Source organism: Labrus bergylta, chromosome 24 (assembly GCF_963930695.1).
Source record: "Labrus bergylta chromosome 24, fLabBer1.1, whole genome shotgun sequence".
NCBI lineage: Eukaryota > Metazoa > Chordata > Actinopteri > Labriformes > Labridae > Labrus > Labrus bergylta.
This window is the reverse complement of record NC_089218.1, coordinates 9169674-9301447: the sequence shown is the minus strand read 5'-3', so window position 1 is coordinate 9301447 and position 131774 is coordinate 9169674. Positions and strand designations below refer to the sequence as shown.

At 43.0% G+C, this 131774-nt stretch overlaps 5 protein-coding genes, 2 long non-coding RNA genes and 1 pseudogene across 19 annotated transcripts; 2 read left to right on the top strand and 6 right to left on the bottom strand.

Moving 5' to 3' along the window:
- The first annotated feature begins 1540 nt into the window (after positions 1 to 1540).
- On the top strand, positions 1541 to 8324 carry LOC109984196 (signal transducer and activator of transcription 1-alpha/beta-like; annotated as a pseudogene).
- Positions 8325 to 10192: 1868 nt separating this feature from the next.
- On the bottom strand, positions 10193 to 15360 carry LOC114920313 (uncharacterized). Of its 3 annotated transcripts, none has more exons than XR_010665500.1 (4): positions 15341 to 15360; positions 12520 to 12595; positions 10954 to 11057; positions 10193 to 10810 (listed from the first exon to the last, which is right to left on the bottom strand). It is a non-coding gene; the product is annotated as an uncharacterized lncRNA (long non-coding RNA). The 3 variants fall into 3 exon arrangements; XR_003808635.2 differs by lacking the exon at positions 15341 to 15360 and adding an exon at positions 13597 to 13714; XR_010665501.1 differs by lacking the exon at positions 15341 to 15360 and adding an exon at positions 12714 to 12886.
- On the top strand, positions 13693 to 15664 carry LOC136178141 (uncharacterized). The gene is made up of 2 exons (XR_010665502.1): positions 13693 to 13826; positions 15142 to 15664. It is a non-coding gene; the product is annotated as an uncharacterized lncRNA (long non-coding RNA).
- A 4371-nt stretch (positions 15665 to 20035) lies between these two features.
- Positions 20036 to 59303, bottom strand: LOC109984199 (unc-80 homolog, NALCN channel complex subunit). Of its 4 annotated transcripts, none has more exons than XM_065951785.1 (66): positions 59044 to 59303; positions 58563 to 58611; positions 58048 to 58204; positions 56788 to 57131; positions 56188 to 56311; positions 56006 to 56070; positions 55582 to 55730; positions 52249 to 52522; positions 51999 to 52133; positions 51529 to 51745; positions 51018 to 51158; positions 50151 to 50419; positions 49729 to 50067; positions 49507 to 49638; positions 48794 to 48941; positions 47113 to 47163; positions 46508 to 46656; positions 45253 to 45416; positions 44505 to 44603; positions 44128 to 44336; positions 42917 to 43023; positions 42651 to 42804; positions 40653 to 40825; positions 40344 to 40556; positions 40126 to 40261; positions 39845 to 39978; positions 39494 to 39671; positions 39173 to 39412; positions 38949 to 39046; positions 38653 to 38856; positions 38469 to 38576; positions 38245 to 38383; positions 37941 to 38122; positions 37727 to 37858; positions 35341 to 35527; positions 34908 to 35039; positions 34670 to 34813; positions 34458 to 34558; positions 34286 to 34372; positions 34016 to 34199; positions 33807 to 33901; positions 33546 to 33635; positions 33334 to 33435; positions 33025 to 33205; positions 32686 to 32951; positions 32472 to 32606; positions 32221 to 32359; positions 31970 to 32066; positions 31724 to 31894; positions 31545 to 31637; positions 31230 to 31448; positions 30299 to 30529; positions 28471 to 28594; positions 28260 to 28385; positions 28045 to 28168; positions 27550 to 27756; positions 27291 to 27475; positions 27039 to 27204; positions 26767 to 26946; positions 26520 to 26667; positions 25467 to 25523; positions 24440 to 24521; positions 23632 to 23737; positions 23285 to 23305; positions 22826 to 23040; positions 20036 to 22454 (listed from the first exon to the last, which is right to left on the bottom strand). In XM_065951785.1, the coding sequence occupies exons 1-66, from the start codon at positions 59133 to 59135 to the stop codon at positions 21963 to 21965; spliced, it is 10392 nt and encodes a 3463-aa protein (XP_065807857.1). In that variant the 5' UTR covers positions 59136 to 59303; the 3' UTR covers positions 20036 to 21962. The 4 variants fall into 4 exon arrangements, with proteins under 4 accessions (XP_065807857.1, XP_065807858.1, XP_065807859.1 ...); XM_065951786.1 differs by having other exon boundaries at positions 34908 to 35036; XM_065951787.1 differs by having other exon boundaries at positions 39173 to 39382.
- Positions 59304 to 60224: 921 nt separating this feature from the next.
- LOC109984142 (microtubule-associated protein tau) lies at positions 60225 to 109511 on the bottom strand. Of its 8 annotated transcripts, none has more exons than XM_065951854.1 (17): positions 109172 to 109509; positions 89865 to 89937; positions 84011 to 84069; positions 77591 to 77766; positions 76068 to 76142; positions 70796 to 73474; positions 70385 to 70591; positions 70091 to 70228; positions 69278 to 69333; positions 67873 to 67990; positions 67625 to 67666; positions 66532 to 66842; positions 63503 to 63595; positions 62737 to 62829; positions 62288 to 62369; positions 62015 to 62127; positions 60225 to 61929 (listed from the first exon to the last, which is right to left on the bottom strand). In XM_065951854.1, the coding sequence occupies exons 4-17, from the start codon at positions 77727 to 77729 to the stop codon at positions 61723 to 61725; spliced, it is 4353 nt and encodes a 1450-aa protein (XP_065807926.1). In that variant the 5' UTR covers positions 77730 to 77766; positions 84011 to 84069; positions 89865 to 89937; positions 109172 to 109509; the 3' UTR covers positions 60225 to 61722. The 8 variants fall into 8 exon arrangements, with proteins under 8 accessions (XP_065807926.1, XP_065807928.1, XP_065807927.1 ...); XM_065951856.1 differs by having other exon boundaries at positions 70091 to 70225; positions 70394 to 70591; XM_065951855.1 differs by having other exon boundaries at positions 70394 to 70591; positions 109172 to 109508.
- Positions 109512 to 110555: 1044 nt separating this feature from the next.
- Positions 110556 to 115118, bottom strand: acadl (acyl-CoA dehydrogenase long chain). The gene is made up of 11 exons (XM_020634183.3): positions 114716 to 115118; positions 113787 to 113966; positions 113544 to 113681; positions 113300 to 113464; positions 113152 to 113218; positions 112890 to 113054; positions 112390 to 112491; positions 111934 to 112047; positions 111634 to 111761; positions 111459 to 111545; positions 110556 to 111368 (listed from the first exon to the last, which is right to left on the bottom strand). The coding sequence occupies exons 1-11, from the start codon at positions 114787 to 114789 to the stop codon at positions 111275 to 111277; spliced, it is 1314 nt and encodes a 437-aa protein (XP_020489839.2). The 5' UTR covers positions 114790 to 115118; the 3' UTR covers positions 110556 to 111274.
- Positions 115119 to 117843: 2725 nt separating this feature from the next.
- Positions 117844 to 122249, bottom strand: mylz3 (myosin, light polypeptide 3, skeletal muscle). Its single transcript, XM_020634185.2, has 6 exons — positions 122119 to 122249; positions 121608 to 121635; positions 119542 to 119685; positions 118671 to 118841; positions 118470 to 118547; positions 117844 to 118384 (listed from the first exon to the last, which is right to left on the bottom strand). Exons 1-6 carry the CDS (start codon positions 122119 to 122121, stop codon positions 118356 to 118358), a joined length of 453 nt encoding a protein of 150 aa, XP_020489841.1. The 5' UTR covers positions 122122 to 122249; the 3' UTR covers positions 117844 to 118355.
- A 2426-nt stretch (positions 122250 to 124675) lies between these two features.
- Positions 124676 to 130686, bottom strand: lancl1 (LanC antibiotic synthetase component C-like 1 (bacterial)). Its single transcript, XM_020634247.2, has 10 exons — positions 130567 to 130686; positions 130113 to 130234; positions 129899 to 130016; positions 127889 to 128099; positions 127658 to 127805; positions 127289 to 127435; positions 126979 to 127161; positions 126505 to 126681; positions 125926 to 125998; positions 124676 to 125361 (listed from the first exon to the last, which is right to left on the bottom strand). The coding sequence occupies exons 2-10, from the start codon at positions 130197 to 130199 to the stop codon at positions 125285 to 125287; spliced, it is 1221 nt and encodes a 406-aa protein (XP_020489903.1). The 5' UTR covers positions 130200 to 130234; positions 130567 to 130686; the 3' UTR covers positions 124676 to 125284.
- Between the last annotated feature and the right edge of the window lie 1088 nt (positions 130687 to 131774).

Below are 131774 nucleotides of genomic sequence, written 5' to 3'. Positions count from 1 at the left end.
CATAAATTAGATTGCTCAGGTAAGTTCAGGTGAGATTTGTGCTGCAGTGACTGTTGCTAGGGGCAGTGAGGAAAAGGAAACTTACCAGGACCCCTTCTGTATTCAACTTTGCAATCTTATAAATAAGGAATAATAATCATAAATAAAGTAAGTTTTGTGAGTTCATATGTTTCCTAAATTGTCTTGTTTTGCAGAAGAAGCATGTTTTGATTTAATTCAGTTTAATTTGTATGGCACATATACAATTGTAAACTCAATGTGTTTCACAGAAGATACAACAAAAACACAATGCATTATAAAAAAAAGAACAAATAGATTCAGAATCATAAATAAAATCCAAAACACATTTATAAAAGGACCCTGAACCATACATCACACACACACACACACACACACACACACCTCTATACCTGTTCCTATCAGAGCACACACACATGACCATGCACCAGCCATACTTAGGTACACACAAAGACAAATGAACAACCAGTTTTAAGCACTAGTTGAAGTTAAGCCATATTATTCTCTGCAGGTTCTCAAATACAAGGGTCAGTTAACATCTGTCTTTTGCATTATGTTTTTTTAAGTCATAATTCTTTCCATTTTTGCAGAGAACAACATTAATTTCACATTTTTAAAATCTAAAATACAAGAATCTTCTGGTGAGAAGGAAAGATATGTGATTTTACCGCATCCTCCCGGATAAAACCTCCACTTTAGTTTTCTCTGAGCAGCACAGAGTCAAGAAGGAGGAGGGACTGTTCCAGCTGGGTTGTTGAACTGAGAGAAAAATGAATCCAGCCTTTCACTGAGTTGAGTTGCTCGTTCTAATAAGATGTCTTTAACCCCAAGAGTTCATTCAACCTGACTCCTTTCCTTTCATTTTCAACCTGAAGGACGGGAAACAGATATGATTATCAAATTGTTGCATTATTTCTTTATTTTAAGATCCCAAAGTGATAAGCTAAAACTTAATGTATTGCTTTGGGAAGGCTGCAAGGTTGCAGAGACAAATACGGACTGGATTTCCAAAGCAAAATAGAGAAGGAAAACTTAATGCAACATCAGTTCTCTAATATTAATCATGTTGAGAAATATCTTGAATAGCAACAATAACATTACTACATAATCATAATTTCAGACATTGCGTAAACCTTAAATAGTTTCTTTATTTTAGAGTTCACACAGATTATTATTTTTCCTCTGAGTTCTACTTTTTATTCAACCTTTTAAAAAAAAGTAATGTACCTAAACGAACCTTTAATTCCGAGCTCTTAACACTGAATGAATCTGCTTTTGTTCACCAGAAGATGGCGCAGTGGAACCAGCTTCAGATGCTGGACTGCAAGTACCTGGAGCAGGTGGAGCAGCTTTACAATGACTCGTTCCCCATGGACATCAGGCAATACCTGAGCAAGTAGATCGAGAGCATCGACTGGTGAGAGGGTTTTTGTAAAGTAGAACAAAAGTTTTTACTTTTCAAGAATAGAGATCAGAGCCTCATTTGTCTTGTGCTCCGTGCCTCTTCAGGGACACAGTGGCGATGCAGGATTCCTTAGCCACAGTTCAGTTCCACGACCTCCTGGCTCAGCTCGACGACCAACATAGCCGCTTCGCCCTAGAAAACAACTTCCTGCTACAACACAACATCCGCGAGATTAAGAGGAACCTACAGGTCAGAACATTTATAATGCCCCCTGTCATGTAAAGATCACGTTTTGACAGAACTTATCCATCTCTCGACTGGGCGTTACCAGACACGTTCCTCAAGACGTTTACTGTTCAATGTTCCTCGAGTCAGATCGGAACTGGGAAAATCTGCTTTTTCTTATTCTGCACCGGACTCATGGAACAACATACAGCATCTTCTTGAGGGAAATGAACTCTTACCTTTTGGGCATTTTAGAAACCTGATTTTAAGCCTCCCAACCTCTGTTTGTAACTGTTTTACATAAGTGTGTTTTTTTATTGCAGTTTTGTACTCGCTTAATTATCTTAGTACAGTTTAGCCTTTTGTAGACTGATTTTAGCAGTCTTGTATTATCTGTCCCCTGTTTTTATTTTTGATTTAATGTCTGTTTTAAATGATTTCTGTAATTACTCGATGTCATTGTAAATGAGGGTTGCCCCTCAATGATCTTTCGAGTATAAATAAAGGTTGAATGAATATCAGTGAGTAAAATATTCAAAGCACATAAGTAAATGTTAACTGGATGCCGACCCTCCTGTCGGATTACCTGAGCTATGAGCTCTGGAGTCGCCACATTAACGATGTCAAACGGACCGAACCTGGAGCGCCAGATGGGCCCGAACAATCTCTTCTGTACATCCTAGAAAAACCAAGTCAGTGTGTAGAATGAAAAGTGTAAACTTAAGTAGAAGTAATAAAATCTCTACAATGTGTAAATGAATGAATTTACCAGAAACATGTGCCGGGAAGAGAAATACTTTTACACTTGTAAAAACACAGTTATTCTACCTGCCAAGTCTCCTGATACAAAACATATCAGGAAAAATCATTTCGAATTTTTTTAATCAATATTGCACTACATTAAAATCTATACTATTTCTAGTATAGCAGAGTGTGTCTGCTTCATCTATCAATGTGACACACTTTAGATTAGACGACAGACTTTCATACATAAATCCCCTGCAGAAAATAAAAAATATTTTGATTATAATTTAAAGTGTTTAAAGCTTTTATTTAGAAAACAAAGTGTAAATCTGCCTGATTCTCCATCTTTACACTGCTTGTTGTGTTTATACTGCCCCCAATGGACAAAATGTGGAACTACATTTGTGTTTTAAAAAACATTTTATTTTTTCCCACTCTTGAGAGCGTAGTTAGCTCATATATGTCTTGAAAAATGAAGCATTAGCTATTCTGTCGACAATCGAATGATTTATTTAATTTAAACTAAAATGGTCTTATTTTTAGACTACAAATCGTTGGTACACTGTCCCCATCGACCCCGAACGGAAGTGGGGAAATATTGGATGTTAAATGAAACCGCATAGTTTGGCTGCCATCTAGTGGACATGATTAGTAACTACAGTCAAACTATAGAGTTTATGAGTTTGTTTATGATTATTTCCTGATGTTTGTTGCTGTTTTTGTTGTTATAGGCCATGTCCCTGCCTGTTGTTGTCATCTCTAACGTCTGTCAGCTGCCCAGCGGCTGGGCCTCCATCCTCTAGTACAACATGCTGACCTCCGAGCCCAGGGTACACAACCAGGACTCTCATTGATGATTACAGATGTTTACTTATCACAAATATCAAACATACAGTTAGGTGATATCTTAATGATTTAAACAAGTTTCACAGCTGCCACCTTAAATTCATAAACAGACCATTAATACAGTCTAAATGTTGACGCGTGTATAGCTGTTTTACGGCTGGTCTTTTGAGTATATTTTGATGCCTGTGCTTTTTATATTAAGTAAGGTTTTGAATAAAGGTCTTCTATTCGTAACAGAGTGTCTTTAACTGAAGTTTTGCTAAAAGATCAGAGTTCTATAAACCAAATGGTTTGACTTTTTGTGTTTCCATCTCTTCTTCTTTCCTCTCCTCTCCCTCAGAATCTGAAGTTCTTCCTCAGCCCTCCGCAGGCCAAGTGGTCTCAGCTGTCCGAGCTCCTCAGCTGGCAGTTCTCCTCCGTCACCAAGCGAGGCCTGAACCAGGAGCAGCTCAACATGCTGGCTGACAAACTCCATCATGGGCTTCATCAGTAAGGAGAGGGAGAAGGCTCTGCTCAGTGATAAGTGTCCCGGGACCTTCCTGCTCAGGTTCAGTGAGAGCAGCAGAGAGGGAGCCATCACCTTTACCTGGATGGAATACGACCTCTGCAGTGAGTGAAGGACTGATGCTGTTCATGTGTTATGTAAAGGAAGAATGTGAGACTCTTTGATCCAGTAGATATCGCCCTTTAGCACCAGCATTAAACCAAAAACATACAATATGCTCAGATAGGTCGTGCTGTGCTACCCCAAAACCTTTCACTCAGTATCTGACATTTTCTGATATTTAAATTGAAGAACAGTTGTCTACTCCCTCTCTCTCTCTTTCACTCTGTGGAGCCGTACGAGAAGAAGGAGCTGTCAGCCGTCTCTCTGCTCGACATCATCTGTACCTACAAAGTGACGGCTGCAGAGAACATCCCAGAGAACCCTCTCTGCTCACACAGAGAGTAAGTCTCACATGTCCAGCTCCAGTGTTCTGGTTCCACAGTAACACCATATGATCTGTTTATAAAATATGATGCTGTCTTAAATTTCAAGTTTTAATGCTTCTTTTAAGAGTGTTTATTAAACTAACAATCTGCAGGTGCTGTAAAAACATTAGACCTTTTATACAAACGAGCTGATGAGAGGTTTTTTATTACCCGTAATTTCAGCAAAGTATCTTATTGCAAACTGCTCGTTTATTTAATGCTTATCGGGGACTAAATGCTGTTAAAGTTGAATCTGTGTTTATTTGACTTTTAGCTCAGGAGCCCATGGATGTGGAGAACAATCCAGAGAGGAGCGGCTACATGAAGACAGAGCTCATTTCTGTCTCTGAAGTGTGAGCAGAGAATGTCACTTTTTAAACACATGTCAAATATTTTATTGGTAATGCATTGAGCAGATTTAATTTGGATTTGCTTTCTGTTCAGACATCCGTCCAGACTGCAGGACAACATGTTGCCCATGTCTCCTGATGACTACAGAGACATTGATGCTGTAGTGAGTATTTTGATAAGCTGCTGAACCAGCTTCTGTGTGCACCTCTTTAAATACTGCTGTTGACAGTCTGCACAGGGTTTTTTTTTTTTTACAGGTGAAGATTTCTGTTAATTCATCACCTGTAAAGAAACAACACCTCAGATGAATGTAGACGAGTAAACTGCACGATATGTCCATCTGAGATGAACCAGTAGATGTGTAGAAATTTAAACCCAGCTTTACTCTGTCTGTGTTTATCTGTTATTTTGTCCTTATTGATCTTAAATGTAGTTGCTTTAAGTATTGTTGTGTCACAAACCAGTAACCAAAGCTTAAATTTGGAGATGTTTTTATGGGGTTTGGCCAGTAATGGGAGCTAAGTTTTGCTGTGTGTTTTTTCTTCCTCTTGCTCTGCTCAGACCAACAATCTGCTTGGATTTGAAGAGTTTGATGTTCAGGTAGAGGCAGCCTCAGTTTGTTGCTCTACACTGAATAGTGCATCAGCTTAAGAGTCATTTTCTTTATGTGTTGTTGCATGCATGACATCTAACATACAGAGAAAGAAATATGAATCAGAAAGTATAAAAATCTAAACATGTCCAGTTGCATGAATTTAACTGTTCTACATGCAAAGGCGTGGATTTAAGTCGTTTTCACATCTGCACTCCTGAAAATATCTAGATCATTACAGGAGGACTGCTCCAGAGATTCCGAGGTGAATATTCCAGATAATATTCTGCTGCGTTCTCACATCAGCTCACTCTGACTAACTGCTGAAAAGAATACTACAGTAGGGTTCTGGCAGGAGAAACTCTGGGTGAAGTCCAAACGAAAAGTTTGGACTTCACACATACAGCTCCTCCTGCAAATATCAGGAGTTTTCTGCAAGTGTGAAACCCCTTTAGTCTGTCTTCTAAAGGGGTCTGTCTAAGACAGACTAAGACAGAATAACCTGTCCTCTGATTGTAAGCAACACTCTGTTTTCTTTTTTTTCTTCTGAAGAAAGCAAATCAATTCTTTTCTTCTTTCTGAGTGCAGACTTGGAGTGAGACCAAAACTGTCAACTGAGAAGTTTCTTCATTTCATCCAAGTCTTCTTTCTGTACTCTCTTTCAGTGTCTTTGTTTCGTCAGTGGTTGAACTCTGATGATCATTTTATCTGCTCTTAGAGGTGTGGTAAAAACCCTCACTACGTTTAAGTTAGATACAGGTCAGTGCAGTAACCAGTCACCTTGTAGACACATTTGAGTGATTACATTCACTCTACTTGGAAGTCAAAGAATTTATATTTTTGCCCGATAATTACGAGGCAGAAAAGGCTTAAAAAGACGTGGATTCAAAACAAAACCTTATCTGCCAGCTGTGTTTTATTTAGTTATAGTAGTTTACAGCTTTTATTGTGTGTTTTCTTTGATTTTGAGGAAACTTGTTTATTGTAGTCTTTAATTATCTACCACTAATAAGAAAATAAGAAAAATATATTGCCTAATATGTCATGGGAACACGATCTGCTTTCTTCCTCAGTATTGAAACGCTCCAACGTACACAAGAATATGCAATCAATGAAGTTACACTTCAGATTCTTTGAGAGACTAACATGCATGTGTGATTAACAGACAATGGATTTTAATTAACATAAGCAGTAAACAGTTGCTTTTTTATAATTAAAAAAATATTTGATCTGTGATTAAGTCAAGTCACATTTATTTATAAAGAAATAAAACAAAGAAAGCAGTTTGAATTTGTATCTAGAACAAGAAAGGTGAAAAAAACAAAACTTCCAAATGCAGTAATTCACAGAGTGACCACAGGAGGGCGCAGTTTCACCTTTAAACTCCATCTTTACACATTAGTATCTCAAACTAACTTCGGAGCTTCAGTACAAAGTTTTCACTCATCCCGTGTCTTCATTTATCTGCTTCTTAGACACTTTGGAGAACGACAGGGAGAGGAAGAGAGAAACTGGAGGTAAACATCATTCAGCAGTGAATTTATCTGTGAGTAACAATTCAGTCAGTGTCCTAAAGACCGGAAAACAGGTTAGCTTCGTCCCCTGCTAACGAATGCAGTTAGTTACCATGGTGACCCGAGTTTGACTTTCTCATGTTGCTTGGTTACCAAGAGTTCAAAGTTTTTAAAAAAAAACATAAAAACAAGTAAATTACATTAATAAATATTTTTTATCAATAAAACATTTGATTTTTGACTTAGTCTTGTTTATGTGTCCTCTTATTTATAACTTTTTCATTTCTTCCATAGAAACTTTCTGCGACACTTCCTGTTGGAGCTTCCGGTAATCACGCCCAGGTGTGTTCAGGTGTTCTCAGGTGTGTAATCATTGTTTCGAGCAGGTAAGCGATGCGGACCGCGGGCAGCCTGGCTGTGGATGAAAGCGGTGGAAGAAGAAGGAGCCGGGGAAGGAGAGATGAAGTCTAGATACTCAGTGAGTCTTTAAAAGTTCAGTTTTGTGTGAAAAGCCACAAAAGAGAAACACGTGGGGCTGTATGCTAATGCTAACACGTGGGCTAATGCTCATGCTAAATGTTTGTCAAGAGGAAACATCGTCAAAGTAAGATGATGATAACATTTGTCAACATTATGAAGGTAACTTTTGAACTTGTTTTCTCCTGTTAAACTAATTGTTTAAACACCGGGTAAAAGTAAACTTTAAAAACAAAACTTAGAATTTAAACTAATATCAGATTGAAGAGTTTAAATAAAACAATAACCTCAATTTAAATTTATTGACTAATATGTAAACTAGTTAATCCGAGGTAAAATGATTTTCTAAACATTACTGTTCAGAGATTAAATGTTAATCTTGATAAAGTAATATGAATAAACTTCTTTATTTAATTTAAAAGTAAAAGCTCTTAATCCAGTTTTCTGTGTTTAATTCAAACTCAAAGAAACAAAAGTCTGATTAATTTATTTTAAACCTTTAATTTTAATTAGAGTCTTTGTTCTTGTGACAGTTAATGTATGGTAAAGATGTTTCTTAAGACCTTATACTTAATGTTTCTATATTATATTCTACATTTAAACTTTAAATTTAAGTTTGCTTCGGTCTCATCCAAAACCCTTAAAGTGAAGTTAAACACATAATTTACAGTGAATGATGAAACTCAGGTTTATTCCAGTCATCACAATGTTTTATTAACTTGATGAACTAAAATGTGTTTTTCTTCTCCAACAGGAACTCTGTCGACATCTTCCAGGAGGATCCCCCGTCGGTGACCGTCTTCCTGCTCAGGTAGGAGACTCAAAGCTTTCTTAATGTTGTTTTATTATGTTCCAGGTTTTAGGTCTTATAGATGTTTAGACTCAGTTATTTTAATCATTTCATCCTTTTTGGAGTGGAGGATCATCAGGTGTTTAATGAAATACTACATTTTTATAATCCTTATTTCGTTAAACACCTGATGTTCCTCCACTCCAAAAAGGATCAAATAACTGAGTCTAAACATTTATACGACCTAAACATAATAAAACAACATGAAGAAAGCTTTGAGCTCCTACCTAATGGGGACGCCTGTGACGCCTTATTGTATTGTGCTTATGTACAAAAGAGGTTGTCTGTTCCATATTTTATTTTAATAAAACTACTGCTGTGTCCATTCTGCATCTGTGAGGCTCTGGTTATCTGCCAGGTGTGTTTTATTTATTGTAGTGTTTAAACAAGTTTTACAGCATTGTGACTGAAGGAAACAACTCCTACAAAACATCTATTAGGAATTAAAGATGCTGACAACACGAACATGAAACAAATTAAGACTTTAAAATGTTATTGAAGCTTTCAAATGAAAGTTAAAGAAAACAGACTTTTAACTAAATCTATAGCTGAAAGATGAAAACAACAAACTATGACTGAAAGAAAACTAAAACAGCTAACAAGTTAACTTTAATCTAAAGAAAATCCTTCCAGATGCAGCACAGAGCGAGGAAACACCTGGAAAACAAGAAACAAAGACATCAGGGTTGAAAGTTCATTTCAGGTTGCATCTATGGGTAATTTACAGCTAGGATTGTAAAATGTGCCATTCTGATACATTACTAATTTTTAATCATTTAAGTCAAAAGAATCTCTACATCTACATCAGAGAGAGTGTTAAGATTCAAATTTAAAAGTTTATAGCATCATGTACATTCTGCCCTACGAATAAAATCAAGTATATGACTATATGTGACTCAAACGGTTAAAATAAACTCAAGAGCCAAGAAAAATACTCACCAAATGTTGAAGGAAGCAGGTGAGGCAGCGTGGTGTAGCATACATGTTAACAGCTCTTTGTCTTGTTTTGGTCAGGCTGCCCCTAAAAGTTACAACAAAAAAAAAAACACATCACAATTAGTTTAAACTAAACAAATGTTTCTTATTGTAAAGTGTTTGGAGACAAGTGAATAAAAATGGACTGATTCATGAAAGTTAACATTACGTTTTTTTGGAAAGTAACTACTGCGGTGTCCATTCTGCATCACATTGACTTCTGTGTCTGTGGAGGAGAGAGAGAGAGAGAGAGAGAGAGAGAGAGGTGTTACATCTGTGATCAGGTTCAGCTGTAGTGCATTAGTCCTTAATGTCGTTGGTTATCTGCCAGCTGTGTTTTATTTAGTTATAGTAGTTTACATGTTTATTGTTAGCCGATAAATCTGTCACCCAAAAGGAGAAGTCAATCAAATCCTTTTGAGGACCAAGACCTTGAACCTCGTCATACAGAGCACTGATAATAACTTTAATTATCTGTGGTTTTTAACATCCTCTCTCTCTAGAGCTGCTGGTTGAGTTTGTGAAGAACAACGACTTTGCACCTCATTTCTACATACTCACATGTGTCTTTGAATTGAATCATCAGCTGCAGGGAGCCGCACCTGGAGGGAGCCGACCTGACGTCACTCGACTCGTCCGGCTGCAGGTTACGTCATCACGCTGCCAGTGCAGGAAGCAAAGAGATGGTCCTCTACATCCTCCACAGGTGTGTGTACAGTCCTCCACGTGTTTGGTGCTCGTAGGTTGACAGTCAGACAAACTCCTCTTTTCATTTCTTCACCAGATTGAATAAGGAGTGAAAACTACAAGACACAAGAACATTTAGTTTAGTCATAACCAAAGTTCTACAATGAACAATAAACTAATACACAACAAAAGAAAGCTCAGTTGTTAACTTCAGTCCAGTGAAGAAACTTACATCTCTGTTGCTGCCTGCTGTGTGCAGCCTTGAAGATGAAAGAAGGAACCCTTAACTTCCTGCTTCCTTTATAGGCAGGGCTTGATGAGTCACTTCCTGTAGCAATCTCTGACAGGCCAACAGGGGGTGCCATTGCACCATGTGTAGCTCATTTAAAGAATCCTTAGTAGTTGTTGTTGTTTTTACCATTAATGAATGTATGTGGGTTCTTTTCAAAATAGGAATATGTCGTTTTTTTTTTCTTTCTGTACTTTAGTGTTTCAATAAATGGGAAACTTTCAATGACAGGCTTGTAAAACAAATAGTCAGTTCAATCAATCTTTATTTTGTAGAGCGCCAACTCAATCCAAATGTTATCTCAAGACACAAAAAGCAGAGAGAGAGTCTTGTCTGGGTTAAAGGCTGGGTTGGTCATTTTCTAAAAGTAGCATTCCCTCAGTGCTCCGTCTGCACCCACCCCAGAAGCAGACCTCAGCTCATTGCCTGCATTGTCAGGATCAAAAGACAATTTCAACCACAATCTTAAAAAGTGGATCTGGAGAAAATCACCAACCCGGCCTTTTAAGTAGTTTTTAGTCGCTACAGAAAAACTGCAGTAAGTACAGATTACATTTGTGCTTGAAAACATCTAACATTGAACTGAAACCATGAGGTTTTTAAAATGCTAAACACTTTATTTAAATGTTAAGAGTGTAGATGATGATGCTTTCAAACTGCCTGTGTCTGTATCTGTGCTCTGATCTCTGTTCAGTCTATATGTGATGATACATGTGCCATCATAAACACAAGACACCAAAAGAAGCAGCAGGGGGGCCACTGTTGATGTCTGTTCCTCGGGTGATGTTGTCAGATGCTGTAATCTGACTCTCTCTCTCTCTTCTGTTGACCAGGGGGGGAGACGGTCCTTCACCGAGCTGCGTCCCTGTCTCAAAGAACTATCTGTCATTATCTGGTCCAAGCAGGAGCCTCGCTCATCAAGACAGACCTACAGGTACAGTTCAGCTCGCACCCAAAACAGACGCTAACCTGCAGGTTTTAAAATGGATATCTGCGTCCAATTCTCACCATCAGTGCAGTCTGTGTGTGTTCGCCTCAAACCGGCATCTTCTCTCATTTTGTTCACATTTCCATGGAGGTTTGGAGCCTCACTGGCTGGACTCAGCAATGACCTCGATACAGAGAGAGGAGAGGCAGACAGTGACATTTCTACATAAATAGTTTCTTTCTTGGTGTTCACATATCATGTAAACAGTTCTCTAGTGACTTCACTGATGCTCCATATTTTACTTGAGCTCCTTTTAACTTTGAACCATATTATCCTCATATATGATTGACCATATGTATATATAATAAATACAATCTTATGTCATGGTGGGAACAATGAACCATTAATGAATTTAGGTTAGTATGTCGTTTAAGAAAAAAAGTTAGGAAGTAAATTATATTAAGTAGATTAAGTAAGTTTCATCCAACACACAAATCAAAGAAAACGGACAATACAACTTTAAACTAAATCTATAACTAAACAAAACTACAGCTGAAAGATAAAAACAACAAACATTAAAGACTAGACAACAGCTAAAAGGTCAATAAAACAACAGCTAAAAGGTAAATAAAACAACAGCTAACAAGTAACCAAGACAACAGCTAATAGGTCAATAAAACAACAGCTAAAAGGTCAATAAAACAACAGCTAAAAGGTAAATAAAACAACAGCTAAAAGGTAAATAAAACAACAGCTAAAAGGTAAATAAAACAACAACTAACAGGTAAATAAAACAACAGCTAAAAGGTAAATAAAACAACAGCTAACAAGTAACCAAGACAACAGCTAATAGGTCAATAAAACAACAGTTAAAAGGTAAATAAAACAACAACTAAAAGGTAAATAAAACAACAGCTAACAAGTCAACCAAAAAAGCTAACAGGTAAACCAAGACAACAATCTCTTCATCCAGCCTTCTGTATTTGATTTACTCAAAGAAACAGCAGTCTGATTCATTTCTTATTTAAGTGCAGTAACCAACAACTAACCACCAGAGGGCGCCCTCTCTATATAAAGTGATTTATAAACGATATAATGCATTTATTTTAAACCTTTAACTTTAATTAGAGTCTTACATCATTGTTTGCTAAATTATTTATATTAAAGCTGCATTTTTACCTCAGACCTTTTCCTAGTAGCTTTCATTTTACTTTTCAAACTTTTAATCAATTTAATTAGTTTATTGTCGTTTGGTTTTCTTAATGAAAATACCACAAACCATTTTATTGATTTAATTGAAATGATCAATTTGATTGAACTGCTTTTTTTGATTAGGATTAAAATATTTGATACGAGTCTTACAGCTCATTGAGATAGTTCAGATTAAACACATAAAAAGAAACATTTACAAGTTAAAAAAGTTGCTTTCATATGCTCATAAGTCTTCTTCACCTACCTTATGTGCTCCATTAACTTTCAAACATAATATTAAGTTCATTGATAATATCACAGACTTTTAGTTTAGGAGCATCTATGGCTCATTTACAGCTAGGATTGAACAATACATGAAAAGTAAATGGGCCATTCTGATACATTACTCATTTTAAATTAACTAACTGTTTTTTTCATCTGAAAATACTTCTTACCTTTGTGAAAGAAAAGTCAAATAATATTGTTGCCACGAGCGGATCAAATACGAGGAGGAGCAACCTGTACAAACAGCTGGATGACAAGAATAGACTAAAGTCAAAGACAAGACACAACATTAGAAGCACAGTTTGAAGACAACCTGCTTAAAGATTCTAAATACAAATACTTTCATTTTCTCAATTCTTATTACTTGATGTCCTTTTCTTGTAATAATTCACAGGATGATGAGATCAACCAACAGAGTCTGGTTGAGAAACTCAAGGAGCAGAAGATGGACACAAATCCGTTTGTACATCTCCACAAAACTCTGGAGGCACCACAAGCAGCTCAGCCGCCTCAGACACCAGATCCAAGACCAGCAGAGGATGATGGACGAGCTCATTCATTTACAATCATAAACTACTTCAATTAGAAGTGCCAGATTTTATCAAGCAGACATCAACATTAACTCTGGCCACATTATACATTTTATTTTCCTCCTTTTTGTTTGAACCAGGGCCTGTTACTGGAGCAGACTCATGACAGACAGCTGGAGAAAGATGCAACACTACAGAAGCTCATGTATGTACCAGCTAACACATCACATCTCCATTATTCATTAGTCTGTGTGTCCTCAATTCATCCACATTTTGTGTCCAGACTGCTGAATGATCAGAGGATCTGAAGAGCCTCCAGGACACGGTGTGAGTATTTCATCCCCCCATTTAAAGTGTCATGTCATTTAAAAACCCAACAGCTTTTGGTCCTCCTTGTCTGAACTCAGCTGAGGGTAGTGTTGTAGTCAAGAGCACACTAAGACCACACAGAGTCACAAATATGTGTGTGTGCAGGGGACGTTTTACTCACTTGGAGCGTAACACCAGGAAGGTTGTGGTCGTAACCGGGGAGTGAAGTTATTTGATGTTTTTACCTTCTAGTCCCAGACCGAGACCTTCAAAATGTGGACTCTGATTGGCCTGTTTTTGTTAACGATGCTGAGGTTACCAAAGCAACAGATCACAAAAGTTCAAATGGACTCAGGAGAAGATCGAGAAACATCCAACGCAAGCAGACGAAATCATTTGAATGATCACCTGTCTGTCCAGGTAGCTTTGTTTCTTTTCATCTGAACTCCTCGGTCTTCTTATATCTGTGAATCTGTAGCTCTGGATTTATCAACAGGAAGTGCTCTGGATTTATCAACAGGAAGTGCTCTGGATTTATCAACAGGAAGTGCTCTGGATTTATCAACAGGAAGTTATAAAGGAAACAGGAAGTTGAGGATTCTTTCTTTAATCTGCACACAGCAGGCAGCAACAGAAATGTGAGTTTCTGTCTTGAAGTTAAAGTTTAACATTAGCATGTAGCTTAACATTAGCATATAGCTTAACATTAGCCTTGTTATAATTTGTGACGTATTGCATCTGATGTAGCATACCACGTGGCTTAGCATTAGCATGTAGCTTAGCATTAGCATGTAGCTTAACATTAGCCTCGTTATAATTTGTGACGTATTGCATCTGATGTAGCATACCACGTGGCTTAGCATTAGCATGTAGCTTAGCATTAGCATGTAGCCGCCATATCTGTCTTCTCTGCAGCCTTCAGTATTATGAGTTTGGTAAGTCAGAGCGACACACACACACGATGAGTCATGACATGTCAAAGAAGACGATTGAAACAACTTGAACAACTTTGAAAAAACAGTTTTTATTTAAAGTCAAACATTTTTAACCTTCTCTACAGATAGATGAACCAGACCTTTTCATTTCTACTCACGAGTCATGCTGTGCTCCTCCATGAGGAACCTCTTTGTCTCTGTTAGTCTAAACTAAATGTCAACTTTGTCTTTGTTAGTCTAAACTAAATGTAAACTTTGTTAGTCTAAACTAAATGTAAACTTTGTCTTTGTTAGTCTAAACTAAATGTAAACTTTGTCTTTGTTAGTCTAAACTAAATGTAAACTTTGTTAGTTCAAACTAAATGTAAACTTTGTCTTTGTTAGTCTAAACTAAATGTAAACTTTGTCTTTGTTAGTCTAAACTAAATGTAAACTTTGTTAGTTCAAACTAAATGTAAACTTTGTCTGTGTTAGTTCAAACTAAATGTAAACTTGGTCAGTCTAAACTAAATGTAAACTTTGTTAGTTCAAACTAAATGTAAACTTTGTCTTTGTTAGTTCAAACTAAATGTAAACTTTGTCTTTGTTAGTTCAAACTAAATGTAAACTTTGTCTTTGTTAGTCTAAACTAAATGTAAACTTTGTTGGTCTAAACTAAATGTAAACTTTGTCTGTGTTGGTCTAAACTAAATGTAAACTTTGTCTGTGTTAGTCTAAACTAAATGTAAACTTTGTTGGTCTAAACTAAATGTAGACTTTGTTGGTCTAAACTAAATGTAAACTTTGTCTTTGTTAGTCTAAACTAAATGTAAACTTTGTCTTTGTTGGTCTAAACTAAATGTAAACTTTGTCTTTGTTGGTCTAAACTAAATGTAAACTTTGTCTTTGTTGGTCTAAACTAAATGTAAACTTTGTCTTTGTTGGTCTAAACTAAATGTAAACTTTGTCTTTGTTGGTCTAAACTAAATGTAAACTTTGTTGGTCTAAACTAAATGTAAACTTTGTCTTTGAATTGCAGGAGCTGCACCTGAAGGGAGCAAAGAGATGATCTCGTCTTTTCATTTCTTCACCAGATTGAAGGAGTGAAAACTACAAGACACAAGAAGTTTAGTCATTACCAAAGTTCTGTATAAATTCAAACAATAAACTAATACAAGTTGTTGCTAATGCTAAGCTACATGCTAATGCTAAACCTTAACTTCAGTACAGGAACTTACATTTCTGTTGCTGCTTGCTGTGTGCAGATTAGAGAAAGAACCCTGAACTTCCTGTTTCCTTTATAACTTCCTGTTCCCTGAATGATCCATGTAAACATTGTCTCTAGTGACTTCACTGATGCTCCATATTTTACTTGAGCTCCTTTTAACTTTGAACCATATTATCCTGATATATGATTGACCATATGTATATATAATAAATAAAATCTTATGTCATGGTGGGAACAATGAACCATTAATGAATTTAGGTTAGTACACTATATTTAGTTCATTAAGTCATCCAACACTTTTAAATAAAGGCTCTGACATGTTCACAAAACTTCAGACACAGTTGATTTTCTTTCTCATAAACCTGTACTTGTGTTACTCATGAAACATCAGGGGGAACTAGTGGTGCCAGGTACCAGTGCTGTGGAAGCTGGACTTGAACCAGCGTGCATGTATTCCTGATGCAAGGATGATTCCACTTGGCCACTGGTCCCTTCCTGTTTTGAGATGTGTTCCGGGCGTATTTATCATCGTCATTTCAGATTTTCACTTAAAAATTTGCCTGATAAGATCCAAATCCTCCATCACCAGACACAGTGGGATTTGAACCTAGGCTCGCCACATACAGAGCTTGGAAACCGCAATCTTATCCACTACACTACCGATACCTTCACACTATGAGATGTGTTCCGGGCGTATTTATCTTCATCATTTCAGATGTTAGACTTTAAAATTCACTGAGTCTTGGTAAGATTTGAACCCACAACCTCTGGACTCGAAGTCCTCCTTCTATCTCTTGAGCCACAGAGACAGATGCTTGATTATGTTTCTCAGATCTCTTGAGTCTTTCCATTGGACCAACACCTTTAAGATAATGGTGTGTTTCCTGTGGATCCATACTGGCAGGTGCTTCACAGTGTTTCTCCTCTGGAGTCTTTCATTTTGGACCAACACCTTTAAAATTCACTGAGTCCTGATAAGATTTGAACCCACAAGCTGCAGACTCCAAGTCCTCCATCTATCTCCTGAGCCACAGAAACAGATGAAGACCATGTTTCTCCTGCTGGATCTGTGTGTTGTTTTGTTCAAGTCTAAGCTTTGTTTCTTAATCTATGTTAAATAAATGATTTATATTTCTATATATTTTGTCTAGACAAGAATAAACAGCAGCTTTCAGCAGCAGCTCACGACTTGCTTATGCAGCGGTCTTGGACGTAACATCTCGTGTTACAACGATAAACATAGTAGTGTCTGTCATGGCGCTGTGGCGCCCTCTGTCTGCATTTGTTTGGCTTCCTGGCTTGGCAGACAGCAGGCGGAGTCAGGAAGGCCATTAGTCCACCTGGGTACACCTGAGTCCACCAGGACTCTGCTTATAAGTGGCTTCCAGTCTAACTTGTCTCCCCTCTCTTTCTCCCAGGCCTCCATCAACTGGTTTGATTTTGTTCCCACTTTACAACACTACACTCATCCATACATTGCATTCATGACTGATTTACATAATTATGATGATTTGATAATAAATTTACTTCCTTTTAAACCTTGTTTCATGTGTGATACCCTTCCTTTGTCACGTCCTGCAACAACTCTAAAATGAAGGATGACCTCATGTTTACTTAACCATCTTTTGCACTATTATCCTATTTAGCCTTGTACATATTAGTCTTTGCTTCTAAGTTTATTGTTGATATTTAATATTATACCTTTGTACAAAGAGAGCATAGTTTACTAAAGTAAAATTCCTTGAGTGTTGTGATGCACCTGGCCAGTAAAGCTGATTCTGAAGGATTTCTGTGGCTTTGATAATTGTTGGAAATAAACTCCTCAAAAAGTTTGGAAACATTATTTTGTCAATTATTTGGCCTCTTTAATAATACTAATTGGTGTTGTATTTTATATCGTTGGAAAGCCTGATCAGTCACCTTTACAACGAGGTATAACTTGTAAGCATCGTGCATTCATGGAACGTGCAACACAGCTAAACGTGTGAGTAGCACTCTAAAGAAATGTGCCAAAATGGACACAGCAGTAGTTTTATTACAATAAAATATTGAACAGACATGATGACCTCTGTGTTTTGTACATGTTACATCAGCACAATACAATAAGGTGTGACAGGTGAGGGGGTTACATCCAGCCAGTCCCCTTCCCCCCCACTATCCTCCAGCCCCCATTGGGTAGGAGCTCAAAGCTTTCTTAATGTTGTTTTATTATGTTCCAGGTTTTAGGTGGAGTTATGAGTTTTGTATGTTGAGCAGATTTAAGGAGTTATGACCTCCTTTAGACATGGACACACAGCGCTGGTATTACTTCCTGATCTAGGTAGCATCAGTGTCCTGTTAAAAGTTAAACTCTCTTTAACCCGTCAAAGGAGAAGTGATTCAAATCATTTTCAGGGAAAATAGTTAACTGTAACATTCAGGACACTGATGCTACCTTCAGGATTACGTTAGATCAGGAAGTAATACCAGCACTGGATGTCCATGTCTAAAGGAGGTCATAACTCCTTAAATCAGCTTTAACATAACATAACATAACATAACATAATGCTATGTAGCTGTCGACTAACGATACCTAATAGATTAAAAAATAATAATGTAGTTTTACATTAAACACCTGAAAATACCTGAGTCTAAACATCTATAAGACCTAAAACCTGGAACATAATAAAACAACATGAAGAAAGCTTTGAGTCTCCTACCTGAGCAGGAAGACGGCCACCAACGGGGGATCCTCCTGGAAGATGTCGACAGAGTTCCTGTTGGAGAAGAAAAACACATTTTAGTCCATCAAGTTAATAAAACTCAAAATGTTTGATTATAAAACATTGTGATGATTGGAATAAACCTGAGTTTCATCATTCACTGTAAATTATCTGTGTTTAACTTCACTTTAAGGGTTTTGGATGAGACCGAAGCAAACTTAAATGTAAAGTTTAAATGTAGAATATAATATAGAAACATTAAGTATAAGGTCTTAAGAAACATCTTAACAGATTTATCTTATAAGTTCTACAAGTTTGTTTAACTTTAACCTGATCGAGCTTTGGGGGGAAAGAAAATGCTCTATACATTTATATATATATAATATATATTCAGAGTTGTAATTGATCTGTGATATTATCAATAAACTTAATATAATGGAGCACATAAGGTAGGTGAAGAAGAGTTATGAGCATATGAAAGTTAATAAAATCAAGACAAGGAAGAAGAATTTTTAAACAACCTTTTTAACTTGTAAATGTTTCATTTTAATTTATGTGTTTAATCTGAACTCTCATTGAGCTGTAAGATGTACTCTTATATCAAAATATTTGAATCCTAATGAAATAAGCAGATTTAATCAAATTGATCATTTCAATTAAATCAATAAAAAGGTTTTGTGGTATTTTCATTATGAAAAACTAATTTAATTAACTAAAAGGTAAAAATTCAGCTTTAATATAAATAATTTAGCATACAATGATGTAATCTTAAATATCAAATTACTTTACTGACTTACAAAATTAACTGTCACAAGAACAAAAACTCTAATTAAAGTTAAAGGTTTAAAATAAATGCATTATATCGTTTATAAATCACTTTATATAGAGAGGGCGCCCTCTGGTGGTTAGTTGTTGGTTACTGCACTTAAATAATAAATGAATCAGACTGCTGTTTCTTTGAGTAAATTAAACACAGAAGGCTGGATGAAGAGCTTTTACTTTTTAAATGAAATAAATGAAGTTTATTCATATTACTTTATCAAGATGAACATTTAATCTCTGAGCTCTGTGAACAGTAATGTTTAGAAAATCATTTTACCTCGGAGCTACAGCACAGAGCGAGGAAACACCTGCACACACCTGTACAAAGAAACAAGAAGAAAACCCTGAATGTTGAGTTCAAACAACAACTTTCTCTTCACTTTTGTTTGAATCTCTCAGACACACGATGTTGTTATGGTTCAGTTAGCATTAGCATTAGCATACAAACGCGTTTTCTTCTTCTTCTTCGTCTTCAATTCTTCTTTTCGCAGCATTTTCATCCAAACTCGGCGTGTCACTCCCAGGTAAAGGTCGTATCGACGTAGAGAAGTCATTGTGAATTAGGAGACACAATAACAATAACAAAATTAAGTAAAACACCGAGAAGCCAGCCATACCCGACTCCGCCTACCGGCACTCATATTGATGGGGAAACAGCGCCATCTGGTGGAAAGGTTTGTTTTTACACGTCTTGGTCAATAGAGGACTCGTTAGTCTTGGAAAAAGATGCAGGTGACTATATTATGAAAAGGATGTGTGGACCTGAATGCATCACGTATTTCAATTACGTTCATAAATGTGACATAAAAGTGTGTTTTCACGCGTTTCTCTTTTATAATGTCGCTTTTAGTTACACTGATGTGAAGCCTGCAGCAGCTCAGTGCACATTCATGACAACTTCCTGCAACAATATATTTTATATTCATATTATAGTTTTCATTTTGCGTCACAATTTAAAGAAATTATAAGGTTGATTTTCTTTGTTTTCCGCCACACACGTGTGGAAAAATGGATGTCCTGCTCCTCAACTCCCCCATGTGGTCAAAACACAACACAACATGCACACACAAGTCTATTTCAAAGTACTTTTGATGCATTTAAATAAAATGCAACTGCCTTCTTCTTTCATTGTATTTCCTGTGAGTATTTTTTAGCACGCTTAAATCCACAAAACCCGGGCAAACGTTGTAAACAATATCCATTTATTTAGATATTTATTTAGAAATGCTCTGATAGACTGCAGTTTGATTCTGATTCACACAGAAGACATTAATTGACAGACAAGATACATTTAAAGGGAACTCAGATTCAACAGTTTAACGGCCCTCTGACTAAATAACATGTGTAAAGGCGGATGATGACATTTAAGCATGGCGTGTGTCTTAACGAATCTCAGATTAAAAAAAAAAAAATGTTAAAAACAGCGCTGACATAAAGCAGAGAGGAGAATCACTCACAGTGCAGTGGCGTGGAATATGGCACATATCTGATGTCGAGAAACGTCGTTATTGTTAATGGCAATATTTGCATTGTTTACATACAAAAATAAATAATGTTAAATATAACTGGATATCCACATCTACTTCCCAACACCTATATGATCTCTTTAAGAGTGGACGTTATGGAGGTATGAGGTTTTCAGCAGACATGTTAAATATATTTATATACAGACGTGTTGATGTTTCTCTGTTAAGGCATGAAATGAGCAACGAGGTCACAGCTATCTACTGCATCAAGAGAAGTTTAACACACACATCACACACACACACACACATCACAGGACATCTTCTGTTCAATATTGTTTGTGAAGAAGAAGAAGAAGAAGAAGAAGAAGAAGAAGTGAGACACAAATTAAAATACAGCCTTGACAGTCTTTGGTCACTAATCAAATATTCTGTTGAGTTGTACCACAAGTGTGATAAACTGCACACTCAACAAGTTAAAAGGTTGTTTCAGTCGTCGTTGAGACACATTCCAGCCGTTGAATGACATGACTTTGTGGAGTAAAAACACACTTTTAATGATCACCCACTGCATTAAACATGATTGAAGATGAACTTCTGTAAATGGAGATATTGATTAATGATTTTATACGTAAACACATTTAAAATCATCCGTTTAAAGGAGCGAGCGTTGAGCTGTATTCTACATCTCTCTCAAGTGAATCTGTGTATAAATCTACTTCTTCTTTCTTCGTCATTTGCCGCTTTGAAAGCTTCATTTGAATGTTTACGACGGAAAGCCCCTCTTAATATAAAAGCCAGACGTATAAAGAATTCAAACCCAGTTTCCTGTCCTATCAGGAGAAGAGTTAAACTTCTTCTTCCACAAACATTTACTTTGTCGACATTCAGAAATACTCACGATCACCTTCTTCGATATAAAAGTGATTTCTGTCTCTTGTTTAATATTTCACATAAAGTGTACATATTTATTTATAATACCAGACCATATCATCTCTACTTTAGGATGGCTCTTCATATAAGTGTTTCATAAGTAAATCTCTTTGAATATCTTCCCCTGAACACGTTTATCACGGTTATAAATCATTTCTTTTAGCATGATATATATATTTCAAAAATAAATCTCAGACTTGAACAGAACAACACAAATCCAGCATGATTGAACTTTTCTATCAGAGAGGAGAGGAGTATTCAGGTAGATGCTGCTGAAATATACATTCGACCCTCAGGATAGGTTACCATGACGACAGACTCAAAACACTAAAAGGATCTGACGAGCGACCTACAGAGAGAGGAAAGAGGGGTACTGTTGTGTGGATGGATTTGAGTGTTTGAACTAGACAGAGAAGCAAAGGTTTAGTCTGAGGGGAAAACAGAATTTGAATATAATTATAAAGAAACTAACTATGTGGGTTTAGACGCTTTATCAGAGGAAGTTCCCACTATTCTTCTGTCTGTTCATTCCCTTTCTTTTAATGTACTTTAGATTGTAAGTCCATCAAATCTAAATGTACATTTTCTGTTTTTGCTCTTAAATATTTAGAGATTTGTGCGGCACAGCCTCCCTGTTTTTCTGAAAATTTCAGTTTCTTTGAATGGGGTTTGGATTGGGCGACAGATAGAAAACATACACCTGTCGCCCTCCTCACACGTGGGATTCATCAAGGTCCAAGTCGACCGGGGAGAGGGGGAGCGGCAAGCGGCGGGGTGACCGTCGGGGTGAGGGAGGGGACAGCAGCGGCGTGAGGAGCGGGTTCTCCGTGCCTTCGTCGTCGCTGAGCTGCAGCAGGGCGTCGCTGCGAGGAAGCAGAGCCGTGGTGTCCTCGTCTCCGGGGCTTTCTCGGATCCTGGACGGGCCCGGTGGCGGTGGGGGCAGGAGAGGGGCGGGCGGGAGAGGAGGCGGAGGCGGAGGACCCGGGGCAGGCGCTGTGCCCAGCACAGGCAGCGGCGGCGGGAGGGGAGAGGAGGTGCGGGACAAGGGGAGACAAGGGGAGCAGGTTTTAGAGAGGGGGAGAGGGGAGCAGGTTCTGGAGGGGGGCGTTGGGGTGGAGGGGCGGGAGAAGGAGGGAGGAGGGGAGAGGCTGCTGCGGAGCCCCCACTGCTCCCTCTTCTCTTTGCTGCTGATGGCTGCAGGCACCTGGGAGACAAACACTTCAGGAGTTCAGCCTGTTGAACGCGATGGACATGATTGAAAATGTGGCCCCTATCATTGTGTACTTCAAGCTGTGAGGATACATAGAAACTTATTAAACATCTTTCCTCCCTCCTCAGATCAAAATCATGCATTAAAGAAAACGCTGGCATGCTGTTCAGTCAGTAAAGCTTGAGGAGGGCTGCTTTGATTTAAAGTGAATGAGTGACCAGGGAAGAAGGGCAGCACGACTAATGGACATTTTCCTGTCTTCATCCGTATCATTAGCTTTATGCGTCTAATCTTAAGTTTGAATCTTAAACTGCTTCAAACAACAGGTATCAACACAGTGGAATAAGGATTACACATGCTCCTACCTGTGTGTGAGCCGGGCTGTGCAGGTCTGCAGTGACGGTGGCAGACGACACAGAGGGCACCTCCAGCGTCGGCGACTTGGAGAGGGTCGGACTGGCCTTCCTGCCGTCAGCCGGCGGCTCCATGGTGTTGGGAGTCGGGGGCTTGCTGACCCCCGTGGGCGCCTGCTGGCCTTGGTTCTCGGTAAACGTCACCGACCTCTTTTGGTCTGCGTGCGCTGCGGGAAAACACACGGGCGTGCACGTGGTGAAATAAACAGAATTAGCCACAGATTAGCCACTTAGAACACCGAAGAGAGTGGAGGCAGGGGAGGGGAGGGGGGACAGGAGGGGGGGGGAGGCAGGGGACGGGAGGGAATGCAAGACAGACATGCAGAGCGCCCTATTGGGGTGTGGTTGCAGAGAGAAAGGGAGCGGGCCGTTGCGGGGTGGAGAGGAAGGGGTTGCGAGTACGTGTCTCACCTTCACAGTCCAATAAAGTTTCTTTATTTTGAAACAAAAAGGCATGAGACAGAACAGAGTGAGAAGAGTCAGTCTGGTGAACGGTGGATCAACAAACAACATTGGAACAAAGACAGAGGGGAGAGGGGAGGACGGCTCAGTTCAAGTCAGCACACTCACTTTCAACATTTCAACGTGAGGATTTGAACGCACACGTTGTGGGTTTGTTGTGTGTGTGTGCGTGATCTGAAGTGCAGCAGGGGGTAAGTCTGTCTGTTTTTCAATGAGTTCTTCATCCTTATTTGAAACATTTGACAACAATGAAACAGTCTGAGTAGTGACACAGGTGACGACTTGCGTGCTGTTACCCAGAGGTTTGTTCTTGGGCTGGATGCTCCTGCGGGTCGTGGAGAGCCTCGCTCCACTTCGACCGCGCGGTTCATTCTTTGGGATGGACAGCAGGGGGCGCCGCAGCTGCAGGACAGACGAAATTGAGCGACAGCGTACAAAGTCCTCATCAGTATTCATTTCTTTATCTTCACGTGTTGAACAAAAAATGATTTCTTGTCTTGTACCCAATGCACGTTGCACAAAAGAATAATTCATTTCCTGGTTCATTTATTCACACAGACTTTTTTTTTATGTTCCACATTCTGATATAGAAAGTCAAGTAAACACCTCGTATGTTGCTTCACAATGGCAGCCAGGTGGGATTTTGTGTTCCACTATTTGGTGTAAATTTGCGCTGAATTCAAAGTTAATGTGACATTTTTTCCCTTTACAGTTTAACTGTACATGGAGATGTTCTGAGATTCAACATGAACAGAGGAGAGGCAGCGATGATTTTTATCAGGGTTCGGGTTTAAATTGTCATGTTGAACCACAAAGGGGTTAAATAACACACTTAGTGCTTAACTTGTGATATAAAAAGAACTACAAAGTGCTTTTAAAACGACATATTTCTTAAATCATGAGAATTTTTTTTTTTTTAATTAACTACAAAGTGCTCAAAATGTGGTTAAACAATAATTCCAATTATTACATTATTGGATGTAAATCCCTTGTTTTCTGTCGTATTTTCTTGCACACTAGGCAACAATTCAATTCTTATTTTGACATGCACATGGATTCATCTGATTCTAAGATAAAGATTAAAGACAACGCTGAGGTCCAAACCTGTCTGAGTCCTCTCTTTCTTCCGAGCGGAGGCTGGATCAAGAGGTTCTGCTGGCCCGGTTCACTCTGCACACTCGCAACCCTGAAGGAACCAATCGACACAAACACACACACAAACACACACGCACACACACAGACAAAAGACACAACAACATTCAACATGAACGGATGTTCAGTATCTCCCACTGTGCTTCTCTGCTCACCACACCTTTTGAACAACAAGTCGCTGCTATTCTACCAAAAATCACTCACTACACGACACACACAGTTTGTTACAAGACAGCCAATCACAGAGCAGAAATAAACAGCGCCGCCATGATTTGTACACCGAGAACACAACAGGGGACAGTAGGGGCTGGAGCAGCAACACTGACAATAAGACAGCTCTTTATTTTCAATCCAAACGTGGAATCATTTCAATGAAAAAAAAGGAAAATTGAACAAAGTATTGAACTAGAGTGTCCTTGTTTTATGGTTGCCACCCCAGTTCCCCCTTGCCCCTACAGATTGGTATCCAGAGTAGGACGCCCAATTTGATCAGCAAGAAGCCTGATAGACACGTAAACAGTATGAAACACCATGGCAACCAATGGGAGAGAGAGGCTGACTTTGGTGGATGGCACATCAACCCTGAAGACCCACAGAGGAGGAACAGAGGCAGAGCTCCCTGGCCCTGGGATTGAGGGAGGAAGGGGCACTCTTTTTTTTTTTGTTTGAATGTGGGGAGAGGCCTGGTTAGGATAGCGCAGCAGATGAGCTGAGAAGATGAGGGTCAGTGTGGAGGAAAGGGGGATAGAAACAGGCAGACCGGACCCACACACATAAAGAGGAAGAGACAGAGGAGTGGGGCGGGGGAGAGGAGGAGTGAGGGGGGGGGGGGGGGGGGAGGTGTGGTGATTTGATCGGATGTGGATGAGTGATCAACGGCGAGGCGGCCAGTAGAGCAGACCGTCCCGAGGCGATGCCCCTCCCGGACAGATGCAAGAAACGCACCAATGGGACACAGAGAGAGAGAGGCCCACTGTACCTAGAGAGGTTACCCTCCTGCAGAAGGCCCTGGGACTCATCTAGCACATTGGGTTCACTGTAAAAAGGGGGGGGCGGAGGGGGGAGAAGGGGGGAGTTTAAAGATGTGTAGTCGAGGTCCATCATCGCCCCATGTCCCTGAGCCCCGAGAGCGGGGCGAGGGAGGTTTAACAGCTTCATTCTTACCAAGTTCTAGAGTCATAATGCCGCTCTGTACGGAAGCCCTTCGAGGACATTTTATTTGACTCCATTTTTCTTGTGACAAGGAGTACATTTCTGCTGTTTTCACAAAATCTAGACCTGTGTTTCTCGTTGCCTCGGGGTAATCACACTGGTTTACAGTCAAACCAGTATCGTTACCTCGAGATGACAAAGACAGTAGATCAGTAAAAACAACCTGAAATGACTCGTTCTCACAGGGGGGGAAATGAAGCTAAATAAACTGTATGGCAGCATGTCCCTTCAGGGCTTCTGTAGCTCTGAGACTGCAGAGTAAAAAACATCATAAATCAACAGAGATATACAGAAAAAAATGGCTGTGGTTGTGAGATATGATCGGTCGATCTTTTTTTTCAAAATGTTAATCTGAAATATTTCATAAAGAAGCCAAGATTTGAAACCACAGATTGTGTATGAGAAGTGGAAGAAGTCTCCGTGACAGGGGAGAAAAAAAAAAGCCTTCAAGATGCGTTTCATTTAATTAGTCAGCAGGGGGCGACTCCAACTGTGTAAAAGAGAGAGGTTGTGTTGCAGATTCTGAGTTGTTTTGATACCTCAGTGTATATCTGACTCAGCCGCAGTAATGGTCAACTAAAGCAACACACAAACAAACTAAGGAATGTGGTCACGGTGGCTCTGTCCACTTCTCATGTACAGTCTGTGTTGGAATCATACATGAACAATTTCCTCAAGTCCTGCTCTGGAAAAAAAAAAATCATCTTGTTGGGTCGTTGAGTTCAACCGTAGTAGCGTTTCGAAAATGTCAAACGTATCCAATGGTTCTTGTGTGTTTTCTGTGTGCATGCATGTGTGCAGTGCAGGTTGGGGCCGTCACCTGTGGCTGGGCAGCATGGTGGGTCGGGGAGCGTCGGGCTGCGAGGCGGCTGAGCCGGTGGCGTGGCTGGAGAAGCGGCGCTGCGCGATCACTCTGGGCAGGAAGGCCTCGTGCTCGCTCACCACGCTGGGGATGCTCATGGAGTCATCTGGAGGGGGCGACAAACGAGTTTAGTCGGAGTTTCTACAAATGCATGAAGGACATTTTTATTTTTATTTTTTAAAGCGAAACGGAGCGTGTTTCTGACTCTCTTCATCGTCCTCGTCGTAGCGGCTGAGTGTGTCCTGTGACGGCTGGCGCGACGGTTGGCTCTCCTGCTCCCAAACGGTGCCGGTGCCTGTGTTGGAGCGCGACATCGTGGCTAAACTGAGGCGATACGCTGATGTAGAAGTCCCCACAGTGCTGATCGATGTCTTGCCTTGGTAGGCTGTAATATAGAATCAAACAGAAAGTCATTCAGAGTAAACAAAAAAGCCAACAAAGCAAATCAAGGGATAGACGTTTCTGTTTCAGTCTGACCTGAGCCGCTGTGCACAGCCTCCTTCAGGATCTTCAGCTCGTTGTTGAACTCCGCAAACAGCGAGCTCTTGCAGAGGGGTCGCGGGATGAAGCGCCTCTCCAGCTGGTCGGCGATGTGGTGACGAGCTGTGATCTCCTCCTGAGAGTCAGCGGGCTGAGTCAACAACTGGAAAACAAACACACATGGATTAGGAAGAAAAAAAAACACCAGAAAAAAAGAAGTCAACTGAAGAGAGGGAACAGTTGAGTTACCTTGCACTGAATGAAGGGTCTCAGCAGGACGAAAATGGGGATCCTGGTTCGGACGATGAAGTCAATGAAGTCCCAGAAGGCGAGGCCGCCCACCTTCCTCAGAGCCATCTCCTTCACCTGCAGGCTCAGCCGGTACCACTGGTTCCCCAACGAGCGCTCGAAGCAGACCAACACCACCTTCAGAGCTGCAGACGGACGACAATGAAGAACAGCAGGAAACCACAGCAGGTAAATGATGCTGTCGTTTTCTCGTTCATACCCAGATACGCGGCCTGGCTGGTGGACTCGGCTAACCCCTCCCTGCGCAGATCCTTCCCGGTGTCGCCCGGGGTGGAGCAGTGAGCCGGGGAGGTGTCCAGCATGAAGTTCTTGGTGCGGGAGGTGGAGATGATGCGAGGAGGCAGGAGGATGTTGATGACCGTTTGGAGGAGCAGGAAGATCTCCGGCTGCTCCAGGTGGGGGCTGTCTGTAAGGGGAAGGGGAGACATCATTAAAAACTAACTGTTTGAACATTTGGGATGATGCGGCTTCACCTCGGCGGATGTAAAAGCTGGCGCAAGTTTGTTTTTCGTTTTTTGAGGGAACTCCAAATTGAGATACCAACCCTCACATATATTTCTGCTTCTGTTCCATGTGTAGTTTTTTTTTTTGGAAAACTTGAGCACAACCAATATGAGATGTGACTTTTTTTTTTTTTTTTTAACTCTCTTTATGCCTTTATTGAGCTCGGACAGAAGTTAAGAGTTTTCTTTACCTTTGCTTCCTGAGCCCACGGTGAGCACAAAGGGAATGAGCAGGTTGAGCAGCATCCCTTCTCGCCTCTCCTGATTGGTGAACGGTGAGATCACGTGACTGAGAGGGAAGTCCTCCTTTAGGGCCTAGAACAAGGGGGGGGCGAGAATGACAGCGGATGAAGACGATGATAAACATGTGCAGGTGATGGACTTTAGTGAAGCTGAAGGCCTGTACCTGTATCTGCAGAGCCACCAGTCTGACCACGGCTGTGCTGAAGGGCAGCGGAGGAGACAAGTACGGGCTGAGGTGGAGAAGCGGGAGCCCGTCTGCCACGCTGGAGGGGCCGACTACACCCATCACCTGAGAAAAAAAAAAAAAAAAGAAAGAAACACTCAAAGATCAGACGTCCCATGGGAGAGATGTTACAGTTTGTGTGGCTTCATACCAGGTTGACGCAGACGTTGATCAGCGAGCGAAGGTGAGGGAGGAAAGAGATGATTGGCTGTCGCTGCAGAGTTAAACAGATCCCCTCGATCAGGCTGCTGGCCGCCTCCCACTCCACCTGTCTCCTGGAGAACACCCACCCATACAACACCACCCCACGCCCCAAATAAAACACAATGTCATGAGTAAATTAAATGCTTTTGAAGCAAGCGTCACACACTCATGTCGAGACAGAGAAGTGAGGATGTTCACTTCTTGAATGTGGCATTAAATGAATATTAAATGTCTCCGAACACTCACGGCTCTATGAACACTTTCCACCATAACATCATCCGCTACACAACTGTGATTAATACCCACAGCATGTACTGAATATGAAGGAGATATAAAGCGAAGCTCACAAACACAGCCAGCTCAACACTGCAGTGACACATCCTGGTATTCAAAAACAACACACACCTGTGAGTTCCCTCTGAGCCACGCAGTCCTGAGTCACAGAAAAGGTCACATTTTCACTGGTTTTGAACATTTTACTCTTCATTATTTATCATATTTTGTTTCTATAACAGCTCTGAGGAACTAAGATGTCTCTCTAGTCAGACACACACACACACACACACACACACATACACACACACACACTATGAAGACTAATGGGATTGTTTATGTAACAAACTTCATCATTTATTTTACCAAAGGGTTCAAATCTAAACATTAACACCACAATAAATATTCAGAAGACCAGAGCTGGTACTTTTGGTCTACTTTGGTTTGAGACACATCTAAAGACCTAATAAAAACATTACGTTTTAAAATGATTCTCACTAAATGTGTCTCCTCTGTTTTCCTTCTTCAGCTGCAGCTGATGAATGAAATGTGATTTAAAGCATAATCAGAAATACTTTAATATAAATACAAATGTTCAAACAAACGTATTCATGTAGAGAAATCGGAATAAGGTAAAGGTATTAAAGACGACTGGATCTGTAGTGGTGAAGAGACTTTTTCACTATCGTTGATTTCAATCATAACAAATGCTTTTTGTGACACTTTGAATGCTGATTTGAATATTCTATGTTTCTCATATGTAATAAGGTTTTCTAAATGCTCGATACTTTAATACTTTTCCGTATCACGTGCTTTAAAATGACTTTTTCTATCTGAAATTATTTTATTCAGAACAAAAGTGGAAAAATGGTTTGCAGCACATCATAGCTACAAAGTTGTTTTTTTTTTTTTTTATGCAGAAAAGAAATACAAACGTTGTCAATTTAACGATCAACAGCATTACAAATTATTGAAGCTTTAAGAAACTTCAGATCTTTAGTCTTATTTTTAACTGAGCGAAAGACAGAGAGTAATAATGACAGTGTGCAGGAGTTTGTCTGGGAAATAATAACAAGAAATGTCTTCTATTCTTTCACCATGGTGTTGAAAAAGGTCCATGTGGTTTGATTTTTACTTAAATGGTTTCAAAGTTTAAAATTAGAGTTTAATGAAACAGATAGAAAACATGCTTTGTTTCCATGACATAAGACTGGACTTTAAGGGAACACTGACGCTGATCTATTGTTAGTTCACTCATCCGCCTCAGCATTTGAACTCTGTTCACACACACACACACACACACACACACAGGCTCTCACACACACACGCTCGCACAACAACACACCACAGCAGCAGCACTTACGGTTACAGCACCACGAAGGCAGCGCTACAGAGGGCAGTGCCAAGAAGCCGTCTATCTACAGTTCACAGCACGGCACCGGCACAGCACGATACACTCACGGGAAACGGAGAAAAAAAAAAAAGGATCGTATTCAACAGACCTGGTGCAAAGTGCCTGTGGGCGAGCGCACCTGAGCGTTGGCATCTTGTGAATCTTGTTGAACATGCGGTCCAGCCTCTTGAGGATGAGGATGAGGGCGGGGCGGACGGCTTCGGACGACCAGTCGGTGATGGGAAGCATCTCCATGATGTAGCGCTTCAGCCCGCGGCTCTCCATGGTCAGGGTGTCGTAGGGCGCCAGTTTCAGCAAGGCGTGGGCGATCTCAGCCAGCCTGGGAAACAGAGACACACACACACACACCTTCAGCACAAATGAAGAGCACGTTGTAGCGCAATAGCACATTTTTCACTTCCTCACACTAAAAGACCAGCTGTGGGTCAAAACAACAAAACATGAAACGCTACAAAATGTGGAGATTTGATGAATCTTCAATAGGTGGACAAAGTGTCAATATAAAGAATGAATATAAAGATAAAAAAGTTGAAGCCAAAATTCCCCAAATAACTGCTTCAATATCATGAAATGTTCAAATCAAAGTCATGTCTCTGAAGATTTACTCGATAAACCGTCTCAAGATCCACAAACGAATTCACTTACTGTTTCTGAACGAGCGGTCGTCACAAATATAAACTCACTTTTCTCCAACATAAAAACTCGACGAATGAGCTGCTAACCGCCGGGTCAGAAGATCATCCGTTCTGCTCATTTGTATGAAGAAACGTGTGCTGCGTTCTTTGTAGCTCTGTTCTTTAATGTTTAAACGTTTGATTTGAAATGAAGAATCTCATGAATGGACCTGACTGAATGGAATCTTTAAGGTTGAGGTAGAAAAAGTCGTATCCACTGTAAATATTAAGCCATGATGGATGATGGATTTTAAGCACCTCACAAACACTTTCAATTTATAAATCAAGGTAAACAGATAATGCAGTCCGTTTAAAACACAATCAGTCATGAGTAAACGTCCTCGCCTCATGTGTGACTTGATGTCGAGCAGCTCCAGAGCCGTGACCCGCGGCTCCCCGGCCACATTCTGCAGGATCTTGAGCCTCGGCCCGCAGTGTTTGTAAAATTCGGTGCAGATGTTTAGCAGGGACTCCCTCGGCCGGCGGAACTCCTCCCTTGCTATGCGCTCGTCCAGCTCCTCTCGGGGCATGCCCTGACCCTCCTCCAGCAGGTGGAGGTTGTCCCTGGAGTTGTTGGGAGAATAAACAGCAACCCTCAGTGTCGGTTTCAAATCTAAGGTGAGTTTGTGTCTCTCCTGATGCTAATGTTGTCGTTCTGACCTGGTGTTGACGCCTCCTGACATGGCGTGGTTAGCTGCAGTTCCTCCCTTATGGCCCTGATCGCAGCGGGACAACTGTGGCGCCGTCATGGGTCTGTGGAGGAGGAGAGATGGAGACAATTACAAGTGTTTGAAGCAGCTCCACAACGTCTAACTCTGTTGCATGTGCCGAGGTCGGACCTTGTGAGGGCCTCCGAGCTGTACAGGAGCGCCTGCAGCGACGTGGCGAGGGCGGCGATGGCGGCGATCTCGTCTCGGGCAGCCGAGGCCGACTCCATCGTCATGGTGTTGCTCTTCAGCTTCTGGAGGTGACAGGGGACCAAGGCCTCCAGCACCATCAGCATCTGGAGACTGCGGAAGGCACCCACGTTTAGAAACAGCTTTGTAAGCAGCTGAGGAATCAAAGAGAGGAAGTGACGCCCGTACCTCCTAAACGATTCAGGTGCGTAGGCGACCACGGTGACGCACAGCTTGATGGCCTCGCTGATCGAAAAGGCCAAATCCTCGTTGCCATAACAAAAATCTGCAACAACAGAGTAAATGTGAGATTTAAGATGAGAGAGGTACGACCTTATTCACTGGGGTCATCAGCACTCGTACAAAACCCTAAAGTTTCTCCCAGAAGCTTTAGAATTCAAATGTTTCACACTTCTGTTTAAATAACTTTTAGGACTCACCAAGAGAGCGTAGAGGTTTCTCAGCCTTGACCAGCTCCAGAGCGTCCAAGGAGTCCTGAGTCTCCCCCTCCAGAGAGACCAGCAGGTCGAACAGACACTGAGCTGACACGCCTTTAGACAGGCCGGTACTGGTGCTGGTCTGGTAGATAAAGACAGACACATTCAATATAAAAAAAAAAAAGAGACACAAGGAAGCAAGAATGACCGCAAAAACTTTGAATATCCATGTTGTGTGCATGTAGAAGTTTTACAGTGAATTCCAGCAGCGGAGCGACGCTTGCAAACAGCTGCAGGGTAAACGGTTTGCGATGGAGGATGTAGAACTGGCGGCAGCAGAACTCGATGCCCTGCCGCAGTAAAGGGTTGCTTTCATAGTCTGCATAGACCTGTCGGAGGAAACGCAGAGAGGATTAAGTCTCAACACAAATGATAAACTGAAGAAAACCGATCCTGAACTCGTCATACCTGCAGCATGGTGGGCAGGATCCACTGGTATCCACTCAGGGAGAAGAGGTGGTTAAAGTGAACAGCCGTGTTGATGGCAGTGGCAGTGTACTGCCTGAGGAGGGCGCTGTCCTCCGGGTGCAGGAGCAGAGCCCCGTTAAAGACGTTGAGGAACAGCATCATCTCGTCGCCCCATGGGTACTCGCTGGGCATGCCCAGAAACATCTCCTCCAGCAGCTTGATCCACAGCACCTTGTGGAGGGTGTCCAAACCAAACAGCTCCTTACCTGAGGAAAAGATGGGCGGTCAAATATATCAACGAGAAGGGTTTTAATCGGTTCAGTTGGGAGTCTGTCTCACCTTGCGGCTCGTTGAAGAGGGAGAACTCCGCGTCGATGGCGGTGCGCGGGAAAGACGGCAGGCGGAGGAGGTCTTCCTGCAGCAGGGAGACGTGGGATTGCTTGTGCACGGCCGGCATGTGCTGCGTGAGGGAGATGAGGAAGAGGACGCGACCGACTTCCTCCAGTTTACGAGAAAACACCTGAAGCAGAAGAAAGGTTGAAGAAGCAGAAGAACAAACTTGAGAAGAAGTCGACCACCCGACCATATTTTCACTGTGCTTTTCATTTCTTCTAGATGTTGATCAGATGTATAGAGCATCTCTTATACCTGCTTCTGGATGAGCTCTTGTCCTTTATCGGGCAGCATGTGGACCAGGTTGAGCTGAGGAGAGACTGATCTTCTGAAGGGGTAGATGTCTCTTACATAAGTCTGGGGAAACATAGAGAGCAGCATTGTACGGGGGGGAAGAAAACTTGAACTTGATTAAACTGCTATAAGAAAGAAAACTCTAAAGGGACATTTGTTGGTCATGTCTCCACCTTGCTGTAATGAATGAGGTTCCATCGTTTGTCCATGAGGAAGTAATGTGCAGACCTGGCCTCAGGAATGTTGAAAAACTCCAGGCACTCCTAGTTTGAAGTTGAACAAAAGCACAGATATCTTTGAATTCCAGCTTGCATGAATTTGACTTGAATCCTTTGAAAGTCTAAACATGACTTAATCCCTTCAGGATGCTTTTTTTTTTTTTTTTTTTCCCTTCTTATCTTGTTTGAGTGCTTCCTCATAAATGGTGCTTTTACCTTGAGCAGGGCTTCAAACTGAGTGTCTTCATGGACTGGGAGCTGCGTCGGGATGTCACATTCGTTCTGGCCGTGCACAACCAGAGTTTTTGTTCCTGCGCCAACAATGCACACGCAAAAAAAAACAAAAAAAAAACATCGATTTTTAATAAAGAGAGACTCATAGGATCCTCAGTGAACCAATCAGCAAACAGTGTCTGTAAGTTAACCTGGCATGGACGCAGTGACGAGCAGCTTGACCTCACACTGCTCCTTCTTCATGGTCTGTTTGAGGTCTTTGAAGAAGAGCCCCTCCACGTAGCCCACCACCTCCCACAGGAAGGTGAGTGTGGCCGAGATGGCATCCATTCCCCACTCGCACGGGGTCCGCACGAAATACATGATCAGCCCCACCTAGGAGGAACAGCAGCATCCAGAAAAATGATGTTAAAATGACTGAAGTGATCAAAGTATGAGAGGTTTTTCTTTTAGCGTTTTACCAGGTAGTTGAAGAGGATGTGAGAGGTTTGCGCCGGCAGATCTCCGATGTTGAGCAGCAGCTTCCTCAGCATGTACATCAGCTCATCCTGACATCACAAAGATTAGAAACACATCTCTGAATTTGACCCTTCCCTTTTTCCCCAAGTTTTGGTCCTTTCCATATTCACCTACCTGCCGATTGCTCACTGTCAGCTTTTCCAAGAAGTGGCGGAGAACGAGGGCGGGGTCTTCAATCAGGCAGTTCCAGAGGATTTGCTGGGCAACGGCGCTCACTGAGGGAACGACGGAGGGAATATTTAGCACATGAAAACAGACCATGGTGTCAATGTTATGTCTTATATTCGCAAAACTCATTGATGACATAAAAGGAACGAGGCACCGACCTGCCACGCCGTCCTCTCGAACCTCTCCATCCTCCATGAGATGGACTATCGGCAGCACCGCCGCACAGATGCATGCTGGGAAGACAGCTTGGGGCGGCTGCAGCATGTGATGAGTAGGAGTGTGTTCTGTTGTGTTCTCCTCGTCTGCCCAACAAAAGGAAACCCATCTCAGAGGTCATTTAAGGAAGCGAACACACCGCTTTTTATTTCCCGGGGACAAACGCGGTTGTTTTCATACCTTCTGCGCTGGCCATGGAGCGCACGGACCACACCGAGCCCCGGCGGAAAGAGTAGTTTCTGTGGGAGTTGCTGGAGGCGCAGGACGGGCTGACGGACAGGCGGCGGGATGTCAGGTTCACCACTTCTTCTGCTGGCGGGATTAATGTCCAACATGCAGAAACAACAGCATGATATCCACAATTCCCCTGACAATTCTAAACAGGTTTGAAAATGGATGCTCCACGTCAAGAAGACAAGAAGGCTGGGTGTCCTCTACATGACCTAAGATTGACCCCTACATATAACAGCATCTAAATGAGAAAATAGTGCACTTTATAGTCGTGATAGTGATGAAGATTTTGTAACCAACTGTTAGATTGACTCATTGATTTGGTAAATATTAACACCCCTATTCTGTTTTATCTGTGCCTGTGTGTGTCTGCAAGCCCCACCTTCTTCCTCCTGCTCAGGTGGGGGGCTACACGTAGGCTCGTAGCACGCCTCCTGAGCCACCGGGATGGCGGTGATGATGCTGGCCTCGCGGCCCAGACGCCGCTTCTCTTCCTCCTGCTGCAGGTTCTTCAGGATGTGCTCGGCCCGCTGGTGGGAGCGCGACACGGCCCGCGCTGAGAAGGATTTCTGAAATAAAGGCGACATGGGGGAAGTGGGTAGGCACAGAGGCAGGACACTGCAGACAGCTTGTGTAAACAAACAGAAACTGAGAATGAGGGAGTGCAAGATTTAGTCCAAAAGTAGCATTTTATCATCTGTTAGGAATGTGTTTGCACAGCTATTCTATCTGAGGAGCAATTTTTTTTTTGTATGTAAAATGACTGGACAACACGTTAATACAGTAACTCTCCTCCAGCATATTCATCTCATGCCTAATGTGATCCCGAGCATCATAAACATGTACCGCTACGTAATAGGAAAATATTTCAATTATGACAAATTGTGACACAAGTAAATGTATTTAGACTGGAATATGGAGAATTTACTGTATCATGTGTACAGTAAATGCCTCACAGCATTCGCACGAGAGCTCATACACATACATTTCCAAGTAGGCGTGATATGAAAAAACATACACAGCAAAGTCATTCTCATCCAATGACCATGCATCAACAGCACGACACACACAAAATGTCTGAATGTCCGATGCATGCTGTTATTTTTGTGTGCTTTTTTTTTTTTTTTTGAGTGTGGTGTGTATCACTCGTCAAGATGCAACTATCCGAAATGACCCATGAAACCCCGCCCACCCCCCCACCCCACCTCCAAGCTTCTGATCCAGGATGAAAACCTACAGCTTCCAACACTCAAGAGGAGAAATCAATCCTCTCCTGACTCTAATGATCTGAGGTAACAAGATGCATCAGCACAAACATCCGGACAGAAATACTGACTTACTATGGCATGGACTGACTGAATTAATGTGGCGTACTAAAAACAAAGACAGTCGATAGATAAATTATAGATCAGGTGCTCGCAGGTCGTCATCAAAATCTTTTCAACACATTTTGGTTATCATGCTTATTGACAAAAAAAACAAAAAAACAACCAAGAAAGTAAAAGGAAACACCAAGAAATCTGTTTCACTGCTTCAAAATCAACATTTACTCTGAAAATATTGACATGTTTTGATTTCATTAGCAGATTTCTTGGTGCAGTTGTCCATCTTGCATGTGCTCAGTGGTAACAAATGTATGTTAATGCAGTCTAGAGTGCATCTGTTTTGGGGCGTTTTCGACTTTCCACTTGTTGGTGTTTTTTTAAAGGGTCGGTTCACCTAATTTGAAAGAAAAGCAAATTCCCTTAATGACGTTGGATTGTGTCTAACCCGAAAGGGCAGCCTCCAGTGTAGTCTGTGGGGGGGTACGTTGACTGACAGGCTGCTGTGTCGAAGCTGTGTGTCATTATGAGATGTTTCATACAGTCTTTGGTCTAACTCTGAAGAATTGTTTTGATGACCTATGACCACTTCATGAGATCAGTGAGAGGCGTCTCCATGAAAAAGTAGTTGTCAGTTTCATATTTGTGAAATAATATAGTGTGAATAAACTAAATCAACTTTTATGACCCCGGTCAGTCCAATTTTTTAGCAGTCGTTGAAAAGGTTGTTTGATCCACAACTTGTTCATCACGTCTTACTTACATCATACTTTTGTCATTTTTGTTTTGTTGTTTTGGAATCAAAAGTGGCAGAACTGACTGCGTGGTTAAAATAGTACATTTCAGCGTCATGGTGGATGTCAGACATTCAGCCGCTTGCATGGCTAAAAATAAGTCTGTTAAGTCTTTCAACAAACCCTGTCCCCAATAATTTGGATAATCTGTCCATTTCTAAATCTGGACTTGTGTTTTTTTGGTTTAAAGATTTATTTTGGGCGTTTTTTCCCCCTTTATTAGAGAGACAGGCCAGTGGAGAGATAGACATGCGGCAAAGGAGCCACAAGTCGGATTCTAATCCAGACTGCCTGCTTGGAGGTCTGTAACCTCTGCACATTAGGTAAACGAGGTAACCACTAGGCCACCGGTGCCCTAAAATCTGGACTGGTTTGATATCACTGTACGTTAGTGATGAATTAAGATTTTTTTTTTTTCCAGGTGAACCAACCCTTTAATTTTTGAATCTCAAGCATACTGACATCTCAGGTCAGTTTGTCAGTGACGTCACATCCGGGAGCATTAGGTCAGTATGATTTAGATCAAAGGTCTCCAATACAACAAAACCAAAAAGTCCAACGTTTGTCAAGAGAACGTTCCTACATTTCATACTAAAATAACAAAAGACGTATAAGTAAAATATGCATATAAGGCAGTCTGACTGCGACTTACAGACTGGTCTTCATTGATTGGATCTTGGACGCTGCCTGTGTTCTGGGGCACCCATGGGGGGTCGAAAATGGGCACACAGGGCATGCCCAGGATAGGAGACGGCAGGGTGAAGTTGATGCTGGGTGGAGGGATCTGGAACAAAACGCAAATATAGTATAAAAGAGAGCATATTTATGACTTTGGGGATAAGAACAAATATAAAATCAGAGAGTACCTTAAAGATTTGCTGGGCTCCTTCCTCCATGCGAGGCCACACTTGGTAGCGGAAACGCCACAGCGTGTAAAACTTCAGGACGGAGTTGATGCGCTGGCACGGCTCCTGGTGATGGAACTCGGCCATCATCATTTCGGTCACCGCGTCGGGGACCTTTACAGCGCACAGAAGGAACATGGCAGCTGGAAGGGATGGAGGAGGGAGGGCAGAGACGGAAAGGGCAGCAAAGAGGACATTTATTATATTAGAAAAAAAAAAAAACAGGACGTAAACTGCGAAGGGCAGAGCCTGATGTTGAGCTCACCGGCAGCTGCTGCCATATGCTCGTCCACGCTGAGTAAGAGCTCCCAGGCTGCAGGCTGGATGTCTCCGTACATGTCGTCTGTCAGGATGGGAGCTGCTTTGATCAGCAGCGAAAGAGGAGCTGGAGACAAACTCATCACCTGCAAAAAGACCAAAAAAGTCAAGCAGGAACTGATGATTAAACTCTGAAAGCAAAAGAAAAAACCATCAACATGTCTTCTTTACCTGGTTGCGGATGTACTTGAGCATGCCTGTATCCTTCTTCCCCTCTGTGTTGGAGTCATTGGGTCTTCTCTTCATGGACGGGGTCCTCAAACAGGACTTATCTGAACACTGGAACCACAGACATTTCCATCAATGCGCCACATATAAAGGTTTACAGGACATAGATCGAGTGTGAAACACACACCTCTTTCGTCTTCTTGGCTCGTGGTCCGATGTTACCAGAGGTGGCGCTGTCCTCCCTCAGACTGTCCACCGTCTCCCCGTACACCAGCTTGATGGCGCGGACCAGGCGGGCGCAGGAGCGGCTGTGGTGCTGGTAGCAGCGCGGGTGGCAGAAGTCGATGTGGGTGCAGATGAAGCTCTGCTGGTTGCAGAGGAGGATCATGATCTGTGACAGAGGAGAAGGAGGAGGAGGGTCATTATAAAGTGAACGCTTCGATGACTGTACTCGTATGCTATCGAACACATTAAAGGACGCACGTGGAGCCAGGACATGTTGCGATGATAGTTGTCTTCTGTACCTCCTGAGCTCTGGCCCTCTGGTTCTATGCTGGGTTCACTGGTGCTGAACGGGCTGCCTGAAACAGACAAAAACATCATTTCACACATATGAAGTTTCTTACATTACAAACAAACAAACATCCCATAAGTTAAGATGTCATATGTGTGGAATATGTGATAGAGAGAACAGGTCCCTCTCTCACCTATATCAGTAACAGTGTCCCTGCTTTGTGTCTGTGACAGCAGCCCCTCTTCGTTCTCAGACTCAGAGTCCTGGCGGGTCAGCTTGGTGCTCTTCAAGCTTCCCGCCCGGCGTATAGACGACAGAGAGCCGCCCTTCTTGACCCGAAAACTGCGAGCGCCTTTGATCTGCAGCAGCCGCGAGCCTCCGATACGGATCTTACGGACGGGCGCTGGAGAAGAGGGAAGAGGGGAGAGATCATCTAATTTTATTTGAAATAATGAGCGGACAGTGCTGAAAGGAACCAACGACGTCGGGCCGACGTGAGAGAGCTAGATCTCACCTTGAGCCTCCTGGGCCTTCTTCTCGTCAGCGGTGGTGTCCGATTTCAGCGTGTGGCTGCTGCTGTTGAGCGAATCGTGTCCGTCTTCGTCGTCGAGGATCCCCGCGAAGCTGATCTTCCTCTCGTAGCGATGGCGGCCGAGCTCTGGATCCAGGCGCAGGCGGGCGCTGTCTAGATCCTGAGACCAGGATGTGAGAAAGTATTTCACTTATTCTACGACATAACTTTGATACAAGCTTTTCTCTTTAACTTCTATTAGAATCTACGATTAAAAACGAATATCAGAGAGTATCAAGACCAATTAAGAAATCTGACAAAGTGGTTTTTTTTTTTTAAGATCGGACCACTGACCACGAGTGGTTCGGTGCGTGGGCGAGGTAGGCACGGAAACGTCTCTCTCAGGAAGGTGGTGATCTCCAACAGCAGCTGGCAGGCGGCCATCTTCAGAGCAAAAGGGCAGCCACACTTTGTAGGGTTGACTGTGTCTTTAGGGAGAGAAATTATTTAAAAAAAACGCAGAAACAAATGCTGTCATGAGGAATGTGACACCGTCCTCACGACCGTGCGTCAGCGTCTTTTAGTAGCTTTGAGATCATAAAGATATTAAGGCGCGAAACAATCGTCTGACTCACTGTCGTCTAAGTAATCTTCTTCCTCGTCTTCTTTCCTCATCCTGCGTTTGGTCTCTTCGTCAAAAATGTAACCCAGGATGTTTGCGGGACTCTCGCTGTCCGAGTGACAGAGCTCGCTGAGCCTTGTACCGATCGCCTGGCGAGGAGACAACACACAAATGAACATGATATATTTCCTGATTGTTAAAAGTTTAAACCTTTGAGAAACATTCACTCACATCTCCCCACTGGCAGAAATGTTTGGCGGCGTTCCACTGGAGTTTCTGGTTCCTCTTGTTCCCCACGATGGGAGATCGACCCCTGGACAGGCCCCTCTTGGTGATATTAACGTGGTGGCCCTTCATCCACTCGGGCCAGTTTCCACGGTTGCAGCGGTGGACGAAGCGGGCACATTCGAGGAAGAGGGACGCCCGGGCTACAACTGGAGCTTCCTGAAAACAACAAAAGAAGATCAGGATTCAAATATAAGGCGGTTTCCTTAGGGTACAAGTGGAAAAAAAAAAAAAAAGCAGGATGTTGAAATGTACCAGGTCCAGAGCTGCAGCCAGGATGGAGGCGTCGGGTATTGTCCCCGGTTCACAGCAGTTCAAAAGGAACTGGAAGCGTTTCATTCCCTGTCGGATGGCGCCCAGATTCACCACGTTCTTGTTCTTCATGGCCTCCTGGCTGGCTGCAAGTCGCTCCTGGAAACCGTGAGGTCCTGAAGGAGAGTTTGAAGAAAGAAAAGAGGAGAAGAAAAGAAGAGTATAACAGGACAAGAGAAGTTATTTAAAAAAAGGTTGCAATGACAAAAGACTGCACTGCAGTTTGAATATCGACATTGCAGGAAGCAACATCACCATCCAGGACACTTCACAAAAAGCCACCAACAATGAAGCTGAGTGTGAGATGGACACACAGCCATCAGCAGTGGTTACACTTGGATTTTAAATGAGCGGTTTAGAGATAGGTTTAAGATAAGAATTGTTTTTTCTGCCAAGTGTAACCGTAGCTGCACAGGAAAAAAAAAAAAAAAAAGCTGTACGTTGTGTTTTTATCACTTCACCGAAACTCAGGCATCGGAAAAATACCACCAGACGTCACCACAGAAGAGACGGAGAGAGAGCACCGACAGCGTCATGCTTCACACGCAGCACAGAAAGTCGCTCTGCAGTAGAAAGATGGTTTCATAGATATGAGAGATTCCCACACACCTCCTGTCCTCTCTTTCCACCAGCCAGTGGAGGAAAGAAGGAAGGGGTTATTGTTGTTGAGGAGAACAGGGCGTGCACAGGTGGACAGAGGGGGGGGAGGGGGGGTGGGGGGTGACGAGTCACAACATAGTTACACACACACACACAGATCAGTGTAACGCTAATATCTGCTTCTCTTTGAAAAGGATTGATTCATTGCAAACAACTTGAGGTTGTTTTAGCGGTAACAAAAGAACACAATCTGAGTGGATTGTTGACTTGATTCAACACCTACTGAAGACATTTTCAACACATCGGAGAGTTTGATCTTGTGATCTGCTTTACCTTGCTTGCAAATGATACCTTACCCCCCCCCCCCTTGTTCTCGGGATAACAAAGCTGTTTTTCTTATTGTAACTGATTAGTTTGTTTTCTCGTGATAACAGGATCATTTCCATGTTTTTGTTTGTTTTTGCAACTCTGGCAATACAATATATTAGCCAAGATCTCGAGAAGTCACCCAGAAATGACTCATTATCACACGAGAAACAAAGTCGATACTGTAATGAATTAATGTAATTAAAATAATTCGCAAAATAAAACTATTACAGAATGATCATCGCTCACTTTGGCCACACGTTCATTTGGCTTGAATACAACTTTGTGATTCTGTTCGTTCAGACCAAGTTGTTAAACTGTGAGATAATTACATTAAAGCTCCTTTGAGGAACTCTGAGTTTGTGTTGATTTTGGCGCCCCCCCGTGGCCAAAGAAGTACACGTGCTCAAAAAAACATGTAGAAAAAAAGAGTTACTATAAAACTTCTTCCAGGAGCTTTAAAAAAAAAAAAGGGTCCCTTTTACTTGACTTCAAGTTTTCTGTGTCACTCCTGCTGTGTGCTTACAGGAAGCAGCTGCCAATCTTAGCAAGCAACGGCTTTGAAGAAGAAGTTAGCCAACAGGAAACAAGAAAATGATACTAATTTAAATCTTTACATTTTCATTATCTAATAACTACTTTGACTTATGCTGTCTGTTAAATATTACCACGTCTTTGAAACTACATGAACTTTATGGACGTCATCTTGTGGCTGGAACACACCAGTCATGATAAAGAGTAAATTTCTTCACCGATGTGTTGAAAATGAAAGATTCAGGCGAACAGAGTTTAGCAGGCAGCTAAGTGACAGAGCCCACACTGATCATGGCGGACGGAGGAACTGGCACGATTTGTGAGGTGAGACAAGACACGACACGGACAAACAGAGGCGAGGAAAGAGAGAGAGAGAGAGAGACACAAAGGACGATGGGGCCTGGGTGGGCAAGGGGGCACCCCGGGGTGGGGGAGGTCTACCATCTTTCTCTTCTGTGTGGTGAAGCTTGGATGGATTCCTCCTGCCAGACCTCCATTTACCGAGCCGCTTGAAGAAATTCTCCTCCTCGTCCCTGCCGAACTCCGGCCCCACAGCGCCCCCTTCAGACAGCTTCACCGCACTGGTGAACTTCACCTGAGGCACAAAAAGGGACTTTGATTTCTCCTGTTGTTTCATCTGTGTTTATTACTTAAATACTATTCTGTTCTCATCTTAAAATGAATGTAAGAACGTCTTTTCGCTGGACCTTTGAGCTCTGACGTATGAAGGAAAGTCGATCCACAGAGCTGATATCCAGAAGATCCTCCACACCGTCCGTCAGTCCAGAGAGAGAGGATCGCTTCAGCCAGTTTCCTGAAGACACACCATCAAGAACGAGATTAACACTGGACACTTTATCCTGAATACAAGAACACATGCACACACTGAAGGGTTGGGGAAAGCTTTTTCTCGAGCACACAGGGCATCCAAACTCACAGATCAACAGACGAAGATGCATTCAAAAAAAGTACAAACAGCTGACTTGACGGTAGAGTGGCGTTTGCAAACACGCGTCAGATGGATGAGGCGGCAACCTTTACTGTCTTCTTATGAGAAGCAGATTTATTTTCCAAGCAAAAAAAAAACCACACGACAAATACGACACTGTGTTTGAATTATCTATCGAGAATGCTTTCGCTGTGCCGCAAAAGCCTTTCAGCGTTGCGATTCTCCTGATGTCAAAGAGGATCAGATACCGAGGATTAGGCCTGGGAATCTTTGGGTGTCTCACGATTCAATTTTGAAATCTTGGGGTCGTGATTTGATTGAGAATCTATTTTTCGATTAAAAAAAAAAAAAACGATTCTGCATCCATGATTCAAAGTCAATTTTTTTTTAATTAGCTTAGCTTCATCCACCTGGCATCATTTACAAACACGCTTTCGACCAGGTCCGGAAAACACCGAGACGAACACAAACGAGTGCGACACAAACACGGTGTGAAGATGATTCCACGACCACATACGTAAGACAGAGAGAGTGAGCGGATGGCGAGATGTCCTACGGCATGCTGGGACACAAAGGCGGAACACAGAACAGACCAAAGAGATGAAGGGACTCGGACTTGGCGGGGCAGTGTTCCAATGATAGACATAAAACACAGCATGTTTAAATTCACAGTGAATTTAAAAAGGGGACAATGCAATGAGGTATGATCATGGAAATAGATACAAGATATAATACTGAGCTAACGAACGGCTATAAAGCTGTTCTGCTCTGTCTAGTGGTGCTTTTGTTTGTGCAATAGCGTTCATTTGCATAGACAGAATGAATGCATACAGCATGCATTCATAAAATGGAAATATCTCAGCATCTTAAACACATTTGAACGGTTTCTGCTTCCAATAAATCTTCATTAATATTTCAAAGAGACTGTGAGAGATAAACTTTTGAGCGATGAATAATAACCTCTCTCACCGATTGGCAGCTTCAGTTTCTTGCGGAGGGATATGCGACGGGATCTGGATCGGGAGCGGCGGTCGGTGGTGGTGCCGGAGTGGGCGGTGGTGCACTCCGAGGTGTCCTGCTCTGACTGGCTGCTGGTGTCGCTGGCGGCGCTCTGCGACTTGAACATCTTCCTCCAAAAGTCCTTCCTGCCCAGGAGAGCACCGGGGATCTGCTCGTCACTGGAGGGAGAGGAAGTGGAAGGACTTGAACACATGTAAATATCTTTCAGCACCTTTTTCTTTTTTTACCAATGTCGTTTTGACAGATTTAATTCCTTTTTCTTTTTTCGGACAAAGAAATGGACGCTGAACAGGACAAACATGGTGCTATATGGGGTGGGCACTCACTGTTCGGGGGTCTGGGGGGGTCTGCTGGAGATGTAGCTGCGACACTCATCTGCAGCACTGGACACCTGACCCTTCTCCCCGGACACACCCGCCTCTGACCTGCACTCACACACACACACACACACACACACACACACACACACACACACACACACACCCCCGACACACAAATAAAGCGCTCAGGCGGCCTGATACAATCATGTGACTCTCGAGTTATTCCTACAGTCCTAAAGAATGAAACAAAGCTTAAGGCACTAGAAGAGAGTCGTTCAAGTTTTAAGATTTTTCTAGAAATGAAGATCAAGAATTGATTCGTCTGAGTTGATTTATGACGTTTTTGTCACGCAGCGGACAACAGATTGAATTTTAAGGCAAATTTCATGAATCCAAATTTAGGAATGGAAATGTGAACCTTCAGCGTCTGTAACTGGGCTCTTTCCCAGGGTGCCATACATTTTCAGTGATATCGCAGAGAATCAGAGCTTTCAGCTATTTTCTGCAGTAACAGAAAGCAGTGTTTCATCATTTTCAAATAACATCAATCAGTCACTCAAGCAAGAAAAACAGATGCAGACGGGACATAAAATAACTTAAAAAAACTCAAAAACAGCTAGCAGTGATGATAAGCAGAGCTACGACGCCTTTTCCATGTATTTCTTTTTTTTTTTTTTTTTTTTTTACTTCTTTGTGATTGGACGGAAAAAATGGGGTCATTTTAGACCATTTCTGGCCACTGATTGGCCAGTACCTCCTAGGTCCGTGCTGTTTGGCCTCCTCCTTCTCTTCGGGTTTCTTGGTGGTGGCGACCTTCTCGGCGCTGTCAAGGAGCGCGCTCAGTGCCACCCTGCGGAACACGTTTCCATGGGCCTCTTTAATGAACTGCACCAGCTGACGGATGTCGCAGTACAGACCCTGTGAAGGAGGAGGGCGGCGCACAAAGCGAGAGTGAGGGAGGTGAGAACGTGGAAGAAATAAAAAGACGAGAGCTCGGACGTAGACTCAGGCTTATATAAGTTCAGAGTTAAACAGAGTGTATGTTTGTGTATGCATATATGCAGAAACGGCTGGTGTTTGTGAGGAAGTGTTTGTGAAGGACTCAGCTCCAGCTTGTGAGTGGGTGGCCTCTGAATCGCTGCCATAATAAAAGCCTGCCTTGAAAAGTGTGTCATCTTCCGCCAACGTACACAAGTCATGCCAGCCTGGAGGCTTTCAAAAACAACTCAGTGGTCAGTGCACCATGACGCTATGAATTGTATAGGCATTTACTGTTTTTAAGTCCAAAGCGACTTAAAGATTTCCAGAGTGTTTTGAAAATAACTGTTCCATAGTTTGGAGTAGTAGTGTGAGTATTAGTTCTTTTTCATAGTTTCTGCTTTGGACTCATGGTAAGTGAGTAGACGGCGGCTAAGATGTTTAAATCTGACCTCGGTGCGAATGCGTTTTTTCAGTTGCACTCTTTTTTTAAATACTGTGAATACATCCAATTACACGATTCAGATTTCAGGGGGAAGCTGTCCTTAAATTGTCTTCAAATTTCAAGTACTGCACGAGTACAAAAGGGCACAACAGAGAAAATGCCAATAACCTAAAACACATTCAAATTAAGTAGCTGTCATCAGTTGGAGGACAAATTACCTTTATCCACAGATCAGTTGTTAATAGTCTGAATTAATATGTAAAAAACTGACAATTTGAAAAATGATCTGTTCTAGAAGAGACCTGAGAATAGTCCAGGTTAATGTCTTAATTCACAGATTTAATTAGCTCTACTTCATCATTTTAAACCAGGCATGAACAAAGGCTGTGTTAATGATTGTTCTTGAGGCTCAGGAGAAAATGATTGTTCAATTATTCAACAACATCCTGCAAAAATAAATCAGAGAAATCTGAATCTATTGGGAGTGCAGCCAATATTTGGAGTCAAAGCCACAGAGGCTTACAGGGGGAAAAAAAACAAAACAAACACGGAGGCAGATGGACGGATGACTCCAAACACCACTCACCAGGTTCTCGGGGCTGTGCAGCTCGTGCGTGGTGGAGGCGCAGCGGGTGATGAGCGACTTGAACATGCAGCCCACCACCACCGCCTCCATGTTCTGCGCCACCGACTTGTTGTCCCCTGTGGTGAAGTTGTTGCCGAAGCCCGCCTTGTCTGGAAGCAACAGGGAGGCGGGAGAGACCACGGATCACACGGGGGGAGGTTCAGTCAGAACATTATTGACAGGCCTTTTATATCAAAAACAGTGAGCCCATACAACAGGGAGGCAAGGGGGAGGGGCAAAGGAAAAAAGGGTCCATAAAGCATACGGGGGAGAAGCAAACTGAAAAGGATTCTGGGTAGGGGATAAGGAATACATGCAAGTGACTAAGGCTTGTACAAAAACAAACAACAACAAGGGGCTTATTCTCTTGGTCCAGTATGATTAATCGTACTATATGCAAAAATAGAAGCCTAAATTTGAAGTTGCAGGCGAGTTTTGTCACTTTCGGAGAGAGTAAAGGGTGCAGCAATGGAAGCGGTGCTTTGGGAAGGGTCTGATTGGGTGCCATCTTGATGCTAATAATATCATTAACTGTGTTTGATTGATTATTGATCATGTGTATCTACCGATGTTTCTTTTTTTCGCCCTCCTGGACCTCTCACCTGCACTGCCGTACTCTGCAAGAGAAAAGAGGCGGGGCACAAGTTGATTGACAATCAGACCAGCACAGACATGTACGCCGTGTCAGAAAGGACGAGGCACCCCCACCTCCGAGCGGAGGCGGACCGGATACACACACAGATTGTGAATATAACACACACTCCATAAAACATTACAAGGTGCCCTGATCACTTTCAGATTGAAAACACTCATCATTTCAGTAACTTGCCAATTGTACAGTTTTTTTTTTGTTTTTTTTTAATATGCTTCTGATGATTATAAAAACAGTTGAATGAATTTTAGTGCAAAACTGAATTGGCATGTACAATGTGTCTCAATGCTCAGCAATAAAGCCGCCGATTGAGCAGAGATGTAATGGGCAAAGCTTTGGATTGGCAAGTGTACAGAATGGATGAGTGAGTAAGGAAGGTAGGATTCAGCTCAAGGTGGATGGAGAAAAAGAGGAGGGATGGAAGCAGGAGGAGGAGTAGGACGACAAAAAAGGGACAAAGACAAGCAGAGACAAGTGGAAGGAGGAAGGGAAAAAACAGATATATAAACAGAGATAGCGCTGGAATGCAAAGTCAAAGTGCGGGGTGAGACAGCAGCAGTACAATTCAGCTTTGTCAACCACGCTTATGTATGAAATTTGCCGCCAGACTTTTCTGTTGAAATCATTGAAATTGAAAATCCTTCAGATTCTTTCTTCAAGATTGTAAAGATTGTAAAGTTTTTTAAAAAAAGGTTGATTTTGTGGTAAAAGGTTTTCATTGGTACTAAAAACTGTGGTACTAACAAATCCCATAACTTTTCATTAGGTGCCACCAGGAGGTTTGATTTTTGTCAAAGGTTTGAGTTTGTCCACAAGGAAATATCTAAAAACAAGTGAAAGAAGTGAAAATAAAAATCCATATGACTCGTCCTCTAGCGCCACCATGAGTTTAAGTTTTGTTTGTTAAAAGTTTTGATTTGGTTTGTCCAGTCAGGTCCAAACCTAAATACCTAAAAGACATCCGTTAGCACCACCAGCAGGTTGATTTTGTGTTAACGAGACTTTAAAACTAACCTAAATCCACCACGCGAACACGCACACATCAACTGACTTTAAGCAGCTTTTTTCCTCATATGTTCATTATTTTAAGCTCATTGTTTTTAGCCTGTTAGCATGCTAACATTTGCTGATTTGCAATACACGCAAAGTGTAGCTGAGCATGATGGGAATGTTATCTGGTTATGACAAAAGCAATGCAAAATTAGCAAACGTTTGCATTGTTACAGACTATTAATAATGCCAACATTACATGTAAGCACTGCCATTGGGAGCATGTGTGCATGCTTACTTTTGCCAGAGCTGCTAGAATGATTTCTTATCTTTTTTTCTGATATTTTGCTGACCAAACAATAAATCGTTAAATTGAGATCATTTTATATTCAATAATAATTAGAATAATTTGTTATTTGCATCCCTATGACACAACATACTAACTCTTTTGTAGCATCAATTTTAACTCGATTCTTTTCAGCATTCAATGCAAATGGGCGTCAAACCCTGCTGCACTCTTATTGTGCTTTTGCTATCGGGGGGGCGGATGTACTGTGTGTTGTGACCTGCAGCCGGTCCCAGACGCAGCTGCACCACATACTTACTGTCAGTGATGGGCTCCATACAGAAGCCCAGCAGCGCATGCAGGAAGTCCACAATGTTATTGAGAGAGTCTTTGTTGACGTACTCGCGCATTGTCTGACGAAACTGCACTTTGTCCAGCTTGTACAGGCTGGTCAGGCAGTTCTGGGCCTTGGAGAGAAGAATTGGAAGAGTGAATGTTAGGAATAAAGTAACTTTGAGTTATAAAAAAACATACCTGAAGTAGTCTTTTGGCTGCTTTCTTCGACATTGTATATCAGTATCATGACGGGATAGTATATGTTGATGAGTGAAAGATAGCGGCTGTGGTGGTTTTGTTTACTCTACTTTTGGCTTCTCTTGTTTGACATGAGCAGCTAAATTAGTAACTATGCACCTCAAATTGAAAATGTTATTAGTGGAAAAGATATTCAGCATTTTTGTTGCCAGATTTATTCAGAAAATGTCTTCAATCTCAGGTTTTATAAAGATTATAAAAAAGTAGAAGAACATGATAAAATCAGATCATGTCCAAAAGTGAATTTGGTGTATTGTTACATCCCTGGTTAGAATCTCAGCTCAGATCCAGAGTTGGATTTGTTTCGCTTTCATGCAACTTTAATAACACCTCAGAAGCAATACGGTTAATATTTAATAGTAAATGAATATAGTATGTTCAGCATTAGAAGTGTGCTGACGAGTGGAAACAGCACACACAAAAACAGAAGAGGCTGACCTGCATCCTGAGGCGGTCTCCAGACAGACCGCGGTGCCCCTCGCCGCAGCCGTAGGCACAACCCAGCGACTTGACTATCTTTATCAGCATGGTCAGAGCCAGGCGGTGGGTGCTGAAGCCGGAACCCTCGTCCTGTTTCATGAAAAAGGACGAGGAGTGGATCAAAAAGGTGTTTCATTTGAAATGTTTCAATATCAGTCAGATTGGATCGTAAAAACTCACCTTTTTATCATTATCCTTGTTATTCTTCACATCATCCCTGCTCCCCTGTCCACTCCCTCCACCGCTTCCTCCTCCTCCTCCACCTCCACCGCCATCCCCTCCTCCGCCTGCTCCCGCGCCGGGGACAGCCCCTCCTCCCTGAGCGCCTCCAAGGCACTGGCTGGAGGAGTCTTTGGCACGTGCCTCCTGGTTTTCCTTGTCCCCTTGCTTGGACAGTTTCTTCCCCATGCCGGGGACCACGCCAAGCTGCAGCAGGCAGTCGATGATGTTGAGGGCGGCGTCGCAGATCCTGGAGCTGATGTCGTGGCTGAGGACGGCGTAGAGAGCCCGCAAGACAGCCTAGAAAAAAAACGACAGAGAGAAATGATGCGTTTAAATGTTCTTCATTTTCTGTAGCGTCAACTGAATGAGCAAGAACTCACCGTGAGGTCCAACATGCCGTTCTTCAGCACAAAGTTATTGGTCCCCTCGATGTTCTCCCCCTCCTCCAGACACGAGTAGTTGATGCACGAGTCGGTGAAGCTGCGCGGCAGGTTGGCGCACGCCAGAGGCTCCACCGGGAGCTCGGGGACGGCGACGGGGTTGCAGAGTTTCTTCATGTGCTCGGTGAAGAAGTCGGCATAGCCAACGTTGAAGGAGGCGACCGTGGTGTTGAACGCTGCCATGGTGATGGTGGAGATCTGGGATCGAACTGTTTGGAAATATTTCTTAGATGTATTAAAAATATCAGGTGTGCAAACCTTAAAATATGTTACCCTCACCTTTACTGGATACAAAAGGCTTCATGATATTTTTTGTATACAAGGTTAGAATCTGCACATGCAGCAATTCTTGTCCTCTCTTTTTCTTGGCATGCTATGAATAATAATCACTACTGGACACAATATTCATGAAAGCCAGCATGTTTATCAGTAAAATGCAGGCAGTGTGGAGCAGCGTCCAAAGCCCGCCCCCTTTTTGATGTTAATTAGCACTATTGCAGAACTCTATCTGTTATATAATCCTGTTTTATTTCTGCCTGCCAGGCCTCAGTAGAGCAAGAAGTGTAATGTAGCAGATAGAAAGTTGCATGACTATACTTTTCTTTTTTTGTATTTTATATTTGAAAAATGTTGCAAATGGAACACTGTCACCTTGGTTTTGATTTTTACAGCCGATGCTTTCACGGTGATCCTTCTTTCTAGTCAAAAATAAATAAGCTTACATTTGGAAATGTTCCGACTTATTCAGGCCTTTTTTTTTTTTTCTTTTTTTTTTTGTAGGAATGTGTGCGACTTCTTTCTCCTTACCCTCTTTGACGGTGTTGTCGCTGTGGCTGTTGGAGTGGTCGGGCATGTCTCGGAGCAGAGAATGATGGGAGTGAGAGTGTTTTGCGCTCAGGCTGTCGGCGTCTGCCGCCGTGTCTGTGCTGCCTCTCCGGGTGAATTTGCCTGGAAAGGACAAAAAAAAAGGAGATCAAATTTATATTTGCTTCTTTTTGCATTTCCTGAAACTCTCGACATTTAACATGAGCTAAATCAAAGCAGCAGCAGATAGGCACTGTGGCTTGATAAACTCTGGTAATAAATAGAAAGGAGGCTCTTAGGGTTACAAACTCTAAATCCCAAAACAAAATGTCTCTCCGCCTTGAGCATTTGAATCACACTTCTAGGTCTGAGATAATAACCTAAATGAAGTGACCTAAATCACTCCAGACAGATCTCTCTGACTCACGAACTGGGAGCTGAAAGAACAGAAATCAAGACTGAAAACTTGTGACATGCTGTTTTTTTTTTTCCTTATTAACATCATTCTGCTTACCCATGATGGTGGCCTGCCACCCGCCGCGGTCCAGAGCCCGCCGATCATCCCCCAGGCCGGAGAAACTTCCAAAGGAGAAGGTGCTGCGGGTGGGCGAGACGTCCAGGTGGTCCTCGTGGAGCAAGAAGGGGACCCCCATGCGGCGCTGACGCTTCTTCCCCGTGTGATGGAAGGGGATGGAGCCCTTTCTCTCACGGTCCTCACGCCGATTCTTAAACTTGATCGTAAAAAAGGATTCCCAGTGAGAACTACAATTCTCTTAGATGTACGTCTTTTAGCAAAAAAAAAAGTATTCTGAGCCTCTTTTTGGAATTTACAGTAGAAAAAAAATACAAATTCTAAACACTTTAATAAACATTGGCAGGAAATTACAAAACACAAAACAAGAAAAAAGAATCCAGCAAAAATGTTGCTTGTACTAGTCGTATTTGAATCCGCTCAAGTTTAAATTTGCATGTTAGAATCTCAACCTTCTTAAAGATGTTTATGCCCAGGTCGGAGGCGAGGTCAGGGACTGCCTGTCGCCGCAGGTTGGTCAGAGAAACCCTTGCAAACGTCTCAGAGCTCAGAGATTTTCCCTCCTCGTTGCATTTCAGGCTCATATCCTGCAAGACAAAGCAGAGGGTAAAAAAGAAATCAGCGTCAGTGCAGCCTGGACTAATGCATTTTTTTTGTAATTTAAACCATATAAAAACACACAAAAAGAAAACATTCCCCCACCTGAGTCTTGTGTGTGTTGACCAGAGAAGGTGTGGCAGCCACCATGGAGCTACTGCGCGGCCGAGGCAGAGGCGTGACTAAAGGCTCAGGTACCCTCTCAGGCCTCTCCTCCAGGATCTGCCTCAGACGCTGCAGGTAGAACATCAGGGCCCAGTGCACGCCCTCCTCCGTCCAGTGCGGCTGCAGCAGACAGCGCAACACGGCTACGTCGAAATAAGTGGCATAGCGCGCTCGCTGGGCGAGGGAGATGGGCAGGCCGGCAGGGGCTGATGTCCTTGAAGAGAGAAGAGACAAACATAGTCCAGGGTGATTGTCTTTTATTACTGAACGGTTTTGATTATTATATTAAGGTTGAAAGTAATGCACACACAGAGACAAGACTGATCTGACTGATCAGATTACACCAGAAAATGATTATGATTATGTTGTTTTATAGCCAACGAGATCACTGCAAATTCAAACAAGTCAAACGTGTTGCAAAAAGTCACAAGTAAGCAGGACGTGTGAATGGGTAATAAGGAGGCACTGGAAGTCAGTGAAATGTGACATCAGATAATCAATAGACAATTAAGAATTCATGAAAAAAAAGCCCACAAAGCAACACAAACTGGAGTCTTTTCACGCTGTACATACACTGCAGTTACATTATGCTATGGCCTTTCCTATTGTATTAGTCTGTCATCAACTCCCGCCACACTGCTTCATTAATAATGCATCAAAGGAGGATGGTAAACAAGGGCAGAGCCCCCCTTCAGCATCGTCGGGAGAGAGAGGGAGCCTAAGCCTACGTGAGTCCACTATAAATAAGCCTGAATGAAGGTCAGCGGCTGGAGAGCAGTAGAGCGCCCCTAACTGTGGAGAAACATATTGATACCATGAGAGAGAGGGACAGAGAGAGAAAGACGGGGGGGGGGGGGGGGAGAGGGGGAGGAGGAAACAGAGGGGACGGCATTTAATCTTAGCCGTCGTAATAAATGGAGCAGGAAGAGATGGTCGATATCTACATGAATCACTTCGAGAGCGGACAGCAGAGGCAGGCTGGATCATGTTTCACCGTCTAGCCGACACACACACACACACACACACACACACACACACAGACACACAGACACACACACACAGACACACACACGCTCTGCCTTCTGCTGTTGTGTCAGGTTGCCACAGAGACCGAGTGACGACAGCCACCCTGGGCCTCTCAGAGGAGAGGAGAGGAGAGGAGAGGAGAGGAGAGGTGAGGAGAGGCCCAGCCCCCCGACTCCATGCGGTAGGAGAGCTGCAGCAGCCATGGGTTGCCATGGAAACTGCCTCAGCATCAGCATCACCAGCGTTAGCGATGCAGGATGAGTAAGCTGCATTAATCACAGGAGCTGGATGATTTCATCTGGGGTGTCACAGTGCAGAGGTGCGAGAAGAAGAGGATGAGAGTGTAATGTAACGTGAAAGATCAGAAGCCCCGCCCCTTTTCTTGAGCCTAAAAAGCATCAAATTAATACTTTCTTACAGTCAAATCCCCAGAAAAGTCAAAATCTTCTCTTACTGAATGTCTCATTTGCATTCAGCTCACTTTCCTTCCACACATCAGCTCAAATTCCCATTTCAAGAAAGCAATTAATCCATCATTGTTGAATGTGCGCTGCAAAACAAGAGGGATAAATCCCCTCTGCCTCTCCTGCATAATCATGCGGCTGCTCAAAACCCCCTTTTGGTGCTTGAGTGTATCAGAATAACACTAGCTCGGGGGAGGGGGGAGTCAGGCTTATTTTGACTTGCAGCTGGTTGCTGGCTGTCAGGGGGATCATCAGAAGCACTGGAGTTTGGTTGTCAGAACAAGTGGAGCAATGACGAGCCATGAGCAAACGAATGGCTCACAGACCTCCGCCATGCTTTGCACCCACATTTTCTGGGGTGATTCAGGGGTGATGACAGATCGGGCATGATGAACTTTAGGACAAAACACATCCCCCGAAGAATGTGCATGATGAACATGTTCAGTTGAAGACTCTGCAGAGCACTGTGGATCATATTCTTGCAGTTCTCTCATTTTTAAACCAGAAATGATGCTCCAAAAACATATATATAGATATAAACACGGCCGTGCAACAATAAGAATCCTATCACATCAGTAATTAGTGTACAGATGGGCATCCGATATTGAAAAGGAACAGAAAGGCATTAAAACATCTTCTGTTTTCCCTCCAGCCAAGCCGGTCAAACCTGCCTGCTCCGTGCCAAATCAAGCACAGATTGAGCCTTTAGTCTGGCACTAAAGTCCAGAAAATGCCAGACTTGCCGTGGGCAGAGCAGATCAAGCCTTGCCATGTCACGCCAGGCCAGGGACACTGCCAGCATCAGACATGTAGCACATTACTTCAGCATAATTACCCTGTTTTGCGGGCAAAAGTCAGATGCTTGTGTGATGCTCTGTTTGTGCATGCGTGTGTGTTGTGACTGTAGAGGCAGCACTGCTCGGAGCTACATATTTACACAGGGGGAAGGAGGAGCTGTTCACACACGCCTGCTCTCTGACAGGCGAGGAGTGGAGCGAGCTGTGTGTGCAGTGTGCAGTGCGTTACGACAGACGCGGCCGCAGGGAGAAATGTTTAGCCATCAACAAGACGATGGCACCGACTCGGTGTCAGCGCAGGTCACTGATAAATCGCTCGTCACACAACTGGCTTATTTGGTGCATCACGGAGGAATTATTCATTTGGAAAAGCTTTCAGGAAAGTAGTTAAGTTGTGTTTTCATCCTGATGAAACTACTCTGATGTTTAATAGATGGTTTCACAGCATGATTTCACTCAGTCAAGATGCTGGGAAGGACACAAAGCGAGATTCTGCTGTGTGAATAAAGTGAATGTGTTTTAAAAGCACATTTTGGTGCAGTTCAGCATGAATTAGCTCCATTGGATAACTAGGGTTGTCATGCTGCTAGATTTTTAAACTTGGATATGACCTCTGCAAGAACTTGTGCATGGGAGTTGTGTCACAAAACCAGCCAAAGCATATAAAGCTTCAATTTCAAAGTACAGAGTGTTCTGACGAAAGTAAAAAAAAAAAAAAAAAAGGGTCACGGCATGTGTGGGGAAGTAAAAAAAAAAAAAAAAAACCTTTAATGAAAAGTGTTTTGGGTTTATCATGCTCACACTTCCCATCCGCAGTGTCCTTGTTGCATGTTCACTCTTTATGACACCTCTTCCTCCTGCTGTCGAACCACAGGCTTGATTTAGCGCGAAGCTTCAACATGACGTCCAAATGTAAAATCAATGGCACACACACATGACTGCCGTCTCACTGACTCTCGGGGGTTAAATTGATTAAAGCTGCTCACTTCTTTTTGGAAGGGCCTTTCACCGGCGGGGGCTGCTGCTGCTGGGAAGGGCCACCTTTCTCTACAGAGTTACCACGGCGACAGCTCTGCTCACCGGCCGAGGGGGAGGAGGAATCCGACTGGGCGGCTTCACAGACCACCTGGAAGCCCTGCGGGTAATAGAAAGATGGACAGATAGCGTAAATAAATCCTGATAATTACAGGCGTTGAGGTTGGAGTGAGGGTTCTGTCCTGACCCCGGCTAACCACCCTAATGCTCCCGGATGGCTCGTGCTAATGAATATTAGCAGCTACCCTCAAGGGGATGCTGTGAGGGGGGGGAGGGGGGAAAAAGCCTCACACTTTTTCCTGAACACATTCAATCAATACGTGGCGCAAAACCACACAGTATCTGAGCTATGAAAAAAAAAAAATGCACACTCACCATGGGACCAGGGTTGCCAGATCCACAGGGGCTGCACTGGTTGTTGACTGGGGAGTTCCTCTTGGCTGTTGAGACAAGCATAGCGGATTACACGTCTTAATTAGGAACAAACACAAATAGATTCACTCTTGAAGGGAATCTATACAGCTGTTAGTAAGGATTCCTCCCCCCTCCCTCCCCACCTGTGACAATGTTTCTGACAGGTTTAATGAGAGCAGTGAAGGCAGGGATGTCCGGCTGTCGGTGCTCCCACATTGGCTGCCATATCACTAAACCGCTGGCCAATCGGAAGGTCAGATCAGACTCCTATAAACAAAGAGTGAATTCTGTTAAAGCAGTTTTGCACACACAAAAATTCAGTCATTAGAAAATGTATTTGTTGTTAATTACACTACATTCAGCTGACTTGCTCGGATTTTTGGCAGTGTAGGCCCCTTTTTTAAATGTGCAAAACAAGTTTCATGACTTTCAAGTGTCTCCAGATTTCCCTGGTTTCTGATTCTTGTAGGGTGATTTATGGTTAATAGATAGAATAATTTATTGACAACTTGGGAGAAGCAAGCGCTATCCCACGAGAAATGTCGCTTGACCCTTGTAGTTGTTAGAACACACAGATCAATGTGAAGTTTAATGTGAGCCATTTATATCTTCCAGTACAGCTGAATGAACCTTTTGCTTAAAATGTCAGAGAAAATCATTCCTTTTACAATAGAAACTTTTTTTTTTTCTCTCATAAGAGTCCAAACTGAGGCTGAATATGTTTTGTTCCATCAGGTAAATACCTTTATCCGATGTATAAGAGGAGCAAACAGGAAGACAAACAGCTCCACCGTCGCCATGCTCTTGTGGAACAGCTTGGTCCGAGCGTGTTCATCCTCTTCTGGCAGAGACCCGCTGTGCTGCAGCCCAGACCCCCCGAGGACAGAGCCAGAGCAGGAGCCCGGAGCCCCCGGGGATGATCCCTGGTTCCCTACTGGCTGGAGGAAGGCGCTGCTGCTGCTGCTACCGGCGGACCAGCCGTGGCCCAGGCTCGGCTCGTGGTTGCACTCCTGGGCGGCCTCGAGCAGCATCCAGTGCAGCGTGTGGAGCAGCTTGGTCTCGGCCACGCCCAGTTTGTCCTGGTGGCCTGTGGGGGCAGAGGTCAGGGGTTAATGGTGAGTGCAGCTTAGTGAGGTGATGAATGGGCAGCAAGAAGCTCTGGTGTTGTGTGTGTATCATTGGAGCTATATGTTATGATATATCTACGTTTTGGTCATTTTTCAGCCGGTTTAAAGAATTACTCGACCTGTTCTTGGGCTTCAAATCATTATCATATATATATAATTACTTTAATAAAAATATATAATAGTAAATGCATAAATTCATATATAAAAATGTATTTTTCAAGGGTCCAATTTCCAGGTGTAAGGATGGGATTCCTTTCCATTTTGACGTTTGAGCTGTAACATTCAGCAAAAAAAAAAAAAGACTTCACAGTCGCTACAAAGGAAAGCAGAAGAGAGGCGAGACACCTTCAGGAACAGCAACAGTACAAAGAAGGAGAAGCGCTCTGATATAGAGGCCATCACATAACACTTCTTTAAGCTGAATTAATGTTGTTTGTTTAATTACCTGTATTTCTTTGGTGCTGGTAAACATAAAACAATTTGATTTGGGGCTTTCAGGGGAAGGAAATGTGATGTTTCTTCTTGTTATTATTTTTGTAGACCTACAGAGTTATCGTCAACAATCGAGAAAATAGCAGGCAGATTGACCCCAATAAGAATTTTAAAATGCAACTGACATATCTTTTTTACTCTTTGAGTGCATTTATATCAGTGTGTTAAAATCTGTAATGTGAATATTAGGTTTACTCCAAAGACAGATTTTTCTATTCTTTGTTTCCAACAAGACTCCAGGCATACTGCCCTGCCTGGCTGTACTGTAACTGTCCTCTGACTGTAAGAACATAAGTTGGGTGCTCTGTTGAATGAGGATAACCCTGAGAAGGCTGTCAGCTCGATGCCTGGAGCGGTGCTAATGTGTGTCCTGGACATCCTCACCCAGCTTGTTCCTATTCGACAGCAGGATGGAGGTGCAGTGGAGTACATGAGGCAGCGCTGCCTGGACCAGCTCCCACCGGGAGATGCTCTGGATGGCCTCTGACAGGGCCGGTGACAACCCGTGGAGCTTATTCTCCACCAGCACCCGCTCAAAGGACTGGGGAGGCAGCCAGAGAGAGGGAGAAAAAGAGACATCAGCCACGATCTAAAGCTGCTTTCTTTGACTATCTAAATGTCCCACATGGCCCCCGAGCGAGGCAGCGCCTGTGGGAGAGACAGAGGCAGCTCTGTTTAGATCCGAAGGGATCTGGAGAAGCCGTCATTATGAATATGAGTTTCCGAAAAGGTCTGGCTCCGGGGGTAATAGGAGGAAACAAGGGGAAAAACTAATTTGCTAAATGCAAAATCAAGAGCCCACTTGATTTGCAGGTGCATTAAGGTGAAAAGAGATTACTGTGGAGTAGAGGGCGATTATTTTACTGCATCATGCACATTTGCATTATGAAATTACTTACCACGCAAGATGCTTCATACTGTTTTCCCAACTTTGGACGCAGAAATGCACTGAAACGTATAAATAACATGCTCCAGTGAGATTTTAATAACATAAATGAAGGTTAAACCTTCAATGTCATCAAGAAAACATGCGCTACCATCCAATTCACTGCAGATAATCCACAGAATGTTTCTTTTCCCTTGGCCCACTTGCAGTGTTAATTTGTCTTACAGGTGTGACATCATGCAATCTTCAGCCCTTCACATTTGCAATGAACATGCAGCCTCCCCCTCTATTTAATACATCAAATTGACTCTCTCCTCACATATACACAGCTTGAATTAGAAGAACACGAAACATCTGTTTGAACGCCTTTTAGGGTTAGAAATGCAGATGTCATTTCATGTATCAGACACCGCTTGCTGTCATATCAATGATCCTCCGTATTTCCAGCAATGCCAAACACCTGTTATCATTTGCCACTGATGCTTTGCACTAACCTGGTTTGCCTCCATAGGAAGGTCTGGATGGGAAACGGTATTCCTTTCCCGCACTCCGGCTCGTTCTCGTCCAGGCTTTTCCTCTTCACCATTTTGACCGGGTCCTGCCTTCCTGCCTACCCGCCCGCTTGTGTGCGACCACCGGGACGCGCGGCGCTGGCTGCTGGCTCTGCCCAGGTGACCAGCGAGCTTCTCCTCACGACATGATTGGGTTCGTTCTGCGGAAAATGGCTGCAAGTGTCGGTCGATCGGCGGCGATAGAAAGACAGGGGAGAGAAGAGAGAGAGGGGGGGGGGGGGAGATAGAGATAGAGAGAGAGAGAAGAGGGTGGGTGAGTGGGTGGGTGGAGAAGGAGAGGGAGACAGCGCTCTGATTTCAGCACCACCCTCACCGGACAGCGACAGTTGATCGACGTGCTAATTTACTGTCGGCGGAGCTTAAAGACGCAGTGTGCAGCTGGGACAGATGTTCCTCAATTCTTACATTAAAAGAAATGCTATTAACAGCTGTACACACGCACCCGGATGGTGCATTCACCTGATGGGATAATCCGCCATTTGACTATCAACAGGTTGTTTCATAACCCAGGTGGTGGACAAGGTAGTCATAGCTAGAAAAGATACCACAATTAAGGTTGAGGTGTGTCAAGTGAGAGAGCGTCATTTTAAATTGTGATAATTAATTTTGGTAAATGGTGCTGCTTTCATTTGCTCAGCCTTCAAAATGAATAACTTCTGTAGACTACATGTTAGTGAAAAGTAGTGTAAATTCTGCAGACAAAACCCAGTTAAAGCACAAAATACGGAACTTAACGCCTCAACCACCACTGGCACTTGATAGCCAACTTAGCATTGTTAATTTAAATGGAAAATTAAAGTACAATAGTGGAAAATAAGTTTTTTTCTTTAAAAAAAAAAAAAAAAAAAATACAAAATAGAGAAATTCCCCTCAACAAAAAAAACTACAATTTTAAAAATGTTATAGCCAAACTAAAACAGTATGTCAGTGCAGCTTCATTGTAATTATGTAAAAAACAAAAAATCCCCTGCATACCAGCCACAAATATAAAAAAAACATTTTTTAACAGGTAGTTAAATTATTCGCAAGCATTTACACCAGTAGATACATTTTGAAGGAAAGGCAATTATTTTCTCAAAAATTATACAAGACAAGAGAGTGAATCAGTTTTTATTTTCTTTATTTCTGTTTCATCCTGTAGGAGCATTTGTCATCAGTATGTCTCAAACATCGGAAAAGTGTGCACACATCTACAAGGTCTTTTAAATACACTTACACAGGCAAAATGTAGGACTGGGGGGGGGGGAGGAGGAGGGAGGCGAGCGTATAGGAAGCACAGAAAACACTAGAGGTATAACCGACATCAGGGGAGGTGGGCGGGGAGGCAGAGGAGTTGTACAATGGTGAGCAGAGAAATTAGTTTTTTTTTTTTTTTAATTTAACATCTTTAATAGGATTTCTAACAGCTGCAGGTTGAGGGTGATTTCTGCTTTCACTTCCAGAAAAGTTTTGTCCTACAAAAAAGGGCCAGGTAGCTGCTCTTTCACTGGAATGTTTTCATATAAAGCTTCCACTTTTTAAACTTAACTTTTGGCTTAGTCGCCCGTTCAAAGAAACATTGCACAACTCTGCAAAAAAAGAAGAAAAATGTCACAGAGCCTTTTAGGGAATCTGTGTATCTGACCTTGAAAACTAAAATGCATCCACTCAGGCTTAAAAGTTTAAGAGTGCTCCAAATAGATCTAATTTATGTATCATGTATTTGCCATGCCAGCATAACAGCATCGTTGTAGCCTAATAAAATCACAGAGCTAATGTAGAAACCGAACAAACAGAGCAGCCAATTGGTTTGCATTAACAAGAACTATTGAAAAGCTAGCCTTTTAGCAACACAACTGCATTAGCTTACGTGCTAATAAGCCAGTGCAGCCACAGGGAATGTACAAAAAACTGTAACAACTTCCACTACAGTGACATATATATAAAAAGAAAACACAATTTGTCCAACAATTCAGCACATATCAGAAAATCATGAACCAACCAACCAACAGAATTCATGTCGTCACATTAGCATACATGCTAATCAGCCATTCTTCTGCAGGAACAGAAACACGGCATGTCCACTCGCGCGGTTGTAGCTTTAAGACGCTGTATCTTGCATCCTTTAAATTCTGGATGGAGATAATATATGAGTTGATTTTATTGGAGTGGGACGTGATGCTTTACAAGCTACAAAAACAAAAAAAAAAAACACTGTACAATCGTAAAAACCGCTCAATGCCTTCTCAGACAGAAACACCCACTCAAATCGTAACATCCTTACAATCAAGCTAGGAAGGACAAAACAAAAAAATCCCATATTTCAGTGGAAAGAAATAATTAAAAAGAAATAAAGGAGTGGCTGGGCATTTTCTTTTTTTTTTTTTTAAGGGAGTGAATGGAGAATGATTCCGTTTCTAAAATCTTGCTGGAAGGAATGGAAAAGCCGTTGATGGACGAGAAAGTCGATCAACTACAACTGTGGGATCGAGAGTAGGTGTCATGTTGCGTTTAAGGACCGTGGGAGAACACTGGATGAGTGAATGATAGGAGGAGGAGAAGTGATGGTGTGGATTTTTTTTAAAGGGTGGGAGGGGGGGGGGGGGGGCCGAAGCAGACAGCTCATAAGCCCTGTTTGGCGAGGGCGGCGGTGACATCCTGGGCCAGCGTGGAGAGCTGCGGTGACTCCAGGTTGATGCTGCCGGTGGAGGACAGACGAGGGGAGGTGCCACCCGTCTCGACGCCGGGGGAGTGGGTGACGATGATTTCCGCGCCGTGATCCACCCGAGCTTTGGCTGTTTCACGGAAAGACAGTTTGTGGCTCTCGATCTGGAGAAAAAGCTCGAATCAGGCATGTTTCCTTTAAAGAATCTCTGAGCGACACATATTTGTATTCATTTGATTCATTTGTTACCATGACGTTCCCGCCTCCAGGAGTGTGGCTGGTGTTGCCCAGGGAGCCGATCTTGGGCTGGGCCTTGTCTTTAAAGTCCAGCTTCACATTCTCAATGCGCACGTTGCCTCCGCCTGGGGACAGGACAGTCAGGGGGAGAAGAAAAGTGTCAAACCCGAGAGGCATCAAGAGTACCCAACGGTATATGAATGATTTTGAGAGGAGAAGAGGAGAAAGTTTCACTCTTAAGTTTCCTTTCAGAAATTAAGAGCTACAGCTGTTGTCGTTCAGCACCTGGTCTGTGGCGGATGTTGGACATGGAGCCACATTTGGCGGTGACGTGGCTCAAGTCGATCTTCTTGGTCTGGATTTGGATCTGCAGGTAGCAACAGGGAAACACAGAATATTTGAAATAAACAAGGCAAATCTGAAGATAAGGGCAGACTGGGTCGATCAGAGGCATCTGCACAAGAGATTTCAGTTCCAGTGAAAGGGAGGGGGGGGGTGGGTGTAGAAGGAACTGCCACACAGCAAACAGGCTCCACAGGATGCTACGGTGAGCAGGTGCTTCAATTAAACTTAATTGTCCATGGGTGATAGGAATTATGGTGAGTACAAACACAGTTAAAAAGACAAGGAGACATCCCGGCTTGCTGTGTTTACACTGTGCACAGACACTGTTTGTCGAGCATGAAACACATATTAAATTTGAATTCAAAGTGCTTTTCTGCTGAGTCACTCACGTTTCCGCCTCCCGCCGCATGCTGGATCTTGTCCAGGGAGCCACACTTAGCCTGAACGTGGCTGAAGTCCAGTTTGACACTCGGGATCATGACCTGAGAATGACAGAAACATTTTCTATTTTTTTTTTTTTTCCCAGGATCACCATGTCGGTTTCTCAAAACTGGATCGAGGGGGAGCTTAAACATGTCCCACTTCCTCCCTCCCCTTCATGCTCGAAATAATCCCCCAAAAGTGTCCCAATTTTAAATCCACGACTTATCAATCTGCCGGCGCTCACTTTAGCACGAGGAGAATTGAATTGGACACTGATCTAGAATTTAAAAAAAGAAAAAGAAGATGAAGCTCTTTTCAGAGGCATTTATCAGACTGAGGAAATGTGCTCGTTCAGCGCTGCAGCCATCGAGTCTTGATCTTGTCCCTGTTTTTTTTTTTTTTTTTTTCTTTTTTAGAGCAGAGTTGTTAAAGCAGCCTGAAGCATATTTGGCTTTAATTCCCAAGTGCAACATCTTCCATGCTACATAAGAACAACACAATAAATACTTCAATTGCACAAACTAAAATCATGTTTCAGAGGAGAACTTGTAGAGTTTTTCATCCTGTTGTCGATGTAACATGGACATCTTGCACTTAGGAAATAAACCTGCAGATGTGAAGACAGATGAACATATAAAAGCAGCGTGAGAGAAAGTCTCAAAGATCCAGCTGAAAAAAAAAAAAGAAGAAGAGGAAGAAAGAAAAGAAAAGGAAGAGAAAAGGCGTACATACATGGCCTCCTTTGGGCGCGTGCCTCAGATTATCCTTGGAGCCGCACTTTGACTGAACATGACTGAAGTCCACCTTCTCGTGTAAAATTTGAACCTAAAACAAAATTGGGTCATAAAAAAAAAAATAGAAAAATCTATATGTGCCTTGTTTGCAAAAGTGAGCTATCAAAGTGTCGAAACATGCATTTTTATATTGACTATGTTATGAATGAGCTTTGTGCTTATGTAGAAAATGCTGGGAATGTTGGTGGCTTAGATAGGATTGTTTGTCTCTTTCCTTAGGATTCACTGATTATGTTTACATGCACACAAATGTCCCACTAAAGTACCCTGGGTAAACTGGTTTTTAACTGCGTGAACGCATGACATCAACCTTGATGCAATATGCATATAACCACTAGGAGCAGTGTAGGGTTGTTATGGTGATGAGGTCGGATGTTACAACATTGGAGACACCAGAGAGCCGCTACAACAATGGCGGAAAGTTTTGAAGAAACGTTTTTTTTTGATGAAAGTATGCAACTTCTGCCGAGATCTGAGAATCAACAGAAATACCGCCTTGTATGTCGCCATGTTTGTTACATTACCCATGGCCAATAAGTGTGCAACGCCATGTGTTAAGATCAGAATGTACATTTAGATATTCTAAGAAGATCTCCATGCTGATCGGCTCATATTGCATCTTGACTTTCCAAAGTGTCTGTTTTGGTGCGAGGAGAGTTGCACAAACAAAAGCATGATCCCTCCCTGGCTTCCTACCAGCAACATGTTTTGTAAAAAAAAAAAAAAAAAACTCTGCAGTTTGTAAGGTGGCCGAAACTGAAACTGTGGGAAAATGCTGCTAAAAATACAAATGTTCAGTTTGCGCAAAAGAAAATCCGAGCTTCACATAACGCGAAAATGACCTCATTAGTAGAGTTAACCCTTAGTGTGACACTGAATATATGATACACCTATGACTAATTACAAATGCAATTTCAAATAGGAGGGAAGATGGAAAGGTTCGAGGAAAAACATACAGAGCCCTGACAGCGAGCCTTCACTACAGTCTACACTGACCTGACCTGGATTCTCCTCACAGCTTTTCTCTAACCTGCACTCAGACACACACTTTCTTTGCTTGTTTCTTTTCCTCCCTCGCCTGTAGCTGTAGCAGCACAGACAGCTGCAAGGTCAAGCAATGACAAAGCACTAAACCCAACAATAAATCAAACTAAAACTATTATCTGTGTCATCCGTTTATAACATACAACAGATGACATCATGACTCCAGGTAAGGACAATCAGAGCATGAGTCACAAGCTGCATTGAAGAATAATAATAAAATAATGTCACTGGTCTCGACTCTTGCATGTTATTTTTTATACGATGCAATACGACACCATGATTCCGGTCGCCTTGGTTACCTCTGACGGAGATATTTCATGTTTTTTTCAGCCTTCTTTGAAAAATAAAACAATAGAGTCAATATATAAAAATATAAATACAGAGTTAGTACAAATAAAATATTCACTAAAGTTTAGATTTTGTTCTTTACACTGTCATTCAGTGTTATGACACAGGGGAAGGGTCCGGAGTATCAAATGAATTGGACTTTTTGAAGTCAAAGGTCTCTAAATCATCCCTCCAACGTGACATCGGAGCTTCAAACTGTGCGTTGCTGAGCTGCAGTTCATCACAGACCGTCCTTCACAAGGCCTTTCGTGCTGCTCCTTCAAGCCGTGAGTCACACAGCTTCATTAAAAATTTCTGCTCTGCCCGATGTCACATTTCTCCACAAAGAAGGAAAAGAAGAGCTGGGGGGGGGGGGGAAAAACCCTCAACTCCTCCATCCATCACAGGGTTAATTAAAGGTCTCACCTCTGTCTGTTGCCGTGGTGATGTGATACATATTTCTGTAAGTCTACACGTCTTTTAATATACCCTTCAAAATGAGTACTTCTTAAAAACATGTTAATTGAAATTTGAACTCTCCTAGTTCTTTTTGGGGATGTGGCGCTCAAGTGATGTGTTTGAAACCATAAAATAAGAGTCTAAAAGTGACTGTAGGTGATATATTTTCCATTCTTTGCCCTTGAAGCAACTTCTCAATAAGTAATTCAGACTGCCTGCAATTATTAATACTCAGAGCCGGAGGGAAATTCCTGCACAGTGTTGACGAGAGCAGATCCCCGGGGCCATTATTCTGCAGGTTGAGTCTACCTTGTGAGGAACATTCTTAGGAGGAGAGCTATCGTTTGTGTAAATTTGCTCCTCAGACGTCACATATGGCTTGTTGTGCATTCTTTTGTAGACATGGAGGACCTTAAACAGAGGTAAAAAAAAAAAAAAAAAGGAGAAGGAAGACAAAAGGGAAAGTCAGGGGAAGAGGCCGGAGGCAGCCGGTGACGGTTCATCGGGACTGACAGCAGAGAGGGAGAGAGGACAGCTGGAGGAAGAGACGGCGGCTTTGGAGGCAGACAGTGAGTGAGCGAGACGATGTGGGGAGAGATATTTGAACATTGTCTGACATTTCTATAACTCACAGCAGAGGGAAAAAAAAGACAACAGATAAATCACTTTCAACACTTCCATTTTCTATCTCTGCAGAAGCTGATACCAGTGTGCCTGTATCTGTCAATGGACGCTTCACAGTGGAGTCACATTTTTAATCGAATACTTTTTTAAAGCTTTAAGTCTGATGCATGAAATGTAATCACTTCTAAGTGTCTTTTTGACATCATGTGTTTTTGATTAGTAGTGTATTAATATCTATCTTTAACCAGTACTCTAATCAAGGTGTGAATGATAAAAATATGTAAACACAAGAAAATCCACTTACTCAAACACACACCAAGCTACGCATATGTTATATGTATTGAATATTGAAAGATCAATATTTAAAGCTTTTTAAATACACTTAAATATTGAGTGTATTTATAATTAATATAACTTTATCTGTGCTGCCCCCTTGTGGCAGAATTTAGAAAATGCATTGCTTTTTTTTTTTTTAAATGAAGTGTGTGACTCCCTGCTTTGATGACATGTTACCTGTCCGCCTTTTGGCTGGTGCTTGAGGTTGGATGTCGACCCGATCTTGGACTTTACATTCTTCAGGTCAGGCAGGGGCTGATTGAGGACCTTCAGCTGCCGCTGGGCGGAGGACGGGGACTTCGGCGGGGTTCGGATCACCGCCACCTTCTTCTCCTGGAGGACGCTGAAGGACTTGGGCGTGTGGCTGCCGGGGGTGCGTGAGCCAGGAGTGCGGCAGGAGTAACTTGGGGGTGTGCCGGGTGTGACGGCGGTGGAGCCAGGGGTGGAGGCGCCGCTGCGGACCGATCGGGAACGAGCCGATTCTGTGCCTTGAGAGAAGAAGAGATTACAATGATGAGAGTAATTTTTTTTTTTTAGAGACAGAAAAAGGCAGACAGATGGAACAAGACAGGAAGACAGAAATAGAAAGTAAACATCAGAGCAACAGATGAATTAGAGAGTGGTGAGCTTTATCTGGTTTCTCATGATGAGGAGAAATGACACATGGAGCTGTGAAAGCTCCACTAAACAAACAACACAGGTTAAACAAAGGAGTGTGAAAACACACACAGGCAGCTGGATGCATTGAACACAGGTGGCTTCTTGTTGCTGGGATACTGGTGTAAGACAAATGGGATTCTAGAGGAGCACGTAGCACCTTGTTGTTATGTTTCCAACCTGCTCTCTGATGACGTAACTGCAGGTTTGGTAAGATGGATTTGTTGAGAAGTTGGACTAAATTAGAATCAAAGCTGAATAAACAAGCTTGCAAAATCATTAGAAAGAAGTTGAAAATCAACTTCTTTCTAATGATTTCACATTTTAAGTCTTAATGTTTCTAATTTCACTCTTTTACTTCAGTTAATAATACTTTCCCCATCAGTTTTACTTCCCATCATCCAAGATTTATTATCCCATGAATAATTGACACTTAATTCACTCCAGACTGACTAATTTTGAGTCAGATTTTGCAATATGTATAAACTTTAACCCCCTAAAATAAGCACCTTAAATCACAATTTGGACATCAAATGAAGCCACTGTGGTTAGCTTTTCCAATATGGAGAGCTATGGGTCAAAAATGAGCTACTAGGTGGTCTACCCGCCATACCTGTGGCTCTTCCAGACCTGTTGTCCGCTCTGGACTGGAACGCTTTGAGAAGGAAGAGGTAAAATGAAAGAGCAAGAAGCAAAAAGAAATCAGGAGAATAAAAGGGCAGAGGGTGTAAGGTGGTAGGAGTTAAAATTGAATAAAATGATAAACAATAAAGTGTCTGAGTAAAGTCATTAGTACAAGGGGAAAGTGAGTTAATTCTGGAGGCAAAACAAGCTGTGCTGTAAATGTGTGTGTAGTCTCACAGGTTGGCCTGGAGGGGGTGCTGTTGTCGTCCTGTTCAGCAGCAGGGATGTGGCGCGTCAGAGACTTGGCAGGCCTGGGCAGGGACGACCTTTTCTCGGGGCTGCGGTATGCTCTCTCCTGAACGAACACACATTTATAAAATGTCAACACAAATACAACACTCGTCGTCATTGCTTGGTTATTGCTTAGTCGTTCACAGGTCGTTTCTTGATCATTGCTTTGTCATAGCTGATCATTGCATGGTTACTGCATGGTCATGGTCTGTTAATTGACTGGTCTTTGTTTGGTCCCTGGGTGGTCACTGGACTTTTTGTGGTCATAGCCTGTTCATAGCTTGGTCACTGCTCGTCATGGCCTGGGATTTGTTCAGTTGTCACTTGACGACTGTGTGGTCATTGTTTGGTAGCTTCTTAGTAAAGCACGGGCCATTGCTCGGCTGTCACCTGATCATTGTGAGGCCATTTTCTGGTTATTGCTCGGCCATTGCTTAGTCAGTGCGTGGTCATTTGTTCTTTGCTACCAGCTACCTACTACTTTAATGTCCCCTCTTTTTACCTGCTCTCGAACAGTTTTTGGCAGAGGGGCCTTGCGGGCGCATGCTGAGGCAGGGCGGGCCTCATTGAACTCCGCCTCCTCTGGAGCGTTCCGTTTAACGCTACAGGCAGAGCTGGGCCTGGGAGGCGGGTATTCAGCCGCCCGGCGCTGAACTGCCAGCTTTAATAGAACAGCCCGTGTGGGACTCTGGACCAAAAGCCAGGACAAGAGGCGGGGAAGCATGCAGATTCAGGATGGAGGGAAGATGTTGCCAGAGAGCAGGATGGGGTGACAAACAGATGGAGAAGATTGAGATGGGATGGAATGGAGATGAAATGTACTTGTATGTGTATGTGCAAAGTTGTCAGCTGAACATTAAGAAGTGAAGGTCATGTGTGACTTAATGATGATTTTTAAGGAACACTAGACAAGTTATGAGATGTTTAAACAAAGGACATGAATGAAAAGATGGAACTTGTGGAGTGGAGTGAAATGGAGTCAGAAAAAGACAACATTTGTGGAACAGTGGTTGGAGGTGGTTTGCGAGAGCCCCTTTGACCTTGCTTCACTTTTTAAGCGCAAGGAGAAAAACATGCACATGACCTTGTCTGACTTCTCTTGCATATATTCATTCATACTCACAGATTTTCTCTGCCAGGAATGGGGCAAGCAAAGAGGCAGACATGCAAGAAAAAAATAAAAATGCAACATAGAACTAAAAAACAAACACATGCATGCATAATTGAAAAAGAGATTATTAAATGATTCATGCAACAAATCCCACGAGAGAAAGTAATACTGTACACACACATAAACCTTCATTTAGACACTAACACAAACAGGAATGATGATTGGCACAGCACTACTTACAGTGGTCCTCTCCCTGGACTGGTGGGCCACGCTGAGGGGCTGATGGCTTTCCATACCTATGAAGAAAGAATCCAGCTGTAATGACCAATGTAAACCAGCAAGAGGAGACATTTAGTAGCGTGTATTTTCACAGCGAAAAACCACACATTGACATTCATACCTGCACTCTAACAGTCCAAAGGCATAAAGTGTTTGCTGCACCGTGTTTGCTGTAGTGTTGCAACAGCACCCAGATTGTCAGAATCAGTGAAACAACCTCTATAGACGTTAAATAAGCAGCCATCACTCATTTGTAAACCCTTTCACAGCAGCTGAGCACACAAACAACCTTCGACATGCAACTGACGATCAGCATATTTTCATTCAATTGGCAGAAAGTGAGCAGAAATAAACATGATTATGAGGCCAAGCAGGAGAACAAACTCCATGTTTGACAGAAATAAAATGGGGGAAAAAAACGACCAAAAAATAAACAAGACAGAGCAATAGAGTCAAAAAACAAACAAAAAAAAAAACATGACATGTTACATGGGCAAGCAGCACATGATGTTTGCCAGCTACATTGCACCTTCTTGATTCCTCAACAGGCCATCAATAGAGAGAGGGCAAAATGGCAAAACCTTAAAACAACTCTGAACAAATTGGTACTGTCATGTGGGAATTAGTTTGCAACATTTGTATCCTCAAGCTTTTGGTGATTTTATGCAGACAAAACCAGTCTTCAAATATTAGGAGAAAGGTTGCATTGTTCACATTAACACTTTGTTGCTCTCTCTCTATCACGGCACCAATTCCCTGGTGAAGAGTGTTCACCTGTGGCCTTGCGTCTAGCAGAGCCGTGAAGCAGAGCAGGCCTAGGATGTCTGGCCGCCACTTTGGCTACACTCTTTCGAGATGGAGAACGACTTTGGAGGGCTAACACCTTATTCTGGTCAACCCTCCTCACGACTACTGAAGAGGAGAGACAGAATTATACCAACAAGTCAAACAAATTTGGTTGCAGAGAAGCAAATCTGTGCTAAACACGAAGTAACTTTGCTGCTGAGTACAAATAGAAAGTTACATCAGTTCAAGAGGGGTACACAAATTGCTTTTAGCCAACAATACATTTTGAACCTTTTTTCTTCTTGATCTCCTCTCTTGGTGGACGTTGGCTGGGTCCTTTTCGAAACACTTTACCCTCAGTAACACCAGGACGGCCCCTTCCTCTGCCAGGGGCCCGTTTAGCGGGTTTGTCCACCACAGGTGCAATGGTAGGACTCTGGATCTGAGGAAGGGCTTCGATTTGCTCTGTCACGATACTTTTGTCATCATCTGCAGTGAAGAGGGGTTAAAAGAGGGCTAACTCTCCACATTGCTAGCTAGTTAGCGGCTAGCTTAGTACAAAAGACACATTTAAATTGACTATCAAGGAGTCTTAAGATAGTTTTTGCTACAAAAATATCTTTGGTAAACATTAAATGCCTTAAAGTTTATTTAACAAGTGAGTAATTCATTAATTTGATAAGTTCTGGGTACCTTGTGAGTCAATCCAGCCACTGTCTGTATCTAGGATGGAGACGTCCATAGTGGTTTCATCGTTAGCCACTTGGCAGGAAACGTCTGAGGTCTCCTCCACTTCCTGACCAATCTCAATGTCTTTCTCCTCCCCATCCTTACCCAACCTCTCTTCCCTGTTACCATCTTCTTCTTTGGTTTTGAACTCTCTCTCTTCAAGTACCTTATCGGAACAAACTTCCTCCACTTCTTCCCCAAGTAGTTGGTCCTTTTCTACCAACTGAACCTTATCTTCACTCTGTTCATCCTTACTTATATGTGCTACTTTAGCCTCCTGCATTCCATCTTCTCTACCACCTTCAACTGCTTGATCATGCTCTGAGCATGGAGACAGGTGTGAACTGTCCGTGGCAGGCTCCCCATCACTGTTGTGGGCACTATGACTCCATTCTTCTGCTCCAGACTTTGGATCTTCATCCACCAGCTGATCCTCTACCATCAGCGTTACCTGTATTGTCTTTTGCTCTACCGTCCCAATATCTCCTATTGCTTTATCTTTCTTGGAGAGCACAGGCACTTCAGGTTCCTCCATCATCTCTTGAGGCTCTTCAGCAATCTCAATATCATCGTCTTCATCTGCTTCTTCTTCTTCTTCTTCTACTTGGGCTTGTGGTATGATGATAATTGGGGAGGATATTGTTAGCTTTGGTGAACTTTTTGGTAACTTCAATTTATCTTCAAAGGGCTTTTCAGTGCTTAAATCCTGACCAGCTGTGGGGGTTTCTTGCTTTTCTTTTCCATCCAATCTCACAGGTATCCCACCGTCACCTGTTTCTGTGCCCTCTACTGAAGACTGATATGGTAAAGGTATGTTTTGGTTTTCCATTTCTTGGTCCTCACTGGTTTCCTTCAATTCCTTCCATACAGATTTCTCCAATTCCATTTCTAACTTGGTGGCTCTATGATCAGTCCCCTCAGACTCTGGCTCGTTCTTTCCCTGGTCCTCTGGTAAGTCATCTTTCCTTGGCTTCAGTTCAGTGGCTTGGGTTTCTGATTTTGTATCATCTGGGGATCTGGGTGTTGGAGTTCTGATTCCAGTTTCCAAAGAACTGAAAGTAAAGGAGATGTCTGGTGGGATAGGAGATGCCTCTCTCGAGGGGTCTTTTTCAACATCTACCTCAGGGATTGCTTGGATCTGTATGTCACCAGGTAGGCCTGTCTCCAAACGAAACTCAGTCAGTCTGTCTTTTGTAGAAGTCATCGGTATTCTTAGGCGATCAGGTTTTATTCCGCTTGGCACAGCTCTTTCAAGAATCAAGGAAGACTTTACTGGTGTATCTCTCTTTTCAAGCACTATTTTTTGAGCAATCTCAGGGACAGTTCCTTTATGATCTTCTTGTTGCTCTGCCTTTTGAACATCCTCAACTACTTTTGTGCCAAGTTCCTCCTCGACCTCACTCTCTACAGAGGGAAAACGCTGGTGCGGGGAGTCTCCTGGACTTGGTACATCAGCTGGAGAAGGCATAGGCCCCGAGTACTCATTGAAGACACAATAGCCCAGTTCCTCTAGCTGGCTTTCCTCTCCTACCTCTTCCGAGGTTTGATCCCCCAAGGCAAGCTTGGCCAAAGATCTCTCTACCAAAGCGGAGACATTGCAAGGCATGGACTTTCGTCTCATGTGATCAAGCTCCTTCCTCTCAATTGACGGAAGGGCTCCAGCCAGGTCCAACATCTCAGAGAGGCTGCCCGTACGTTCAAATCTAGAAATAGAAGTATTTTCTTCGTTGTTGGATACATCTTCAAAGGACTCAGTGGTAGTTTGTGTTATGGTAACAGATGGAGGAAACTGACATTGGCTTTCCACTGATGGTGTCGAAGGGTATACCTCAGGTTCATCAAAACTTCCACTAACTGGACCCTCTGAAAGGGCTTTTGTCTTCTCTCCCTTCACCGTGAGCCCTGCCGAAGACCCAACGCTAATGTTTAAGGAAATACTTTGTTCCAATGTCATCTCACCAGAAGTTGTTTTTTGAATCGCCTCCTGCTTTTCCTCAGGCTTCTGCAAATTGCTCTTGATTTCACCTGTTAAGTGTGTCTCTGTCGCTGTGCTGAGTTCGTAATAGCTCTGGGCTTGTGAAGAATCTTCTTCATGGGTTTTTGATGTCTCAAAGTAGGATTTTGCGCCAGTTTCGGGTGCTGATGAGTCTTTGACCTCTGTAAGTAGTTCTGGACCTGCTTTGATGCTATCTTGCTTACAAATGTCAGTCACTGGTGGCTTATCCAACGTATTGTCCATGCTGCTATCTTGACATTCCTTATTTATTGTCCCTGCTAATTCTTTGATTTCACAAGTTTCTGATTTGCTTGTTAGGATGTTATCCTCACTTTCTTCCTCCTCACAGCTAGGCAACGTTTCTGCAAGTGAAGGTTGTTTTGTTTCTTTTGCTTCAGACTCCATAAGCGGGTGAGTCATTGCAGACTCTTCTACTATATCCTTTTCCTCTTGGGTACCCTTCTCAATTGAGGAGGTTTCAGAGAGCTCTTTGTCTTTTATTGATGTGGAGTGAGGTTCAATCGAGGCAACATCTTCTCCCTCAGCTGTTGCAACTGTACACTCCTGACGAATGGATGCCTCTTGAGTTTCCTCTTCTTTCACAGCAGACTCACACGAGGCCTTACTGACATGTTCTTCTGGCTGGTCTGTGAGTTTGAAGGATACTGTACAACCTTGTGCTAGGGCACATTAGTTTAAAGCTTTGCTTGAAGCATCCACAAAAGCCAGCCAATACAGTAAAGCCGAGGCCCTCTGCACATAGATACAGTAGCTCTCCATCAAGCAAAACACACAGCGTAGTGTCTTTTGCAGCAGGCCACAACAGCACAGGGGAGGTTTACAGCACCTTAGATAGCGTGCAGAACTGGAATGAAGGAATGAGTTGCATGATGTTAGATGATAAGAACTACATTTTCAAACATCAATTTAATTCCTATTGTAATGCGGTCAAACTGATGATTAAGATTTATTAGATGTTTTTAAATGTTGATGGTGTTATCACAGTTTCTACTAAGGCGCAAAAATACTGTGATGTGAATTTATTGGGGATATTATTTATTCTTTAATATAGAGAAGGATGATGATACAATCCAAATAAGGCTGGAATTTATTGCCCAAAGTTTGCCTTGAGGAACAATAGGAAAACAAAATAATCATTTGCCTTTGCATGAAATGAAAACAACATTGAAACTCAAAGCAAGTGAAATACAACAGACTTAAAATACATTCACAATGTCCCCCTGCAGGTGGGTGTACTCAGAAACACTCTTGCACACAATATCTAAGCAGAACCCACATGAAAGATATACAGACAACTTGTTCTTGCAACACTCAAGTCTACAATGCTCCACAGTTCAGACAGTGATATTTGCGTTTGCAATGTAGCTGGCAATACAAAAGTGCAGAAATGATCAACTACAGTATGGTTGATCTGGTGCTCTTATGTTGCTCCAAATGAAAAGCAAATGGTTATGTTTGCATGAAAAAGCACAAAAATCTAACTGCTATGCCACTTTATTCTGCACATGGCAACTTGAAGTACTGCAGCAGAAGCTGAAGGATTTAGAAGCAAGAAACTACGGGAGGGTTAGCAGCAAGGCTCGAAAAACAATCACAGTTCAGAAATCAGGAGAGGAAAGTTTTAGTAGCATTCACCTCAACACACTTTCATAGATGAAGGATCAACAGTTGCTCTCACATATCATAAAATCACACAATGAGATTGGAAGTATGCAAAACCCATGAAACCACACACACCTTGTTGTGATGGACTCTGTTCAACTGGATGACTTCCTCCATTGAGGACCTCAGGGATCTGGGCTTGCTGGCAGCCCAAAGCTTGGGGCTCTGATAAATAATCTGTCTGCTCTAAGAGCAAATCTCCAGGCTGCTCATATGCCACCTCCTCTGGGTAACTTTGGGGCTCCTCTGGAGCCTCCTCCTCTTCCTCTTGTTGACTGACAACCTCTACTATATCTTCTTTGAGGGGAGTGGGGAGGGAGACACATAGATGAGACATGTAGGACAATAACACTGGGTTTACATGGGTTACAAGTGGAGTTGTTCAGATACCATTTTTTCTTCCTGATACAGATTCTTATACCTAGTCGAGTATTTGCTGTTACTGAGTACCTTCTGATACAAGAGCCTTAAAAATATATTAATTTTATTGGTAAATCAGGGTGTTACTATGCACTAAACTCAGGATATGACACGAATAGAAGTTTCTAATGGCAGCTATTATGCACACACATATATTATTTCCAATTAACTGATGTTTCAAAAAGAAGGGAACGAGTGACATTTCAGTATAAGAGGCTTTTCCGATCTTTTTCTTTGGTATCAGAACAACTCTACTTGTGGTTAAAGACACTTTCAGCTTTGATGGAGATGCATGTGATGCAATCAAACACCTCCTGGTTTACTTTTCATAGATTAATGGATCACATTCATCTAAAAAAGGAAAACAATACTCAGTGCATCTAAATACAGTTGTAGTAACAACCGACTTCATCCCTTAATAAAAACCTAAACATGTTTGCAACTCATTTTGAAACATATCCAATTTTTCACTACAAATCTTTAACAGTATAAAATGTAATTCTTCTGTTGATTATAATTATATAGCATTAGATCTGAAACCATGCAGTGGGACTATCTGATTCTACAGTTTGATGATTGCATGCCACATGCAAAAAGGGAACGATCAGAAAAACAGACTGCGCTGTTCTCTGGGAGATAAAGAGCTGAAAGTCAATCTGTGATTTACTCGTTGAGAAAATCAACACACAGAATGAAGAAAGGAACAACAGAGGAGATGATCTGAAGGGGGGAAGTGGATTAGTGAGATGAAGGGCTCCAGTGGCAGGTTGAGCAGAAGGAAGTGTGTGTTTTCTAGCTATGATATGCAGTGTTTTCTCAAATAACATACTATTATGTGTTAGAAAGCGGCTATTGAGCTGTTATGACTAAAATAAAAAGGTGTGTGAGGTGTCTCCTCAAAGGTGATATGACGAGAAGCTGACATGCAAAGAGAAAGTGACCACTCGAGATTAACAAATAGGCGACCAAAAGAAAGAGGAGAAGTTTTTCTAACCATGCGAGTGGGCTGCCATGTTTTTCCTAATCTTATGACACCCTTAAAGCTGTGACCTTTTTGACATGTTTCCAACCACTCTCTGCACCATTCACTCTCTCATCCTGAATGGGCGGAGCGGTCAGGAGTGTGTGTAGGTGTACCTTGTGCCACAGGCCCAATCTGCTCAGCGGATGGAGAAGGGGGAGGGGAGGGAGGCAAATTGGCTGAGTCATCCACTGCGAAGGGAGAGAGAGGGAGAGAGAGGGAGCGAGAGAGGGAGAGAGAGAGAGAGAGAGAGAGAGAGAGAGAGAGAGAGAGAGACAACACAGGGGAGACAAGACGTGGATGGGAGGAAGGAAATGAAAAGCTAATAACAGAGCCGACCTTATCTCTGTGGGTGGCCTTGCTTTTGCGTTTGATACAATACATGTTCTGTGTGTGTGTGTGTGTGTGTGTGTGTGTGTGTGTGTGTGTGTGTGTGTGTGTGTGTGTGTGTGTGTGTGTGTGTGTGTGCGTGTGTGTGTGTGTGTGTGTGTGTGTGTGTGTGTGGATGCATATCCCACGCTCTTCTAGGGTTTGATTATAAGCTAGTTTGGGCTTAATATCCAGTGCAGATGCAAGCAGACAGAGCACCAACTTACCTCAGATGGTGTTCAATGATAACAAAAACACAAAATAGAACTCAATATTCAGAATCTACCATATAATCAATGAAAGTCATTGATAAAAACACTATTCACATGAAAAATGATGATGGAAAATGTGGGAATAAAGACAGCCTGTCTAGACATTTTCCCCATTTCATCTACTCTAACCTGTCTCCACTATCACTTCCTCTTTCTACCCCTCTGGATTCCCTATTTTTTCTAATTAGGCTTGGATTAATGACTGTGCAGACAACTATTTAAATAAACACAAACACTACGTTAACTTGTAGCTTTTTTAGCAAGCATATCAGTAACACAAAAGCTCTGGCCATATTCTGCAGCTACTGCGCCCTTAACAGAGAGTTTTCTCTCCTTTACCTCCTCATGTCGTTTTTTTGTAAATATGTTGTAAAGTTGTTGTACACGAGTTAAGATTTTAAACTTTGCTCAGTATTGTGGTAATCCCATTTTATCATGGACACACTGAGCAAATCATTGTAATTCATGTACAAAGAGTTCCAAAGTTATCATCAATAAGCAGCAAAAAAAAAAAAAAAAAAAAGACATTTAAGTCGAGCTGATGCACACTCGGACATTAATTTGGGCTCTAAAAGAAAAACACAGAAAACATAATTGCAGCTCATATGCATGCATATATGGAACAAGTTCATGGTGAATATGGGTCCCCTTAATATAAAATGCTCAAAATACTACAACCAGTTCCTGCTCTGAGTTGTTCATTATGATATGATAAACTAGTTTCATTTTTAAGACCTAATAACTTTTCACTTTCAGCCAACTACATCCTCTTCATCCAGAGCTTCAGGGTGTTTATCTTGGATATTCAATGCATTTGTGAGGGGCTTTTACCTTCTGCAGCACCGCTACAGAAAAGGATCCGTTTTAGGGATTGACTGTTTTGCACCATGGAGACAATCAGATTTACCCACAGCTGCAGACCCATCCAATCAATGTCAGTAATCCACTGATGCGTGCCTCGTACACACTTGCAAAACACACCCTGTCTGTGTTTCTACCTGTCGTTCCAGGGTGTGCAGCTGCCCCGCCGTGGTATCCGTTCTCCCTGTACGCAGAGCTGTAGGCGGAGTAGCCATTCTCGCCGTTCTCCTGGCCGTTTGAGGCCCAGTGCTCGTCTGGCTGTCGACCGTCTGCCATGCCTGCCTGCTGGGACGCCGGGGAGGGGACGCGTCACCTGACGGAGCGAAGGAAAGGGAAGATAATTAGGAGTTTTGCAAAAGGAGACAAATGGAGATAAGTTGGTTGTAAATGGTTCGAGAATGAGAGGAGTCAAATCTGCAGCAGTTGCTCAAAGAGAGCAGACACATGATGCTGAAATCAGCCACCAGAGGGAGTAAGATGCAACATTTGTTTTTCTCTGCCGGCACATCTAACTGGTCTTTGTCTCAGCATCCACGTGCAAAGACAGGAGGCAGGAGGATTTCCATATCAATTCTACATTCATTCTTACACTTGAAGAGAGGATGCCAGAGCAAGTCCTTCTTAAAAGTGGACTGAAGTGTTTTTTTCCCTCTGAGCTTAACAGGTGAAATGTCCCCTTTCGAATTTGCACTGAGTACCATCCGTCCAAAACACAACAAAGAACACATTTGTACAAGACATAATCCATATTTGTCAAATATGGTCCAATTAAGGCAAAAATGTTTTGGTTCACTGCAGCAGGCAGCGGGGAAAAAAGCCTTTGAACACACCCTTCATATCCCCCTCACCAGTGATAAGGAGGCAGTTACTATGGCAACCAGCCCAGGTCTTATGGGGGTCCAGCAGATGGGTTTGACAGGCTTGCCCCATTCACACAACAAAGTGCTTCTTCACACACACACACACACACAAATCCATGACAACAAGTGCACCACATGAAAGAGAAGCAGCAGCTATTGTCTTTTTTTAATTTAACTTTTTTTGATTTTAATAAAGTGCTCTTAAAAAGCTCTTTTCCACCAATTATAACAGCCAATCAAGTGTGCATTACTACTGTATCTACATTCTAATCAAGCATGTACCCTCATAAAGGGACCCCCCCCCCCCCCCCTTTCCCTCTAGAGGAAACACAAAACCCTGCTTTTTAAACAAGATTAGCAGGGGGCCCCCGCCTCGCCTGGCAGGCTAGGTGGCTAAATAGCTTCATTATCATCAAACAGCTGCGGCTAATTTCATTGTAACAAATTATCATTGGGTTCCTTCCTCATCCTGCAGCTCGCTTCTCTGGTCCCTTTCTTCTTTTCTAGTAACTGTAGCTTTTCTTTTACCTCCATTTTCTGCAAGTGAAAAGTCTGACGCCACTTTCTGCTCAAAAAAAAAAATCTTTGAACCGCAAAGCATGATGGTATATATTGCTCGGATAGTGACCATCGGCCACTGTGTAACTTATCTTTCACAGATTCGTTAGCCGTGCTTTAGCTGCCCTTTCCCTCCCTTCTTGTCCACATGTTGATTTGCCATCTTGACTCTCTTATCTTGCACGCCTTCCAAACTCGTGTTCCCCTTTTTACTCACCCTAACCTCGTCTTTGTTGTTGTTGTTGAAATGCACAAAAAAAAAAAATCCTAAAAACAAAAGCCTTTAATGAAAAAGAAAATGTATTTAAACGAGCAAATTTGGATCCATTTGGACAGAAGAGGGTTAGATATGTCCTGCTGCTTTCTGTCTGTAAGCTAAGCTAGGCTAACAAACCAGCAGGCTACAATATTTAACCATGAGAGTGGAGTACAGTATCTTCTTATGCCAAAAAAAAGAACATTCCCCTAACTTTTCTTTTTAAAACTTAGTTATCTTTTACAAGAAAGAAAGCAAGAGATCTAAAATATTAGCATAATCCTTTGTGAACTATCTCCCATGCTCATTTGTCTCTCTCTTGCTTCCCTCTTCGTCCCTTTCAAAGTCTATCTCCTCTTCTTCCCTGCAGCGCTTGCATGACGACAGGCTCTCAGTGATCCCGGCTAATGTCTGCTGCAGTGGGGAGACGTGAGGATCAGAGGAGAGCAGAGGAGGAGATAGACCCACTGACACTCTAATATATCTACTGGGCCAAACTGTCTGAGACTGAAAATCTCAGCCCCTGGGCTCCGTCACAGGCGGGGTCTGGTCCCAGCTGTTGCTAAGGAAGAAAACTGGAGCTCCTGCAGACACATTGTGCTGATGCCGGCTCTGAATCGCATTGACCTGCTTTCAGCTGCTGTTTTGGCAACGTTATGCCACACTTCACACGCTGCCCTTACAAAAAGGGTGTCATAAACCTCGGCTGCTTACATAAATCCTTTGTGTTTCATTTGATTAAAAAGCACCACCAAAATACGAGTGAAAAGCAAAAGCAGTTCCCTCACAAATTAAACACAATGCATGCCAGGTGTCCACATCTGCCCAAAATAACTATTTCAATAGGTTGGCTCAGTGTGTTTACCTATGCTTCAGTATTTGAATTTTTCCCTTAATTGCTAAAGAACAACTCCACTTTTTAAACAAAGTACGTTAAGAAGAACTGGTTCCAGTATTTTGACCTGTGTGACTCAAATGTGACCCAGTTGGACCAAAATGTCAGTGATAGAAAGCACATTTCATGACGAGCGTTTATATGAAATGTTATATTCTAAACAGTATTATTTTTTAAAACAGGAAATGCCTCATTTGTTTCCCCATGCCTCATTGTTTATCTTTATCCTGATGTCTCGGGTTAGCCTACCCTTCAGGACCTTGCTCTCCAGGCGCACCCTGTCATCCTCCTACGGTTAACGTGATCCAACATTACACCTCTCTCGTAGCTCTTTACAATTCTTATTGTGTTATAGAAAAATGATGAAGTGTTTCAGGGTTATCTTGCCGAACATATGAAACACTTTAGGCAGAAAGTTCTCACTAGATTTATTTTGTAACGACAGTAAATTAACAGGAAATACTCTTTCATCGTTTTTAGATACATGACTTACTAACGCGGCATCATTCTCAGTTCAGAGTTAATTTTGCTTTGTAGCTATTTTAGAAGTTTCGGTGGAATAATCCTTTAATTAGAGGAGAAATAATAAATGACATTTGTTTATTTTTAGGGTGACGACAGGTAAAAACAAACTCATTAACAAACCCAAACTTCCTGATTTGACATCTGGTAAAATCTTTGTAAATGAGCCTTTCCTCAATAACAAAAACATGACTAGCCAGAAGTCTCGCTGTTAGCCCTCGTCTGCTCAGCATGCAAACCAAAACATTGTCCTGATCTCTAAAGGGTTAAACCAACACCACCAGGAGACCAAAAAAGGAACGTCAAATCCAATTACATCTTGGCATTGATGTCTTAAATTGAACCTGTCAGCGTGATCTCTCACAGAAAAGTCTAGAAGGTGTGGCAGGAGGCCTGAGGCTCGTCTGACTCGACTCTTCAATTTCCTCCCTTTTTCTTTTGTTTTTCATCATGCGCCCCCCCCCCCCCCCCCACCTTTCAGATTTACTTCACTCTACCTTCCATCGTCTGCATCCTTCTTCCCCACCGACTCCACCCCACCCTGTCCCTAATCCGACCTCACTTCTCATCTCCATCTGTGTCTCGTCTCGCCCCGCCACCAACCCCACCCCAATCTGGGTCAGTCATCACGCCTCTGTGGAGCGCCACTCACATCGGAATGTCAGCATCCATTTAGGAGGGAGGCTGGAGTCCCTGGCAGGCCGTCTCAGTAGGCCAACCTGGCCTTAATCCCCCGTGTGAGAGCGAACGAGTGTGTGTCTTTGTGTGTGTGTGTCAACCTATACTATAAGTAACCGTTGGTGATAAGCTTGCTTCCCGTCTTTAGGTATCTGCCCTCCAATCATTGATTAACACTTCTCTTACCCATACGTCTTCTACTGTTTCATCAAGCCTGAGTTCTCTTTTTCCCTCTTCCAAGATCGATGTCCATTAAGTTTAAATGATACCATTTTGACCTATGAATGTCTGACTCATCAGCCCTTAATTTGCTGAGCAGTCCGACGTTTTGAATAGACATTTGATCTTCTCTGATTGGATACTTTAGACCAAATTCCCTCAGAGGGACATTTAAAGGTACCTTTTTTCTAAACAGTGATAAAATATAATTAATTGTGGGGGGGGATAAGAACCAAAAAAAGCAACTCTGGGAAACCAATTTCCTCGCGTGCAAACTGTAAGGTAAAACTAATATTGTATAAAACTTTGATTCATTTTTTGACCAAAATTTTGTACAAAAACTGCATGAAGACAAAGATGTGTGCACGTCTATCCGTGAAAAACAGCAGGTTTAACTGTTCAGTAACATTTAAAGGACATTTAAATAAATAAAAACTCCTCAGTTGACTGTAAACAGCCTTGTAAACTGGCTTCTACACGGCATGGACAGTAAGTCAACAATAGATGATGGATCCTGAAAGAAGGACAACAGGACAGTTAAGGGTCCCATATCCTGCAACAACTCAGAATGTAGTTGCTTCCTCCTCCAGAGCAGACGGAGGATTATTATGTTTCACTGACTCAGCAAGACATGGGGGAGGGGGGGGGGGGGGGGGGGGCTTGAAGTATAATGAGCCGCTGCAAGTGTGTATGAAGTGTGTGCACGGTGAACACCAGGCAGCATGACGAGTGTGGCAAAACATAAACGCACACTCATGTGGAAGAGGTGCTGGTCTTATTCCACATCTTGCAGATTAAGTACCGTAATAACAGCAATATAGGTGCACCTAGATTATACCACTAACATGGGCATTTTGAAGAGTTATTGGGACCCCGATGTGGCTTTATTCCTAAAATAAATAGAAAAATGTTAACAATCTTGTAATAAATCCCTTTAATTGACTCAAATGTAGCGTTAGCGTAGCTTTTTTTTGACACACTTTAACTGGAAAAATAGTCCACTGCAGGTAATTTGTAAGATCAAAGGACTTTTTAAGACTGAAGTAAATGTGCAAACTGATATTTTGCCCCTTGAGGACGAGTTAAGGTTGACTCTAACTGAGAGAGACTCAAACTGCCTGCTGAGATTTATTCCCTCCTCTCGACGCCTGCGTGCTTGGCATTTCATTCACTTTAGTTGCAGCCCTCCAATCTCATCAGACGAGATATTTCCCGGCACACACATCAGCCCCGCCCCACTCTGATGTCACTGTTCCCATGGTGATGTGAGCCCCAGCGTGGGAGGGGTCAGTGGAGGATGCTGGCTGCAGAAAGCTGACTTTGACCACGTTATGGATCTTGAAATAGGTCACAAGATCCTCCAGGCACAGCCCCCCCCCCTCCAGGGGTCCGTCCCACAACACTATACTGACACGAGCCTTTTAAATCCATCGATACACTGATGATGGCGGCTTGGCTGGTGATGTAACGCTAGACTTTAGGCTGGTGTTGATGGGGGGTGGTATCCTAGTTCAGCACTAGTTTTGCTGTGATAAGGATTTTAGAGACAAAAAAGGGGATAAAAGGGGACAAGGTTTTTAATCTCAGGCTGGAACAGTTGAATTAAGGATATTAGACGACTGTATGTTTTTTCAATGCTTCAGCAAATGTATTTGATCTTAAAAAAGACAGGTTGCTGAAGTTTGAACAGGCATTCAGTGTTTTAAAAAAAGGAAACGTGCAGCGGCTCCATCTATGAGGATTTGATTGACAGCTCACAGCCTTCATACCTCAACACATGCCCTGCCCACTTCAACCTGAACGCTGGCACAGACACCCAACAACGTAACCACAGGCAAACAAACGCACCCATCAAGTTAAAGCCAGGCCTCTCGGACTGGGAGCAAACATACTGCTAACATGAGCTAAAGACAGACGCTCACACACGAACAGAAGACTTCTCTGAAACAACTCCTCTGAACAACCAAGCGTATCATATCGCGCCTGTATCGCTCAAGAAACTCAAACACATTTAAGCAGAGAAAGCTCAAAACAAGAGATCCTGTTCTCGACTTAATGACTATTTGGGTTTGATGTCATGTTTCATATTTCTGACCGCCAAAAAGCAAACCGTCCTCTCTCTCACTTTCCCACATGTTGCGGCGCATAATTCCGCAGCTATTACATATCCGCAAAGAGCCAAGCTAATCATCTGGCTGAGTGCAGCCACTTAGATCTGACTCCTGGGGCCCCCCGTGAGTCATGGGAACAGTGAGTGTGAAATGTCATGGAGAAGAAGAAGGAGAGCATGGTATATCATCTGGCAGCAGTCCAGACGTCTGTGTTTCAGGGGGTTAAATTCTCTTAAAGCTGCATTCAGACATCACTTCAAACCGCTGTCATGGTTTAGCACTGTGTCCATTTCTCTGAGGCAAAACACTGAGGGTGGAATCTCATATGCAGCTGTGATATTGCACTGTTATATTCAAGCTTCACCAAATGTATAAACCTGTATGATTCCATCTCTTCTTGATTGATCTGCAACTGTGAAGTCGCTGCAAAGTGGAGACCTGTTGGTGCACAGACCTACCTCAGAGAGCTGCCTTCACGTCGGGATGAAAGGAGCCGGGATCAGGGGTCTGCTCAGACCTGCGTTCAAAAAACAGAGAAAGTGACTTCATGTTAGGACAGCAAGAAAATGAAATCAATAAGGAGTTTTATCACGAGGTCGAGCTGAAACCTGTTGATCAGCACTGAGCATGATCTCGAGAAAACTCTAAATTTGAGAACTTAGAAAGAAGACGGGACATTGTTTCTGAGCAGAGGATTAAAGAGATGATAATAATCAAAGAAGAAAAGAGAGGGATTATCTTTCAGAAACAAGTGATAAGAAGTGATGGCTCGTCTTTTTCTGCCAATAAGACGGGCTCCACTAGAGAGCTTTTTTTTTTGAGATTTTGGTGTTCCTCTTGCATGGCTCCGTTGGGGCTGAGCCAGAGGATGAGTTCAGGCTTAAGACGGCCATGAAGAGAGACAGATTTGGCCGTTTACATTTACCTACAGAGCATCCTGTTAACAGTAAAACAGTGTGAAGGGACCAGGGGGGGATTCTGGCGCCAAAACAGACATTAGGACAGAAGAAGAAATGGAGAGAAGAAAAAAAATGAGGGAGGGGAAGAGAGCAGAGGAACGATTCTCCAAACAGGAAGGAGGCTGATTTATTACTGACGAGAGAGTAAGAGGCCTGGAGTTTAAAGAGAAGGAAACATCTCAGAGAAGAGGAAATATGTCTCTTGACTCATCCTTCTGCTTTTAAACGTAGCTTGTATTTTTAGATCTTTTGTCCGTTCATATTCAGCTGTTTGTGGTAATGCTGTACCCAAAAATATCAGACACCAAGAGGAAGCAGGCTGATATTACAGACTGAGATAGAGAGGAGAAATTTGAGAGGGAATAAAATAGTAAGAAACACAAAGAGGGAGAGAAAAGGGAAGGTAAGGTCAGAGAGGCAGTAATATGTCTAATGGGGCCAGTCAGGGAAGCTGAGCAAAGAAAAAACAGAAGGGACAAGTAGATGGAATAGCAGTGGATAGATATGTGTGGTTACAGCCCAGTCCTAAAAATATCAGGAGTGACAAGAATAGAGTCATTGAAGAAGTCGTGTTTTTAAAAGCGTCACAGTAAATGATTCCTCGCTCGAGCAGCGACTCGTGATCTTGATCCAAAACAAGAAAGTGGAGAAAATGAGCTGTGATTGAGGGGAAATAATGGATTCACACGGGACTTTGTGGAAACAATTATCTTTTCTATCATTAAAACCAAATGACTTCTTCTTCTGTCACTGCTGGGCTCATGTGATTGTCCTTGCTTGTTTGTTTTAATGCCCACCAGAAGAAGTGTTAACATTTGAACTCATTTATCGCAGCTTTTACTCAATGAAATGACAATAATTTGACCGATTAGACCTGCAGGATGGCCATCAACTCAACAAGGCATCTCCTTTCTGTCGAGGGAAACGGTTACTGTACAACACACAAACAATTTGTCCAGAGTCTCGACAACGGAGGAAACCGTTGACACAGTTTACTGATCTGCGTGTTTCCTCCCAGGAGGAAAAAGAGGCCAAATGGGTCAAACCCGAGAGCAAAGACAGAAGAGACGGCGACGAGGAAGAGTGGAAAATATCTGAAGGAGGTTAAGGAGGTCAGAGGCTGACCTAATCCTCAGATTTGACTTCATCATCAGAGTCTTAACAGGAAATGAATCCTGATCTCAGCAACGGGCTGAAAAGGCCGATAAACCTTCCTGAACTTTGCTGAAAGGAGCAGTCGAGATGAGAGAGCGGTGAAGTGGGGGCGACATCACAGAAAAAGTATTTCGGGTTTGGTTTTATTGAGCGGTGCTTTCGGCATTACAGGCTTTCCTTTAATTCTGGTGTATTGATCTCTAACACGGCTAATCCTGCGGGACATTCATTATCCAAATCTCACCATCAATCATTTTGGAAAAGCAGCCTTTAGAACAAAAGATGAAAGCAAACCGACACTGTATCAAACATCACATTAAGCCAGAGTGGGTCCATTCCTCACAGTCTTTGGATTGATTTTTTTACCGCAAACCCTCCTGCCAGAAAAATCCTAATTTAATGCCATAGACTCCCCCCCCCCCCCCCCCCCCCACAACGGCTTAAAAAAGGTGCGCTTTCTTTCATCATTTTAAAACATCATGAAGATTCCCAAGCTTATCCCAAAAAAAAAGAATTAAAAAAAGTGTCCGGACCTGGAAAACATTTTAGAATTGGTCCATTTTCAGTTCAGTTTCTTGTGTCTGCCACATGTCTTTTTTTTTTTTTTTTTTTAATTTCAGTGAATAAATCTGTTTTTTTGATCGAGGTTAGTTGTCACGATGCAAAAGGAAAGAAATTCTTTCACAGCACAAATGAATGTATATCCTGGTACCACCATCACACTGCCATGTTAGCTTGTAAGGGCGATCGCTATTAGTGAGAAATGTGAATATTGCTGAAGCTGCCCGAGGTTTGTATTATATCTCTCTAAGACTTTGTTGCTTCTGCCAGAACTAATCCTACCTTCTACAACCGGTGTTAGAGAATATAAAGTGATTTTTTTTTGTTTTTTTGCTGATTCATGCTCATAATGTTGCTGTAGAGTCGCTCTATCGGTTTGTTTGGACTTATTGTAGGTCCATCCTGGGGGTCCAGCCTCTGCATTTGGCGGCGCATCTCTCTCTTTTCATCCTCTTCTATCTTGGCCATCGACCCCATTTCCTCATCTATAATTCACAGAGGCAGCCTTCGTCTTTCTCCACACACACACACAACCACCCCACCCCGCCACCTCGGGCCAATGCAGGCCTCCATACAAACACAAACACACAAGCATGTTTAATGGATCAAAGACAGGAAGAGAATGACGAGAAATATGACTCAAACTAACGCAATCAGCATTTATAAATATTGTCTTTCTGATTGCAATCACACCTAAGATTCCTCGTTTTTCATTTCATCGAGCGGTGTTAGGCGTCAACAGCTCCTCATTATCTCTGCGTTGCTGGACTCATGTAGCGAGTAATTGCAGCTGTGATTCACTTTGACTTTTTTTTTTAATCACGACTCTCAACAAAGTCCTCAACTCCTTTGTACGGGAAGGGCTTCTGGTGCAATCTTACAGGTGAACAGAGAGACGAGCGATTGTTTTCTACACCTCCACACTTGACGCAGACGGTGACAGAGGGGCCCCCGCTAATGAGACAAACTCTGCAGGGAGAGAGGCTCGTTTAATTAATCTCCAGGAAGAAGACATGAGAGATGAGCGGGCTTATTCACCCGTTTGGAGAGGAATTCAACTGATAACTGAGAGCAAGATATTGCTTTGCAAGATCAGAGATTTGGGCATGGAGAGAAATGAGACAAATGAATGTGGTAGCGTCATCGCATTCCCCACAGATTGGATGTAAAAATCGGACGCTCTGTGCCCGTCATGTACGAGCTCAAACACAAGTGAGCAGAGTGAAATATGTAAAGCAGGCAGGACCAGGTGCATGTTTTTGCGCCCTCAAGGCGACAGCTGCACTTGAAAGTGAAGACAGGTGGGAGAACTGGTTTCGTATTCATATAGATGTAGGTTTCTAAATGGTTTCTGAGCATTACATCCACATTCGTCAATCAACAGGAGAGCACAACGCCGTCTGAAAGGGAGCCTGCGGGCTACGAGTTAACAGCCATGAGGAACTTTTCCACTCGAGGACGCCTAAAAATATGCACAATATCAGATTTGTAAAGTTGTCTGGAAGATACCATCAAATTACTCCAGCCTTTTAACCCCTTAACCCCTTGAATTTCAAAGTATTTGACCCCAGCATGATTGCAATCTTTCATCGTTCTGTTTTAGCCGCATGTGTCTTTTTTTAGTCACCTCATTTCTTTGACATCCAGCTGCACACCCATCAAGTGTCACTTCTCAACGGACACTTGGGGGCGTTTTGTCAAGGTCGAGGGTGGTGTTGACTCGACTGCATTATACATTCTTCTAGACGGTGACAAGAGACTTCAAACGAGACAAACGAGGAATCTCTTAACTTTGAGAATGGCGGGTTCTTCCTGGAATAACGGACAGTTGGAAAAGCGAAGGTGGGCAACACAATGACACCCTCTTTCACATTTGGCATTTTGAGATTCTAACACCTACATTTTTCTCCATTACATTCAAACGTCTCGCTGACTAACACTGGGAACGGGCGATGTCGACTCCTGAACAATGTCCCTCCCTCCCACTGATTCTGCCCTGCAAACTCAACAGTTGGTGAACCGCCTGCCACGGTGGCCTCCGAGGGTAACATGACCTCGCTCTGAGGGCATGAGCTCGGCAGGCATAAAAGGCGGATGCAGGAAAAAGCGGAAGAGGGGGAGATGGATGATAATTGGGGGGACAGGCCTCCATTTGTGACCCTAAAAATGAGGACAGAGAGAGGGGTTGTGTACCCCCTTGTCCTCCCCTCCGACGCCATGGCATGTCATGCCGAAGTTGGTTCCCAGGAAACGACAGCTCGCCTCGGAGCTGGCCTTGCCCAGCGACCATGCAGGCAGACGGTGACAGAGATAGATAGAGAGAGGGGGAGGATGGCGGTGAACTGGGCGGGGGGGCACGTCAATGTGGATCTGACAGACACCCTGGTGGCTTCTGGCACAGTGTCAAAGATCAAAACAATGTTCAGCTTAAAACCCCAAAAAGTTCCCTCACTTCAACTTCAAGTGATTCAGATTAAATGAAGAGCAGTGTTCAGATGTCCTTCATCAGTCTTTGTGGGTGACGTTATCTTGTGTTTACTTACTGCACAAGTCACAATCCAGAACATTTGTGCGAGCTAACTAGCCAGCAGTCAGAGTACAGACCAATTACAAACCTACTAAAAAGCTAGCAGGTAAATAACTACCAGAATCTGTTATTATACTTTCTTAGAAAATGCTATTCCACCAAAATAAAAGGCTGGACAGCAAATTGAGTAATCAGAGTAATGTCTATTATCTTTCGCTTGACTGGGGCTAAGTAAGAACGAGCCTGACTCATAAATAGAAAAGGGAATGAGAAATAAAAAGAGTGTTATAAGGAAAGAGAGGGAAGAGGAGGAGAGCAGGAACACGCAGGGGGAGGACTACACAAAATGGGAGGGAAGAGGTAAAGACCAACTGGGAGGGGGGAAAAAAAAAAAAAGGTGACGCCTGGGAGTCAGAGTTGGCGTCTCATCACTCCATCACCACCTGCTCAGATCGAAACCGCACGCCTTCAGACTCCACCCAACCCAGCCTTCAGCAAACTTGTCACAGCCAGATATGCCGGCTGTGACAGGCAGTGCAATGTGTCCTGTGGTCTCGCTTGGCTTGTTGTCACTCCCACGAAGAAACCACCAACAATCTGTCGGCTATGAGTCGGTTACCGCCAACAGCTACCCGCCATCCTCTAAATATATCACAAATGCCCTTTGTCTTCTAATGGATATGATGTTTAACACGTCTCAGGGTTTTATAAGCCTTGTTTTTTTTACACACACTCCAGCACTCCACTCTCAGGGTGAAATGTGCCATCCTCCTGGCTGAATAATCAGTGATGTCTAGACGGGGTACGTCACAAAGACTATAGGTCACCAAAACACAGAAACAACCCCTGGCTTATCGCATCAGCTCTTTTACTCTGTTGTTTTTATATGTCAGCAGCAAATAACCTGAATAATTAGCAGCCATGCAAACAAAGGAGAGATGGTATGAAAGGAGACTGAAGATCAGAGGGAAGCTCGTAGGAAGAAGAGTTTATATCATCAAAAGAAAGATATAATCGGTGGCTATAAATGCTTTGAAAAAAATGCAGATGCCTTAGTAAATTTAATTATTATGTTCAAGGCTAACAAGCAAAGAAACGAATGTGTCTCACCTGGTGGGGACGGGCAGTTACTCCAGCTTCTTGTACGTGAAGAGGGCTCAAGGGGAGGGCAAGGCAGCGGCTTCTGCACAGAGAGACAGACAAGAAAGAAGGGGGGAAAAAAAAAAGGTTGAGCGACAGAAAAATGAGCTGATGCTTCTTTGGCCGGCGAGCAGAGCCGGCAAGCACCCCGCTACAAGCTCATGAAAACACACACACACACACACACACACACACACAGCCAACCGGCATGCTGTCTCATGAAAATCTCCACCCCCCCCCCCCCCCCCCCCCCTTCCGTGATGCTCTTGCACCAGTGCACACTCTGCAACCAAACCAGTGTCTCTCTCTCGTACTGGGAAGGTTGGAAAAAAAATGGGGGGATGGGAGAAGAAATGTGTGTATGTTTGTGTTCGAGTGTCAGTCACATTAATTCATCTCTGAAATGGATATGAAGCTAATGCAGCCCTGAGGGAATTGAGGTCCAAGATAAACACTCCATCCGAAAAAGCGTATTTCATTCACCTCTCAGTGTTCACCTCACCCGTTAAAATTCTCCTCTGCTCTTCAAAGAAGTTCCCATTATGAATGCATGACACATCCGAACATGACGGGTGGAGAATGAGTGTGTGCGCGTACAAAAAGAGGGGTGCTGGGCTCGCCCCGTGCTGAATAATTGCTCTGTCCTTGTGCTCATTTGCAGGCATGGCCCACTGCAGCAGTAGCACTGAAACAAAGGCAGAGAGAGGGGGAACAAGGAGGGGGAAAAAAGGGGGTCTGAGAGAGGGACTGCAGAGGCCTGACATGCAGAGCAAAAAGCACACAACCCAGTAGCACTGACTGACTGAAGAAAAGCCTAATTCCCCTCTCCTTACTCCAGCCTCAAACCACTTGAAATGAAATATATTTATAGTCCGGAGGCTCACAATGATTCCAGTGTTTAGCCATCCGTCACACCAAGTGCTACAATTGTCAGTTGTGAATAAATTCAGAAATTTAGAGGCGAGTAGGTCAAGAAAAAGAATGAATGAGTACAAATGTGGACAGCTGGATAAATTGTATTGTATTGTATTTGGATTATGCAAAGTTAAAGTCTCCTTGGAGACACACAGAGCAGTGTTTTGTATGTTTGTAACACCAATAAGAAACCAGCCCCTGACATCCAGGATGTAGAGTTAGATTAGTTTTTAAAGGCATGTTTAAATCCTGAACAATCTTTGATAGTTCAAAATGTCCAAAGTAAAAGCCATACAATCCTCTTGTATTTGGCATTTTAGAATGAGACGTATATCCAGTCCTTGGAGAGGGACTTAAATTAACCCACGAGAGCATCCACTACGACCACGCTGATGATCTCAGGAGACTCCCTTACATGCCCGCCAAACCTCACCGAGGCCTCTGAGGTTGATGCGAGTCTGACTCACAGAGGACACAGTCATACGGTTCTTAAACCACATAAAAAAAAATTAATTAGAGGAAAAGAGGGGATGGAGCAAGACGGCCGCGCTCCTTCAATCCCACATCACATCCTCTGGCGGTCCCACCATTAGCTTGTCCTGTTCCAAGAGTTGGACAGAGACATCAGTTTACCACTGTAATCAACCTGTCAGAGAAGAGGTCTGGATGAGGTTTGATGACAGTAATTGAGGCATTTTAAACAGCAGCTGCGAATAATATTTCACCTCGACTTGCATCATGATTTTCAATTCTTACATTTCGAAAAAAAAGGTTAAGGGCTAACTAGGAACTGTGCAGCATGGATGTTTCTGTTGAGAGTTTGGATTTGGAGGCAAAGGAAATGAGCGCGAAGGGGGAAAAAAAAGCAAAGGCTTGGTGACATGGGAGCGAACGACTGGGAGCTCGAAGAGGCGCAGACAGTCCTGTCAACGCCAGCCGTCTTTAGGGAGGCCTTTTGCCAGCCCTGATTTAGACAACAAAGTCTGGACTGAAGCTGCAGAGCCAGCTAGCATAGACACTAACGTTTAATCTCCCCTCAGCTTCTCTGCTGCCAGAAAGCAGATGCTAGTCCGGCTAACGCCAATCCTCCACTAGCGAACTGTCAACAGACACAGCAGCATGTTGAACTTGCTGTCACCAGATTACATGCTTTGTTTACTCTGCGTTTGAACAGGACATATGGACAGTAAAACATCAGACAGACATTTGCTGGAAGGTGCAAACAGGTCGTGATTTACTGAAGTTTAACGTGAATTCTGATTTATTATGAGGTTGTAGATAGACATTTAGAGTAGTAAGTTGCCATTCAGTTTTAGAGAGACAAGTGTAAACATGTTTGACATTATTGTATAGTCATAAAAAAACTATTTCCACTGGATGTTCTCTTAACTGGACACAAGTCAAACTGGTTCATTCAGATGAGGATCGTTTTCACAGGACATATTCTCGCAGGCCACAATAAAACCAGATATTTAATCCCATATTTAAAAGGTAGGTCAATCTCATTGCTGTATTGGAAGTGGTTGGTGTGGGTCAACCGACTGAAGCCTGATGGTGATGATGTGTCCTGCTCCCCCCCCCCCCTTCAGCAGTAAGACAGGGGGCACCGCCAACTCACTATGATCAGGATTAGCCAAATGGATCATCGAAAGGGCTTGGGTGTAATCTGCCTGGACTCCTTCATCTGGATTTGGACGGGAGATTTCAGGGATGGTCTGAACATTTAGAAAGTCAAGTTGAGAATAGGGAAAGTATTTATTTACTAAAACTAGAGAAGACAAACACCATTTGTTCATCTTTATATCCATTCTGATACTGGATTTAGCATATGTCCATTGACAGTTAGCCACGACTACCACTGGTGTTAAAATATAAGCAATCTTTTTTTTTTTAACATCTGTATGCTACTAAGCCTGTAGGAATGCCTGCATGGACTGGAATAGTTTCCTGAAATCAAGCTCAACACTGTCCAGCAGAGAGCTCCAGAGAAATACTGAATACAACAAAATACCGTTTTATCTTCTGTGTCGACCTATTTTTAGATTATCTTTAAATGGAAAAAAAAAAAAACAGTCTCAAAAACTGATCACTGACATTTTCCTAGCTTTGACATTCGTCACTGCCCGTTAGCATCGACCTGTTGACACCCAATTTACACATATTAGTATGTTAGTATGTGCGATAGGACAGAAATCGTTTCTTTAGCAGATACCTCATTTAAGGCTGTACCATAGACTTTTCTGTTTCTGTTATCGTACCAGCTCCACACTAAACTATAAAATATCTTAGACATGAAATGCACAACAACAAGAACAAGGCAAACAAACAAAAGCGGTTACTCCATCCTGCTTCCCCTTCAGTAAGAAAGATGACAAACTGAGCATCATTTGCTTCTGTCGCTGACTTATCAACACTAATATTCATTGAGGCTATGAATCCGATACTGAGTGCTCCAGTGACAGTCCCCCAAGCTGTCACCTTACCGCACTCATTCTGCCAGCATGACTCAAACATTTTTAAAAAACCGCAGCATCAGCACAAGCTGTGTTTCACTGAGTGGGTAAATGTACTGCAGGTGTTGGAGAACAAATCAGCTCCGCTCATTTCCAGCGGCTTCTGCATCATCTCACTAAATTGTCGTTAAAGCTGTTTTTCCCCAGCTCTGTTAAAGTGCATCACAGTAAAACCTGACCTTCTCTGTGTTTACAAGACAGCGGAGAGCCGTTCATATGAATGCAGGAATCGATTATAGATCAGGGTTAGTGCTTTGGGGATACAGAGGCGAGGAGGCAGAGGAAAGTGGAGACGAAGGCGAAAGCAGAATCGAGAAGTGATGAATCAAGAACATTTGTAGGACGGTTTCTGACAAATATTTAGAGTCTGTCGCTAAATTTAAGACTAGCTCTGACGACATCGCCACAACATCATCGACGAGTTGTGTTTTTATCATGTATAGGCCGGAAAAGGTTTAACACACTTGAATGAATCATTTAAAAATATTTTAGAAGTATATTAAAAAAAGATGATCCCATTAAAACAGTCTTAAAATTAAAAGAAAACTCCTAAATACTCAAATATTTGCAACCATGCATTCTTTTCTGACCACTAGAGTATATATATATACATACAACTGTAAGCCATGCATTGACGGCCGAGTTAATACTTTCACCCAGACATGGACCTGATAATCTCTTTGCCTGGCAGACGCACGTTAATGACAGAGGATCATCACTCCAGCAGCTGCAGAAGGATTCACAGGAGCAATCTCCTTCCAGCTTCAGGGAGACGTCCAATGAATCCACACAACAGCCACTGCTCCACAACCGCCTCTCCTTGCTTGTTTTGCAGTTTGCTTGGAACATAGTAGTAAATTAAGTTGAAGACCTTGTAAATCTAATTACCTGAAGCCACGCTGATCTGGCTGTCTGCTACAAGGTTAGCAGTGCTCATGTGCAGTTATATCTTTCTCATCTAATTGGGTTATTTCGGATGATTGGATGATGTAACTTCCTTTTTTATGATGCAAAGTGGTTTGAAAGTGTTTGGGGGAAAAGTTATTTAAAGAGCAGCTCGGCCAAACACAGCAGCTGATCCTCTCCATCCCTTCAAAGCCCTGCACATATAGCACGGCGCCCAAAGGCCACGCACAGGTCCTGTTCAACCTGCTGAACAGGTCACAATAACAAACACCAGGATCACACTGTGGCAGACACAACAAGTCATCAGGAAGTCATTCATTTCCCACTGAGCCAAAACACGATGAAGTGTCAACACGTTTTATAGATACTAAATCAGCGGAAACATCCTGAAGTGTTTGAAGATCAACCAATGCTTATGACTCAGTGTAATGTTGTTGTGACAATGGTGTTTCCAGACCTCTGTGGCTACAGACTAGCGATCCTCTCAGTGACACGGATGATTCAGTGGACTTAGCAGCGCTTGAGGATTTCGTGTTAAAAGATTAGTCCGTTCATAGACTCCTGAACACTTTCCTGTGCTCTGTTATCTCCGTCCTGGGAAGACTTTACAAACAATTACCGCTGAATGTGGTTCATGTAAAAAGCTTTAAATGAACTGGGTTCTGGCGGCACTACTTATCAATGGTAGATTATTTCATTATGAGAACAAGTCTTTAGAAAGAGCGGCAAAAAGACGGATTATTTATTTACAGTCTCACCAGACTCCATTCATGTGTCGAGCAAAAAGCAACAGTTTACTTTACATGACGACGCTGACACAATTACCCAACGACCCAGCTGCTTGTCATTACTCAGAGAGTGCGATAGCATCAAGGCCTGTGAAAAGCACTTGAGTGCATAAAAACATAAGTGGGTACTGAAAGTGGACAGCCAAGAGCAAATAGCAAAGAAAGAGCAGTGCAGTGGCATGCCACTCATAATGGAGCTGAAAACACAACCAATAACACATGAGGTCCAACGCTCTTTCTATGCTACAGCTGAAGAAAACACAACCAATAACACATGAGAATGGTCCGGTCCAACAATTTTCTATGCTACAGCTGGACCTCCTTGGATTTAATATTAAACACTGATGGATAAGGCGTAATCTTTATTTTCTACCTCCCATCAAGATGGCCTCTCAAGGGTGCATATTATGCATGTATAAAACGTGGACACACACACACACACTCCCTCCTCTGCTGTCAGGTTAAAGATGGCCAGTGTGTGTGTGTGTGTGTGTCCGCTCTTGGACTGTCATTCCTCCCTATAAGCAGAACACAGGAAATTCCTCAAATGTGAAATATGCCTCCGAGAGGCCCGTTGAAAACAGCGACGTAATTCGAGGGGAAAGAAACAGACAGGAAGTGGAGCTGCTCTGTGTGTATGTGTGTCGATTTTATAGCAGGGGAAAAAGGGGGGAATTCAGGGGTGAGAACTCAGCAGCCAACTGTTTTTTATGGACTTAAATAAATGTGCGCCCCCGTCTGAGGGCGTGGGCTTGCTTTACAATATACAGTGCATGGCATATGACAGTCTGCCAAGCTGTGTGTATGCTCCAGCTCGCGTGCGCCTGGCTTTACACCAACCACAGGGTGTAGTTGCAGCCTTTGAAGTCGGCGCTACACCCTCGAACAGACTACCGTACAAGATCCCATATTGCTGCATGGAAAAAAAAATCACAACATTTGTACTCACAAATGTACTCAGAGGGAATACTTTCCTCTCTCTCTTTGCTCCCCTTGTAATTCTCCTCCGTGTAGAAAAAGCTGAAAAAAACAGCTCACAATGGCAACAGCTCACTATGAAGTGTGCAACTCAAAAAATACTCAAAAAACAACAAAACATCATCTATAAGCTGCGAGAAGGAGCAATGTTTGCCCATTCTGCAACTCATTTAGTAACTGGCATTATAGCAGAACACAGAAACTTCAATCCCCATGATGCTTTTGGAGATGTAACAGTTGAAACTATGCCAAATTCACTGTTAGCACTTCCTGTTTGTAATTTACACATGGCTGTACAGAAAACTGTTGTTGAATAGCTTCTTATGACTTATTAGAAAACTTCAAATCTGCATGTTTGTTCTGCGATTCTTTCCCTGTCCCTGATATCCTCTGAAAGCATGCATCATATTGAGTCTAAGATAAGTGTATTATCTTTGTTAGTTCCGACCTGACCGAGTTATTACCCAGATTTCTGGCCTAATTGAAAGAAATCTGGCGCATCAAATTGCCTCCTTGAACTTCTAGCACTACTGCTGCAGCAGCTGATGAAAAACTCTGGCCTCAGGTGCTCACTCTCTATTTCAGAAGCTTTCTTGCTCTTGTGTTGGTTTGCATATGATCCTTATCTGCAGCTGCAGGGTGTCTGCGCGCAGCACGGCAAACAAATAATTCATCAAGTAGGAGAGAGATTTCAAAAGGTCGAGGATGATGCACTCCCGCCTGCAGAGTGCACAGAGACAGCCAGGAGAATTAATGAGAACGAAAAGATGGATCAGTTATATATACACATCTTATTATTGCTTTCTCATGATGTTTGCTGAAGTGTTTTTCCAATAATGTGTCAGTGGATCACAGAGCAGGCAGGCTGGCAGTGAGGAAAAGCTGTGATTTGTAGCAGGGGTGTCCCTTGTTTTTCAGACACTTCCTGTTGATGGGAGTTCTGAGCCTCGGTGTCCACATGCCATCTGCTCTAAATTAGCACCTACACAGGGAGCACTGTGATCTGGGCACTCGTGGTCAGACGCTGGGGTTTGAAGTCCTGCAGCTCCAACAGAGGAGGACAGCTGGAGGTCAGTCTTAAGACGCAGCAGCACTACAGGAAGAGGAAGTGACCTCTTAAATGCTGTTTTCCTATTTGCAGATATAAATATGGAGCAACTGGAAATTGTGGTTGCCCTTTCCTGCCCTTTTGGGATCGTTTGAAACTTTACAGTGCCTACTAACCTAATCACAATTTAATAAATCTCAACTTGATGAGGTTATTGTCTAGGAAATGATACTTCAATTAACCTCATCTATAAAGTCTCAGCTTCAGTCTCTGCACAAATCCAAATGAGTGCACCAATAAGTAGTCAATAATTTCACTATATAACCTGAAGACTTCATGATTCCTGACTCTTAAACAGGACCAGTGCAGGAGGACTTTGGACATTTGTGCAAGATGTAAATTATATGTCAGTCCAGATGTGGGGTTGTTTCTCCAGAGAGAAAAGTGCAAAGCAGCATATAGGCCCTGTTGAGTCACTGTGGCATTCAGGCTTGGAGGAGAGAGGACACACGTGTCACTGAAACGACTGAAGAGCGGAAGTTTCTGGAAGTCATCACAGAGAGGAGGGAGGCGGAGGGCTGCAGCTGCAGAGGCCTTTTACTGCAGCGGAGGGAGATGTATGCATTAAGTAGTATCCATGCACATAAAGTAAATAAACACGCTCATGGGTGATACAAACAACAAGCAAACAGATGTCAGCACAGACCCACATCCTGGACCGGCGGGTCGGCGGGACCGGCACGCTAACACGCAGCTCGATCCAATGAGTGTAAACACCAATAAACGACAAACAAAAGAAGACAAACACATGTCAAAGTTGGAGTCAACAGCTGTCAAGTCTCACGGGGCGGCCCCGTCATTCACGCGAGGCATGGGAAACCGCCCTGTCAGTAAAGCATCCAAAACAAGCAAGCCGGCGTCTCCTCCCATCCAGAAGAAGAAGAAAAACAGTGAGTCATGTTTGGAGGCCCAGGAATAGAGATGATGTTGATTTTTGGCTTCTGTTAGCGGGGAGAACTTGGAGAAAACACCCTCATGATTAATGAAGTACAATGCGTTATGTTGTGGTTTCTTTCTTTTAATTAAAAACAAATCTTCAGCTGCTGCAAAAAGACCGTACAGGTCGTTTTTCATGATGAGTAATGAGTTGTTTTCTCTCACTTCTTTTTCCTCTTAACAGTTTTGAAAGTTTACTGTATGTGCAGACTCCTACTGCTATTCTTTAACTCATTTAAATGTAGGCTTACTGTAGCTTAAATATGCACTGGGCTGCAGTATCATGTAGGAGAGAACCAAAATATAGGTGTGTAAAAATAAATACGAGACCCAACTTAGCATGAGCACATCCAATGATAGACTGTGACTGGCTGTCAGGTTTTTATGAAATGCAAAGTAGCAGGGTTGGTTGGATCATTTTCTCTTTATCCTTCTCTTTTCCTGCTCTGTTGCTTCTGGTTTTATCCTATTTTCTGCTAAGCGTGAATTATGTAACAATGAATGGTGCCACTTTGTGTTCAAGGTGTAAAAGTTACTTCAAAGAAGCCTTAAAGCTGGAATCATTTCAGCATCATTTCAGACCTGTTTTTGGAGTTGTACGACTGGTTTTAAAGTCGTTCCAGATTAAGCCGAATGGCACATCTGATGTTGTGCAATGTAGTGAGGCATGACGGCCAATCACAGCCCGATCAGCTGATTCAGAAGACTTTCTGGCATGTTTGAAATTTTGGTCGTACAAACATGAGCTGGTTCCCCGTCTTTGGAACTTTTTCCCTGAAACTGCACAAACTGGCAGACAGCGTCCAAAATCGCCATGGCAACAGCAGGCCTTCCTGTTTAATCTGCAGATTGTAAACACTTACACACAACTATTGACTACTATTCACTATTGTGAATGCTCCGTCCTGATTTAACTCGTCCGGGTTGTTCAGTGTGATCACAAAAATGTGCATGGTGGTCATACGTCGTATGATCCTTAACAAAATAGGCTAGGAAAACAAAGCAACAAGCTCTGAAGAGACAAGTCCTGCTGTCAGTTTGAAGTGATAATGTACTCGACACAACATAACTATTCAATCAACTCAACAGACTGTCTACGAGATGCGAAACAGCAGATGCGTACAATCAAATGTGCAATCCCTCCGCATGTTTCCGCCGCTGACAGGAAGCATTTGGGCAGAGCTTTCACCGTGAGGGTCTCTAAGTGCACGCTATTAGTTTAAGTGATACGACAATGTTGTGGTTAGAGAGAGAGGCGAGCTAGAAAGGCATGAGGGGAGGACGCAATAACACGAGTCAGCCCTTAATAGAAGAAGTAGACGCGTAAAGGAGGAGGTTGGTTGAAAGGGAGTGGATCTCGTGCTGGTTTCCATTAACAGAAGTGGATAGAGCGATGAATGAAGCCGGAGTTATTAAAAAAACTCCCCGGTAGAATGCACTGAGGCCATAATGGCTGCCCACACTTGAGAGACGAACAGATGAGGTCATTCTTCATTAACTTTCTTGACATTGACATGCTAGGAGCCAACTGCTCCCGACATCTCTTCATTATTTTTGTGGCGTCTAAGAAATCACTTTGGCCACCATGTCGCATAATGCAAATGGATCTGGATCATGTTAAACTAGCGTGCATTTTGTGAGGGTCTTCTTCTATAGCTGTGGCCAACACGTCTCTGTGGGGTTTCCAGAGGTTGACTATATTACGACAATGATAGATCTTTGTTTCTATGACACTGAGGTGAGTCATTACAGCTACACGTCCATCGGGAAACAAAGGTCAAATTAAACTGCTAAGGCGGCTGTTTATGTGCCAGAAAAATTATGTGGGTGGAAATATACAGTACACGTACAGTAATGGTCACAGAAAGTATGAATAACGATGAAAAGCTTTAGGATTAAGTAGTAGGCCTTGCGGGACTCCTGCCAGAGTCATTCTTTATTTATGTCTGGTGAAAGTGATGACGAAGCCAAAGACGAACTGAACCTCAGAACAGGTGAGTTCATCCGTCAGAAAAGAGACACCGAGCAGTGCTGGTGTCAGTGCATCATCAGCATTCAGGCAGCATCTGTCACTTCACTGCGGCAGAGCGACATCATCTCGAACGGCGTCTGACTGAGTGTCCCTTCAACACAGCCAGTTTTTTTCAGCCTGAAAAAACTGAGGGGCAACCTCTGGTGTTGAAAAGTGACACCGATGCAGAACTGCAAAATCCTGCAGTTCGTCAAGTGTCTGCTTTAGGCTGGCTGCAGAAGCACAGGAAGTCACATACACACCCCATTGAAAAAAGACCAAAAAAAGCATCATGTTTACAGCCTGGTTCAAAAATCAAAACTGGTCTAATTAGCTCATGTCTTGTTCAGAGACAAGAGGGCTGAATTTTTTTGATAGCTCATCCGTTTTGAATTTATGAAGGATAATCATTTTTCAAAGTAACATGCGTACCTGACAGGCGGGCGCAATGGAAAGGTTTGTGAAGAGCTCTCAGCCTGTTGTATGGGTGACGTCACTCAGGCTCCATAAATATTTACAGTCTACGGAAAAATGGGAATTCACAAGAAAAGAATTTGGCGATATGACGCCAGCTTCACATGTAGACAGAATGATGCAGAGCAGGTTTCACCAGACCCAGCTTTGTGTTTGCACTGCTCAGATGTGGACACAGATTAAAGCGTCTTGAACCTCCAGCTCTGTCCCTCTGCGGTTTGGGATCACAGCTGGTTCACATGTCTGTTGACGGGAATGCTGCCCGGCGCAGGAAATAGCTGGGCTCGCGAACATAGGAGCTACTGCAGATAAAATGCAGCCTGTGTCTCCTGGTTTGAGACACAGCAGAACTAAGCTGAGTTAGTGGTGAGAATATGGGAGATCAAAGCTGCTGGGAGCAGGACAGTACACTTTCCTGTTTAGATTAACTCTCTCTGTTGAGCTTTCATCTAATCAACGATGAGAAAGCAACTTATTAAAACTTTTGGGGACACCTGCCAAGACAGTTTATCAGGGAAATGAGGTTTCACTGTGATCCATTTTTGTTCATTATGATGTGTTTATTGAAGTTTTAACAATGTATCACACTCTTGTTGTTTTTAGTGTTGTGAAAATCAAAAACCAGAAGAGGTGATGTTTCTGGACATGATGGAGCTTTTCCATGTCTGTTTTCTATAAACAAAAGAAAAATATCTATTAAAAGATAAAGGTGTTAACAGCACAGGGGTGTAAGGAGTAGACCTCAATGGCCTGCTAAAATATCTGTAACCAGGGCCTTAAGGTTTCCTGCCAAAGTAGCTATGTGTAGAAGACTGTAAATGTATACATGAAAATGATATTAATGCAAATCTACAGCCATATCACTGGCTTTTTTTTATTCAAACACACTAGATATATAATATTCAGGAAAGAATTGGTTTTCAATTACAGGCTACAAGCATGAAGAGGAACTTCCAGCAGCCAAAATATACTCGATTATGTCATTGTGGAGCTGCGAATCAAAGCACGATCCCACACACAGGCCAGCCGAGTTTCAGCCACTCAGAAGAACAAGCCTGAGAAGCATTCCCACTCAAGCTGAGTGGGAACCAAACTAAAACAATGTTGAACTTTTCGTGTAAATCACGTCTGCTTCATTTGATCAGACAGAAGACTGACGGTTCTGTACAGCCCACGCCATCGCCCCAAAGTGATTAACTCATCTTTTCACAAGCATCTTTGACCAGCCGAGGTCGCGGGGATGAGGCAGCAAAAGAGGTCTATTATGCTAAGGTCCATTGCCCCTGGATAAAAGGGGGGGAACTTCTTCAGGTCTTTGTAGCCTTCTCAAATGTTGACCCCTTATTTGGAGAAAGACAGGGGGTACGGGTGCAGAAAGGGAGGAAGGGGGTGCAGTGTGATTAGGGTGCAGAGGTGCCAATCAGCTTGGCAAACCCCTTAGGGCACAAGACGCTCAGGGATTTTTCTCCACTGATCACGGACGAGGAACGATCACGCGCAGCCTTCCCTTGAGGTAGAAAGCAGATGGCAGCAGATTAGCATCTGAATGTGGACATGCAGATCCACAGGGGGGCCTCCCTCCCCTCCTGCCTCCCCACGGGGGATAGGTGAGCTGACGAAAAGAAGGCTTGGGAGCGACAAAATCAATAATTGGCTTCCCACGGCGCCAAGACAAAGAACGGGGAAAAGCTGGTGGCTTTACACAGTGATGGTTTTGCAAGAGAAACAGCTAATTACAGACTCAACCAGAGAATGTACTTTTCTTGACTACAGATTTCTATTCATATGTCTGTGGATTTCACTCATGATTGAAGAGTGGCATGCTAAACCTGACAAGAACAACATACGGACAAGCATGAAGAAACAGGAGTGAGAGATTTAAATCAGGGCTGAAGCTCCTGCAGACATGACAGCATCAGAGATACTATCAAGACACAGTGACATAGCTTTGAAGTTCAAGTCTGTGATGTTTGGACTTAACATGCTGGTATCAACAAAGAGCTCATGGCTTTCTTACATAACTTACAAAAAGGTTTTTAGACGTCTTTTATGCGCAGAGAAAACAAAAGAGAATGGTACAAAAACCGTTCCAGATAATGAATGGACTCTGCAGGACTTTGGCTGATGTAAAATGTTGGCGACCACACTTCAATTTAAAGATCTGGGGGTTAAGATGCAGAGGTACAACAACTTAGAAGATGGGTTTGCAGTCCTTTAGAGACAAATCCTCTCGCTACAGATCTAAAATGCCAATGGAAATAACTCAAGGTCAGGGTTTACGAAGAAACCGGGGCTACAGTTGGCTAACTAGATAGTTCAGCTAACATCACATAGCTTGTTTTTCTTCCTTTCAAAGAGACAACAGCAACAAACAAAAAAAACCTGCAAATATCAATCCCAAGGTGGTCAAGAACAACCTCGAGTACCACAACACTAACGTTTGCTACAACAACAAAACCCAGACCAGACAATCCACGCACAGACGAAGCACATTGAGATCTGGTCCCGTGAGCTCAAGTTTATATCCCAGTTTATCACCAGCTATTGTCAGCGTTTAAAAAGAGAGCACTTTCCCTCCCTGGAGGCCACTCACAACCATCTGTTGATGCGCCGACGTAAACCCATCAGCTCCTTTTTCCACTAGGATTTATGTCCTTTGATTTAATGAGGTGACCTGATGCAGGGAAGAGTCCCACCCCACCTCCACTAGACTTCCCCCCTTGGGGATACATGCCCCATCATACATTTACATCAGCTCTTCTTTATGCTGTTTACTAAGCATGGCTGGTTGAATGCTGCACATGGGAGGAATAGATTGACAGGAATTCATTTAATTGGGGAAAACAAAGGTTCCGCATTTGTAGTCTATTTTCTGACCAGCATGTCTAAAAATTAAATTTCTCCGAATGGATAATACCCTAACCTTGTGCGCTCCCAAAAAAGGAAAGGAAACAAAGGCGAGTAAGATTTTAAAAAAAAATGGAGGAACGAGAAGAGAAAATGTATGAATGCAATTTTCTAGGCTTCTGTCTGTATCCTCTCACTACAGAGTGCTACACAGAGGGTCTACACACTAGTTTTCAAAGGGGTCATTCCTTTGAGGGGCTGGTTTCCATGGCAGGGGTTGCTGTGGTGAGAGGGGGGGGGGGCCCTTGACAGTCCCAGTGGGGCAGTAGGCGCAGTCAACACTTCAAAACAACACAGACAGCCTGGGCAGGAAGATACTTCTGAATGAGAAACCCACCATGTGATAAAAGGTCCAAAATGAATGCATTCTTTTTTTTTTTTTTTAATGCATGCTATTTTGTCCCTTAAAGCGCACCATACGTGAGCCGCGGCAGCTCAACGGCCACATTAGAGAACCTGTGGCAAGAGAATGTTTTGTTTCCACGTTGAACAACATATTTGCTGTCATTTGACTGATCATGTAGCTGAGTAATCCAATCGGGTTCGAGTATAAAAAGTGGATAAACTCATAATACTGAGAAAAAGTAAGCAGCACACTGACTATTGGTGGATATGCCAGAGATAACCGCATCCATCCCGTCTCATTTTTCTTCCTTTCGTGTCAAAGTAAGGATGTTAGATTCACTAGTAAGTCCCTCTCCGGATGAATTCTGTGGCGGTCACAGTAAAAACCCTTTTCTGGAAGCAGGCCAGGAGGTCGTCCACACACACTCAGCTGCTGTGTTCCTGCTGTCCAGTTAAAGACAGGACTTACAGGAACGTGATGTACCATCAATGCATTCATGCTGTCCATCTGTTTCTATGTTTCACACTGGCTTTACAGAGCTGCTGTGTGTGGACTTCCTATGAATCTGGGGGTTTCCATTCAGCCAGAGAAGCAGATGCGCAAAGAAACAGAGATGGACGAGCAGCAGAATTCTTTACAGAAAGAAAACACGCAGCAAAACCAGTTTCTGGTTTCGTTTAGGAAGACCCCAAGAGGCAATTCATCCTGAATCCTTGAAGGCTTTTTTTTTTTCCCCATTGCAGATTTTTTTTTTCCCCCTAATGGATCAACTGGAAAACACACTCACATTGAGATGCAACTGAGAGCAATTGTTCTCAACCATGCAGTAACTTGATATAGAGTCCATACGTACAAACAATGTATGGACTTCCAACAATGGGGCTCATTGAATCCTCCAGTCTACTTCACCCAGATGTATTAGCTGCCAGTCGGCTGTTTGCAAAAAAGGATGGGGAGAAAACAATCTAGCTGTTTGGCTTCAACATCTGGAAACCATATAGGGTGAGCGCTACATGGCTTAGCCGCTACGCTAGGCTAACAAGGAGGTCCCTGGCCCATTCAGGAAGAAGCTATGGCTCGTTAGCGGTTTCTTCCCACTGTTGGCCCATATCAGGGTCCGACAAACCAGGCCAGGATCCATCAAAAAGCTGCTCCAAGCACATCAAGCTACTATTAAATCTTTAAATAGTTGTCTTTGATGGACAAGTGAATAAATGGCTTTTCAAGCTTCATGCGGTTTGAGTCTTTAGGTCTCTCAAAACTGAATCACCAGGTTTTGTAGAAACAACAACCTCCAAAAAAAAAAAAACACGTTTATAGTTTGATGCGTCGATTTCTTCACACCTTTGAATGTTAAATGGTGTGCACCACACTAACCAGACAAATGGAAGAAAAAAAAGCAATGAATGGAAATGGAATTAACACAACATATTACCCGCATTAAGTCTCTAGACTTTCTTAAACTTTCAAAAACCCCCAGAAAGACCTAAACTGTTTCATGAACTTCAATAAAAACTCGCTGAATTAAAATCAACCCCTTCACTGCAAAGCCAATAAAACCCAGCCAAGTGTTTTTGCTTAGCAAACATTAAAACAGATGCAGGGCCCAGCTGGCTACATATAGCAGCAGTCACCAACATAACATTATCCAGAACATGTCAACAGCCCAGATGCCTGCATTCTCGTATGCCAATTAGGGGTGTGAAACCGCAAACTGCAATTTTTGCACTGGACTTTGTGTCGCAACTGTAAGATAGATAGAGACGCATACACTTCCTGTTTAAACTGTGTGTGAATACAGCACTTTTTTGTTTTTCGTCTTGGAATGCGTTCTGGCTCTTGTCCACAAAAACTTGTCTTATGAAGGAAGCTTTCTGGAGAATGGGGAAAAGGTTTGAGGCAGGAGAGAATATTATTGATGCCAATATCTGAGGGAGAGCAAGAATGCCCCGCATGAGTGTCCTCTCTGTCGAGGGGCATCTTCCGTGAGGAATGAAATGAGACACTGGCTGTCAGGGCTCGTTTAGGACACTGGCTGCTACTCAGCCGTAGATGGAGCTCTGATTCATGGATGAGAAGGGCGGATGAATGGCGAGAAAGAGTGTCCTGTTCCATGGAGGTCACAATGAGGGATCGGAGCGGCAGATTAATCAAGACCCAATAAACTCGACACCTGTGTCCTCCAAAAGAAAGGTCCAGGAACTCCAAACATCTTCAGTGTGGTTTGTGTGCTTCATGTCTCATGCTCAAGTTAGAAAACACAGGTCTACATTTTAACAGCTGTTTAAACCACATCTGGGCTGCAGATTGGAAATGCTGCTTCAAAGTGGTGCAATGGACAAAACTTGAAGGCTTTTTGTATTACTCTTTTCACCCAAGCTGCTACCAACCATGTTTCTCGTTGGCCAGACGTCTTTTAACTTTGTTTACTGTTCTTCAAAAGCGCCAATATCCCTCCAAGAGCCAGGCTTTTTTTTTTCCAAGAGGCATTGAGCCAGATAGTTTCCATCCCGAAATGGGGCATGGCTAAGTTAAATTTGATGACGAAAATGCTTGTTTCTATCCAAAAGTCCAGTTTGAATCTTAGAAGTACTGAAACTTAGTGCCACTTATTGTGTCGTTAGGTTGCATTTATTTACTGCAAAGGAAAACTTCACAATAAGACAATGCAATGGAAGCACATCTAACAGTACTAAACAATCAACACAATCTAAAAGAAATTGCATAGGAAGGATGCGAGGACTCCTTCAGGAAAGAATTGGTTTTCAATTACAGGCTACAAGCATGAAGAGGAACTTCCAGCAGCCAAAATATACTCGATTATGTCATTGTGGAGCTGCGAATCAAAGCACGATCCCACACACAGGCCAGCCGAGTTTCAGCCACTCAGAAGAACAAGCCTGAGAAGCATTCAGAGAAATTGGACTGTAATCTTTGAAAGAGTCGGGGGGAAAAGAGCAGCGATGTTCCGATAACGGGTGCTAAGTTAGCCCTAAAGTATGCCGAGAAGCAGGGTGTGTGTCTGTGTGCTCCACGTGCAGGTCAGTGGCCTGTGAGCTTTCTGTGACGTACATGAATTAGATTAAAATTCCTCTCACAGTCAGGACTTAATCGTGTACTAAAGCACAGTTCTGCCAGCTCCCATTAGACACCTGTGGCACAAAAAGGGGGGGGCGCAGCAGGGGACAAAGGGACACCCTTTGACCTTGAACACCTGCAGCGTTTTAAACTTCTTCTCCTGCACTCACCTAGAATGCATGCAAACAAACAAAAACAAATCCAGATTCACCACTTAAATGCCTCCAAAACCCATTTACCTAAACATTCTCCTTCACAAACAAGCAAAGAGTCAAACCAGTTTCAGATCCATCCACAAACAAATCCAAAAACGGAGCTTTTCTCTAAACATTGTTCCCTTCTTAAGAGGAAACACAGGCCAAGATGGCGTGTTTTCATTTCAGTGGAGCGCACAGTGGTGCTGTGGTTTTGTGACTTTGACTGCTCACCTAACCAGAATGGACGTTGGGAAATGTACTTAGCGTTCCCCGCGTGGTGCAAGGGGGCCGATTGGGTTTCCTTGTGGTCGGAAAAAACCAAGAAGTTGCTGAACGTATGGCTCGTAAACAAACTCAAATCACATTTTGGATTTCAATAAGTCGTGTTTTCATAGATTAAACACGAAGACACAAACCCAACCTGTTGTGCCGTGATTAAGGTCATTTCAATTACTCCGTCCACCAGCGATTACACTCAGCCCAATCTGGCCTGATGGAGGCTTCTTATTACCAGAGAAGTAGGTGAAACCTGACACACACCTCCAGCGTAATGCACTTTGTCAACCTCCATTTGGCTCCGGCCAAAAAACACATAATCTGCTTTGAAATGGGCAGAGGAGTTTCCAGTTCACACCATGTGTGTGTGGTCATGTTTCAGCTTTTGTTCTGCCATTAAGAGAGAGGATGATTGAAGACAAGTACCTCTTACACCTTCCTAAAATCAATCACATATAAAAGTCACAACTATGCATAAGCAGCTGAACCCTGCATGTGTACTCTTCAGTTGTAACCTGTGAAGCAAATTCTTGCACTTTGTGACCAATTGAAAGTCAATAACAAGCAAATGGATGTTAAGCGTGGCCTCATAATGTCTCGAGTTACAAAGTCTCAAACCATGAAGAGAGCTGACTGAACACAGCTGCAAACAGAGTGCAACGCTTTGGTCTAGTTTGGTCTGAGAATCCTACATGTTGACTTTTACTGACTCAAAATCCATCATGATCTGCCCACATTAAAGTGTTTTTATATTGTATATAATATACAAACAAACAGGGTGCTATCAGACAGCAAGTGGAATGTGCCAATGCAAAGAAAAAAAAAAAATGGAGTACAGTTTCATGCGAGCGTTAATTCCTTTTTCATAAAGGAATGTTTTCACATCCAGACATGGGAAATCTACAGATCCGGTCCTCCCCTTGGCATGTTTTGAGGCGGAGGGGACACTGAAAGGGGGCTTGTTTGGAAAAGAGATCCATGTTTAATGAATGTCTGGACATTTGCATTTGATTTCATGACTGAACATGTAGAAAAATGGGACATTACTATGTATCAGGGCTGGAGTTTTATTAAAGGATTTGGTTATAACAAAGAAATATGGAGAGCAGCTCAATTGAAAACATGAATTAAAACAAAAAGTTCAATATTTTAGTGACCATGTACAGCGAAGGCAAGTCATGCTTCATTTGCTGATGCAGACTGCTTATGACCGCAAGAGCATCAGAAAAGATGCCAGCCCCAAGCAGGGCTACTCCCATATCCAAAGAAAAGAGCTAAAACATCCTTTCAGCACAGAGATGACGTTAATAATCTCCCCCCCTCTCTTGCGTTGTTTAAATCACTGCCTTTCTGTACATCTTCGTGCTGCAGCGTAAAGCCGGGAGCTGCGCCGGTTTCAGCACCATACAGGCGTGGACCAGAACAAAAGGCGCAGGTTTCTGCAGCAGCACGACAGCGTCGCGACAGGACAGCGCAAAATCAAACACCGTTCCAAGGCATTATTCTCCACACCTGCGTCGAACCGGGATTATGAATACAACATCTTCACTTAAAAAACGAGGCTAAACTGCAAAACTCTCTGCCTTGGTTTCTGAACCATGTAACTCGTTCCACATCCCCCCCCCAAAAAAATAAAAAAATCACACATAGCTGCACATCACACCGTGACGCGCTCACGCACAACAGCAATTCCTGCGTTTATCAACACTTTGACTTGTTTTCTAGAAACTTTACAGCTGCCGGTGATGCATTCAAATGCCCTAAACTCTACATTCATGCAGGTTTTAGATAACATAGCGCTTCATTACCCAGTAAAATGATAAACAAAGCGCTTGTGCTCTTACCTGGAGCTTTAGGCTGCTGAGCGGCACTAATACCCTTGTGTGTGAAGGGAGCCGGAGTGACAATGAGAGAGGTATGGGGGCCCTCTGATCCCTCCCATCGCAAATTAAGCTACCGTAAGTACGGTAATAGCGGCGCAAAGGGACTTTGTAGCTGGAACATGCATGCCAGGAAATCCTTTCTTGCAGTAATAGGACAACTAGCAATCAAATGCATGCAAAAGCACACACATGTGCAGTGATATGAAGCAATCAGTTGCTACATGAAATGTCAGGACAGTGTTAAAGGCTCTCTGCTACATAAAGCGGTTGCTGTAGTAGTATTTCGTCTGACTGCAGTGGAAGAGAGTGCAGAGCTGAAGAGACACAGGGGTGTGGCTGTTGCTAAGGAAAGATGGGAAAGTAAGGGGAGGGTGGGGGGGGGAAGAGGGGAAGGGGATCATTGTGGATGTGATGCCAAAAGGGGCAGAGTAGGGAGGGAGGGAGGGAAGGGGAGAAGTTGCATCAGTGAGCAATAGCTGCACTCCTGTCCTCCCTCAGGTGAGACTGTCCGCTTTCTCAGTGTGTTAACAGGCTCATGCACCTGATCAACAAGGACGCAAATACATGGCAATGCGATTCATTAAAGTGGTGTATTTTGCGCTTTATATTGATGCCTATGTAAAAAAAAGAAAAAGAAAAAAAAAACACACAAAGAAACAACAGGGTTAATTATTTTGAAGATGGATAATCATCATGGCTAGCTTGCAAACGATCAGGTGAAGGTGTGTTCAATCATTCTGTCACATTCAACAGTCTGCTTTTGATGCCACATGTGTGCTGCGTGGTCGTTTGTCATTTCTCTGCCATCTTTGTACATGCAATTACTGCCACCTAGTGGTGGAAATGAGACACTGCACAGGAGAAGACGGTTATTTTATAGTTCAATTAACATGATATTTATTCTTCAAAAAAAAAAAAAAACACTCCTAATCTGTCCTAATCCTTTCCATATCATGGCTCAGCTCAGCTCACATCCTAGCAGAATAACTCCTGACACCACACTGTAACTTACAGTTTCTTGGCTGTCTTTTCCTTGAGAGGTTTTGTCTTTAATCTCTAATCTTAATGACTTGTTTAAAGAATCTGTAATGCCCCATCATGATGGCTTTCTTTTACTTTTATCAGGATGCGCTTGACGTCTTGTGTAAAGCACTTGGCGTTACCTTGTTGCTGTGCGGGGGCTACATGAATAAACTTGCCTTTGCTTGCCTTGCCTTGCATACTCCAAACATCCGCTCTCATGCCTGTTCTCACCTGCAAACAGACGGGTGGACAGAGAAACAATCTCATTGTGGTTTTCTTTCATAAGTGTGGAGCACAAAAGAGCACGTTGAACAACAAAACCTCAGCCTTTAAAAGCTTTAATCCGATGTTCAATCCTTCAAATCACTCACAGAACAGTTTATGTCATAACTTAAAGACACACGGATTAAATTTAATGCTCTGGATTTATTGGATCAAACATTTTAAGTGCTGAAGGAAGTACACATCCTGTTGAGTACATATTGTACACAGAAGCCATTATTTATACATTCATTTACAGAGTATCTTTAACTTTGTCACACAACTAGCACTACAGTGAGCTGGAAAAGGACAGAAGCAGACCTACAATAATAAGTAATTATTCAGCAAAGGTCTGAATCAAAAAAGCGGCCGAACCATCTCGAGCGACCTCCGAGAGAAGACACTGAAGTCAGGATACATTGTTTGACTTTTTAAGCCCTTCTGGACAAACGGAGGAAACCACTAAATGGCTCAAATGTCGTCGAACAGTCAAACTAGTAGAAAAGGAGTCAGATTCAGTGACATTATTTACACAGGTCGCTAACATTAGGTTAGCATTGGCAATTGCAAGTTGTTCTGAAGGCAGAGATTTCATCGTCGGGTTTTAATCGTTTTACTGATTTGATAACCTCAAGCTTTCTTAAAAATGTTATTTCACAATGCATAAACGTACTTTGATCCATTTCTGACAACTGTCTACATTAAAAAAAAAAAACGATCATCTGTGCAAACCAGCCCTCTTCACCCAATGCTCCTTCACCGCGAAAACGTCCTAAATTCTCACTTCTGGCTGACGATGCTGCGCGCGATGAGCTCTTTCATGATCTCGTTGGTGCCTCCGTAGATGGGCTGAATACGAGAGTCAACAAAGGCCCTGAAGAGAGAAAAAAAACAAAAAAACAGTTGAAGCTTGTTGATTATAATAAAATCATCCTAAAATAAGAAAAGCTTTTCTTCCACTTACTTGGCGATGGGGTATTCCCACATGTAGCCCCACCCTCCATGGAGCTGCAGGCACTGAGTGGCCACTTTGTTCTGGAGGTCAGACGCCCTGAAGGAAAGACGACGGACATTAACATGGAGCGGCAACATGGCGTTGGGGGTTTTTAAGCGTGGAGGCGGGTAAACGCAGTCCTCACCAGTACTTGCCCATGGAGGCCGTGGAGGGGTCCAGGCGTTTCTCGGCGTGGAGCTGCAGGCAGTTATCGATGAAGGATCGGCCCACGCAGATCTCCGTTTTCAGCTCGGCCAGCTTGTGCTGCACAGTCTGCGGATGGAATGAGATATTTATCCTCGTGGAGAAACAGTGTGAATGTAAAGCCAGTTCATGCAAAGACACACACTAGACCTCCTTCACCGAGTGCAAGAGTAACTAAAGGGAGCGCTTGAAAGTGAAACTGTGACGATGGGTAGACGGGTGAAGAGATCAAATCCTGGACCTGGAGGTGAGCGATGGTCTTGCCGAAAGCCTTCCTCTGCATCACGTAGTTCCTGGTTTCCTCAAACATGAACTCAGCGCTCGCGATGGCCATGTCAGCGATCAACAGACGCTCCTGTGGAGAGAGAAAAACACCACTTTTTAAAATGAAGAGAACCTGAACATTCATTCATAGACACGATTAAGGACACAATATCTTACGAGGAGGAATCACTGTTATGGATAAATGTTTTCACTCTGTTTAAAACATTTGTTTCAACTACAGTTCCCATTAACTAGGCCTCTCTGGGATGGTTATGCGCCATCCGCGTCTTGCTGTGAGGTAACGGGCACTAACCACTGCGCCACCCGTTGCCATCGCAGGGCCTTGCATAGGCCATATCGGGGGTCGCTTAGAGCGCCACATGCTGGAGGGGCATGCATTTAAAAAATGTTTTGATGAATGGGAAAATCAAACCTGAGGCAGTTCATTCATCAGGTAGTAGAAACCCTTGTTGAGTCCTCCCAAGAGAGCGCTAGCTGGAAGCCGCACGTCCTCGAAAAACAGTTCAGCCGTGTCCTTAAGAGAAGAAAACAACAATGATTTATTTAAATCTCTAAAGTCGTTGAGTCTGAGTATAACTGAACAGAATAAATATGCACAAACAGAATAGATTCAAAGAATGTCAAAAACACAAATTAAACACAAATCCTTGTCTTAAGACGACCCCACAGGAACAAGCGTGTGAACTTTATTGAGCTGGTTTGCGAGCCAGGGTTTCGATTTTGAGTTTAAATGTACACTGAGCCTAGCAGATAGAAAGATGTTTGTATTCTGAGACTCTTTCAATGCTGCGTCCTCTCACAGTGCTGATGATTAACCCATGATCTGTCAATCTCCAAAATATGTTAAAAAAAAAACTAAAGTCTCCTGTCATCAACTTTCTGCCCGGCCTCTCAGACGTCCGGCTCTCGTACCTGCGCCTTCAGACCGATCTTCTCCAGCTTGCGTCCTTTATGGAAGCCCTTCATGCCGTCCTCCACCAGGAACAGACTGATTCCATGCGCCGCCGTCTTCGCCTCGCGGTTGGTCACCGCTACCACGACGACGAGGTCGGCCATCCAGCCGTTTGTGATGAACACCTGGAACAGATACGACAGAGAGGAGGTCAGGTTGAAGGTTAAATGCTATAAAACAATTTTTTATTTTTATTTTTAAAGTGCTGTTTGGACTCAGCACCTTGTTGCCGTTGAGGATCCAGTCGTTGCCATCCTTCTTGGCGTTTGTCCTCACACCTTGAAGATCACTGATAACGTAAAAGGTAAAGAATCATCAGCGCTACACGATGGCTTTCTGATTTATCTGATGTAAAGTTACGAGTCCTGACCTTCCCGCTCCTGGCTCCGTCATCGCAATAGCGCCGATGCATTTCCCCGCCATCATGTCCGGAATGAAGCGGTCGATCTGCTCCTTGCTGCCGTAGTTGACGATGTAAGGCATGACGATCTCTGAGTGCAAAGAGAAGCCCGGGCCCGAGCAGTTGGAATACATTCTGGGAGAAGAACAAAAACCCGTTAAAAAAAAAAGTTCAATTCAATCCTCTGATTGTAAGTTACAACTCAAACACTCACTGCTCCTCCCAGGTGACGGCAGCTGAGAACAGGTCTCCTCCGATGCCGCCGTGCTGCTCTGGAATCATCACTCCCAGCAGGCCTTGCTCGCCAGCTTTCTCCCACACCTCCCTGCTCACCTGACCCGCCTTCTCCCACCTGGAGAGAGGGGAAGCAAGGCATGTAGCAAACCGTGTTTCCTCGTTGCTGGCGCCAATCGAGGTCATTTCACATCTCTCAATCCAAATCCATGTGGTCACTTACTCTTTGTGATTTGGAATCACCTCCTCTAGAAAGAAGCGGCGGACACTTTCTCTGAAGAGGTCGTGGTCCTCGTTGAAGATCCGGCGGGTCCCGATGTCCATCAGGGACTTGGCGCTGGAGGTCTCTGGACGTGCCGGGGGGACATGCTGTCCTTCGGGCTGGGCCTGACTGTGCTGTAGCCTGGGAGGAAAAAAAGAAATCAACTAACAGAGTTACTTTTAGAAGCCAGAAAGAGGCGGCTTTACTTTGGAGTTCAAGTTTAAAAAGGCGGGATAATAGGGAGTAATATTACATTTAAGTCAACACTGCATAAAACACGGCTGTGCAGGGGATAATATATAACCAAGAGATAAATTAAACACTATTGTGTTCATTTTACATGCCGAAAATGTATGAATTATAATTTTAGTTTTTTTTTTTAAATGCACCTGGTGAACGAAAAATCAAACTAATGAAAAAACGAATATTTCTGCTCTTAATTAATCAAATAAAATAAAATAAAAAAGGATTAAAGTACCTGTTTTAATACTAGTTTAGCAGTAATATAAACCAAAAAAATACTGCTTTAAAAAAAAAAAAAAAAAGAGCATAATTCACTTTCTTGTGTTAACACGTGTGTCGTTAATTGTTTTTACTCTTTTTATTTAATATGATTTTAACTCAGTCTAGGTAAACAGGTGGTTCAAGGTGGGAAAGGAAGTGTATCAAAGGTCGCCTGAAGACTAGCGGTACACAAGAAGGCGACAACAAAAAGCTATTCCATTTTCAAAATGAGTTAACCTGCCTGTTGATGATTTATAGAAGTAACAGAGTCTGACAGGTGTGTGTAATGTGAGGAATTATTCGTCAAAATGTTATTTCGTTGCAACTTCTGAAAGTACGACTCGGACAAAGACATTAGACATTCGTTATTTATGTTGTATTCTTACCTCGCAGCAGCCGCAGACAGCACCTGTCCTCGCCCGAACACGTTTCTCAGCCCTAAAATACCTGTTTTTATCATTTTTCTGACGAATAATGGCTAAAAACTTAACAAGGGGTCACGTCTGCTCACGTCTCAAGCAAACAAAACAAAGATCGTCTAAGTGAGGTAGAGCCAACACGGATCTATTTGTAGCCTGCTCAATCGACAGCTCATCCCCCGCCTCTGAGATAACGTAGAGTAAAATATAAGATTTTTTAATGAGTTAAAAGCAATCAATTTAAATACTAAAATAATTACAATTCTCAAATAAATGCAAAAAAACCCCTTACTATTTCTGATACATTATTCAAAGTTTACGAGACGGTTTCGTCCACGATAACAGAAGTAGAGTGAGAAGTTATATTTTTTGTGGTCTTCGAAAAGGAAGGTTTCTTCTTCTACAAAAGCCTAGTAACTTGTCTTCTTGCTCAACAGTGACACCATGTGGCAAAAATATGGCCAATGCAGAAATAGGTTTAAAACGCACCATATTAGCGTTTGTCAACCACTCAGGTGTTAGTGATTGAGACTATGATTAGCCCTCTTCTCAGGAATATGCGTGCTAATAAACTTGCTGGGGTTTTAAATTTATGACATCATACATTCTCACCATAGCTTCACCTTCTTTACAACCCACCCAGGTCTAATCAGCCAGCATGATTAGAAGCACCTGTGTGGGTGTACAGAGGCTTTAATTTCGTCAGTCTTTCAGTAGATAATTACAAGTTATGAGAGGAAATAGATTTACACATACGGTTACATACATTATTACATAGGGTCTATTAAATTAGTAAAAAGAAAAGGTGTACAGAAGTGTTTTGCTTCCCAAAGTCATCATTTAGGTGTAAAAAAATGTTAATTCTCAGCATTAAAATATATGAAGATCCAGGATTATAGATGTACTTTTAAAAACCAAGAGTAAAACAGGAAACTAATTAAAGCAAGAACCATTTAAATCCTGCTTACATAAAATTAAACAAAAAGGAAACACATGCTGCAGCCACGACACGAGTATCTCCCCATGTGTCAAACCATAACCAACATTACACAAAGCGGGGAGTGTCTGCTAGTTTATTCAGGCATTCTCTGACATTTATATTTTATGGTCAATAAAATTAAAAAAAAAAAAGCATTTAAAAATATTTATTGAACACAGGCTACTATGGGCAATAGATAATGCCAAAACAAGAAACTTGCAGAGTCTCTGTCTGTCATCCAAATGATGAGTTTTGGATGTCTGGGGTCGCCAGAGTTTAGTGAAGTCAAAGAGACTTCACAGGTAAACCAAAGTGGTCTAAATTAACTTCAGTTGGGACTTTGAGCGACTGATGTCTCGTTAATTCAGACAAACAAGTTTTATTTTTTCATGAAAACGTAATCCATATTCCTAAAACAATTATCTCATGAATAAAAAAAAACAACAACAACAACAGATTATCATGGTTGTCTTTATTATCCCAGTGAGAGGGCAATTTGTTTTGTACCAAACATACATCCATACAACCAAAAACCATCCTAAAAAGACAATGGAAAATAAAAACAAAAGAGAAAGAAACAGGATGAAAAAAAAAGCGACACATGTGGTCATTTTGAAAAGGCGATGGCAGCAGGGTCTCTTTGTCATGCAAGGTCAGATCTGCAATTCTTTCACACATTATAAAAACACCCTGCAGTCTGTTACGATTCATTATGATGAGGGACCCATTCAGAGTAAAAAAAAAAAAAAAAAGGTTCAATCATTTTAAATTAATGTGTTGATCATTTCCCAGGTACCTCTATTGATGCACAGCCTCAACAGCTTGCTTATTTATAACATCAGGGAAGGTGACTGTCAGACTTTTCCTGAAATCAGCTGTTTGCTCACTGCATTACATAAGTTTGTAATTCACAATGTTCATGGCCAAACCTTGGCTCTTCTTGAGGGGAACCTGTGCTCTAATATAAAGATCTGGCCACTCCCTAGTTACACCACAAGGGGGCAGGCTCTTGATGTTGAAGCTTACATCTCCAAGGCTCCAGCAAGTCTTCTTGTGAAGGAGATAAAGCCTCCTGAAGTCACTACAGGAGACCACCGGACAGACTGGAGGATTCATAGCGTCACTTTGAATAGCGTGCCAGTTCACTTCCAGAGTACAGAAGAGATGCCCTTGAGCAAGGCACCTAACAGCTCTTTTGTGTGTCTAATCCTGCATTACTATGATTCCTCTTACATTTTTGATTTTAAGTGATTAAGTTAACAAATAACTCTAAAACATGCACAACCTTTTTTTTTTTAAATTATTTATGCATCAAGCAAAAATAAAAACTATGATCGTTCCCTTCTTTGCACTGCAAAAACAACACAAGGATGAATGATGAATCCGCAAACCAGGACACACCTTCAAAATAAAGTGCATTCACTTCCTTTTCTTTTTGGGTTCATCCTCAACACTACCTTTTAGATTTGAGTCTTAGAAGGCGTCTCCTTCTCCTCCACGATCTCTCGTGCTGGCTCCTGACCGGACCATCACGTGGCACGCAGGAGCCAATAAAGATGGGCAATTTCATGCGGTCGGCGGAAAGTTTTGGAACGTCCCTTTTGGGGCCTTTGACTCAGTAGCGGGCGCGATTTAAAAATGCAACCAAGTGCAATTCTTTCTCCAAAATATATCAAAGTTAAAGTAAAATGATTGATTGAAAAATGTCTATGTGATGTGTTACTTACCCCGTAAAGAGAGACCCATCATCTGTCACTCCTGAAACACTTGCCTTGTATGTATGTTTTTAATGATAGATATGCGCCTACTTTTCATCTACTTACATGAATAAAATGCCTCTATGTGTATTTTTACCGACCTGTATAGACAGTGAACACACAGAATGTGCACACACATGAAACCTGACTCCATTTAAAAGCTGCTTGGAGTCAAATCTCTTGTGCATGCGTGGCTGAGCTCGACTTTCTCGCCTGGCTTTGCCAAACTAGGGCGCTGACTTCTGCAGCCCCCTGGATCTACGCCCCTGTGTGTACCAACACTTTCTCTAATATATATCAATATTAAAAGAATATCTACAGCTGTGTGTGAACAATGAGAGGTCAAGAATCAACCCAGGTGGGATGTACGTTGGAAAAGTTTATTCTGACATGAACAGAGTGATAATAAATAAAACTTTTCAGGGAAGAGGGAGACGTTTGGCCGTCTATCCACGACTCTTCTCCAGCACCTTTGGCATTGCTGGGCCCAGTGATGGCGTGACTGAATGAGGTGGCGGTGGGAAGGTTAGGGATCTACCCTCACTTGATGAGCGGTCACCCCTTCTCCCCCGTTCCTCACCCCATGCGGGAAGTGGAGACGTGCCCCGGGGGGTGGGGGAAGTTGAGGCCAAGTGATAGGGGGCTGCATGAGAGCAATGGTAATGACGAATGTCCCGAGAGAGAGGAGGGGTTTGAGACGAAATGGAAAGGAAAACAAAATAAAACAACAAGATGGGGTTGCGTCAACATCCCTTGTACATAGTCCTTGTCTTTCCTTGGTTGGTCTTTGACAACAGTGTAGATGTTCTGAACACCGTCGGGCTGTCTGTAGGTGAGCTACAGTTTCTTCAGCACTCCCGCCGCTGGCCTCTTACACAGACAAGATGTGCTTGACGAAAGCTGGAAAAGAAGAAAACATTTGTCGAAATACGAGATTTATCAGTAAGAAGAATCGTGAAAGGCACGCTGGGAAATAAAGGCTCACCCTCATAGTGCACACTGCCGTTCTCGTCCTCCTGGCCGCTCATGAGGGACTCAATCTCGGCTTCGGTCATCTTCTCTCCTGTGGATTCACAAGTGTCCGTGTGAGGAGTCGATTTGGCCCACATTGCTCGCCCTACTCCGCGCGCTAAGCAAGCTATATTTGTGCGTGTCTATATTTGGGGGACGGTGACTTGAGACTCACCCAGGGTGGACAGCACGATACGCAGCTCAGCGCCCATGACTGTGCCGTTGCCCTCCTTGTCGAAGACGCGCAGACCCTCAACGTAGTCATCGTAGGTACCCTTGGGGGCTGAGTCGACCTCCTTGAGCATGGGCAGGAAAGCGTCGAAGTTGATCCTCTTGTTGGCCATGTCTGTGGGGGAAAAAAAAGGAACCGTTAATACACATTCTTTGGTCTTTAAGACTGATTTCTGAAAGTACACCTGGGGGTTTTTTGCTAATATAACCTAGCTTAGTCTGCCAGCAAAGATTAGCTTCAGAGTTGTCTCTTGAATTCTGCGACCCTCTTTTAGCATGTCTCTTTTATAACAGCCATGGATTTTTGAAGGGAGACAAGCGAGATTTTGTGAACACATAAACCCTGAGTCCTTGCTAAATTCACCTAGCTTGGATTAGCAACACACATTAGCTCGATGATTTGCTAACTTTCTGACTCTTTCTCTTACTACTGTGCCTGTGATCTTTTCTTTTGCTACTCTGTAACAGCACTTTATCTTTTGTCATTAAAGTCTTTCAGCTTTGAGGGTAGACTGTTTTCTGTCATTTCAGGGGTCATAGAAGACAGTTTTTCCCATTTTTACATGAAACTACACTCAGGGTTTTTGCGATGGAGTTATTCTGCTAGCAAGCATTAGCTTGAAAGTTCCCTGACTTCAGGACTCCTTTGTTCTTTTTGCATGCTACAGTAATCATTTTAGATTAGCATGATAGTTGTCTTAATTCGTGAATCATTCCTAGTTCTACTAGTTGTTTAAGCATCGATCTATCGCATAATAGTCGCGTAGCGTCATCTTTCTTTGTCTGTATCTTTTGTGTCTGCATTGGGGTCCTACCATCAGCGGATGGGTTTCCCAGAATCTTCACAACCTCCTTGTTGGTGGGGTTCTGGCCCAGAGCGCGCATGATGTCAGCCACCTGGTTGAAGGCCACCTGGTTGTCACCAACTCTGTCAAAGAGACCGAAAGACTCCTTGAAGTCTGGTTGGAAGGAGAGAGAGATCTTTTTGAGTTAACAGGTTCAGACAAATCAATCAAAGAACCAAAAAAACAACAACATCAGATCACATCTTCTCTTCATAAAGTGTTATTGGCTTTATAGCTTCTACAATCTCTATAAATCTAGAGGTCATGTTAATGAGGTTCTCAATAAAATGGCAAGAGATTTCCTAAAAGTATTGGACATGAAAAAGAATCCCTCATGTTGCCATCAGTTATATTTGGTATTGAGTTTGAATGGATGCTAGAAGTATTGTTTTATATTCTTTCTAAATAAGGGATCTTAGTCAGCTATGAGCTGCGGGATCAAAGTCTGCAGAAGCCACACACTGCTGTCATTGTTCCCGGATCACTGGGGGCGACAGCTGAACCCAAGCAGCAACAAAAAAAAAGGTACCGACTGGGCCTGACTGAGGGTCTGTGAATCCTACCAGGGAGCCCAGCTCAAAGTGACCTTTTTGATGGATTAATGCTCCTGTGCTGCTTCCGAACAGCAGGAGCAGCTGTAACCACCCAACCCCCCCCCACCCCATTCCTGCCTCTACTCACATTGGGGAGGAATTTCAGGGAGCAAGCTGATACACCCTGGACAGAGTAACCCCTGCCATATAGAGGCATGGCACCATGGCCCTGCTCGATTTAAACATAAGAATGCTGACCATGATGTAATCAAAACCCTTTCTTGCACTGTAGCATGTATTCAACACCTGTAACTCTAGAGGAATGTGCTGAAGCCGCACTTTCTCCATTTTTGGTTGAGATGATAGTCAGATTTTAAAAAAAAGCTTTTTTCAGCTTTTATCTGCCACTCGTAAAAAAAAAAACAGATTGGGAAAATTTTAACTCTATCTCTTTAAAATTGATGTATAACACAAGAACACAAGAAACTATTCAGGCGACTCTTATCTACCCATTGGAAAAGCCGCAACAAACGTCCTCCATCAAAAATATTAGACAAGTTTTTGGTTGTGAGATGTGGCTGGAACGGCTGAATGTAGCCATGTTTCAAATGTATAGTCCAATTAACAAAAATAAAAGAATTGGAAGAACTTTTAATGGTTTTATCTGCAACTCTAAATGGCCAGATTGGGAAATTTGTAACTATGATTAAAAAAAATAATTAACATATAACTGAAGAACGAATGACAATATCTAGAGAAACCTTATTACAAATGAGCTTTAAAATGGGACACCCATTGGAAATGCTTTAACAAACACTTTACACCAAAAGAAATAGGATAAGTCGGATAAAGGGGACTTTTTTTTATGGCTGCAAGACGAGGCTAGATCAGCTCAGAATTGATGTTTCAAATTGAAGAATACATGAATGAAAGACAATATCCGGACAAACCTTATCTGCACTTATTCCAAATGAGCTTTAAAATGGTACACCCATTAGAAAAGCTATAACACATACCTTCTACCAATTATGGGATATTTGAACGGAGGACACGTTGTTCAGAGACAATGAAAGGCTTGGCGATGGTACAAAAGGATTAAAATTTGGATTCCTCCATGAAGGGGACGTATCTTAAACCTTGACCTGGCAATTTACACCTCAGTTGTGCAAGGCTTGCAAGACAAGGCTAGGTCGGCTTAGAATAGACATTACTAAAATCCTTTGTGACAGCTGCACGAGGCCTCGGCATGGCATGTCCTTCAGGGGGCGGGGGGGGGATCTTAAGTTGGGAGCTATCTTCATCCCTACTTCCACCTTTTAGCAGTTCATTTGAACTGAAGGTTAAACTCTGCACTTGGTAGGATTGGCGAAAATTGCAGAAGAATTTCTTGCTTGAAAAAAGGGGGAATGGGAGGTGCAGATAAATGTCAAACTTTTGAGAGAATGAGATTTCTCACATGCCAAAGCTAAGAAATAGGAAAAATGTTGATGTTTCTTCACTTACCCTCAATCTGGTCCGGTGTGAACTCAGTCTGTCACATGGAAAATACACAAAGAAGACACACATAGTGACGCACAGAATGGTACATGAACACAAAAACACAAGAAACATGGAGAAATGGATGAAAACAGATTTATGAGCGCAGAAGACAAATTGTGTAAAAAACAAAGAAAAACAAACAAAATGTTCTGGAACTTTTGAGCTGTTCATGTCTCTAAGCTGCAATGAATACATATTAATAAATGGGAAACTATAAACATTGTTTCGTTTGAATGGAAGGCTACACAGACGGCAAAGTGAATAGAAAAGCTGATATTATTTCAAGGCAGCACTCCTGGGCCAAAAGTCTTTCTCAGCATGATTTCAGTGATGCTAATAAAGATTGGGGCCATTTTTTAAGAGATATATCCAAACTCATGCCACAAACATCGTCCCTTGAGGCCAAAAAAAAAGTAACTCCATCGGTAACCGCCCCCAACCCAAAAGGTCCGAAAAAGCACAACTTTGTACACACCATTTTGGAGAGCTGGAGTTGGAGGAAAGAAAGAAGAAGAGAAGCTGGACTCCTGAGACAGAGTGGTCCTGAGCCATGGTTGGAGACCCCCTCTTATGCATCCCGGGCATGTGATGTCACATATGCTAATGAGGCGGATCAGATGACACGTTGGAACATCTTTAACTTTCTTAGGGCAAACGGAAAGGAGAGCTGCGAGCCCACGGAGCTGTGGGAGTAGGCCTTTAGAAGGGGTCGGGGCTAAATTTAGACAAAGAAATAACTGTGTCAAGACTTTGCGTGATATGTCTCAAGCTTTGACACCTCTGTTTCTTTTTTTTCCCAACCAATCTCCACAAAAGAAAACTGCTTTCACTGACTTGATATTGGAGGTTTCACTGTTGGAACGAAGTACAGACTTGAACTGTGAGTGAAAATGCAAAAAACTCGGCTACCTAGTGGCCCTCTTCAGAGTGGCTCCATGCCCAGAGAGATCATTTTCAAGTGGATATTTTTAAACACTGCTCCTCCACTTATGGTTAAATAACAGCAGAGCAAAAAAAAAAAACAGCCTGAAAGGTGGTTCCATGATTCAGGCAGGTGCTAGAAAAGTCCAGTTTGCTTAACGGCTGGATTTAAAGAGGTGTTACTTCAACTTCCTTTGAGCAGTTTAATGCTTCAAATGAACGAATTTAAAGACGATTAAACTGTGGTTACATTTTGAGTAAAATGTTATCCTAAGGTGACATGCTGCAGACTTCAATGGAGGTTAAATGAGCAGAGCGGTATCACTAACCTTTCCAGCTCCATCAGAGCTCTCCATGGTGCTGATAACAGTATGAAAAGTCATGGATTATTAATGCAGCGGTTGCATTACACTTCAAGGTGATGGTCGCTTTAAAGCAAATTCACAAGAGGACATTTGTGATTGGTTTCTTCTTGAAAATCGGAAAGCCGAGTGGTGGCCTAGTGGTGAGTGTGCACGCCCCTTGTACTGAGGTCATAGACCTCCAAGCAGGCGGCACAGGTTCGACTCTGACCTGTGGCTCCTTTCCCGCACTCCCCAAATAAATCTTTTTTTTTTTTTTTTTGTAAGTGTTGGTGTTTATTGCTGCTTTGACGAAACAACCAAAAGTCAAGGTCCCCTCAATATATTCAAAGGTGATTGTAAAACTAAGAACTTGCTTTGCTGTTTTCCAAAATGGAAATGTGATTTATCTTTTGTTCTGTGTCTGCATTTAGTGCACTTTTTTTTCTACCCACCTTTTTTGTCAGCCTGCTATTGTGGGACTTCTTTTCGTTAAAGCTGGTAAGGTAACAGAATTTAAATTAATGCAAAAAAAAAAAAAAGGAAATCTTTTTTTTTTGCTATCCCTTCCCCTGAATGTTAAAGAGTTTGAGATGCAGTCTGCATTCTAAATATCTCTGCAGCTCCAAAAGGAGGCCCCTGCACGTCCAGTAAGTTCATGTCTGGATGCATACATTAACACACACAAAACAGCACGACTGGCTCTGTGCTCAGTCTCTGCATGTCATGCCCTGACCGTCCTTTTTGCCCTGTCGTCTTTTTCACTGTCTTTAGTGGACCAAGCGTCAGCAAGCGTGTCAGAAATGTAAGTATTTAAGTCGTTCAAATAACTTTTCAGCACCTTTAAAGTACTTGTTGTGAACATGTGTTTCCTTTCCGGTAACATTAGTGAAACATGATAGAAAAGCCACAGCTGAGAGGAACGATGAGATGCAGATTGACAAACAGAGGCTGTGTACACGTCGGGATTAGATAATTCACTTATAGCGTGAATAGCTCGGCGTAACTCGTCGTCGGCTTTGTAACTCATAGCTGTTGCGTCTGAGCAAAGGAGCGAGAGCTGGAGGACATTTGTAAGACCGGAGACCACACCCCACATCTCTATTTAAAACCCCATTCCTGCCCCGCGGAGTTGGGTTTCTCCTACGCTGGGAGGAGGGGGTGGGAGGGTGGAGAAAATGAACGCCCCTGCTCCTCAAAGATCTGCTACAGTAACAGTAACACCCCCGCCCCCCCCCCCATCTCTATCTGGCTTGAGCCCAACAAGACCTCAGCTGGCGTCAGGTCATAAAGAAGCATGGCCAGTGGGCTTAAAAAAAGAGCGTTGGCATTGTGTCGCCGCTGCTCTTCAGGGGGGTGATGTGAGCCTTATTTGGAATCGAGAAGTGAGCGCTTGAGCCAAGCGGCCCGTGGAGGGTTGGATGGAGGATTCTAGTCATCATCTAGTTGATGGTGTAATATCTGTCAAATGGAGGCATCAGAATAAACATTTCTTGATGAGAAACGTGTACTTTGGATGCATTTTTCTGTTATAATCTTCATATTAATGCTTAAATCGGATCAGAGTACACACATTTTTTTTTTTTTTTTTTTTAACATGTTTTCACCCTGATTTGCATAAAATGTGACACTGACGAAGTTCTACGTTCTACAAATGTGCCTAATCTGCCCAGTGGAAGTCAGAGGTCCACTCACAAATTACCAAATCTCTGCCTCCCCCTTGTGGCTAGTTTGTGTCGCTGCATAATGATGCAAAAAAACAAGAGCAGCAGCTGTAAAAAGACTCACGATTTATTGCTCAGACAGTGCAAAGGACAGGCCACAGTTTACACTCAGGGGTTAATCCTTTAACACATGACAGAGCTTGTAAGGAATTATATTTAGTGCATTAGTTTCGAGCTTTGCTGTTGACTTTTTTTTCTTTTCTCTAAATAAGAAAACAGAATAGAAATCTCAAAGCATTCATGTCCTGCTGTAACAAATCAAACCCACACAAGATACACTTTTTTAATACTCAGTCAAAATCACAATTTAGGTTCCCCACAGCTGCAAATTTTGAAATTAATGGAATCATAATTATTTTTTCGCTTAAACCTGCAAAATAAAAGTCAAACAAACTAAGCAGAAGCCAGAGTTTATAAAGCAATAGTGAAATTTACACACAAAAGCTAGAGCGGCTCTCACCCTTGAAATACGTGTGAGATAGTAAGTGTGTTTAGTCGACGTGTGATTGAAGGAATTCATCGTGTGAAGTGGCAGAACAGATAGCAGGGAAAAACATGGCACAATGCCCGAAGCTATGATTGTTGCTTATTCTTCCTGTTGTCGTCTTGTTATATGTTTGCTGTGTGCGTTCAAGGGCTACCTGTGGCTAAGCTTCTACACCTCAAAGCAAGGGAAGCGTGCTTTCATCGGCTGCAGAAGGTCGGCCAGGAAGTAGATGGTGCCCGCCATGCCTGTAAGCAGAGAGTGTGCAGCTACGTTAGTGGACAAAAGAAACAGTGGCAACACGATACAGCTAGCTCATCCTGGAGAAATACATGTGAACTACACTCCTGAGTACATTTCTGACCTGCGCTCAGACTACAACCCGACCGGGCCCCTCGGCTCATCAGGTGGAGGGGTCTTTCAGCCGTGCCCAGAATTAGATCAAAGACCGGAGAGGGGGTCTTTAATTACTGTGGTCCCGCTCTCTGGAACAAACTACCTGACCTGATGTCCATATCTGTATTTAAATGTGCTTTATCAATAAAATTGCTAATGCTACACGTAGCATTCATATAGAGGCAAATATTGTCATTACAGCGCCTTGTCTCGCCTCAGGAGACCCCCCCCCCCCCCATAGTCTCCACGGCATGTTTAAAGCAGCAGAATAGTTTGCGCAGCACTCAAACACTTTAATACTCATGGATAACATGTTTGCAGCTCTCTCTGTATTGGTCAGAGGATTAAGAATGACTACAATGAGAGATTGTGAAATGTCTTTTAGAGGGAAGAGAGTACTTGTCATGACATTTTACCTTCAAAAAGAGAGTAGGGGGTGTCTGGGGTTCTGCATCCATGTCTGCCGTAGTTCATGCACCAGTCAGCAAACTGCAGGGACAAAGAAAGAGAAACAGAGTCTGGCTGTGTCATAACAACGTTCCGCTTTGATCAAAACACTCAACCTGATTTAAGCCGCCTCAGGAGGACAGCGAGCAAATGTCAACAACGGCTCAAAATTTGTGCCCGGGCTCGGTGAAATCCGAGCATCTGTCGAGGCCTCACATTAGAAGCACAAAGCTCGGAGCAGACATCCGAGGAGTCTGTTTCCATGTTTTCCTCTATGAATAGACTCGTTTTAATGAAGGGACATGTGGGACCGGGGCCACCTGGACTGAATCCAAACAGAGCTCCCCCACTGGAGACACCTGAGGCCGCCTTTGACTGGCCAGCAGGCAGGAAAACAAGAGCTCTGACTGGCTGTAGTTTGAGTGCTGTGACTTTAAATGAAACATTGAAGTCAGAGAAGATGCTTTGTTGGCCTCAAAATCAAAATCTTATCAATAAACATCTGCAGGTTTTTAACAATTCAGCATTCATTCTGAAGTCTGTCTCACCACGCAGGCTCTGTAGAGGTGTTTGGGGTCCTGCGTGTGCCGGTAGAGGGCCAGGAAGGTGTAAGCGTTTCCCGCCGCTCCGTGACACAAACCGTAACCCTTCTTCAGCAAGCCATAGTGCCAAACCACTTCTCCACACTGGAGGGCGTCGGACAGGTACTGAGCAACTCCGAACACCTGAGACAAGCGGGAGAAAGACGAGGATTTGTGGAACTTTGATTTAAAAAAGGTGTAGAAACGCGGGAGAAGTTCATTACAGCACAATCTACATGCAGAAGACTAAATGTTAGACTTCACTGAATCATGACATATTTGACCTTTCAGCAGCACATGATACAGGTAAGAACATAACCTGTTCGACCACTAGATGGCTCTTTGACACCATAGATGAACCCTAATCTACAGGTGTTGAATAAGGACATACATGTCGCTGATCTTAGTTGAATTTCGGTGTGATAAAAACTTCCTGTTTACCCGGTGCGCCTGCAGCAGCATGTAGATCACGCCCGGGGAGCCGTGGCACCAGTGCACCAGCAGGTCCCGGTCATCCCCGATGCAGGGGGGGTAGTTCCCAGTGGGGGACTTGAGACGGCAGACGTGGTCGACGCTGGGCTTGACCAGCCTCTGCACCCAGTCCTCCGCCTGGACGAAACCAGGCTGTGAAGAGGGAGGGATCATAAAGAGTGATGTAAGACGTTTTTATGTACTCTAGTCATGAGACTCTTTCTGTATCTGCATCTGAAGACTTTTCAGCTTCGTTCTGACCCAGAGGCTGTTTACTTACCTGCATGAGATAGTAATATATTCCAGCCAGTCCGTGTGCGGCGCCGACGTACTGCTCCTGGTACCACTCGTACATCAGCGGGCTCTCGTTCTGGACCCTGAACTTCCTGCTCAGGTTCTCACCGGACGCCAGCACGGCCTCGCTGATCTGAGGATTAAAAAAAAAACCACATCTGGCCTCACAAACACAACCAATCTGTAACGCTGAAAGGAATCGATACAGAGAAATTAGTGCGATAAGCTGAAGAGCGGGCAATCATGACTATAAGGAGAGGTGATCAAAGAGTTTCCTGCACGCTTATGCATTTCATCATTTATCCAATTTCCTCGACCGTTATGTACCCTTTAGGATCTTCAGTTTCTGACCCACCTGCTGGATGTACTGCAGCGGGATCCTGTCCTGTCCCAGCTGCTGGTTGACAAAGACGAGGGAGTAAAGGTAACCCATCCTCCCGTAGAGCAGCTCGTCGGGAAGCCCGCCCGCTCCTTTCACTACGGTCTGGTGAAACTGCAGCAGTCTGGGAGAGCAGAGAGACGATGCAGGAGAGAGTATACAACAACAAAGTCCAGTAACTGAGAGATTGAAAGACCCCAAACTGACCTGTTGATGCACTCTTCACACTCGTGCGGCCTCTGCAGGCGATAGTAGACCACAGCAGCCACAGCCAGAGGCCCCGTGTCCCCGCACAAGAAGGTGATGTCATGACGCCGGGTCAAACACTTCAGACTGTGGTTGACGTATTCTAGAGCTTTCACGAGAAAGGAGGGCTCCCCAAACACGTTGTGGAGGTGCAGGTAGAGCAGAGCGATGCCTGTGGAAGGACAGAAATATTTATATCACAGACAACTGGCCGCAAACTACGTCTTACCTCACTAAACACAGGCGCACATTTTAGAACCTGCAGAGTTTAAGGAGGCGCGCACAAACGCATATCCACTGAATGGGACATCCTACAATTGTTTTTCATGAAACAATGCCAAAATGATGGTGTTCAAGCATCTTAAATTAGATTTATTTTCTGAATTTGTTGGTGACTTGAAATACACATTCAGATTAAAGGCCAAATGTCAAAAAGGGGGGGTAAATATCGCAGCATGGAAGAGCAGTCTGAATCAGGCTAATGTCTGTGCCTCTTATTAATTTATAAACAGGGACAGTGCTCATGAGCGAACATGCAAGTATGTCAGATTGTAGCCAGAGGCTCATTTCACTCTCTCGTCCCTCTGCAGGTCAGTGGATCACACATTACACATTTACATCAAGCCACGACGACAAGCGCAAACCAAACAACAAGTAACGACCACACAACATCCACTCCATGTTAGCGGACAGAGACACGTGTATACCGTAAAACTTCAATAATAGCCCCGGCTTTTATTGACTTCAAGTCTATGAAATGAGCCTGCCTTCATTTGGGACAGGAGTCATTTCAAGACGGGCCTCTAATTATTTTCTAACAAAGCATGTGCACATTAAAGAGGGGAAAGACTTTGAAATAACCAGATAGAATATTTAACTGTGCATGAAGTTAGGATATCGATTAAACGTATTAAGTTCAAAATCACTTCCTTCCTTTCTTTCTTCTTTTTTTTTTTTTTTTTTTGGAAGACTGTGGGCCCTAACTTGGGACGGGCTTTTATTTGTGTTACGGTACAAGCATAAAAAGTGGCCGTGCATGTTGTTCGAAAACAAAACCAGGATGAAGTGACCTTCAGAGTTCAAGTGTTTAACTGCAGTATTAAATGATCAGGAGGTATTGATTTAAATTGCACATTTGCCCTGTTGCCTGTAACTTTACAGGGCTGATGTGATGTGTATGCACAGGGTTTGACACATAGCCGTGTGTGTGAGTGTGTGTGTGTGTGTGTACGCAGTATTGCGCTGGGGTTCGACACATGGATGTTTGTATGTGGGCATAAATAAAAAGAGATTTTCAGACATGGTCACAGATCTGGTTTGTTCTGAGCCACAGCTTCGGACGACTCTTGAAAGTTGCCGGATCATCCCCTAACTGAGCGAGGTAATCGGTTCCATAACGTGCTCCCTTTGAACTACTAAACTTTTTTTTTTTAACCCAACTGCGGAGCGTCTGAGGGGGGCGCCGTCACAGTCACCTCTGACAGCGGCTCTAGTCCACTGACTCTGTTTCTGTTTGATGCAATCATTTAGTGGACGTGCGGCCGGCCCAATCAGGACTCCGGCGGTTTTACACTTAAATCTGAGTCGTACTACGACGCGCTCCCTCTCACCCTGATCCACCTCTCTCCCAGTCAATGTATTACCTTACATCAACGCCCGTTTGCTTTGATTTAAGGCATCATTTGATTTAACATCACTATTTTTGATTTCACAGACGGGTTGTTGTGATTTACGTGGATTTGACTTTGAACTGACTTTGTGATTCGACAAAAGGAATCAACATATATCGTGTGTGCGCCAACAAATATGGAGAGATGATTCTGCTTCCATATCGCCCAGAAATAATAACATCACATAAAAGAGGGGAAGGGGGGGAGGGGGGGGGGAAGTGTCACATTTATATATGAGAGAGGTTGCCATAAGACACATAAGGGGGTCACTCATATCACATGTGCAGGGGGGTGTCATCACCTGCCCAGCCGGTGTAACTGGTGCAGTCTCTCGGGTCAGCAGACTTCAGCCCATTTTCCATGAAAGCCAGCAGCTCGCTGACCTTACTGCTCAGCCGCTGAGCAAACTCTGCAGTAAGCTGAAGGTGCAGAAAAACACACACACACACAGAAAAATCAACATTATGAAGGTTACACGACTCACACGACACCTTGGCTCATTCTTTGTGCCTTACCTTCCCCTGACTGTCGAACAGAGCCTGTGTGGACGCCGGGTTCCCATCATAGTCCTGATATGGGTTCTTCAAGGCTCTTGTGTCCATTTTTCACAGCGTTTGATGGCTGCGCTGCGATAGATCTGGGTCAGAGAGAAAATTACCTTCACAGAAAATGAGGCATTAAACGGCACGGGAGACGGACGAGGCAGTAGGAAATGAAAACGGACGGCCGCGGATCGCCCTCTCGCAGCGTTAAAGACATAAAAGATGCTTTGCAGGGTCTACACACCCCCTCACTCAAACGACAGCTTAGCTAGCTGCACAGCCATGCTAGCTTAGCTGAAGCGCTAAAGCTAACGACTGTTCGAGAGCACTTAGTGTCGTAAAAACCGTATTTTAAACAATTAAAATAGGCATTAAATGTATTTAGTCAATAGTGGAGATGCACATATGCGTTTAAACATTGACGTACCTCAGAAAGAGCAGCACTGTTGTTATTCAATCTTCTTCGTCGTTATATTTGCAACGGGGATGGTAGTGTTAGTCAGCGCTCTACTGCCACCTGCTGCTTCGGGAGGCTTACTACAGCTCACGACTTTTTTTTTTTTTTTTCAGAAAAACAGGGTTTCCCAAATTTTGCTATGCAAAGGCCTCATGTACAATACACCTCTGGCAGGGACCCCATTGTTGCAAAAAAAAAAAAATCCCTGTACACTACGATCACGAATATAAAACAATAGACATAAAACTTCTTAACACATTTCTTGAAATCAATCTTGTTATTCAATGTCTTTTTTGTAAACTATTTTTTTTTAATAGGATCTGTCTTAACAATAATCAACAGTAGGCCTAATAGTAACAATAAAAATTGTTTTAATTCATTACACTCTTTGTGTCTTTTGGTGTGTGTTTGAGGTTTGACATAGAAAAAGCAACACATAGACTTTGATATGCCGTGATTATTAACATCTAAAAATACATTTATTATAATATTGATAATGACACATTTGTCCCTTAAATGTTTTATAGAGATGTGCATCTGTTTAGCTATTATTATATGAGGTTTGGGCAAAAGTGCGGACGGAAAACACTTACAGCTCTGTGGATTTTACAAGCGTAACACAAGACAGGACAACCATGAAAAGAAGAAGAGCAATAATCCCAAGAGGGGAAATTCAATTTTACACTCTGTTGTTGAACATGCTACACACACACATATGCTGAAATGCACAAACAGGATCCTATGGACATGCACTGAGGGGCCCACAATGAGTGCTCCTCAGCTGATGGGGGATCAGTGCCTTGCTCAGGGGCACATCAGCAGGGCTCAGGATGTGACCTGGCACCTCTCCAGCTACCAGACCAACTTCCAGGCTCGGTCCATGCCAGGACTTGACCTTTCCCAACCCAAGGCCCTACAGACTGAGCTATTGCCGCCCAAAAAAAAAAAAACCCATCAAGTAATGCATAAAAATATAATAAATGAAAAGACTAAAGGTTAAGTTATATACTGCAGAGAAACCCACACAAATATATTTGTTTTACAGCAGATGAAACAAGTGCATAAAGTTGTAGGTCCAAAATAACTTGGCTTCTCAGTGGAAGATAATCAAATAAATAACATATAAATATATATATATATAGATTTAGAGGCTCAGTGTACATATAGATGCAGATTGT

What these genes read in the sequence shown, in the direction of transcription:
- lancl1 (XM_020634247.2), bottom strand. Translation starts at nt 130,199, where the DNA reads ATGGACACAAGAGCCTTGAAGAACCCATATCAGGACTATGATGGGAAC. An exon ending in CGCTGCAGTACATCCAGCAG is followed by an intron (nt 127,436 to 127,657) that starts GTGGGTCAGAAA and finishes TTTAATCCTCAG; the next exon opens with ATCAGCGAGGCCGTGCTGGC. An exon ending in ACCTCTACAGAGCCTGCGTG is followed by an intron (nt 125,999 to 126,504) that starts GTGAGACAGACT and finishes TTGTCCCTGCAG; the next exon opens with TTTGCTGACTGGTGCATGAA.
- acadl (XM_020634183.3), bottom strand. Translation starts at nt 114,789, where the DNA reads ATGATAAAAACAGGTATTTTAGGGCTGAGAAACGTGTTCGGGCGAGGA. An exon ending in CTGTCTGCGGCTGCTGCGAG is followed by an intron (nt 113,967 to 114,715) that starts GTAAGAATACAA and finishes TTTTCCTCCCAG; the next exon opens with GCTACAGCACAGTCAGGCCC. An exon ending in TGGGAATACCCCATCGCCAA is followed by an intron (nt 111,369 to 111,458) that starts GTAAGTGGAAGA and finishes TTCTCTCTTCAG; the next exon opens with GGCCTTTGTTGACTCTCGTA.
- LOC109984142 (XM_065951854.1), bottom strand. Translation starts at nt 77,729, where the DNA reads ATGGCAGACGGTCGACAGCCAGACGAGCACTGGGCCTCAAACGGCCAG. An exon ending in TGCTAGACGCAAGGCCACAG is followed by an intron (nt 69,334 to 70,090) that starts GTGAACACTCTT and finishes CTTTCTTCATAG; the next exon opens with GTATGGAAAGCCATCAGCCC. An exon ending in CACCCCCTCCAGGCCAACCT is followed by an intron (nt 67,667 to 67,872) that starts GTGAGACTACAC and finishes TCCTTCTCAAAG; the next exon opens with CGTTCCAGTCCAGAGCGGAC.
- mylz3 (XM_020634185.2), bottom strand. An exon ending in GGGAAACCCATCCGCTGATG is followed by an intron (nt 118,842 to 119,541) that starts GTAGGACCCCAA and finishes TTTCCCCCACAG; the next exon opens with ACATGGCCAACAAGAGGATC. An exon ending in TATCGTGCTGTCCACCCTGG is followed by an intron (nt 118,548 to 118,670) that starts GTGAGTCTCAAG and finishes GTGAATCCACAG; the next exon opens with GAGAGAAGATGACCGAAGCC.
- LOC109984199 (XM_065951785.1), bottom strand. Translation starts at nt 59,135, where the DNA reads ATGGTGAAGAGGAAAAGCCTGGACGAGAACGAGCCGGAGTGCGGGAAA. An exon ending in GAGACCGCCTCAGGATGCAG is followed by an intron (nt 48,942 to 49,506) that starts GTCAGCCTCTTC and finishes CTTCTCTCCAAG; the next exon opens with GCCCAGAACTGCCTGACCAG. An exon ending in GCATATGGCAGCAGCTGCCG is followed by an intron (nt 38,123 to 38,244) that starts GTGAGCTCAACA and finishes CATCCCTTCCAG; the next exon opens with CTGCCATGTTCCTTCTGTGC.